The sequence below is a fragment of the Jaculus jaculus genome, chromosome 19 (genome assembly GCF_020740685.1).
Source record: "Jaculus jaculus isolate mJacJac1 chromosome 19, mJacJac1.mat.Y.cur, whole genome shotgun sequence".
Lineage (NCBI taxonomy): Eukaryota > Metazoa > Chordata > Mammalia > Rodentia > Dipodidae > Jaculus > Jaculus jaculus.
Window position 1 is genome coordinate 40,394,829 of NC_059120.1, and position 144,179 is coordinate 40,539,007.

The 144,179-nt window shown below is 44.9% G+C and overlaps 1 protein-coding gene and 1 pseudogene across 2 annotated transcripts; both read right to left on the minus strand.

Annotated features, from left to right (window-relative positions):
• Positions 1–6,311: 6,311 nt before the first annotated feature.
• On the minus strand, positions 6,312–78,068 carry Cttnbp2nl (CTTNBP2 N-terminal like). 2 transcript variants are annotated; one of them, XM_045138244.1, is made up of 6 exons: positions 77,995–78,068; positions 64,169–64,292; positions 56,035–56,142; positions 19,456–19,686; positions 16,611–16,718; positions 6,312–10,527 (listed from the first exon to the last, which is right to left on the minus strand). In XM_045138244.1, exons 3-6 carry the CDS (start codon positions 56,134–56,136, stop codon positions 9,046–9,048), a joined length of 1,923 nt encoding a protein of 640 aa, XP_044994179.1. In that variant the 5' UTR covers positions 56,137–56,142; positions 64,169–64,292; positions 77,995–78,068; the 3' UTR covers positions 6,312–9,045. The 2 variants fall into 2 exon arrangements, with proteins under 2 accessions (XP_044994179.1, XP_012804384.2); XM_012948930.2 differs by lacking the exon at positions 64,169–64,292 and having other exon boundaries at positions 77,995–78,040.
• Positions 23,151–24,181, minus strand: LOC123456012 (annotated as a pseudogene).
• Positions 78,069–144,179: the final 66,111 nt, after the last annotated feature.

Sequence of the window (144,179 nt, forward strand, 5' to 3'; positions counted from 1 at the left end):
GATGCATGTGCACCCTCTGTGCATGTGTGACATTACATACTTGTGTCAGTATGTGTCTGGCTATGTGGGACCTGGAGATTCAAACATGTGTTCTTAGGCTTCACAGGCAAGTGCCTTAACTGCTGAGCCATCTGTCCAGCCCCCCCGCCCCTTTTTTTTTTGAGGCAGGATCTCACTCTAGCCCAGGCTGACCTGGAATTGACTAGGTAGTCTCAGGGTCACTCATTTGTTTTCTGAGTCAGGGTCTCAACATGTAACCCAGGCTGGCCTTGAGCTTGTATGGCACTCCTGTGCCACCACACTCTCCTGTCTGTACCCCAGGAGATTCTCTTTTGAGAAACAGGGGTTGAAAGAGTAAAGCACTTTGTTAAATAAAAATGACGAGAGGGGCTGAAGGGATGGCTTAGCGGTTAAGGCGTTTTCCTGCAAAGCCAAAGGACCCAGGTTCTATTACCCAGGACCCACATTAGCCAGATGCACAAGGGGGAACATGTGTCTGGAGTTCGTTTACACTGGCTGGAAGCCCTGGTGTGCCCAATCTCTCTCTCTCTATGTCAAATAAATAAATAAATAAAAATAAAATAAGGGCTGGAGAGATAGATGGCCTAGTAGTTAAGTGCTTGCCTGTGAAGCCTAAGGACCCTGGTTTGAGGCTCAATTCCCCAGGACCCATGTTAGCCAGATGCACAAGGGGGCACACATGTCTGGAGTTTGTTTGCAATAGCTGGAGGCCCTGGCACACCCATTCTCTCTCTCTGCTTATTTCTCTCTGTCTGTTGCTCTCAAATAAATAAATAAAAATTTTAAAATAAAATAAAACATAAAAATGACAAGAGAGTAGGGAGCAGATAAAAGATGGTACCAACACATGACAAATCCATACAAAATATATTCTTTCTTTCTTTCTTTATTTGATAGAGTCAGACAGAGAAAGAGGCAGAGAGAGAAAGAGGCAAAGAGAGAGAAAGAGGCAGAGAGAGATAGAAGGAGGCACGGACAGAGACAGACAGAGAGGGAGGGAGAGGGAGAGGAGAGGGAGAGAATGTATGCACCAGGGCCTCCAGCCACTGCAAATGAACTCCAGACGCGTGCACCCCCTTGTGCATCTGGCTAACGTGGGACCTGGGGAACCGAGCCTCGAACCGGGGTCCTTAGGCTTCACAGGCAAGCACTTAACCACTAAGCCATCTCTCTAGCCCCCAAATATATTCTTAATAATAAAATAATAAAAAAATTTTAAAAATGACAAGAGGCTGTTTTGGACTCAGTTATTAAACCAGGTTGCAAAAGACCAATCTACAAACCAACATGGACTCACTCATAGGCAATCTCCACAGGGTCAAACTAACCTTGCCTGACCATGAGAAAAAGGAGTGATAACAACCCAACATCCCATTCAAGCCAGTTTCTTGCTCTTGTCCCAAAAAAGTAGCTTAAAATTAACCAATCATTTGGAGTTAAATGTTGTTTTATCTCAATCCTGAAGGAAGCAACTCTGACCAAATGTTGCAGTCAGGTTCACATTGCTGGCAGAAATCACCCAACCAAGAGCAGTCTGTGGAAAAAAAAAAAAAAAAAGAGGTTTATTTTGGCTTATAGACTTGAGGGGAAGCTCCATGATGGCAGGGGGAAACGATGGCATGAGCAGAGGGTGGACATCACCACCTGGCCAACATAAGGTGGACCATAGCAACAGGAGACTGTGTCACACTGGCAAGGAGAAGCTGGCTACAACACAATACCCATGAGCCCCCAACAACACACCGCCTCCAGGAGGAGTTAATTCCCAAATCTCCATCAGCGGGGAACCTAGCATTCGGAACACCTAAGTTTATGGGGGACACCTGAATCAAGCCTCCATACCATACTACTTTGGTCTGTGTGTTTTCTTCAGTGCACCAAACAGGCTACTCCAAAGAAAGCATGAAGATTTTACAACTAAATCTTTTGTATCTGCAATAGTTTTTTTTTTTTTTAATAATTTCATTAGTCTGGGCATGGTGGCACACGCCTTTAATCCCAGCACTCAGGTGGCAAAGGTAGGAAGATCACTGTGAGTTCAAGGGCACCCTGAGACTACATAGTGAATTCCAGGTCAGCCTAGGCTAGAGTGAGACCCTACCTCAAAAAATAAAATTATTTATGATAGAGAAAAAGAAGGTAGGAGAGAAAGAATGGGCATGCCAGGGACTCCAGCAACTACAAACGAACTCCAGATGCATGTGCTACCATGGGCATGTGGCTTACATGGGTTCTGGGGAATTGAACCTGTGTCCTTAGGCTTCATAGCAAATGCCTTAACCATGAGCCGTCTCTCCAGTCCCACAGTAGTTTTCTTTGGGGGGGATGGGGGATGCTGGGGTCTGAACCTAGAACCTTATCCATGCTAGCCTGCTGTCATTAAGCTGCAGCCCCAGGCCTTGTGACAGTGTAAACCTAAACTTCTGTCAGACAGCAGCCTCTACAACAAATGTATTGAGCTATTCCAAATGCTGGCCCAGGCAAATAAAGGAACTGGGTTCTGCAGGAAATTCCCGACTATGTCCACAGGACTTGGGAGTAGCTGAAAATGGCCATGGGACCCAAAGCTGAGGTTTTGTTTCGGAGGGAAGGGGTAGGGTCATGCTGTAGCTGAAGCTGACCTAGAATTCACTGTGCAGGCCTTAAACTCCTGGCGATCCTTTCTTGGCCACCTGTTGGGACTAAAGGCATGCACCATCACACCCAGTGAGAGGATTTTTATAACAAAGTATTTACATGGAATTTATACCAACTATAGGTAAGTGGGTAAGGATTATGTGAAGCAGGGAAAAGTATGGGACAGGAAGTACAATGAGCAATTGTCACTTCTGGATTGATTGGGATTAATAGTTCCTAAAGTTTTTTTTTTTTTTTGTTTTGTTGTTTGTTTGTTTTTCAAGGTAAGGTCTCGCTCTAACTTAGGCTGACTCTCAGGGTGGCCTTGAACTCACAGCAATCCTACCACTGCCTCCCAAGTGCTGGGATTAAAGGCATGTGCCACCACACCTGGCAAGTTCCTAAAGTTTGTATGGACACAAGGCATGTTTATCCTGATGGTCAGCTGGGATGGGACTTGGGGTTTGAACATACATTCAAGAATGTGAACTGGTTTTATATCTAACCTACTGATTTGTTTGCTTGTTTGTTTTTTGAGGTAGGGTTTCACTCTAGCCCAGGCTGACCTGGAATTCACTCTGTAGTCTCAGGGTGGCCTCAAACTCATGGTCATCCTCCTACCTCTGCCTCCCAAGTGCTGGGGCCACCATGCCCAGCTGATTTTTTTCTTTTTTAAAGTATCTTTTAAGGCAGGTCTCAGCCCAGGCTGACCCAGAACTCTTTGTAGCTGGCCTAGAACTCAGAGCGATCCTACCTCGACCTCCTGAGTGCTGGGGTTATTAAATATGGGAGCACCCAGCTCAGCCAGGTTTTCCCTCATACACCCTCCCCCAGCTCCTTGCCATTTTCCTGTAACTGGTAATTAAATTGAGGGCATCTCAGTTTTTCTTTTAGTAAGAAGTTTGAAAGCCTGGCTGCCACTTAACTAAGCCCTGTACAAACCTCTTGCCAATCATCTCATCAGTGCACCAGCGATAATAGATAAGTCATTAGCACGGAGGCTGGCACCGCAAGCTGAAGCTCCCAGAAGGCAGCTGCGTAAACTCTGAACAGGACTGATGACTTGGGGACACAAGGAATGTTGCAGGATCAGAGCCACATTATCTTGGGCTCTCTAGTCCCTTACTGCCCACCTCTGTGTCTGACCTAACTTCCTTGTGGCTCCCGTGTGATCTGGTGACGCCTCTTTGGAATATACTAACAGACCACCAGTTTCCACCAATTCCAGGGGCTCAGAATGTCGTCACGTGAGGTCTACAGCAGAGATTTCTCTGCTTTGCTGGAACCCGCCTACCCACCTCACAGTTTCCACCAATGGATTTGAAAAGTGCCTTAACCTTCTTTTGTTCTGTTAACTAACAACACTTGAGGGCTGGAGAAATGACTCAGCGGTTAAGGTGCTTGCCTGCAAAGCCCAAACAACCTGGGTTCAAGTCTTGAGTAATCACATAAAGCCAGATGCACAAAGTGGCACATGCAACTGGAGTTTGTTTGCAACGGCCGGATGCTCTGGTGCGCTCATTCTCTCTCTGCTTGTAAATAAATAAAATATTTTTAAAAACTTCATGAAATTGTTAACATAGGATCTGGGGTAATGTGAATGTGTTCCTAGGCCATGGTCACTCCTATTTAGCTTCAGAATAAATTCTCCAATTCCCTGAGGCGAGTGCTGTGTGTTGTGACGTCAGTACCCAAGTGGGCCCTCTTGACTGAATGGGACTGACATTCTTTTTTTTTTTTTTTTAAATATATTTTTTAAATTATTTATTTATTTATTTGAGAGTGACAGACACAGAGAGAAAGACAGATAGAGGGAGAGAGAGAATGGGGGCGCCAGGGCTTCCAGCCTCTGCAAACGAACTCCAGACGCATGCACCCCCTTGTGCATCTGGCTAACGTGGGACCTGGGGAACCGAGCCTTGAACCGGGGTCCTTAGGCGTCACAGGCAAGCGCTTAACCGCTAAGCCATCTCTCCAGCCCGGGACTGACATTCTTGCAAAAGCTTCAGAAGCCAGGCAGTAAGCAATGAAGGCACAAGGAGAGGTTATGAGCATTATTGAGCAAACCGATCCAGAGACCACCTCATCAGCTGGCCTCTAAGCCTAATCCCCAGTTTTAGCAGCCTTTCCAGGCCTTCCTTCTCCCTTTAGTAATGATCTGTCCACCGATAAGGTGAATAGATGGGAGGTTAGGGGAGTCAAATTCTCTTTAACTAGTTTAAATTAAAAAAAAATTAGAAAGCCAGGTGTGGTGGTGCACACCTTTATTTTATTTTGAAAGAGAGGAAGAGACAGAGAAAGAGAGAATGGGTGCACCAGGGCCTCCAGCCACTGCAAATGAACTCCAGACGCATGCGCTCCCTTGTGTATCTTATCTGGCTTAGGTGGGTCCTGGGGAATCAAACCTGGATACTTAAGGCTTTGCAGGCAAATGCCTTAAATGCTAAGCCATTGCCCCAGCCCTTTATAATGTTTATTTTATTTATTTGAGAGAAAGAAAGAGGAAGAGACAGAGAGAAGGTGCACGCTTTTAATCCCAGCAGTTGGAAGGCAGAGGTAGGATGATTGTGGTGAGTTCAAGGCTACTCTGAGACTACATAGTGAATTCCAGGTCAACATGGGTTAGAGACCCCTACTTCAAAAAAAAAAAAAAAAATTAGAAAATGACAGCTATGGAATACCGCTCATTACCGCTTGACTTACCATCATAAAAGTGTGCTCCTCACTGACCCCGTTCAGAGCTGGGGATGGAGCCTGGTGCCTAATACATTCTAAGCAAGGTTTCAACCACCCCCAGCCCTGATAACCTATTTTGAATCCAGAATTTCAAGACAATGGAAGTGCTGTTTCAAGGATTACCCACCAGAAACTCTTTGTGTGTGTGTGTATTTTTCCTGAGGTAGGGTTTCACTCTAGCCCAGGCTAACCTGAAATTCATTATGTAGTCTCATACCGGCCTCGAACTCATAGAGATCCTCCTATCTCAGCCTCACAGTGGCTGGGATCAAAGGCGTGTACCACCATGCCCAGGCAGAAGCACTCTTTATAAATCCATCTTCTCTCTCAAATTGACAAGGCACAATTTGCCAGAGGCTATCATGAGAAACCGGATACAGCTGGTGTTTGTTGAACTGATCATGAATGAGCTTACTTAAGTTATGTAAACAGCCACACTGTCTGAACATTGTTGGTACATCAAGGGATTTTCAAGTGCTTTTGTCAGGCTACAACTTACACTGCCAACAGCGCAGCAGCAATGGTCCTAGACAAGGAAGCTGTAGGGAGCATGAGTCACTGGTGAGATGAGAGGCCACGACCAGATCAGGCACTGTGACAGCGGACTGCATGAGTCACGGATGACTTCAGGTCTCAGCACTGGAAAGCCATAAAAAAGGCTTTGCATAGAGGCATATCTACTTTTCTGTGACTACAGTCTTTAGTTTTTCTAACAGTTTCAAGAGGTCGGGAGCCCTATGAAAGGGATTTTTTCAAGACTAGATTATTGGAAGACTTTTCCCAACTCCACTTAAAGAAAGCCAGTGTCCAGTTCCTTATGAGTTCTAAACTAGGTGGGTCAATTGAGTCCTTAGGTTTTTCTAAGTGATGACCAGGGCTCTTACTTTAGCGGCCCCTCCTCTTCCCTAATAAAGCATGCTCAAATTGGGCACAGACTGTATGATTTAATTTCTTTTAATGAAATCTGCTATAAAAATGAAAACTCCTGCATGGTACATTTGGCTTTACAAATGTTAATGACTAGTTAATGCTTGTGTTACACATTGCACATCATTATAATCTGTTGACCAGTAACATAGCTTTTTTGCCATGAGATAATACCGAAATTGTGAATCATGGAATTTTTTTCTTAGCACACACACAATCTACTGCAAACTTAAATACTACTCTATAATATCTAACTGAATTATTGGATCCATTTCAGGATTGTGCTTATTTATCTCAGAAGATAGGCAACTAGCAAAAATACACGTTTCTCTTGCATATCCCCACCCCCATATTACATGATAAAAGAAATACATTATTCAGTGCACTTCCTAAGAAATAAACTTCCTTATAGCATTTCTCTATATATCTATTTCCGAACAAAGGAAGAGCGCAATGCAACTTTTAAGATTACCACTGAAAGCAAGAGGTATCACATGTGGGGCTGGAGCTCCCCTCTGCCTTGGAGGTGCAGTGACTGCATCATTACTGCTCCGCCATGGGCAACAACGGCCGCTTTGGACAGTTTCTGATACCCCCACATCATCAAGCAGACAGCTTGGGGGTATCAGTAGTATTTTTCTATTTCAAACGATAAGCTATAGTGCCATTAATATCAAATAAAGTATCAAATCAACTATCAAGTAGCAAGTTAATATCTGCTGTGACTCGTCCATCACCTGCCTCTCCCCCACTGACTCATTCTGGATTTGAAGGAAACAAATTACAGGCGGCCAGGGGCTGCTGGATAATGTTGCTTAGAGGAGAATGTGTGTGAAGACACCTGGCCTCTACCTTTGGGGACAAAATTGTAAACCACTGGGCCTGGGCTGGGTTGTGGAGACTTCTGTTTGGAAGAGGACAGTTCAAGTCTGTGGACTAGACCAGGTAGTCAAGTCCGGAGGCTTCTGTCTATACAAACTCACCGTGATGGAAATGGCAGAGGTTCTAGAATGAAGGAGGGGCAGCTTGGAAGCTTGCAAGCTAAATTGTGCTGCAGACATATTTGTTTAACTAGCAGGTGTTTAAAAACATGATTTAAAAGATGAGGGTTGGTTTTTTGTTTTTTTTTTTTTTTTTGCTTTTAGAGGTAGGGTCTCACTCTAGCTCCAACGGACCTGGAATTCACTATGTACACAGGCTGGCCTCAAACTCACAGTGATCCTCCTACCTCAGCCTTTGGAGTGCTGGGATCAAAGGCGTGCAGCACCACTCGCAGCTAAAAGTGAGACTATTTTTAATGAAAAATTTCTCATACAAATTTGAAATCGACTAAAAACTTGAAGTAGTCCTGGCCCCGGCCTGGCACGGCTGCAGCGCCGAGTTGGATGGAGTGGTAGCCCTGTGAGATGGGGCTGGGCCCTTGGGTTTGCCACAGTCCGCACTACTCCAAACTACTGGCAGCGAGCTCTGTGAGGCCAGTGTTGGTTTCGCTGTGCCAGCTTATGACGCTGAAGGGTTGAGCTTTATCTGGAATGGCCCCACTCCCTTGTGCAAAGGATTCCTGTCTTGACTGATGGCTCCCAGCGACATCTAGATGCTTTGGTAGGTAATCTTAACATGCAATTCTACTTGTCCTTTATGCTATATGCAAACTCCAAAGATACAATCACACTAATTTTTATGTGCTTAAGTGTGTGTATGCTGAACATGTAAAAGGGTATGCGTCTATACAGACATATGTATACTTTCATTTGGGCAAAAGTTAATTTGGTTCCACAGATACAAGTGCTGGCAGCTTGGAGAATAAATGTAACAACTTGGTAAAACCTGTATAATTCTGATTTATAATATTACAAAGAGTGAATTTTAAGTTATTGCTTTTTGATCACAGAGTAAAGATTTCATTCTGTTGCAGAATACTTTGAGACAGAATGAGTAACCATTTCCTATTCAAGTAAAAGCAATCAGAGGTTTCTTTCACAACAGTAGATGCTTGAAGACATTTCTGAACGGGCGTGTGATTTCATTCTGTTCAAGAACTGATGCTGGAAGCTGAGAGTGACTCAACTTTTCGACAGCGTAAGAAAATCAGCACCGCAATGGCCTGGTGCTCTGGAGGGTTTCTCTGGGTCTCGAAACTCAGCTGGTGGAGCGTTCACGCCTACCTTCAGGAGGATTTTCATTCTAGTCATGCAACCTTGTTTCAGAACACAAAGCTGGTATTAAAAACAGTAAAAGGATTAAAAAGCAGTGTTGGTTTTTAACATTCAGAATTCACAGAGGATCTCGTTTTCTGCAATTAAATGCTCCTGTTGGTTTCTGCTGCGGCATCACATTCACTTGGCAGTCTTATTTCAGGCACTTTGAAAGCATGTTCATCTGGAATAAAAATCTGCACGAACCACTTCTGCATAATTTGAAATGAGTGTTGAGTATTCTAGTTCCAGAATTGACGGCGGATCACCATGTGATACTCCACTTTGTCCATCACAGCACACAGGGGACCGCCAAGCTGGAGAGATCTGACGGGGACTGCTACCTCAGTACAAAGAGGTGAGCCCCGAAAGTCCACACTACTGCTTCTACCTAAAAAAAAATACAAAAAGGTAAAATACACTAAAATGTATTATACAGATGGTTGTAGCTACTGTCGAAATAAATAACATGATCTGACTCAGTGGTCTAGTTCTGAGCTCTTGGACGAAATCGGGTGGAATGTCAAATGTGAAGGCTCAATTCCAGGGACTAGCTGCTGGTTGGCAAAAGTATCTCAACGTCCTTGCCGTTGGCCACCACAGCACTGGAAGAGCAGCTGCTGGCCAGGTCTTCTGTGGTGGTCAAAGAGGAGGTCTGGGAGTGAGTTTTGGTCGGAGGAGTGACAGCAGATGGAGAAGGGGTGAGGCCAGGTTTTTTGGGTGGAATAGGTGGAGGGTTTCCTCTCTCAGCTCTGGGGATGGTTGGAGACTTGATTCCTGGAGAGAGGGGGCTCAGAGGGCTGGACACCTTCCCTGGAGTGGGGGAGTGGCTGCTGTCGCCTCTCGGGCTGGCAGTATTGGCCAGATTCCGGTAGTCTGTGCCAAAGGGCGAGCTGTTGGGAGAGACGGGCTTGACGGGCCCTTGTTGGCTGGTGAATCTGGACAGCACCTGAGTGACTGTGCTCCGGGCCAGCTGCTTGGCAGCGGAGTTGTCTAGGAGGGTGGGGGACAGATCCCTGGACGGAGGGCTCTGTACCCCACTGCCTTGTTGGTCTTGATCTGCTTGGGACTGAAATTTGTGCCGGGCTGCATGGAATCGCTGGTTGATCCCTACTTGGTAAGAAGACTGGTAGCCGGGGCTACTGGCGGATGGCCCCAGTAAGCGCTTGGTGAGGACTGGTGAGGAGCAAGGAGACGATGTCAGAGAGGACGACGCAGTGCTGCTGGGAGACAGTGAGCTGCCGCTGGAAGGGAGGTGACTTGGCACTGGGACCGCAGAATCAGTTCCCATAGGAAACCCACCATTCTCCACTGGTTTCTCTTGGGCCAGTGCTACGGATCTCTCTCGTGGAGGCACTTGGTTTTCTGCACTGCTGCCGGTGATCAACTCCCTGGTCGTTTGAATTTCGGGGTCAACATGGCCATTGATTTTTGCATATGAGTAGGTGGGAGTGGTGGGGCCAGGAAGACCAGTGTTTGTCACCTTGGTTACGATGTTCCCGTGGGTTCTTTCTCCCTGAGGACCTTCGGTTTGGCAAAACACAGACACGAGCGTGGGAGGCTCGGTCCCGGTGCCTTTGGACGCAGTCGCTGGCTTCTTGGAGTGCTCGGCGGGGCTGCTGTGCTGGCGGGAAGCCTCCAGCGCCTTCACGGCCTTCTTCAAACTTTCCATCTCTTCCTTCAGCGTTTTGGTCCGGTTCTCTTCGCGGTTCAGTTTCGCTCTCAGTTGTTCCCTTTCGATGTCGAACTCAGACAGCTGCTTCTCCACCTGGGCTTCCGTCTGCAGGCCTCGCTTCCTCTCGGCTGCCAGCTCTTCCTCCAGCTTACTGGCCCGGCTCTTCTCCTTCTCCAGCTTCAGGCTCAGCTCCCCCGCCTTCTGGCCCTCCTCGGCGGCCTTGCTGCTGGCCTTCTTGCACTCCAGTACCAGCATGGACGACAGCTGCTTGTGGCGGGAACGCTCCTCTTCCAGCTGACTGGAGAGCTTCTTCTGCTCTTTCTCAAACTTTTTGACTTGGGACTTCTCAAATTCCAACTAGGAAAAAAAAAAAAAAAAGCCACACACATCTTGATTAATGTAAGAGAACAAAGAGTGAGCCTAAAGATCACGACAGCGCAGCGTGTCCTCACCGGCCGTCCTCTGGTACGGCGGTCACTACGTCCACTGAGATCCAGCACTCGGAGGCACAGGGAGAAGGTGCCGAGACTCATGAGTATTTTTTATTTTTATTTTTTTCTTTCTTCATTTTTTTTTGTTTTGGCTTTCTGAAGTAGGGTCTCACTCTAGCCCAGGCTGACCTGGCATTTACTCTGTAGTCTCAGGGTGGCCTCGAACTCACGGCTATCCTCCTACCTCTGCCTCCTGAGAGCTGGGATTAAAGGCATGCGCCACCACGCCCAGCTGTCCAAAGCTTTTTTTTTTTTTTTTTTTGTTAAATACTTTTTTCACTTATTTTTATTTATTTATCTGAGAGCGACAGACAGAGGCAGAGAGAGAGAGAGAGAGAGAGAGGGAGAGAGAGAGGGAGAGAGAGAGGGAGAACGGGCACGCCATGTCCTCCAGCCACTGCAAATGAACTCCATATGCATGCGCCCCCTTGTGCATCTGGCTAACGTGGGTCCTGGCAAATCAAGCCTCGAACTGGGGTCCTTAGGCTTCACAGGCAAGTGCTTAACCACTAAGCTATCTCTCCAGCTCTTATTTTTATTTTTCAAGATAGGGTCTCATTCTAGCTCAGGCTGACTTGGAAATCACTATGTAGCCTCAGGGTGGCCTCAAACTCACAGCAATCCTCCTACCTCTGCCTCCCTGGCCCCGCCCCCAGCCCCAGTGCTGGGATTAAAAGCGTGCCCCACCACGCCTGGTGTTCATGAGTATTTCTGAAGTACCAGAATACTTAACGTAACAGCCACACACACTGTGATTTACTTTCCTTGATGAGTCAGGAGGCACTTTTAGTTTCTGACTGCCTTAGGTTACGATGGGGGAATGTGATGCATTGCTGTGTTTTAGGTATGTGGAGAGTACACAGAACCAGCCAAAATAAATACCAGAACTGTGCAAGCCAGATTTGCTGCTGAACACAAAATAATTAAAATCACAGCAATAATTTTCTCTGGTTTCAAAAAATATATAAACATAAATAACTGCATTTGAATCATACTGTTTTCTTCCCCCCCCACTTTTTTTGTTTTTTCTTTTTAAAAATATTTTATTTATTTATTTTTAAAATTTTATTTGTTTGAGAGAGAAAGAGACAGATAGAAAGAGAGAGAATGGGCACACCAGGGCCTCTAACCACTGCAAATGAATTCCAGACACATGCACCACCTTGTGTATCTATCTGGCTTATGTGGGTACTGGGGAATCGAACCTGGGTCCTCAGGCTTCACAGGCAAGCACTTCAGCTGCTAAGTCCTCACTCCAGCCCCTTATTTATATATTTGACAGAGAGAAAGAAAGGGGGGCAGGGAGAGAGAATGGGTGTGCCAGGGTCTCCAGCCACTGCAAACAAACTCCAGACACATGCACACCTTGTGCATCTGGCTTATGTGAGTCCTGGGGAATTGGACTCTGGCTTTGCAGGCAAGCACCTTAGCACCATCCCTTCAGCCCCTGTTTTGGTTTTTCAATGTAGGGTTTCACTCTAGCCCAGGCTGACATGGAATTCACTATGAAGTGAAAGGATAGCTCAAGCTCATGGTGATCCTCCTACTTCAGCCTCCTGGATACTGTCTTTTTTTGGTTTGTTTTCAATATTTTATTTATCTATTTGCAAGCAGACAGCGAGACAGTGAGGAGAGAGACAGAGAGAATGGGCTCTCAGGGCCCCCAGCCACTGTAAACAAACTCCAGGACCACGCACCACTTTGTGCATCTGGCTTTATGTGGGTTACTGGGGAATTGAATCCAGGTTGTTAGGTTTTGTAGGTAAATGCCTTAACCGCTAAGCCATCTCTCCAGTCCCGTGTTTTTGTTTCTTTTTAAAAATTAATTAATTAATTACAATGAGAGAAAGAGGCAGAGAGAAAGAATGGGCATGTGGGGCTTCTAGCCATTGCAAACAAACTCCAGACACGTGACACCATGTGAATCTGGCTTACGTGGGCATTGGGGAGTTAAACCTGGGTCCTTAGGCTTTGCAAGCAAGTGCCTTAACCATTAAGCCATCTCTCCAGCGCCGCCCCTTTGCTGTGTGTGTAATATGGTATGGTATGGTGTGGTGCTTCCATGTGCTCGTGTGTGGTGGTGGCAGCTCTTGCCTACAGTGGCCACTGCAAACATCAGGAGTTCCACTCCATTTCTCCTCCCACCCAGTCTTTGTTTTGAGCCAGTCTCTTTACTGATTCCAGAGCTTATGGGGTACTGATGGTTCTTGGGACTGGGGTTACAGGTGTGCGTGGCCACACCCAGCTGCTTATATGGGATCTGGAGATTGGAACTCCAGCAGTCTCAGGGCCCCTCGGGCTCTACGGTATCTCTCCAGCCCTGTTTTCCCCCACCCCTCACTTTCATTTTTGCATTCCTTCCTCTCTTGTTACTGTTTTATTTTTTGAGACAGGATCTTTATACAAGACTGACTTTGAACTTAGAATCCTCCTACCTCAGCCTCCCAAGTACTGGCATTACAGGCACGTACCGCCATCCTTGGCTCTGAATCATATTCTACACAAGTATAGCCTGCTTTACTGCACAACATTTTGAAATCAGTCTTTCTGCTTTTGGTTCTTTTTTTTTAATTTGTGGTTTCTTTTTAATTTTATATATAAGAGGTTATATTCTTTTTTTTGTTTGTTTTGTTTTTGTTTTTCGAGGTAGGGTCTCATTTTAGCCCAGGCTGACCTGGAATTCACTATGGAGTCTCAGGGTGGCCTTGAACTCATGGCAATTCTTCTACTTCTGCCTTCTGAGTGCCGGGATTAAAGGAGTGCGCCACCATTCCAGGCTTTTAAGAAGTTATATTCTTGTATCTCTTCGCCCAGCTCATTACCCTGGGAGTCCTCGGCAGTAGGGACAATTATGGTACTCACTGTTGGGTCAAGAAGGCTTTAGTCAGTCCCAGAGGGGTACGGGGTGGGGGTGGAGGGGTCATGCCTCAGAGTGGGTATTTTTACCCACTCTGTGGCTGTGGCAATCTTTCTGTCCCCTCTTCCAGAATGTTCCCCGAGCCATGGCAGGCCTGCTGGCTGTCTGATTTAGTGTTGGATTCTTTGTAGCCTCTGGATTTCTGCTTTTTTTTTTGGCTTTTCAAGGTAGGGTCTCATTGTAGGCCAGGGTGACCTGGAACTCTGGAATTCACTATGTAGTCTCAGGGTGCCCTTGAACTCACTGCGATCCTCCTACCTCTGCCTCCTGAGTGCTGGGATTAAAGGTGTGGACCACCACGCCCGGCCTTTGATAGGTCCGGATCGATCACCTTATCTGTCATCATCACCATGGAACTGATTGTCAGGTTACTCTTTTGAGACAGGGTCTCATTCAGCAACAGCCCACGCTATCATGAACTCACTATGTAGACCAGGTGAGCTGTGAACTCATAGATCTGCCTGCCTCAGCTTCCTAAGTGCTAGACTACAGGCATGAGCCACGCCTGGCTCTTCAGTGTTTTCCACAATGACACCCATAGATGGGGACACATGACCGGAGTTTTAAAAAAAGTGAAAAAGAAGAAAAACCATCAGCACACACAATAGGGAAAAGGAAAACGTATCATTGTCTAGGATTTGTGTTTTAGGCATGTTGGATTGTGGGAGGCCAAGAATTTTTTACTACAGATCCTACACCAGAAAAAGTTTGGGGGCTGGAGGGATGGCTTAGCAGTTACGGCAAGAGGCCTCTCTCTTTCTCTCAAATAAATAAAACATTTTTAAGAATTTTAACAAAAAAAAGTTGGGGGCTGGGAAGATGACTCAGCACTTAAAGGTGCTTGGTTGCAAAGCCCAGGTTCAGTTTCTTTTCCTTTTCCCCTTCCTTCCTTCTTTCTTTCTTTCTTTCTTTCTTTCTTTCTTTCTTTCTTTCTTTCTTTCTTTCTTTCTTTCTTTCTTTCTTTCTTTTCTTCCCTTCTTTCTTCCCCTCCTTCCCTCCCTCCCTCCCTCCCTCCCTCCCTCCCTCCCTCCCTCCTTCCCTTCTTTCTTTCTTTGATGTAGGGTAGCACTCTAGATCAGGCTGACCTGGAATTCACTATGTAGTATCAAGGTGGCCTTGGACGCACTCACAGTGCCTCCCGAGTGCTGGAATTAAAGGTGTGCGCTACCATACCCGGTCAATTTGTAAGCCACCCACATAAGCAGGACACAAAGTGACACAGGCATCTGGTATTTGCAACAGCAAGAGGCCCTGGTGTGCACACTAAGTGTACAAATAGATAAATAAGATTTAAAAAGTTTGGAAGCCACAGCCATAAATTAGGAGCTCCCAAAGTATCTTCCATTGGACAAGACAGTGAGTAATGTTCAGTGGTTAAGGAATTTGCCTGCAAAGCCTAATAACTCCGGCTCCATTCCCCAGCACCCCCATAAGCCAGCTGCACAAAGTGGCACGTGCATCTGGAGCGCATTTGCAGTAGCTGAACGCCTTGGCACACCCATTTCCTCTCTTTCTGTCTCTTTTGTACTCTTTGCTTGCAAATAAACAAAAATTTTTTATTTATTTATTTTCCCGAGGTAGGGTTTCTCTGTAGCTCAGGCTGACCTGGAATTCACTATGTAGTCTCAGCATGGCCTCAAACTCACCGGAGATGCCTGGCTTAAAAATAAAAAATTATGGAAACCGATTTGCTAAGTATGGAATATTCTTTTTTTTTGGTTTTTCGAGGTAGGGTCTCACTCTAATCCAGGCTGACCTGGAATTCACTATGTAGTCTCAAGGCAGCCTTGAACTCTCAACAATCCTCCTACCTCTGCCTCCCAAGTGCTGGGATTAAAGGCGTGCGACACCATGCCTGACTTTTTTCTTTTTTGTTTTTGAGGTAGGGTTCCACTCTAGCCCAGGCTGACGTGGAACTCACTCTACAGTGCCAGGCTGGGCTTAAACTCACAGAGATACTCCTATATACCTTTGCCTCCCAGGTGATGGGATTAAAGGTGTGCAGTACCACATGTGGCCTATCTTGTTTTTGAAGATGAAGGGACCAAACTGACGCCATGACAGGCTTCAGTAAGGTGCCCCCCTAACTAGGCCTAAGTTCCAGTTTCCCAGAGAGGCAGACAAGACTTCTGACAAGGGCGGGCTGTTAATCAACAGTGATCCTGACATGTGGCCAAAAAAGATAACCGCCCAGGGGCTGAGTCAGTTCCTGGAGACATGTCCCTTCTGTACCTTTTTGCAACCCTCCTGCCCCAACCAATCAGAAATGCACAACTGTAATTACTGCTTGCCTAGCCAATCATTTTTAAAAATGACCTAAGCCCACCAAAATTCCCCTGCTGTGTTTAAAGGAGCCTGTGTGCTCCTCCCAGGTGGCCATTTGGCATGAATGGTTGACGCCGCATGCTGGCTGACTTTGCAGAATCAACGCTCTTTGCTTTTACATACTATTTGAGTCTGGGGTCTTTCTTCAGTGATTCTTGGACCTTTACAGAAGACTCACAATATAATTTTGCATTCTTAGAAATATGAGGGCTGGAGAACTTGCCTGTGCAGCCTAAGGACCCAGGTTCAATTCCCTAGTACCTACATAAGCCAGATGCACAAGGTGGTGCATGCATCTGGAGTTTGTTTGCAGTGACTACAGGTCCTGATGTGCCCATTCTCTCTCTCAAATAAACAAATAAATAAAATATAAAATAAAAAAAGAAATCTGTTTGACTTTGTTTAATCCAGTGACTCCTGGACTTACCTGACCACAAAACCCTGCTCCCCACTTTGAGCAGTACTGTTTTTGTTTTTTTATTTTCAAGGTAGGGTCTCGATCTAGCCCAGGTTGAACTGGAATTCACTATGTAGTCTCAGGGTGGCCTCAAACTCCCAATGATCCTTCTACCTCTGCTTCTCATGTGCTGGGATTGAAGGGTGCGCCACCACCCTTGGTGAGCAGTACTATTCAATCTCTTGTAGGCAAATCCTCAGAAATGCAACTCTAGGCAAATGCTGCTATGATCCGCCTAGCTGTCGATTACCTGCTGAGTCAGCCTCTCCCGTTCCTTCTCGAGCATGTAGGTGACATCGTCTCCTTCAGCCGCGTCCTGAGCATGTCTCTGCCTTTCTTCTTCAAGGTCGAGGATCACCTTCAAAAAAGTGTTCAAAATTCACATCCAAATATCAAGCAATCGCATTTATTTTATTAAGGACCTAACTGAACACATATGAAGAGAATTCCAGGTTTAATAAATAAATCAAATCTAGCCAGGGTCATCAAGGCGCACCCTGTTCAGCAGGGTGAAAGACATGTAAGCTATGTGCCATGAACACTACATTTACTCTTCTTGAAGTATGTGCAGAATCAAAACATCTGGGAAACTGAGGGCAGTCTGGAGTGACGAGGGGCCAGGTGGGAAAGGGAGATGGCACCATGGAAAGCTGAGACAATCTTTTCAATGCCAAATTATTGCAGTCACCAAAAAGGGAGCCTGAAATGAAACATTTCAAAGAGGGAGCATCCTATGCCTGCCTTTACTAAGAGTTGTACCTTTTTCTAACAGTATGCATTGTAATATTCTTAAATAAAAGATGAAAGACTCTTGACTTCATCCTTTATGCAAAAAGGCTCAATTCCTGAGATCCTAAGTGGAGACACAAGGCTTCTTAATTGGCTTGCTCGCCTCTACTACACTTGCCCTGCTTAAAGATTACAGCCAGTTCGTTTTCTATAAGATTCATTTATTGGGGAGAGAGAGAGAGAGAGAGAGAGAGAGAGAGAGAGAGAGAGAGAGAGAGAGAGAGAGAGAGAGAGAGAGAGAGAGAGAGAGAGAGAAAGAGAGAGAGAGAGAGAGAGAGAGAGAGAGGATGTGTATGTATGAGGCAAGCCACAGCCTCTTGCCACTGCAAACAAATACCAGATACATGGATCATTTTGTGCACTGGGGGAATCAAACCCAGGTCATCAGGCATTGCAAGCAAGCACTTTTAACTGCTGAGCCATCTCTCCAGCCTTCAGAGCCAGTTCTAAGAGAACAAATGCAAGGGCACTGCCCACATACTCTGCTTGCGATATTCCGAATGGGAGTGGGCTCCTAGTGGCTTCTGCTCATGCTTCATAGATAGATGACTTGGCCCAGACCTCCAGGGTTGGGCACTGCCATTCTAATGGGCTATTTCTTATAATTTTGCCTTTTAACTTTAAACATTTTTATTTATTTATATTTGAGACAGAGAAAGGAAGAGAGAGAGAGAGAGAGAGAGAGAGAGGAAATAGATATACCAGGGCCTCCAGCCACCGCAAACGAACTCCAGACACATGTGCCACCTTGTGTATCTGGTTGGCTTATGTGGGACTTGGAGAATTGAACCTAGGTCCTTGGGCTTTGCAGGCAAGCGCCTTTATCATTAAGCCATGTCTCCAGCCCTGCCTCATAAAATTTTTTATGAATGAAGAGAGAACATTTTCTGGGACACAAAACCTCACTTTAGGGCTGTAAAGCCAAAGAGCCAGGTTCAATTCCCCAGGACCCATGTAAGCCAGATGCACAAGGTGGCACATGCGTCTGGAGTCTGAAGTCTGCAGTGGCTAGAGGTCCTGACGGACCCATTCTCTCTATCTGCCTCTCCCCAATAAACAAATATATATATATTTTTAAAAACTCACTTTAAAGTTAAAAATGAAGCTGGGTATGATGGTGCATGCCTTTAATCCCAGCACTTGGAAGGCAGAAGTAGGAGGACCTCCGTATAGGCATGTGCACCCACATGCACACACCCACATGCACATACATGAATACAAAAGAAAAGAGCTGGAGAGATGGCTTAGCGATTAAGGTGTTTGCTTTCAAAGCCAAAGGACCCAGGTTCAATTCCCCAGGACCCACACAAAGCCAGACGCACAAGGTAGTGCATGCATCTGGAATTCATCTGCAGTGGCTAGAGGCCCTGGTGCATCCATTCTCTCTCTCTCTTCTCTGTATCTCTTTGCTTGCAAATAAATGAATAAATAAGTTAAAAAAAAAAGAAATACAGTATTAAGGTATTTTAACTTATTTTAAATTATTTCCTTTCCCCAGTGCCTTACACCTACAAATATCCTAACACCACACCTTCCATGACACTTAAGGAACGGCACTTAGCTAAGCCCAAGCCAAGATGGCCTCAAGAGTTTCTTAGATTATGTAAAACCCCCTTACCCCCAAATTTTGCCAACTTATTTCCACCCACGGACATTAAATGTTTTCAGATTACTTCACATTAGACTACAAGTTCAATGCTTTTAGGTCTTAGGCAATTTTAAAAGTACTAAACTTTGTAGCTGCTTATCTCATTTTTTCTGATTAAAATGTTTCCTACAAAATGCTGATGATAACCCCCTTGTTGGTATAAATCTAACCTAATAGTTTTTTTTAAATTCAGATTTTAGCCAAACATCAACATAAATGACAAACTGGGGGAAAAATTCACAAGCAAATTGGAAGCTATCAGATACAGAACCCACCCGCCTCTTAGAATTCCCCAAATACCTGGTAAACTTTTTATTTATCACTTAAGTAAAGCACACCGAGAATGTTCTGTTCGGCTAACAAGCTTGGTTAAGCACAGGTTTGTTTGGCAAAGCTTGGAAGATCAAGATCTGAGCAAACACACTTAATGTTCCGAGTACCATACTGTGAAGGAATGTGTCTGGCACATGCCCTAAATTTAAGTTTGGAATAACCCGTATTTTCTTTTGGATCTCCTGACTCCGGTATCAGAGAAGGGCCTTTTTTTTTGAAACCCACGAGGCCCACCCCAGCTGAGCTACTGTGAGAACTGGCACCGGACAGGAAGCCCTCGGGCATGGTTCAGTCAGGATGAGGTGCAGACAGGGTGGGTGCCCACCTTTCGGTGCCTGCTCTCGGCGGCGGCCAGCTGGGACAGCATGCGCTCCTGCATGTTCTTGCATTGCCTCATCACCACCTTGAGGACAGACAGGGGGTTCGTGCAGACTGGCTGCTTCTCAGCATCATTTTTCTCCTTCAGTATTTCAAAATCTCTCTGCAGGGCCATTAAAGGGTCACTGATGTTGTATTTTCCATAACGTTCTTCAATAAAAGTGTCTCTATGTTGGGCCTGAGGATAGGAAAACAATAAAATAAACTAGGCATTAGACATTCTCCCAAGCATTAATAATCACATTAACTTAGGTAATTTAAAAATACATTTTATATATTTTTTGAGAAACAGAAGGTGGGGGGGGGAGACGGAGAAAATGGACACGCCAGGGCCCCCAGCTACTGCAAATGAAATCCAGACACATGCGCTACCTTGTGCATCTGGCTTATGTGGGTACTGGGGAATCGAACCAGGATCCTTTGGCTTTGCAGGCAAGTGCCTTAACTGCTAAGCAACTCTACAGCCCTTAACTTGGGTAATTTTTACAACCCTGTAAAGTAGTGCTAATCATCTGTGGTTTGCAGATGAGACCTCTGCAGCTCGGCTGATGACTCGGCTAGCAAGCCGTCAAAACTGAGACAAACCTAGGCAGCTGGCTCCAACGTCCGCGTCCTCAATCTCCCATGCTTATGGTCTGCTTGCAGTGTCTTTGTTGTTGTTGTTTGTTGAGGCAGGGTCTTGCTCTAGCTCAGGCTGACCTGTAATTCACTATGTAGTCTCAGGCTGGCCTTGAACTCACAGTGATCCTCTTACCTCTGCCTCCCAAGTGCTGAGATTAAAGGCCTGAGCCACTATGCCCAGCTAGCTTGTGTTTTCTTTCTGTCCATTTGCATTTCTAAAAGTTAGACATGATGATTTTTGTGAGCTTATCTACTTACAGACCCACCAGGGTGACAGTATGTATGATCATTATAACCCAGGAACAATTGTGATTTGCATATGAGAGACTTGACTCCCTTGTTGATGGGCCAAGAGGTGGGAGGCACTCACAACTACAGGTAAAGACAAAACTCCCCTTCCCTGTTCAGTCTCTATCTCTGCTCCCTAGGGCCGAAGGCCTGGGTGCCAGGTCAGCAGTGTAAGGATGAGGACGAGGCTGCAAAGACGCTTGGGTTTCTGTATTTTCCCACCTCTGCTAGGAGGAGCTTTAGGCATAACTCCATGTGAGCAACACAGACCATGCGCAGGCGAGCAAAATGATCCTAATGGTTATCACAAGTATATTAAAATTTCTTGATGTGGGCATGGTGGCACACACCTTTAATCCTAGCACTCGGAGGTAGAGGTAGGAATATCACTATGATTTCAAGGCCACCCTGAGACTATATAGTGAATTCCAAGTCAGCCCTGGGCCATAGGGAGACACTACATCTAAAAACAAAACAAAACAAAACAAATTTCTCAAGATATTTTACAACAGAAAAATGAAGTATCTATTAATATAGATAGCAGGGCTGGAGCCATGGCTTAGTGGTAAAGGCACTTACCTACAAGGCCAAAGGACCCAGGTTTGATTCCCCAGGACCCACGTAAGCCAGATGCACAAGGTGGCACATGCGTCTGGAGTTTGTTTGCAGTAGCTAGAAGCTCAGGCATGCCCATTCTCTCTCCTCCCCCCATCTCTTCCCCTCTCTCTTGCAAATAAGCAAATATTTTTTAAAAGAGCTCTTGCATTCAAAGCCTGCAGGCCTGGGGTTTGATTCCTCAGTACCCACATAAAGTGCAAGCATCTGGAGTTTGTTTGCAGAGGCAGAAAGCCCTGGTACAACCATTTTCTCAATCCCTTTCTCTCCCTGTCAAATAAATACTTATTTAAAAAAAAAAAAATCACACCAAAGCTGCCAGGCATGGTGATGCCAATGCCAACACTGTGGAAGCTCAGGCAGGAGGATCCCAAGTCTGTGGCCATCCTGGGCTAATAGTGAGAAGGTGTTTGGAAGAAAAAAAAAAAAGCAGGCATGAAAATCACAGCAAAGTACTATATAGTTCAAGTTAAGTCTATTTATGAAACTGTTTTTTTTTTTTTTTAAGGTTTCTCATGTAGAACAGGCTGGCCTCAAACTTACTATATAGCCAAAAATAACCTCTCTGCCTCTTTCTCTCTCTCACAAATAAAATGAAATAATAGGAAATCCTCAGCAAAATTTCACTATCTCATTTAGGATGCAGAAAGAAAACAATCTCTCAGCCATCCACTTCTATTATTAGTTTACAATGAAAATAAAACTAAAAAGTTACATCTTGACAAACAATAGTATCAAGCAAGATGAGTCATCAATGCTTTCCTTTTGCCAAAATTACCTGCTTTTTTATGTATTTTATTGAGCTGGAGAGATGGCTTAGTGGCTAAGGCACTTGCCTGCAAAGCCAAAGGACCCAGGTTCAATTCCCCAGGACCCATGTAAGCGAGATGCACATGACACATGCATCTGGAATTCGTTTGCAGTGGCTGGAGGCCCTGGCATGCCCATTCTCTCTCTCTCCTCTCTATCTCAAATAAATAACCAATTAAATAAAATATTTTAAAAATGTATTTTACAAAATGGCCTGGATATCCATGACCTCACAGTGCCTGACACAAGACCATCATAATAGGAGGAAAAGATCATGACATCAAAATAAAAGAGGGACTGATTGGGGGAGGGGGAATATGATGGAGAGTGGAGTTTCAAAGGGGAAAGTGGGGGGAGGGTATTACCACGGGATTTTTTTTTATAATCATGAAAGTTGTTAATAAGAAAAAACTTGAAAAAAAACACAACCAAAATGTGTTTTATTTGTGTGTGTGTGTGTGTGTGTGTGTGTGTGCGTGCATGCATGAGAGAGAGAGAGAGGGAAAGGGAGAGGGAGAGGAAGAGGGAGAGGGAGAGAATGGGAGCACCAGGGCCTCCAGCCATTGCAAATGAACTCCAGATGCATGCACCCCCTTGTGCATCTGGCTTACATGGGTCCTGGAGAATCAAACCAGGATCCTTTGGTTTTGCAAGCAAACACCTTAACTGCTAAGCCATCTCTCCAATCCCTCGTCTGCTTTAAAAAAAAAAAAAATTCTGGTATAGAAGCAGGCAATTGATAATCTAGGATTCAATGAAAGTATGTATTTGTAGCTATCAATATCCCTATTTTTTTTTTAAAGTGCTTTCACAAAGGAAGCAAGTGAAGCCTCAGTAACTGGAGAACACCACTTTTTTATTATTTGTTTTTTAGAGAGAGAGATAAAGGCAGAGAGGGAGAATGGGTGTGCCAGGGCCTTCAGCTGCTGTGAATGAACTCCAGAAGTGTGCGCCCCCTTGTGCACATGTGCCACATTGCATGCTTGCATCACTTCATCTGGCTACGTGGGACCAGGAGATTTGAACATGAGTTCCCAGGCTTTGCAGGCAAGTGCCTTAACTATGAAGCCACCTCTCCAGGCCAGGATGTACTTTTTTATGAGGGGGGCAAGTTTTGAGGTAGGGCCTCACTCTAGCTCAGGCTGATTTGGAATTCACTATGTTGTCTCAGGGTGGCCTCGAACTCTCGGTGATCCTTCTACCTCTGCCTCCCGAGTGCTGGGATTAAAGGCGTGTGCCACCACACCTGGCTTGTATTTCTTTTTATTTTTTTTCAATTAATAATTTCTTTATTCTGGAAAGCAAATCAAATTCATATTCATATAAACACTGACATTACAAAGTACAGGGAAAAGAGAAGGAAGGAGGAAACAAACCCTCTACAAATCCTGCTAATACTGTCTCACCCAACACGAGCATAACGCTTTGTCCTACATTCAATCACTTATATAATAAACCACAAATACAGTCTTCTCGGGAAGATGCACTGTTCCTCTTTGAGATGGCGGGGAAACGGGACCAGAGGTAAGGGTAGGAGGCTTTATTCTTTTGGCAGATCTTCTCAGTCATTATAGATATTGCTGCATTGTTAATAAAAAATATATGCTTCTCTGTAAAGCATTTAAAAAAAAATTCCAAGGATGAGATGGCTGAGGTCTCAGCTCAAGTATCTCCAAATGCATTATTGCCCATTCCCTGATCTTTCCCTGTGTTATTTCTTCGTTGTTTTCCGGATCAATGCCATTCTGTTTATGAGCTTCTGTCGTGCAAGCTTTTTTATAGGGTCGGATTTCTTCAGAGCCAAATCCTGGGATCCACATGTTCCACTGGCGCTCTAGATGTAACTGGACATCTTTCACCTCTAAGGTGCTGGACTTGCGATGTCGTGCAAGTTGGCAGGCAGCTGTCACCACACTCTCAGTAAAGTCATCAGCAATCTGTAGCAGCATCTCCTCTACATCTTCATCCACCTACTCATTAGGATCCACTTCTCTTACTAAGTCCTGTAATTTTTTCTTGGTTAATACCTGATTGTTTTCAGGGCTAAGACGACCTCCTGTCCCAGGAGTGCCTGGAATCTTTGCCACAGTAGTGCTATTGGCCATGGAGCCTTGTGGAGGGGTACTGGCTGGTTCCGGTTTTATGGATGAGAAATTGGAGAGGTTGATTAGAGCTGAGGGGCCAAACTGGTTCATAATCTGCCGAGCTTTGGACTTCAACTCATAGAGCTTATCTTTCTTTTTGGAGCTGTGAGGACCAAGGCCAATTAGAGGCAGCAGCGTCTATCTCCCCATGATATGCGGAGACTGCCCCAGTGAAGCTTTCCTCTCAGCAGCCGGTCCGACTTGTACTTCTTTTTAAATGGTCCTTTCCTTTTCAGAACACCACAGAGAAAGTGGGACAGGTGAACAGAGGCTGAGACTGCAATTCATGAACATGACATCAGTTCTACTGAGAAGCTGTCTCTCAGGTTTGAGTATATAGTTAACTAATCCTAAAAATATGATGTTTTTAACCATACACTATGATTATCCTATGTAATTAATAAGCATCACAGTCATGAGTAATAGACCAAGAGCTTCTTTGGTGAGGTCTCAACCTGAGAACAGTTCTTAGGCTGTCTGACTTTACTTGAAGTACTTCATTTGGTAATTCCACCATCACCTGCAAAGTGGTTACAAATCATATAAAATAGACAGCCTCATATGTAAATGAAAAGGGACTGTGAAATAACTTTAAAAGACTCCTTGTCACACAGCAAGTCTAATATGGGGCCAACTATACCAAGGTCAATTCAGAGACTGTATTATTCTATCAACCAATTTAATGACTATAACAGGTAAATTGCACAGGTCACATGTTCAACTGCAGATAACAATAACCTAAGCCAAATGTTAAAAATCTAAAGAATAAAAATAATGAAGTGTACTGGTATCTATTATTGGGCAACAAATCACCCCTAAACTTAGAAGCTTAAATAATGGACATTTTTATCACTGGTAAAATAATCTGGATCAGGGTCTCCGGAGGCTGCAATCACCTGAAGTCATGATGAGGTCTGGTGAATGCACTTCTGAACTTATCTACACGGCTGTTGGCACAAACCATGGTTTAAAAGTGCCAGCTTTCCAAAGAGCCCAGCATGTACACAATCCAGATGAATAACACAGGGAGTTTTATGACCTAATCTTGGACGTAACAGACCATTAATTCTGGTACACTGTGAGTGATACAGGCCAGCTTGGCACATCCTAGAGGGGACCACACACGGGTGTGACCATCAGGCGGCAGTGATTGCTGGGGACTAGCTTGGAGGCTGGCCACAGGTAAATGATTGAATTTGCTACTACTGTCATTTACTTTTTAGGGTAAAATTTGAAGACCTAGAGGCAAAACTGTGAAGGCTGAGACGTAATACTTTAATATTTCAGCTATTAAAAAATGTACACAATAAAGGGAAGAGAAAGGAAGGGAGGAGGGTACTTAATAGGTTGATATTGTATATATGTAAGTACAATGATTGTGATGGGGAGGTAATATGATGGAGAATGGAATTTCAAAGGGGAAAGTATGGGGGGTGGGGAGGGAGGGAATTACCATGGGATTTTTTTTTATAATCATGGAAAATGCTAATAAAAATTTAAAAAATTAAAAAAAAATGTACACAAGCTGGGCATGGTAGTACAGGCCTGAAATCTCAGCACTTGAGAAGCAGAGACAAGAACAAACTGAGTTTAAGGCCTTTAACAGCAAATTCAAGAATAGCGTGAACTACATGAGATCCTGTCTCAATTATTTTTTCTCCCTGAGGTAGAGTCTCACTGTAGCCCAAGCTGACCCAGAATTCACTATCTCATCTTAGGCTGGCCTCGAACTCACAGCAATCCCCCTACCTCTGCCTCCTGTGTGCTGAAATTAAAGGTGTGTGCCACCATGCCTGGCTCCTCCTGTCTCAATTTAAAAAATTTTATTTTACATCACCTTAAACTTCAGGGTTTTTTGGAGAAATTTAGTAATAAAGCTAAAATCAGTTTTCTACAATTTCAATTTCAATTTTTTTTTTTTGAAGGATTGCTCTCTAGCTCAGTCTGACCTCGAACTCAAGTGCTGGGAATAAAGGTTTGAGCTACCACACCTGGCTTAATTTCAACATTTTTTTTTTACTTCAATGATAATGTTTACTTTAACTGAACAGAAATTGCTACATTGTCAGAAAATAGGATGCTATCTTTTCTTTGTTTTTTTTTGAGGTAGGGTCTCACTCTAGCCCAGGCTGACCAGGCTATAGTCTCGGGGTGGCTTCGAACTCACAGTGATCCTTTTACCTCTGCCTCCCAAGTGCTGGGATTAAAGCCATGCGCCACCATACCTGACTCCAGGATGCTCTTTAATTTCAGAGAAAAGGAAAATAATTAGCTTGATAAACAGATTGGATGACAGAGCATTATCACAGACAAAACACACTAGTGAGTCATTACTCATTTATTTTTACTGTCATGGACTGAATGAAACATTTCTACTAAAAGCTTAAAATAAAATCACATAATATCCTTGGAACCTGTCCTACTTAGTCTCCAATATTACTAACCTAAAAGAAAATACAGGACTGGAGAGATGGTTTAGCAGTTAAAGGTTCGTCCTTTTTTTTTTTAAGGTTTTTTTTTGAATATTTTTATTTACTTATTTGAGAGTGACAGACAGAGAGAAAGAGGCAGGCAGAGAAAGAAAGAGAGAGAGAGAGAGAATGGGCACGCCAGGGCCTCTAGCCACTGCAAACGAACTCCAGATACACATGCCACCTTGTGCATCTGGCTTACGAGGGTCCTGGGGAATCAAGCCTTGAACCGGGGGCCTTAGGCTTCCCAGTCAAGTGCTTAACTGCTAAGCCATCTCTTCAGCCCAAAGATATTTTCTTGCAAAGCCCGATAGCCTAGGTTTGGTTCCACATTACCTATGTAAAGTTAGGTGCACAACGTGGCACATGCACCCGCAGGCCATCTGCAGCGGTAGGAGCCCTGGGGCACCAACGTTCTCTTGCTCACTGTCTCTCTCTTTCTAAATATGTGTATGTGAAAAAGCACCAGAGCCAGGCGTGGTGGTGCCTTTAATCCCAGTATTGGGGAGGCTGAGGTAGGGGGATGGCTATGAATTCTGAATTAGCCTGGGCTACAGAGTGAGTGCTAGATCAGCCTGAGCTAGATTAAGATCCTGTTTCAAAAAAAAAAAAAAAATCAAAAGAAGTTGGACAAGGTGGCGCATGCCTTTAATCCCAACACTCGGGAGGGAGGCAGGGGTAGGAGGATCGCCATGAGTTCAAGGCCACCCGGAGAATACAGAGTGAATTCCAGATTAGCCTGGGCTAGAGTGAGACCCAACCTTGAAAAACCAAGAAAATAAATAAACAAATAAAAAAGTCAAAAGAAATACAACCTAACACTTGGGATACTAAGGCAGGAAAATTGAGAGTTCCAGACCAGCCTGAGCTTTGCAGAAAGACCCTGTTTTAAGCACCTCAACAAAGGAATATAAGGCCGTTGCCTCCTCTTCCTGCCCAGTAGTGTGTGCACGGCACATGCCTGTGGACAAGCCAGACCACAGTTAGAAAATCAATCTACAGTCTTTGGACTGTCAAATCACCCACAGGAAAAGTGGTTCCAAATATAAAGGTAAAGAATCAGGGCTGGGAAGATGGCTCAGCAGTTAGAGGTATTTCCTTGCTGGCCTGGGTTTGATTTCGCAGCAGCCATTGAAAGGCAGATGTAAAAAATGGTGCCTGTGTCTGGCATCTGTGTGTAGCCAAGTGTTGCAGTCAGGTTCGCACTCGTAGAAATCAGCCAACCAAGAGCAGCTTCTGGGAAAAAGAGGTTTATTTTGGTTTTCAGGCTCCAGGTGAAACTCCACGATGGCAGGGGAAAATGATGGCTTGAGCAGAGGGTGGACATCACCCCCTGGCCCTCATAAGGTGGACAACAGGAACAGGAGAGTGTGTCAGCAGTAGCATGGGGAAACTGGCTATAATACCCATAAACCTACCCCAAACAATACAGTGCCTCTAGGAGGCTTTAATTTCCAATTGCCATCAGCTTGGGAACCTAACATCCAGCCCACCTAAGTTTATGAGGGACACCTGAATCAAACCACCACACGTGTTATAGCCAGCATCCTTATGCCAGTGTTTGGCACACTATCTTGTTGCTGTTGTCCACCTGATGTTGGCCAGGGGGTGATGTCCACCCTCTGCTCATGCCATCATTTTCTCTGCCATCATGGAGCCTCCCCATTGAGCCTATAAGACAAAATAAACCTCTTCCCCATCCCCCCCCCCCAAACTGCTCTTGGTTGGGTGATTTCTACCAGCAATGCGAACCTGACTGCAACACCTACCTATTGTGGACTTTTCCTACCTGAATACCATCCTCTGTCTCACTTTTGGCAGCCAATTTTCCACCACCAGTTTAGTCTGAGCAGAGGATGGACATCACCCCCAGCCAACATAAGGTGGGCCTTAGCAACAGGCGAGGGTGCCCAACATTGGCATGGGGAAAACTGGCTCTAACACCCATAAGCCTGTCCCCAACGATACACTGCCTCCAGGAAGTGTTAATTCCCAAGTCTCCCTCAGCTGGGAACCTAGCATTCTGAACAGCTAAGTTTATGTGGGACACCTGAATCAAATCACCACAGCAAGAGACCCTGGCACATGCCTGTGCATGCACACACAAGTAAATAAATAAAAATACTTTTTTAAAGCAATCAGGGTGGGATGTAGCTCAGGTGGTAGAGTACTTGCTTAGCATGACTCAGGACCTAGGTTCAATCCCCACATAGCTTATGCAGTGTGGGATGGTACACATCTGTAATCTTAGCACTTGGGAGGCAAAGTCAGGAAGCTCAGAACGTCAAGGTTATCATTGGCTAAAAATTGAGTTTAAGGGCAGCTTGGGCTACATGAGACCCTTTCTCAAAAAAAAAAAAAAAAAAAAAAGGAAAAGAAAAGAAAAGAAAAGAAAAGAAATTAAGACTCACTCGATTGGGGTTTAATTTTTCTTATTTGTTTTTTTAGAGGTAGGGTCTTGCTCTAGCCAGGCTGACCTAGATAGAATTCATTCTGTAGTCTCAGAGTGGCCTCAAACTCATAGAGATCCTCTTACCTCTGCCTCCTGAAGACTAGGATTAAAGGTGTGTGCCACCATGCCCAGTTAATTTAATTTTTTGTTTGTTTGTTTGTTTTTGAGGTAGGGTCTCACTCTAGTCCAGGCTGATCTGGAATTCAGTATGTGGTCTCAGGGTGGCCTACAACCCACAGCAATCCTCCTACCTCTGCCTTCCCAGTGCTGGGATTGAAGGCGTGCACCACCATGCCCAGCTAATTTTTTTTTAATTTTTATTTTCTGGTTATTCGAGGTAGGGTCTCACTCTAGCCCAGGCTGACCTGGAATTCACTATGGAGTCTCAGGGTGGCCTCGAACTCACGGCAATCCTCCTATCTCTGCCTCCCGAGTGCTGGGATTAAAGGCGTGCATCACCACGCCTGGCCCAGCTAATTTTTTAAAAAAGATTTTTATTAGCCAGGCATGGTGGTACACGCCTTTAATCTCAGTACCTAGGGGGCAGAGGTAGGAGGACTGCCATGGGTTTGAGGCCACCCTGGGACTACAGTATGGGCTAGAGTGAGACCCTACCTTGAAAATCCTATACATACATACATACATACATACATACATTTTTTTTTTCAAGGAGGGGGATATGAATGGGCATGCCAAGGCCTCTTGCCTCTACGAACTCCATATGTACACAACACTTTGTACATCTGGTTTTATGTGGGTACTGGGAAATTGAACTTGGGTGGTCAGGCTTTGCAAGCAAGTACTGTTTTTCTTTTTAAACTCCTGAGCCCTCTTCTCTCCAGCCTTTGGGGTTTTATACTCAATTACCAAGTTTTATTTTCAAGACTTGGGCTTGGTCACAACTAGATTATGATACATCTTTGATATTTATGAGATAATTCTGAAGTGTTATTTTTGAAAGTAATCAGCAACATTAACATGTGGATCTTAACAAATATTTGGGTACTTCTAAACAAAAGATTAGGAAGACAAACAGAATCCCAAGGTGATTATTTAGTGAAGTACAAGGTGGTTTTTATTAATGCTACTAAAAGCGTGTATGAAAGGGATCCTTTTCACACATAAATTCAACCTTAACTGCCAAGTAAGTCACACTCTGGAGACTGATGGGACCACAAACGGTGGTCCACACTTGTAATCCCAGTACTATGGAGGCTGAGGCAGAAGCATTGCAAAATTGAGGCCATGCCTTATTTCAAGAAAAACAAAACAAAACAAAAAATGAAAATAAGGCAAAAGCTGTCTCAACAACTAGAACTGAAGTAAGTGTTAGTGACTGCCTTTGTTCTCAAGTTTCTGTCCCTTGCTGAGAAAGGTCTGGCTTTTAAAGTCTCACGATGAGAGGACTAAACCGCACTTGAATTAATCTTTCATTTCTGCATTTTTGCTTTGGTGGTGCTGGGGATGGAACCTAGGGCCTCATGCATGCTCGCAAGTGCTTGCTTCCCCACTGAACTGCATCTCAGAACATAGGTAACAGCATGAAATTTAACATGAGAGTAAAGAGAGAAAATGTTCACAATTTGACCTTGAAGTGCTACTTAAAGCACAGGAGCTTATAGAAACGATCACTTACACAGGGACGGATGGTTATTATTTGGCTAAAGTGTTCCGGTTTCTCTTCAAGACTAAAAGTGTCTTTAAGTAGCTCCAAGTGCGGCACTTCTAGCTGGCAGGCCGCTTGTTAGCAGCAGGGCATGGGTAACCACGAGGTGGCAGACGAAGCTGCTTTAAACCAAGTCCTAAGAGTCTTGTGAAGTGTTTTTTGTTTGTTTGTTTTTTAGGTAGGGTTTCACCCTAGCCCAGGCTGACCTGGAATTCACTATGGTGGCCTCAAACTCATGGCAATCCACCTATCTCTGCCTCCCAAGTGCTGGGATTAAAGATGTGCACCACCACACCTGGCTCTTGTGAAAACTTTTTTTAAAAATGTGTTTTTAAAAATTCATTTATTTGAGAGAGAAAGCAGAGAGAGAGAGAGAGAGAGAGAGAGAGAGAGAGAGAGAGAGAAAATGGGCACACCAGGGCCTCTAGCCACTGCCAACGAACTCCAGATGCATGTGCTACCTTGTACATCTGGCTTCCATGGGTCCTGGAGAATTGAACCAGGGTCCTTTGGCTTTGCAGGCAAATGCCTTAACCGCTAAGCCATCTCTCCAGCGCTTGTGGAAACTTTTGATGAAACTGTAATAAAGTATGTCAAGAACTTCTGGGTCTTGTTTATTTATTCATCCTAGGACTGTGGTTGAAATGGGCTATGTGCATTTTCTGGACTGGATCTGCTACTTGAGTCCCTTTGTGAGGTGGGGAAGAAAGATGGAACTAAGCAGCACTGAAAAACAAGTGAACCGATGAAGGTGAACTCTCCGAGCATGAGTGATGTATTTTAAAGTGTACTATTTTTTTGCATGTGTGGTGTGTGTGTGTGTGTGTGTGTGTGTTCGCTCACGTGTGCTGCTGTGAGTGTACGTGTGTGCATGCACATGGTCAGAGGTTGATGTCTGGTGTCTTCCTTGGTCCCTCTCCACCTTATTCACTGAGGCAGGGTCTTACTTGAACCTAGAGCTTGCCAAATCAACTAGTCCAGCTAGCCAGTTTGCCGTGGGGTCCTCTGCTTCCACCTCCTGAGCCCTGGGGTTACAGGTGGGCCACAACCAGCATTTACAGGACTGCTGGGATCTGAACTTAGGTCCTCATGAGTGAGTGGCAAGTACTTTATCCACTGAGCTCTCTCCTCAACTCCTAAATACTCTATTTTTATTTGAGGTAGGGTCTCATTCTAGCCTGGGCTGACCTCAAATTCACAGCGATCCTCCTACCTCTGCCTCCTGAGTGCTGGCATTAAGGGCATACACCACCACACCTGACCTGATACTTTACTTTCGAAATACTTTATATTTATTTATTTATTTATTAAAGGTGGGGGGGGTGAAGAGAGAGAGAACGGTCATGCCAGGGTCTCCAGTCATTGCATATGAACTCTAGATACATGCGTTACTACGTGCATCTGGCTTATGTGGGCTCTAGGGAGTCAAACCTAGGTCCTTAGACTTAACCACTAAGCCATCTCCCGGCCCTACTTTACTTTTTTTTTTTTTTTTTTTTTGAGGTAGAGTCTCACTCTAGCTCAGGCTGACCTGGCATTCACTATGTAGTCTCAGGGTAGCCTCAAACTCAGGGCAATCCTCCTACTTCTGCTTCCCAAGTGCTGGGATTAAAGGTGTGCCTCAGCACACCCGGTTCCTACTTTACTTTTTAAAGCAGTTGTAGGTTCACCAGAAAACTGAACAAAAGTTAGTGATTCCCCATTCACTCCCTACTGTTTCGCATGTATAGCCTGCCTCCTTCTCAACATCTCTCACTAGACTATCATATATTTAAAAAAAGAAGTATAATTCCTAATCCCAATCTCAATCCATCCCTCTTTCAGTAATGCCAGTGAAGCCAGGATGTTACTCATGCTGGTGAGTACTGTGTGCTACAACCCTTTCTTCCAGATGACTATGTAGCTCTTAAAATACAATGAAGGCCAATAGCTACCTTATACCTCACATAGAAAACAGACATGGGAGCTGGAGAGATGGCTTAGCTGCTTGCCTGCAAAGCCTGAAGACCTATGTTCGACTCTCCAGATCTTACGTAAGCCAGATGCACAAGGTGACGCATGTACAAGGTCACGCATACGCACAAGGCGGCACACACATCTGGTGTGTGTTTGTAGTGGCTGAAGGCCCTGGCACACCAATTCTCTTTCTCTCTCTCTCATAAAAACAAAGACAGACATGGGGCTGGAGAGATGGTTCAGTGGTTAAGTGCGCTTGCTAGTCTTGCAAGCTCTAGGGCCTGAGACTGCCTGGCTTTCAATCTTCAATTCCCACATAAGAGCTGGGTGTGGCCATGTATGCCTGTAACCCAAGTCCCACACAGAAGAACACAGACCAAACTTGGGAATTAATTAGTAAAAGGAGACTTTGGCTCAAAACAAACTAACAAACAAAACAAAAGGCCAGGTGAAAGAACCATGGAGCAAATTCACCTGAGGTTCCATGCTGGCTGCAGGTGGATGGGGTGCTGCAAGGGCACAAGTTATGGGCATACACCACACATCACATACCACAGACACACATAAATAAATGCAGACACGGACTATAGACCCAAAGATAAAATCCAAATGGCCAAAAAGGGGCTGAGGAGATAGCTCAGCGGTTAAAAGCACTTGCTTGCAAAGCCTGCCAGCCCAGGTTCAATTCCCCAGTACCTACATAAAGCCAAAATGTTCAAGAAGGACAAGAAAAAGTGCTCATTCAGACAGCAAGTCAAAACGGAAAGACGCCACCACCACGAGAACTGCTGAATTACAGGCTGCTGACGTCAAATGCTGGACGGGTAAGAGAGCAGCAGAACTACTGTGAAAGTGAGCTGGAAGGAGTCAAGAAGTCAGACAGGGGCTGGAGAGATGGCTTAGCGGTTAAGCGCTTGCCTGTGAAGCCTAAGGACCCCGGTTCGAGGCTCGGTTCCCCAGGTCCCACGTTAGCCAGATGCACAAGGGGGCGCACGCGTCTGGAGTTCGTTTGCAGAGGCTGGAAGCCCTGGCGCGCCCATTCTCTCTCTCTCCCTTTATCTGTCTTTCTCTCTGTCTGTCGCTCTCAAATAAATAATAAATAAATATGAAAAAAAAAGAAGTCAGACAGGAAGACAGTCCTGCTCAGTTGTCTGCAGCAGATTGACTGAAAACAGACCCAAACCAGGAATAATCAAGCATCAATCAACAAGAGAATAACGAAAACATGGCACGTTCACACAAAGGATTACAACATAGCAACAAAAAGAACAAACTCCTGTCGCGACACTGAAGCACCTCCCAAGGCTGTGATGACAACAGAAAACACCACGTAGAAAGACCGTCTCCCGTGGGACTGTTTCTATGAAAACTGTGGGCAGACAACACCAAACCATGGCACAGTGGTGTCTCTGGGGAGAACTACTGACTGGAAGAGGCCCAAAGTACCTTTTTTAAAAAAGTATTTTATTTATTTATTTGAGAGAGAGAGAGAATGGGCATGCCAGGACCTCCAGCTCTGCAAAATGAACTCCAGATGCATGTGCCACCTTGTGTATCTGGCTTATTTGGGTACTGGGGAATCGAACCTTGGTCCTCAGGCTTCATAGGCAGGTGCCTTAACTGCTAAGTCACCTCTCCAGCCCCCAAGGTAACTTTTTTTGTGATAAGAATGCTTTAGCCAATAGTGGTGGCTTATTCCTTTAATTCCAGCACTGAGGAGGCACAGGTAGGAGGATCACTCTGAGTCTGAGGCCAGCCTGGGCTACAGAGTGCGTGCCAGGTTAGCCTGGGCTAGAATGAGACCCTGACTCAAAAAAACAGAATGAGGAAGTGTTTTGTGTCTTGACTGGGATGAAGCCTACATAAATGTGTATGTTTGTTAAACTCATGGAACTGATCAAAATGCATCAAATTTAACACTTAAGATCTGTGCTTTTCATGAGACCTAAATTATCCCTAGTTATAAGCATTGTAAAAATATAATACCTGGGACTGCAGAGATGGCTTAGTGGTTAATCAATTGCCTGTGAAGCCTAAGGATCCCAGTTCAAGGCTCAATTCCCTAGTACCCGCATAAGCCAGATGCGCAAGGTAGCACATGCGTCTGGAGTTCATTTGTAGTGGCTGGAGGCCCTGATGTGCCCATTCTCTCACTCTCTCTCTCTGTTGCTCTAAAATAAATAAATTAAAAAAAATTTAAAGTACACCCAGGAGGCAGAGAAAGTAAGATCACTGTGAGTTCGAGGCTACCCTGAGACTACCATACAGGACCCGGTTACTCATGAGATACTAAGTGTGCCACACAGGACATCCATGTGCACCTTGCTCTTGCCTCAGTTCTCTCAGCTTCATTCAGGCTGAAGCTGACCAAAGGCAATGGGTTATTTTCCTGCAGACCAGAACAGCCATCAGTGCTCTCAGTTATCCCTGGTGTACATTTGCATAGGCTATGCAAGCTGAGGCATTTTACAGATACCACCTGCTGGCCTCAAAAGCTTCCTGTTGTTAGAATTTATGAATACAAGGTGAGCTTACATAAAAAATTTTTATTTATGAGAGAAAAAGAGAGAGATGATAGATAAACAGACAGATAGATGATAGAATGGGCATGCCATGACTTCTGGCTGTTGCAAATAAACTCCAGACACATGTGCCCTTTTGTAATTCTGGCTTTATGTGGGTACTGGGGAATAGAACACAGGCTTGCAGGCTTTGCAAGCAAGCATATTTAACTGCTGAGCCATTGCCCCAACCCCTCCATTTGATTTTTTTTTTTTTTTTTTGAGGAAAGATGTGACTCTAGCCCAGGGCAATCTGGAACTCACTCTGTAGCTGTGCTGGTTTGATTCAGGTGTCCCCCATAAACTTAGGTGTTCTGAATGCTACGTTCCCAGCTGATGGATATTTGGGAATTAATGCCTCCTGGAGGGAGTGTATTGTTGGGGGCGGGCTTATGGGTGTTATAGCCAGTTTCCCTGTGCCAGTGTTTGGAGCACACTACTGTTTCTTTTGTCCACCTTATGTTGGCCAGGAGCTGATGTCCACCCTCTGCTCATGCCATTGTTTTCCCCTGCCATCGTGGAGCTTCCGCTTGAGCCTGTAAGCCAAAATAAACCTCTTTTTCCCAGAAGCTGCTCTTGGTTGGGTGATTTCTACCAGCAATGCGACCCGGACTGCAACAGTAGCCTAGGCTTGTCTAGAACTCATGACAATCCTTCTAATTTAGCCTCCCCAGTGCTGAGATTAAAGGCATGAGCCACCACACCCAGTTTCTTATTTCCATTTTTATAGAAGGGACTAAATAGGATCATGCCACTTTCCCAAAGTCGTGAGCTAATCCAGGCAGGAAGAATAAAATAAATGGCATTAAGTACTGAAGAATGTAAGCACAATGACTAACACTAAGTAGACACTTCCTTCGAACCTGGCAGGAGTGAATTTATTCATTTATCCATTTATTCAGTCTTATTCAGTGTAGTAAGAGGGCCTGGGGGCAGAGCTCAGGGGCTGAATGCGGGCCTGGCATGCATGTGAGAGGCCGTGGGTTCAGTCTTTATACTCCCTCCCCTCCAAAAAAAAAAAAAAAAAAAAAAAAAAAACCAACAGAAGACAGTATAGAAACTACATGTTAAGTATCATTTCAAGGAAATTTTCTTCTGTGTGTATTCATGTATCCTTTTTTTTTTTTTTTTGGTTTTTCGAGGTACGGTCTCACTCTGGCTCAGGCTGACCTGGGATTCACTATGTAGTCTCAGGGTGGCCTTGAACTCTCAGAGATCCTCCTACCTCTGCCTCCTGAGTGCTGGGATTAAAGGCGTGCACCACCATGCCCGGCTCATGTATCCTTTTTAGTATGTGTTATTGTCAATAGAGTGTGAAAAACACTAGAAGAGAATGAAAAAACTCCAAAACTCACTGATTTTATTTTTTACTAACACACGAAGAATTAGGTTGGAATCCATGATTTTAAACAATTTAAAAATAAATAACTATGTAAAATCTAACGGAAACGAATGAGCAACTCTGCTATTTTATTTAAGAAGCTCACTCGGGTTCTGAAGTCCGCAGGGCAGGAGAAGTTGGATCTAACGTCAAGTGCACGAGACGTAAAAGAGCAAACAAACCATGAGGCCAAAGCCTTCTGCCAAGGCTGCGGCACCCAGGGAGGGCTTCCTGCCATGCCAGGGGAAACATGTTTTCAATGTCTTTAGTAAATATTTGTTTGCTGGGCAGTATGCATGCTAAGTGACACGGGTGATGACAGATCCAGGAATTACAGACTGTGGCACACACAGTCCCTTGTCCTCAAGGGATTAAATTTGCTAGAGTTTAAGGACAGACTCAACAGCAGCAACGAACGAGCAACTTCTGCTCGTTGAAGTGTTTTCTAAACAATTCTTGTAATGTTTAGAGGAACACCAAGTACAATTTATTTGATCAGAACTTTCTAAGATGCAGACTTTTAACTCATAAGGAACAGGAAGGAAAAGGCCAACCCTGGAAGTAGGTGGCATCTGGCAGATAAATGGGGCAGCAGCGATTTAATGAATCACAGGAAACCCCACGAGGTGCTGGGGTAGGCACGTAACCCACGCCTGCTTCCGAGCACTGCGCATGAGAGGCAGACAGCCCACGGACTGCGTGTGACATTGTAGTTAACCCTACGATTGTGGAAACCTTATAATCAGAAACGTACCGAGGACTTTCACTCGCTAGGTATTAACAGGTGGTATGGGAGCCAAGCAAGGTGGCACACACCTTTAGACCCAGCAGCCAGGAGGCTGGTCTGGTGTAGGAGGATCACTGTGAGTTCAAGCCAACCTGGGGTTACACAGTGAGACCCAGGTCAGACCTGGCTAGAGCGAGACCCCGCTTTAACCCCCTCCAAAAAAGATAGTGTAGAAACAAACTTTAGGGTTAGAATATTATATTTAAAAAGAGCTCACTATCACTCAATGGTTGAGTATATTTAGCATGCACCAGACCCTGAGTGCACTAAAGATGTGAGAAGGGGGCTGGAGAGATGGCTTAGCGGTTAAGCGCTTGCCTGTGAAGCCTAAGGACCCTGGTTCGAGGCTCGGTTCCCCAGGTCCCACGTTAGCCAGATGCACAAGGGGGCGAACGCGTCTGGAGTTCGTTTGCAGAGGCTGGAAGCCCTGGCGCGCCCATTCTCTCTCTCTCCCTCTATCTGTCTTTCTCCCTGTGTCTGTTGCTCTCAAATAAATAAATAAAAAATGAACAACAACAACAAAAAAGATGTGAGAAGGTATGGAGGGAGGATTGAAGCTGTATGATTGAAATAGGTGGTAACTTTGGTTCTTAAGTTACAGACTGATAATTCAAGGAAACATGGCAAGAAATAGGCTACTTAAAAGTAAGTTCTTGTATTCGTTTTTTGGCTTAGAAGAGGTGAAGGTGCAACTTTTTTCAGTTGCCCCTAATCCAGGTTCATCCAACACCAGCTGCCTCCCCCATGCCGACCAAGTTCAACCCCAATGAGATGAAATGGTGCACCTGAGGTGCACTGGGGGCAAGGTTGGCACCACGTCTGCCCTGGCCCCCAAAATGGTTTGTGATGATATCGCCAAGGCGACCAGTGATTGGAAGGGTCTGAGAATTCCAGTGAAGCTGACCATTCAGAACAGACAGGCTCAGACTGAAGTGGCGCCTTCTGCTTCGGCCCTAATCATCAAAGCCCTCAAGGAGCCACCAAGAGACAGAAAGAAGCAGAAAAACATTAAACACAGTGGCAATATTTCTTTTGACGAGATTGTCAACACTGCCTGACAGATGTGCCACTGGTCTGGCCAGAGAACTTTCTGGAACTATCAATTTTTTTCTTTTCTTTTTAAAAAAATTTTTATTTAAAAAAATTACTTATTTGAGAGAATGGGCACACCATGGCCTTTAGCCACTGCAAACAAATTGCAGACGCATGTGCCACCATGTGCATCTGACTTACGTGGGATCTGGGGAATTGAACCTGGCCTTAGGTTTTGCAGGCAAGCACCTTAACCACTAAGACATCTCTCTGGCCCAAGTTCTTTTTTTTTTTTTTTTTTAAACATGTTTATGCATGTGTGGAAGCTGGAGGTTGACACTGAGTGTCTCTCTCCACTGCTCTCTACCTTTATTTTTATTTTTATTTATTTATTTTTTAAAATTTTTATTTATTTGTTTGAGAGCAACAGACAGAGGGAGAAAGAAGGAGAGAGAGAAAGAAAGAATGGGCGCGTCAGGGCTTCCAGCCACTGCAAACGAACTCCAGATGCGTGCGCCCCCTTGTGCATCTGGCTAATGTGGGTCCTGGGGAATCGAACCTCGAACTGGGGTCCTTAGGCTTTGCAGGCAAGCACTTAACCGCTAAGCCATCTCTCCAGCCCTCTACCTTATTTATTAAGCCAGGTCTCTCACCTGACCCCAGAGCTTGCTGACTCAGCCAGTGTAACCAGCCAGCAAGCTCTGAGGCTCTTCTTTCTCTGACTCCTGAGCACTGGGATTATAGGCGGGCAGCCATGCTCACCCAACAATACATGGGTGCTGGGCATCTGAACTCAGATCCTCATGCTTATGTGGCAAGTGCTTTGCTCACTGAGCTATCTATCTGCCCAACCCAAATGTAAGGTTAGGCCAGGGAAATGGCTCAGCAGTTAAAGGTACTATCTCCCAAATATAAGGTCTTGCAGCAAAGGCCCTTAGCATGCCTGTAGAGAAGAAAGCATAGATATGTAGAATAGTAATGAGTTTTTCTTGGGGGGTGTGGGGAATAGGAAGTTTGTAGAGACAGGTTAAAATAAAAAGAAATGGGCTGGATGGCTTAGTGGTTAAGGTACTTGCCTGAAAAGCCAAAGGACCCAGGTTCAGTTCCCCAGCACCCACGGAAGTCAGATGCACAAAATGGCGAATGCATCTGGAGTTCATTTGCAGAGTCAGAGGCCATGGCGCACCCACTCTCTCTGCCATCTCTTTCAAATAAATAAATGAAGTATTTTTTTTTTAAATGGAAAAGAGCCTAATAATAGTCTGAGGGTCATACCATGGTGGCTGAAGGAACTAGGACAGGCGAACAGAACCAGACTGTGGAATGACACGTGTTAATTGACAGAACACTTACAAAGACTCTTAAGAGAAAGATCAGTCCCCACATCACAAGTCAGAGGACAGAAATACTGCCTATGGGGAGGGAGGGAGCTAAATATACAGTTTTAGCTGGCAATCACTCAGAAAGATGGGACACAGAATTAGAGAAGGATCATTCTTTAGAGAACAAAATGCGGTAGAACTGGGCAATGAGGTGGCTCAGCAGTTAGAGGTACTTGTTTACCAAGCCTTATGGCCTGGGCTTGAGTCCCCAGTATGCATGTAAGGCCAAATGCACAAAATGGTACATGTGTCTGGATTTTGTCTGCAGTGAAAAGAGTCCTTGACATGCCCATTCTCTCTCTCTCTGTTTGTAAATGAATAAATAAAAATCTTTAAAAAATAAAAGAAGGTGAAAGTTAAGACTGAAAATTAAAAGGGGGCTAGAAGTACACTGTGGAGTATCGATAATAATTTAAAATGTGAACCGGCGATGGTCCTCATCATGGCAAGGCCCTAACTACACAGCAACATCAGGAAGCTAGAGCAGATTGATCCCTACTATTTTTCTTTTTCTTTTTTCCAAGCAGGGTTTCACTCTAGCCCAGGCTGACCTGGAACTCACTATGTAGTCTCAGAGTGCCTTGAACTCAAGATCTTCCTACCTCTGCCTCCTAAGTGCTGGGATTAAAGGTGCACGCCACCATACCCTTCCTATTTTTTCTTTTCTAAAAATAATCTTAAAAAGCTGGGCGTGGCAGCGCACGCCTTTAATTCCAGCACTCAGGAGGCAGAGGTAAGGATCGCCGTGAGTTTGAGGCCACCCTGAGACTCCATAGTGAATTCCAGGTCAGCCTGGGCTAGAGTGAGACCCTACCTTGAAAAATCAAACAACAAGAACAAAACTTAGCCAGGTAGAGTAGCTTGCTCTTTTAATCCCAGCACTCTGGAGGATTGCTGAAAACTTGATGCCACCCTGGGCTACAAAGTGAGTTCCATGTCATCCTAGGCTAGAATGAGACCTTGCCTCAAATGAAAACGAATCTGATGAGACTGTGTGGTAGCACACATGTAACCAGGACTTGGGCAGAGTTGGTGGGAGGATCAGAAGCTCAAAATCATCCTTAGCTACACAGCAAGTTAGAAGTCAACATGGACTATATGAAACCCTGATTCATAAAACAAAAAGCAGGACTCAAGGGATGGCTTAGTGTTTAAGGCGCTTGCCTGTGAAGTCTAAGGACCCAGGTTTTGATTCCCCAGGACCCATGTAAGCCAGATGCACAAGGTAGCACATGTGTCTGGAGTTCTTTTGCAATGGCTAGAGGCCCTGGAACGCCCATTCATATTCTCTGTCTCTCATAAATAAAGTATTTTAAAATGAAAATACAAAAACAGGGGCTGGAAAGATGGCTCAGTTAAAGACACTTCCTTGCAAAGCCTGAGAGTCCAGGTTCAATTCCCCAGCACCCACATAAAACCAGATTCACAAAGTGGCGCATGTATCTGGAGTTCATTTGCTGTAGCCAGAGGTCCTAGTGTGCCTCAAAAATAAATCAATAAAAATAAAGACCTAATTGGATTTATTTTGACTCTACAATTAGGGGATACTTCATTTTTTAAAAGTGCCTTGCTGGACATGGTGGTGCACGCCTTTAATCTCCACTTGGGAAGCAGAGGTAGGAGGATCACTGTGAGTTCAAGGCCAACCCAGGATTATAGCCTGGGCTAGAGTGAGACCCTACCTCAAACCAAACAAACAGAGAAACAACAACAAAAAACAGTGCCTTATCTTTATAATGCACATATACTAAAGGGGACCAGAACCTCCAGGGATAAGGACAGGAGCATAGGAGTTGTCTTGAGTGACAGAAACTCATCCTTCCTTCTGTGATGTTTGGCAACACCACAGAAAAATCTAGTGCCGCAGACAGAATGTGTCATCTGACCCCACTCCCCTTTGGGTCCCAGAGGGCCAGGCGCTGGCTCTGCTCTGGGTGCACCTGACAATTTCTGCATTTCTTCCTGTCACAATTTCTAAGTGTAGTGTGGACAAGGCGATCATTTGTCCCTATACACTGAAGATCATACCAGAAAAGGAAGGACAAGGCCTAAAGCAGACATTTCAAAGAATTAATGGGGAAAGCAAGCAGAAAAACAGTGAGAAGCAGGTCATAAAAGCCCCCAAATCCAAATCAAAACCACAAATCCCAAAAAACAAATTCCCAGATAAAAATAAAACACACTAGAGAAACGGGATGAGTAGATACATTCTGAAAGAGCAACTCAGACAGATGGTCATAAAGATCCTCAGCTGAAAAGCCCGAGAAACAGCATCATTTGTCTGTATCTACACAGATGGAGAAAGACAGGCAATTCTGTACTAGTTTAAAAAATACTGTGGGCTTGCCTAGCATTTGAGGTCCCAGGTTCAACTGCCAGAACCAGAAGGGGGAAAATCTGCATTTCCCCTCTAATACAAAGCTTTCATGACTACAAGCCAGGGAACAAAGACTGTCACTCCCCAGCCTGATGAGGAAAGACACCAGGATAAAATGACATCTAAGCGTCAGGAGAGGACTGCTTTCTTCTTATGAACACAACAACACAGTGGACAAGGTCCATGCCCCAGTCACTTGGTATCTTTCCTACAAATATGGAACAAGCACTGAGCAGAGCAGTGACTTCCTGTTTGAAGAACAATTTGTTCTTTAGTAAGAGTGAGATGTAAATAACATCACTGAATGGGAATTATCAACCACAGGAAAAGTCATGAATTTATCTTATCATATAGTTAAGCCTCTTCTAAAAATATTAACAAAGAACAGTCCATTTTGAGGCTTGAAAATATTCAAGTAAGACTTGAACTCATTCCCTCATATGACAAATACTTCTGAAGTAGTTATGAAGATCTAGATTGTTGGGGTACAGAGCTGAATGATTAAGTACTAGCCCCTTGTGGAATTTATACTTAGGGAGGAGAGTAACTGTCTTAAGAGAAAACCCCTATAATCTTGATACTTACGAGAATAAATATGTTGTTCTAATATTAATCCAGTGCAGTGAAAGGAAATCCCATTAAGTACACATGCTTGTTTAAAAAAATACATGGGATATACTTATGCGAGTGGTTTAGGTACATAAAAGAGAAGGAAAGAAAATTGTTACTCCCAACAAAGGGACCAGTTGAATAAAGGCCATGAAAGAATGAGTGCGTGAGTGAGTGTAGAGAGTATGGAGAGATGGCTTAGCAGTTAAGGTGCTTGCTTGCAAAGCCTATGGACCCAGATTCGACTCCCCAGTACTCCTGTAAGCCCGATGCACATAGTGACACATGTGTCTGGACTTCGTTTTCAGTGACTGGAGGCCCTGGCGCGCCCATTCTCTCTCTCTCTCATAAACAAACAAACAAATGAGTAAATAAAACGAGTGTAGAGGTTGACCACAGCTGAAAGACTGGCAGGAAAAGAGACTAGATTCAGACGAGTCGATAAATTCTGTGATTCTAATTCTAATGACTTATTTATGTGCTGTTTATTTGTCTGCTTGTCTTTTGAGAGAAGGTCTCACGGTAGCGCAGACTGGTCTCGAACTTGTGTTGCCCTGGCGGGGTTGCCTGGAAAAGCAAATCCTTCTGACTCAGGCTTAGGAGTACTGGGATTCCAGGCACGTGCCACCGTGCCCAGCTGTAATGATTTTATTTTTACATTTTATACTTTATGTATTTGCAAGGAGGGGGGATATGACTGCATACAGATGTGCCAGGGACTCCAGCCACTGCAAACGAGCTCCAGACACATGCACCACCCTGTGCATCTGGCTTTACATGGACACGGGGAGTGGAAACTGGGTTGTTAGGCATAAATGCAAGCGCCTTAACCACTGAGCCATCTCTCCAGCCCAGATTTAATTTTATGTAGCAACACTTCACAATAAAATTACAATTTCAAACTGACAATACTGATAGGCTATAAAATCTACAACATAAGACTTAGTTCACAGGAGCAATTAAGACCTAAAGGGAGATAGGAGAGGGTGACTGTATTTAGGGGTACTCTACAGGCAGCATGTTTGGTACCTTAGACATGGTTACCAAAGAAGATGGACACTCTGGAGCACTAGTTTGAGTGAGCAAATAATTAGTAATGCCATTAGCAAAACGGAGACTAAAGCTGGGCGTGGTGCCACATGCCTTTAATCTCAGCACTCCAGAGGTAGAGGCAATGGATTGCTGTGAGTTCAAGGCCACCCTGAGACTCCATAGTGAATTCCAGGTCAGCCTGGGCCAGAGTGAAACCCTACTTCGAAAAACACAAAAACAAAACAAAACAAACAAACAAAAAAATGGAGACTAGCAGAACACATGCACTTTGGGAGAAAGATGATGAGATTACGGGACATTTAAGTATTTATACATCTTGGTTCAGAAGAAAAATCACACGCGTGGGTTAACCGCCTGTTAAAATCAAATGGAAGTAAAATTATTCAGAGACAATGTAAACAGGTTAACATGAGACAGGGTGAAGAACAAAGCCCTAGGGGCAATCTGTTTATGACTCAGCTAACTTACTCAGTTAAAATAAATGTAAACCATGGAATATGACCCAGTGATCGTAGCAGCAGACTGTGTGTACACAAGACAGCCTGACGAACCTCCTCACGGGCTCAGTAAATGCAAACCCACCACAGATCGAGCTACATGCAGACTACTGCACAGCAGGCCACACATACTTCATGAAACACAGAAACCGAAGGGCCTATGGGAACAGGGACTGAGGCTAGGACAGAAGGAATCATTATTATTTTGCAGTGCTGGGGTCAAAGCAGAGCTTTGCGCTCCCCAGGCAAGCCCTCTATGGCCCAGCTCCAGCCTTGGCAGAGGATGTAGAGGGAATTCTTCTTTGTTTGCTTTTTAGAGACAAGGTCTTGACACACAGCATAGGCTAACCTTTTTAAATGCTCAAAATGGATGGAAGTCCTCATGTCTCAGCTTCCCAAGTGCTGAGATTACTAGAAGTAAGGTGTGTGCCACCATGCCTGGCTCTCCTACCTCTGCCTCCCGAGGGCTGGTATTAAAGGTGTGCGTCACCACGCCCGGCCCCACGTTTTAGAATCTTAGAAGTCTAAAGGGCAGCTAGACTTGGTGGCCCGTGCCTATACATGTAATGCCAGCACTAAGAAGGCTGGCACAGGTAAACTGCCTGGGCTGTATGGGCAGACCCCATCTCAAAAACAAAAGATAAAGTCTAAGGAGCAAGAAACGACACTATTACAATAGTTAAGAAACTGTTAAAATATATATATATTTTTTCTTTTTGAGATGGGGTCTCATGTACTCCCAGGCTGGCTTTAAACTTACCATGCAGCTCAGCTCCACCTTTGTGCTCCTGGCCTGGCTTACGTGGTGCTGCTGGGGACGGGACCAAGGGCTTCGTGCACGCTAGGCAAGCACTCTTCCAAGCAAGCTGTATCCCCCGCTTGAACACTCTACTATGGGAATCCAGGAAATGACATCTTAGTCACAGGAGGCATAGAAGAGGGATGTGGACAGAAATAAGAGAGTCAGGACTGAGAAGGGTCAAGATGAGACTATCACTGACACCAAGAGAAAAGAAGTTTAAAAAGTATGATGACCGGGCGTGGTGGCGCACGCCTTTAATCCCAGCGCTCGGGAGGCAGAGGTAGGAGGATCATCATGAGCTCGAGGCCACCCTGAGACTCCATAGTGAATTCTGAGACAGCCTGGACTAGAGTGAGACCCTATCTCAAAAAAAAAAAAAAAAAAAAAAAAAGTAAGATGGCCCAGCACTCAGGTGGCTGAGGTTGGAGAATTGCTGTGAATTTGAGGCTAGCTAACGAAGTCCCAGGCTAGCAAAGGCTGCCCAGAAGACCTTGTCTCAAAATCTCAGGAAAGGAGCTGGGAAGATGGCTCAGTGGTTAAAGGTGCTTGCTTGCAAAGCCTACCTGCGAACCATGGTTCAATTGCCCAGCCACTCCCATCGGACAGATGAACATTTGTTTGCAGCTGCACGACAGCCAGGTGACCTGGAAATCACTTTGTAGTCTAGGATGACCTCATCACCTTTAGTGCTGGAGTTAAAGATGTGAGCCACCATGTTCACATCATTAAAGAAGAGAATGGTCCAAATGATCTTTGAGCTCAGGACAAGAAGCCATGTACTTGACAGTGGAGCAGGAAGAGAAGGTGGGGGTTAACTAAGGAGTAAGGCCATGAAGAAACAGGGTAAAGATAGGCAGCATTATCAACTCAAGTTGGAATAGGTGATCCATGAAAAGAAGCAAGCCTTATTGACTACAGAAGTTTCCAATCAGTAAGAACAGAGACCTGAATTTAACATCAATTATATATTCATTTCTACCATTCAGTTTTTTGTTGAACAAACAGTATATCAAGCTTTTTTGTTTGTTTGTTTGTTTTGGTTTTTCGAGTTAGGGTCTCACTCTGGTCCAGGCTGACCTGGAATTCACTATGTAGTCTCAGGGTGGCCTTGAATTCATGGTGATCCTCCTACCTCTGCTGGGATTAAAGGCATGCACCACCACACCCAACAAAGCTTTTTTGAAGTAATGTATATCTTAGAACTCACTGGATAGGCTGGGCTTTGGAGGCAGAAAATACTTTTCGGTGTTGTTCAGTGATGGGATATTCTGAACTATGCATGTGAAAATGGAGGTAGGAAAACCCTTTGAAAGGGCTGGAGCTTGCCGTTGCAGCTGGACTGGCTGGCTAGGGAGCCCCAGGGATCTTCCTCTGCCTCCCTAGCACTGGGATTACAAGGCCATGCTGCTGCTGGGATCAAACTCAGCTCCTCATGCTTAAGAGGCAAAACACTTTACAGACTGAGCTATCTCCCCAGTCCCAGATGATCTATCTATCTATCTATCTTCCTTCCTTCCTCCCTTCCTTCTTTCTCTCTCCCCTCCCTCCCCCCTTCCTCCCTTCCTCCCACTCTCTCTTTCTTTCTTTTGGGTTTTTCGATGTAGGGTTTCATTCTAGCCCATGCTGACCTGAAATTCACTACGTAGTCTCCGGTTGGGTTCGAACTCACGGTGATCCTCCTACCTCTGCCCCCAAGTGATAGGATTAAAGGCGTGTGCCACTATGCCCAGCCCAAATGGCATTTCTTACAAATGTAATTTTAAAACTTTGTCATACAAATTTTAACTCTATAAAATTGAAGTCCTTCCTCTCCAAACACGTGTGCATGAGTTACCCTCCCAGGTTATTTCAAACATACGCATGCTTTTAGGTGTGTGTGTATAAAATCCACTTACAGAGCTATTGCTCTGTAAGACCCTCTGCAACTTCTTTTCAGTCACTATCTTAATAAGAGTAAGTCAGTATATATCATTTTTTCCCCTTAAGAAAATAAAATTACAAGCAGAGTATGGTTGCTGATACACGCCTGTAACGTCAGCATTACATAGGTTGAGGCAGGAGGACTGCCACAAGCTTGAGGCTCTGCCTCAAAATGCATGAAGATTGAATATATAAAAGCCCAGAAAACACCCAAACAGAACAAAACCCAGAATATTGCATAGCAAGGTGCAGTGAGTGCGCAGTCATGCTTTACCAACAGACACTTAGGTCGTTTATAGTTCTGCGATACTGCATGAACAATGATGCGAGGGATATCCTTGTGTACATACGAGGGAGTGGTCTCGTGGGAGACGTATTTCTATGTTTTTCTTGTTTTAAAAATATTTTATTTAAGCCGGGCATGGTGGTGCATGTCTTTATAATCCCAGCACTCAGGAGGCAGAGGAAGGAGGATCACCGTGAGTTCGAAGCCACCCTGAGACTACAGATGAATTCCAGGTCAGCCTGAGCTAGAGTGAGACCCTACCTCAAAAAGCCAAAAAAAAAAAAGTTTATTTGATAGAGACCTACATGGGGGGGGGGGGCGGAGAGAGAGAAAATGGGTGCATTAGGCCCTCCAGTATTGCAAATGAACTCCAGATGCATGTGCCATGTTGTGCATCTGGCTTACATGGGTCCTGCACAATTGAACCCAGGTCCTTAGGCTTTGCAGGCAAGTGCCTTAACCACTGAGCCATCTCTCCAGCCCTTTATATGCTTTTCTAAAGAAATAATTTCCCACTGGGTGTGGTGATACGCACCCTCAGTCCCAAGCACTCAGGAGGATGAAGTAGGATGATTGGCATGAATTTGAGGCAAACTTGGGGCTACATATTGAGTTCCTTATTCTAAATTGAGACCCTACCTCAAAAAAGTTGTTTCCATATAATAAAATTCCCAATTAATTCTACAATGCCTCAGTTCATAAAAATTTTCAGTAAGCAGACAAGATAGTTTCCTCCTATCTCCAAATTATTCCTACAACTAGATGAACTGACATACTAAAAAGGACAGGCACAGGTTTGTTAGAGCTCTTCTTTTTACAGAGGCAACTAGAAATAACTTCTGATCCATCACAAGTCACAAGGCCAGCACATGTAAGGAAGACACAATAAGAGGAAGTCAAGCTAACAAGAACAAGCTGCTTCCCTGTTTTGTTTTTATCATTTCAGACTGAGTAACTAATAAAATTCTTCAGTGCGGTAATCTTTTCTGAACCTCCCCTTGAACTGTGGGAGAACTGTGTTCTCTAAATAAGTACCACTTCATAAGTGGAATCCCCTCTTTCTTTCCCCAAAGGCATAAAAACAAAACTACAAAATCATCCAACATGCACGAAAACCAAAGTCCATGGCAAGATGTCGGCTAGATGAGCAATTTGCTTGTTCTCCTGGCATTTTTACTCTTCAACTCCTAAATGTCTCAATTTATAGAAGGAATGATGCCTGACAGAAATGTGTGTAGAAAGGGCTACAGAGATGGCTTAGCAATTAAGGTGCTTGCCTATGAAGCTTAAGGACCCAGGTTTGATTCCCCAGAACTCACAGAAATATGATATACAAGTTGGTACATGTATCTGGAATTCGTGTGCAGTGGCTGGAGGTCCAGGCATGCCCATTCTCTCTCTCTCTCTCAAGCAAACAAACTCTAAAACAGAAATATGTGGACCTGGGCTTGGTGGTGCATGCTATTAAATTTTTTTTTTTTGGTTTTTATTTTTATTTACTTATTTGAGAGCGATAGATAGAAAAAGAGGGGGAGAGAGAGAGAGAATGGGCACGCCAGGGCCTCCAGCCACTGCAGACGAATTCCAGATGTGTGCGCCCCCTTGTGCATCTGGCTAACGTGGGACCTGGGGAACCGAGCCTCGAACCGGGGTCCTTAGGCTTCACAGGCAAGTGCTTAACCGCTAAGCCATCTCTCCAGCCCAGCGCATGCTATTAATCACAGCACTCAGGAGGCAGAAGTAGGAGGATCACCATGAGTTTGAAGCCACTTGGAGACTACAGAGTGAATTTCAAGTCAGCCTGAACTACAGTGAGATCCTACCTTGAAAAACCAAAGAATAAAATATAGATTACGTCATATATTTATTTATTATTTTCTCCCCTTTGCTATCCCCTCCCTTTGTTTTTTTTTTTTTTTTTTAATTTTTATTTATTTGAGAGCGACAGACACAGAGAGAAAGACAGACAGAGGGAGAGAGAGAGAATGGGCGCGCCAGGGCTTCCAGCCTCTGCAAACGAACTCCAGACGCGTGCGCCCCCTTGTGCATCTGGCTAACGTGGGACCTGGGGGACCGAGCCTCGAACCGGGGCCCTTAGGCTTCACAGGCAAGTGCTTAACCGCTAAGCCATCTCTCCAGCCCCCTTTGTTATTTTTGAGACAGGGTCTCACTCTGGCCCAGGCTGACCTGGAACTCACTAGTTTCAAGCTGGCCTCAAACTCATGGTGATCCTCCTACCTCTGCCTCCCAAGAGTTAGGGAGATGGTCAGCTGTCAAAGACACTTGCTTGCAAAGCCTGATGGCCCCGGTTAGATTTCCCAGTACCCATGTACAGCCAGATGCACAAAGTGATGCATGCATCTGGACTTTGCTTGCAGAGGCTGGGGGCCTCTGCCTCTCAAACAAATAAATAAAAATATTTTTAAAGATACAGATGACAAACAACAATGAAATGGAAATGAGTTATGACATACGATTAAAGGCTGGCCATACCAAAGGTTGGGGAGGACGTGGAGCCCCTCTTTCTTTGCTTGTGCGTGCACGTGCATGGCATATGCCTGTGCCTGTGCCCTTGTGCATGGCATATGCCTGTGCCTGTGCCCTTGTGCATGGCATATGCCTGTGCCTGTGCCCTTGTGCATGGCATATGCCTGTGCCTGTGCCCTTGCGGCACCACATGCTCCTCTGTGGCAGTGGCCCGAGTGGAACTTGGGGTGCCCAGCCCTGCTGCTCTTCTGCTTGCTCTCATTTTGAGCCAGAGTCTCTTTCTACTGTTTCTGAAGCTTGTGGGCCTGATGATTCTCGGGGCTCTGCTCCCCAGCGGGACTGGTGTGTGGCCATTCCCAGCGGCTTCACGTGGGATGTAGACATCTGAACTTGGACAGTCTCCGACCCCCTCGGGCTCTCATGCTGGTGCAGGAAATACACCTCAGTGCTGAGCCATTTCTCCAGCCTTGTCTCCCTATCTCCCCCCACTTTCTTTTTTAGTATTTGGAAATGTAGAGGTTTTTATTTATTTATTTTTGATTTAGCGCATGTGTATGTTTGAGTACAGGCATGTGCACGCCACAGCACATCTGTGGATATCAGTGGACAACTTTCCAGTCAGTCCTTATCTCCCACCTCATTTTGAGGCAGGGTCTCTAGTTGACCACTCCCTTCACAAGCTTCCAGGAAATTCTCCTGTCTCCACCTCCCTTCTCACTTAGACGTGCTGGGATTATAGAAGCCTGCCACAGCTTCTAGCTTTTATGTGAGGTTTGGGGATCTGAATTCAGGTACTCAGGGCTGTGGGGCAAACACTTTATCTAAAACCCACTGAGCCATCTCTCCAACCCCGAGCCACTAGAACTCTTAATGCATGGTATGAAATTTAACGTGGCAAACAGCTGAACACAGAGCCAGGCCTGGTGGCTAATGCCTGTAATACGGTATTCATGGGGCTAAGGCAGGAGCACTACCCACGAGTTCCTGGACAGCCCGGGCCACGTACCAGACTCCGTCTCACAACACAGGGCGGAGAGATGCTGGGGCGATGGCTCAGTGGGTAAGCATGATGAGCCGAGTTTGGGGTCTCCAGCACTCATGGCAATGCCACGCATTGTGGTGCACACCTGTAATGTCAGCCCTCAGGAGACAGAGACATGCTCTATGTCTCTCTAGGGCAAGCTGACCAGACCAGAATCTGGGAGCTCTGGGTTAAGCAAGAGACCCTGTCTGAATAAAAACGTGGGCCATGAAGGAGGAAGACACCCTCTTGTACACTGCCCACACGTATGAGCACGCATACATACCACAAACACACACACATATGCGAAAAGTTAAACATACACCTATCATATGACATAGTTATTTCATTCCTAGGTATTTTTACAAAAGAAATAAACACATCAGTCCACCCAGAGCCATGGTTATAAATGTTCACAGTGTTTATTTGTAATAGCCTAGAGCTAGAAATAACACAAACTGTGACATACACAAATAATGGAACACCATTCAGTAATAAAAACAAATCACGTGTTAACACATACTAGGGTAGTCTTAAAGCAGCACACCATAATGGCACAGTCACTTTATTTGTCCAACAAATACTTGGTGCTAGAGCTATAACTTAGTGGCAAAGCATATACTTCGCATGTCCAAGGCTCTGAGCTCAATCTCCATTGACAAAAATAATTATAACAAGGGCTGGAGAGATGGCTCAGTGGTTAAGGCACTTGTTTGCAAAGCCTAAGGACCCAAGTTTGATTCTCCAGACCCATGTAAACCCAGATGCACAAAGTGACACATGCATCTGGAGTTCATTTGCAGTGGCAGGAAGCCCTGGCACATCCATTCTCCCCTTCCTCTGCCTCTCTCTCCACTTTCAAATAAGTAAAAATACTTTAAAACAGTACTTTATCTATTTTATTTATTTGAGAGAGATAAAGAGGCAGATAGAGAAATGCACTAAAGAAATCTGTTATTCTGTATGCTAATTAAAAAGTAACTAATTGGGCTGGAGAGATGGCTTAGTGGTTAAGGCCTTTGCCTACAAAGCCAAAGGATCCTGGTTCAATTCTCCAGGACCCACATAAGCCAGATGCACAAGGGGTGCATGTGTCTGGAGTTCGTGTGCAGTGGCTGGAGGCCCTGGCACACCCATTCTCTCTCTCTCTCTCTCTCTCCCTCCCTCAAATAAATAATATATATTTTTTAAAGTAGTTAATACATCATTCAGAATGACAAAAGGGAAGGTTGTAAATGGCAGAAATGAGTTACCAACTGGAGTGACCATTCATGTAGTATTCATGTTGACAGGGGAGTCACTGAAAAAGTAGCCGTGCCGGGTGTGGCGGCGCACGCCTTTAATCCCGGCATAGATGTAGGAGGACTGCTGTGAGTTTGAGGCTACCCTGAAACTACAGAGTGAGTTCCAGGTCAGCCTGGGCTAGAACGAGACCCTATCTTGAAACAAAAAAAGTAGGCCCTGTTTGGGACAGACTAGACACTAAAGACATTTATCCCAATGACTGACAACCACTGCTGGCTCACTGGATAGGAGGCACAAACTATGCACAGGATATAAGTAATTAGGAATTTAAAAGTGAATGCTATACTGTTAGAATATTTATAATGTTATGTAAACTGATACAGACACTAATTATTAAAAACTTCTTATTATAGACAAGGAGGCTTAACTTTAAACACACTGAATAATTTGACCAAAAGTCACATGCTAAATGGCATGACAGGTAAAACCTCAGACAATGCATTTTATTTAGTTAGTTTTTTTAAATTTTTGGTTGAAACATGGTCTCACTATGTAGCTCATACTGGCTTTGAATACACTATGTACCCAGCCTGGCCTCGAACTCATGATCTTCCTGCCTCAATTTCCAGCAGGCTGGGATAACTGATGTGTACCACCTTGCTCGCTCATACTACTAGGCATATATAAAAGCCATAGATGGGCTTGGAGAGATGGCTTAGTAGTTAAGGCATTTGCCTGCAAAGCCAAAGGACCCAGGTTCGACTCCCCAAGATCCACGTTTGTCAGGTGCACAAGGGGGCACATGCATCTGGAGTTTGTTTGCAGCAGCTGGAGGCCCTGGCACACCAATTCTCTCTCTCTTTCTCTCTGTATCTCCTGCTTTCTCTATCAAATAAATAAATAAATAAAAATAAAATATTAAAAGCCATAGACATGGCTGTCCAGAAAAAACAGAAGAGATTTTTACCCCGTCATATCAGAGGAAAATCACCTATGTATTCTGGAGAAATGAAACCACTGGAGATTACTTATTACATATAACAGAGTTAAAAGGGAAACTAAAAAACTGTTTTGGTGTTTAAACACCTTGAGGTATATCTAACTAGAAATGTTAAGACTTTTTAGTCAGCGCTGAAAGGCATTCAAGTAATGTCGTTCCAAATGTCACAGTTACAGAAGAAACGGGTGAGACAGTGGCCTGCTGTGTACCCGACTGACCTGGACCTTGTGGGATTTGTGTGTCCCACCAGGCTTGGCACAGATTTTACTTCATTTTCTTACCCACAATCACAACCTTAGGGTAATGCAAGAAAGGACTACCCAGTTAAGACTGAAGGAAGCTGAGTAACGCTATAATGGCCCACAATCCCTGTAGTTGGAAGGCAAGGCAGAGGCAAGAGAAGCTTGAACGCAAGGCTAGCTTGGGCTACATACTAAGTTTAAGGACAGGTGGACTACCTAGCAAGAACATGTCTCAAAAAAGCAACTGGGGCTGGAGAGATGGCTTAGTGGTTAAGCGCTTGCCTGTGAAGCCTAAGGACCCCGGTTCGAGGCTCGGTTCCCCAGGTCCCACGTTAGCCAGATGCACAAGGGGGCGCATGCGTCTGGAGTTCGTTTGCAGAGGCTGGAAGCCCTGGCGCGCCCATTCTCTCTCTCTCCCTCTATCTGTCTTTCTCTCTGTGTCTGTCGCTCTCAAATAAATAAATAAATTAAAAAAAAAAAAAGCAACTGAAGGGACACACATAAATTAGTGTGGAACGTTTAAGAAGGGAGAGAAAACTAAACAGATAAAGAGTTTTTCTGGTATGAACTCCATTGACTTATAACTACTGGTTGCTCAGAAAAGACCTGATTCTCCAAGCTTCCCAGCATGCCAATGGGAAGAATGGCTGTTGTTACTATTGACAAACCAACAAGGGGCTGGGAGATGGCGGAGTGGATAAAGCACTTGACACACAGTGTGATTGCCTGAGTCCAGGTTCCCAGACCCCACATGAAGCCAGATGCTATGGCCCTAGCACATGCCAGGACTGTGGGGACGGGAGGATGTGCCAGGCTGCCTGGCAGACAGGGGTGACAGAGAGAGATCCTGTCTCAAGTGAGGTGGACGGTGAGGACTAATACCTGAAAGCTGTCCTCAGCCTCCACATGTGTGCTGCGGCATGTGGCATGAACATGCACACAGCCATCATACACACATGTACCGACCAACAAATACACAAGCATTTCCACCGGGCCTAGAGGTAGATGCTCAGCACTGAGAAGGCCGAGCAAGCAGGAAGACCGTTCAAGGCCAGCCTGAGCTACATGGCAAGTTCAAGGCTAGCTTGGATTTTACAGTAGTAAGCTAGAGGTCACCTTGTGCTACATAGCAACATGCTGAAAAGACCAAACCAAACCAAAACAGGAACACTGGGCTGGGGATAATGCTCAGTGCCAAGCGCAGGCCTAGGGTGTACAATGCCCATGTCTGATCCTTAGCACCAAACACACAAACCCAAAAAAAACAAAAAACCAAAATCACCTCAAAAGAAAAAAACATCAACAAAGTTACTTCATATGAACACAACTGAAACGTTAACACAGTGTCTCTTTTATTCAGTAAAGAGCTAAGAATTTAAAGTTTAGGACAGTGCTTCAGATACTTTTTATTAAATGAACTTTAAGATCTAGGCCAATGTGGCCTCTTAAAAGAAAAATCCTAGTCATTTGCTTGTTGCACTTTGCAGGACTAATCTTTCTTCAGCATGCTCAAATTTCACCTTGTTTAGCTATTTCCTTTTGCCTTTTGGGAGTATCATCTTCCTACTATTCCAACAGATATTCTTTTTTTAAAAAAAATATTTTTTTTATTTATTTATGAGAAAGAGAGAAAAAATGGGCATGCCCACTGGAAACAAACTCCAGCTGCATGATGCATGGGCCACTTCATGCATCTGGCTTTACGTGAGTACTGAGGAATTGAACCTGGGCCATAAGGTTTTATAAGCAAGTGCCTTTAACCACTGAGCCATCTCTCCAGCCCTCAACCAGATATTCTTAAAGTCTTTTTTTCCATTATCCACATATGCTGTCAAGACAGAATGGTAAAAATCCATTTGAAGCCAGGCGTGGTGGCGCACGCCTTTAATCCCAGCACTCGGGAGGCAGAGGTAGGAGGATCGCTGTGAGTTCAAGGCCACCCTGAGACTACAGAGTTAATTCCAGGTTAGCCTGGACCAGAGTGAGACCCTACCTCACAAAACCAAAAAAAAAAAAAATCCATTTGACTGTGTAAAGAATTCATGACATCTGAAAGCAGTTATGCCCACTTGTATTTTTTGTGAAGACTTTACAAAGGAGTTTCCATATACTTTTCTGTCCTCACTAAAATACAGCTTCCCCTATTCTTTGCATTGAAAAGATTTCAAATAAGTAAAAAAAAAAAAAATAAATAAATAAGAAGAAAATTCTGAAACCAGGTGTGGTGAAACATGCCTTTATGAGTTTGAGGCCACTCTGAGACTACATAGTGGGTTCTAGGTCAGTGTAGGCTAGAGTGAGATCCTACCTCGAAAAACAAAACAAAACAAAAAAACCAAAAAACAAACAAGGAGAGATGGCTTAGCTGTTAAGGTGCTTGCCTGCAAAGCCTAACGATCTGGGTTTGATTCCCTAGAGCGACCTGGGTTTGATTACCCCAGTACCCACATAAAGCCAAATGCACAAAGTGGCACATGCATCTGGAATTGCTTGTATGAGCTGGAGACCCTGCTATGCCCATTTGCACATATATTCTTTGTTCATGAAGTCGGTCGCAGCAAGTTCTCAAAGGGGTCAGCGTTAAAATCAGCCAAGGCACTTATGTGAATAAAGTCCTAGAAAACTGGTAGAGAGACTAAGGGAACTATTTTGAGAACAGAAGAGCTTCACCAATATCCCTAAAATTACACCACAGGTGGCTGCCATGGCAAGTAATGTGTACCCCTGCAACTTCCATGAGGACTATAGTTTAAATACTTAAATTACTACTAGTGAAATGGCTTTCAAAGCACATGATAATTTTCCTCTCCTTTGAACATACCTTTAAAGCTTCTATAACCAGGTCCCGTGCCTCAAGCTCTCCTTCAAGAATACTGAAGAGCGTCAGGAGTTCAGGCTTGCTGAGTTTTTCCAGATTCATCATGAAAGCCTGAAACAAAGACAACAATCAAATAATCTCCAAAAGAAGAGTGAATTCAATAGTAATAAGAAAGAGAAACTAAATGCAACAATTACGAGGATTTAAGCTTTATAAGAAGGTAGGGCATAGTGGCACATATCTCTAATCCGAGCACTCTGGAGGCAGAGGAAGGAGGATCACCATGAATTCGAGGCCTGCCTGGGACTACAGAGTGAGTTCTAGGTCAGCGTGGGCTAGAGTGAGAGCCTACCTTCAAAAAATAAAACAACTGAAAGAATGTAAAATGCTTTAAGAAAGGAAACAGTCATAACTAGAAACAAAAGCTTTCTGATATTAATTAGACTAAGCAGTAAGAAAAATAAAAATTACCATAAATTATTCATTTCATCATAAAGATCTTTTTTCATCATCTTTCTTCCAGACATATTTACAAACTGTGTCATTAACTTATTTATTTTTATTTTTATTTTTTTTTGAACTTCAGGTTTTGTTTTGAATGAGACAGGATGGTTCTGTGCAAGTGACATGAACTTTATTTATTTATTTGAGAGCGACAGACATAGAGAGAAAGACAGATAGAGGGAGAGAGAGAGAATGGGCGTGCCAGGGCTTCCAGCCTCTGCAAACGAACTCCAGACACGTGCGCCCCCTTGTGCATCTGGCTAACGTGGGACCTGGGGAACCGAGCCTCGAACTGGGGTCCTTAGGCTTCACAGGCAAGCGCTTAACTGCTAAGCCATCTCTCCAGCCCTCAGTAACTTATTTTGTTCACTAAAACTTCATGTAGGATTGTTTTGCAATGACTATTATTGTACTAAAAAAGTTATTAGATTATGACAAGACCTTCAAGTTATAGTTTACCAAATTCCCAACATGTATAAAAACATTCTAGTATCTCTTTCTTTTCCTTTTTTTTTGGTTTTTCTTTATTTTTTATTTATTTGAGAGCGACAGACACAGAGAGAAAGACAGATAGAGGGAGAGAGAGAGAGAATGGGCACGCCAGGGCTTCCAGCCTCTGCAAACGAACTCCAGACGCGTGCGCCCCCTTGTGCATCTGGCTAACGTGGGACCTGGGGAACCGAGCCTCGAACCGAGGTCCTTAGGCTTCACAGGCAAGCGCTTAACTGCTAAGCTATCTCTCCAGCCCTGTTTTTGGTTTTTCAAGGTAGGGTCTCACTCTAGTCCAGGCTGACCTGGAACTCACTATGTAGTCTCAGGGTGGCTTCAGCTCACGGCGATCTACCTACCTGTCTCCCGAGTGCTGGGATTAAAGGCATGTGCCACCATGCCTGGCTTAGTATCTCTTTTCACTTGATTGAAATGAAATTTAAGCAAAGATAATGTTTGGTGGGAGTATAGGAGTCATTTTTAAATTTGTTGCACTTTGCAGAGAACAATTATAAGACAAATTTCTATTTCTTTTAGTATACCAGGTAAATGCAACCATATGCAAATATGTATGTATTTATTTATTTGCTTTGAGGCAAGGTTTCACTCTAGCCCAGGTTGGCCTTGAACTCATAGACATCCTCCAAATGCTGGGATTAAAGGCATTTGCCACCATATTTGGCTTTAAATAATTTCTTGAAATAGAGCTGGAGCAATGGCTCAGCAGTTAAGGCACTTGCCTGCAAAGCCAAAGGACTCAGGTTTGATTCCCCAGGACCCATGTAAGCCAGATGCACAAGGTGGTGCATGTGTCTGGTTTGTTTCCAGTGGCAGCATGCCCTGGTGCCCATTCTCTCTCCCTCTCTCTTCTCTGTCCTTTCAAATAAAGAAATAAGTAAAAATAAAAAATTTAATTTCTTAAAATATATTGTTCAGGAGTCTGGAGAGATAACTAAGTGGATAAAGTGCTTACTGGGAAAGCACGAGGACCAGAGTTTGAATCTCAGCACCCAGGTAAATGCCAGTTGCATGCAGTGGCCTGTCTGCAATGTCAGCACTCGGGAAGTGGAGAAAGGAGATCCCCAGGACAAGCTAGCTAGCAAGCTGGCCCAATCAGTATGTTCTGAGTTTAACTGAGAGAACTCCACAAATAAAGTGGACAGTGACTAAGGAAGACACGTAGGTCAATCTCTGGCTCCCAAGCATATGCACACACACACATACAGATAAGCACTCACACCACACACATATACGCATATCACACGCAACCCCCCAAAAAACACTGATGTTTAAAACATCTATTTTTCTTTTGTTTTTCTGAGATAGGGTCTCACTCTATCTCAGCCTGACCTGAAATTCACTATGGAGTCTCAGGGTGGCCTTGAACTCATGGCAATCCTCCTACCTCTGCCTCTCAAGTGCTGGGATTAAAGGCGTGCACCACCATGCCTGGCTCCTTTTTTTTTTTTTTTTTTTTAAATTTGAAAATAATAAAGTTTGAGAGTAAGGGGGAAAAAGCAAGCTCCTCACAGAAAAGGGACTTCCAAAAATGGAAGAGCCCTGTTTCAACATCTTAACTGGCCAGGTCACTACAAGTTTATTTGGCTGGTTTATTTATTTTCAACTTATTTATTTATTTATTATTATTATTATTATTTTGGTTTTTGGAGGTAGGGTCTCACTCTAGCCCCGGCTGACCTGGAATTCACTATGGAGTCTCAGGGTGGCCTTGAACTCATGGCAATCCTCCTACCTCTGCCTCCCAAGTGCTGGGATTAAAGGCGTGTACCACCATGCCTGGCTTATTATTGAATTTGACATATGGTATCACTGTAGAGCTCAGACTGGCCTGGAACTCACTATGTATGACCAGTTTGGCCTTGAACTTTAATGGTCCTCTTGCCTTTGCCACCTGAGTGCTGGGATTATAGGTGTGTGACACCACAATAGGTCTTATTCTTTGTTTTCCTAATGCTAGTCACTCTGAAGGATGAGAATTTCTTTTCTTTTTATTTATTTGCAAGGGGGGAAAGAGAGAGAGAGAGGGAGGGAGGGAAGGAATAGTCATGCCAAGGTGTCTTGCCTCTGTAAACAAATTCCAGACATGTGCACCACTTTGGGCATGTGCCTTCACGTGGGTAACGGGGAATCTTTGTTTCCTTTCCTGTGCAGAAGCTCTTTAACTTCACACAGTCCTACATGTCAATTCTTGATCTTATTTCTTAAGTTGCTGAAGTCCTTTTCAGAAATCCCTGTATCTTCAAGTAGTTTCTCTTAACAATTTTAAGTCTTACATTAAGGTCTTTGGGCCATTTTGAACTGATTTCTTCTGTACAGGGTGAAATATAGGGGTCTAGTTTCTTTCTTCTACATGTGGATATTCAGTTTTCCCCAGCACCATTTGTTGAAAAGGATTTCCTCCAACATTTCTGGTATCTATGTGGCATGGTTTTATTTCTGGGTCCTCTAGTTCTCTATCTCTAGTTTATACTCTATGTCACTGTTTTTTTTAAGGTTTTCAAGGTAGGGTCTCACTCTAGCCCAGGCTGACCTGGAATTCACTGTGTAGTCTCAGGGTGGCCTCGAACTCACAGCGATCCTTCTCCCTCAGCCTCCTGAGTGCTGAAATTAAAGACGTGCACCACCATGCCCGTCACTGTTTTTATTTGGTACTGTATTCTAACCTGAGTTCAGGTACTCTTCCACATTCTTTTTTTTTTTTTTTTTTTTGAGGTAGGGTGTCACCCTAGCTCAGGCTGACCTGGAATTCACTCCCATATTCATTTTGCTCATGATTGCTTTGCTTATATGGGGGTCTTTGTGCTTTTTGTATGATTAATTTTTTTTTTTTTTTTTTTTTTGGCCAGGTGTGGTAGTGCATGCCTTTAATCCCAGCAATCAGAAGGCAGAGGTAGGAGGATCTCTGTGAGCTTGAGGTTACTCTGAGAGTACATAGTGAATTCCAGGTCAGCCTGGGCTACAGTGAAACCCTACCCCCAAAACAAACACAAACACACACAAACATTTTTGTTATTGCTATGAAGAATCATTAGAATTTAGATACGAGTTGCACTGAATCTGTAGGTTGCTTGTGGCAACAGAGTCATTTTCAAGATATTAATTCTGCCCATCCATGATCATGGGAGGTCATTCCACCTTCTAGTGTTTTCTAGTTTTACACTTTTATAACCTGGTTATTTGTTCTTAAGTTTTTTTTTTTTTTTTTTTTTTTTTTTAAGCTACAGTGAGTAGGATTGTTTCTTGATTTCTTCTTCACCATGGCTGTGAGGAGTGTACAGGACAGCTACTGAGTTGTTTTTGTTTTTCTGGCTATACTAGTATTTATTGTACATCGACAAAACCATAGTTGGAGGTTTTTATATAAATTCTAATGTTTATTGTATTATAAGTTATAAAACTGAGCATAGTCTTGGTCACTTTCTACCGTGTCTAAAAATGCTATTTTGTCATTTGATTTAGTTAAAAATGGTATGGCCATAATACTCTGTGTGAAAAAGATAATGTGAATTTTTATATAAATAAGGGCCTATTTTATTTCCATATATGATAGCATAATCTTTAGCATTAAAAACCTTTTTTTATTTTCTCATAATATGTGTAGGTGTTTATACTGGTAAGAATTTAAATTTAAACTCAATTGACTCCTTTAACTTTCCTTTTAATTTTTTAAATTTATTTGTGTGCATGTATGTATAAGTGGGGTGCATACCAGAGTCTCTTGCTGCTGCAAACAATGTCTATCCAGTTTTACTTGAGTGCTAGGGACTTGTGCCCAGGCCAGCAGGCTTTGTAAGCAAGTGCCTTTAAGGACTAAGCTAACTCTCTATCAAATTCTTTAACTTTCTGGAATCTTAAAAGCCTTTAGGACTTAAAAAATTAAATATATGCAAAGCAGTAGTCTTAGGTGTGTCCCACAGCTATTATAAGCCTTCTGTTACAGTAGACACCACATTTGTGACTCAGACCCCAACAATATAATTAAAGCAATTCTTGGAATAGATGGAAAATATAAAGTGAATCTGACTTCAAGCTTTATATTTTATATCATCATTTTGGGGAAACATCTACAAATACTAAGCTGTTGAAATGTTGAGTAGACAAATGTATTGAGACATAAATTTAAATATATTTATTTCTGCCTTGATTGCTTTCTGCAAGTCTTATTACTCCTACTTGCCTTTCTCCTAGTAACCCCATCTCTCCTAAGCAAACTGTCTCCTGGCCACTCCTCTGAAAGGGAATTTTCAGCTACTGAGTTTTCTGTTGCTTTTGTCCTGCTACTTTGCTGAAAGTGTTGACTAGTTCCATGAGTTTTGAATTTATTTGCCTTAACAAATCCACATTTCTAAAAGGACTTGAAGTTTTTGAAATATGCTAAATGGAGGGCTGGAAAGATGTCCTAGTAGTTAAAGCACTTGCTTGTGAACCCTAAGGACCCAGGTTTGATTCCCCAGTACCCACATAAGCCAGATGTACAAGAGGAAATATGCTAAGTGGAAAAGAGTATGGAACAAACTTAATCCTTTCTCCAAAATTAGCTGGTGACAAAACACGCAGACAAAAAGAAGCCAATGTGCTATGCAGTCAGGGAAGGAAGGGTGTTGCAACTGATGAGCATGAAGAGATGTATTTTATAACTTCCAAGGGAGATCCAATAACTGTTTCTCATTTCCCATTTTTATTCCCTGTGTCACTCTGACAGTTTTCTTGGAAGTGAATGCAGCGCACGTAGCTTACAAAGCCTCCAGTACTTCCTCTCGTGCACTAAGTCTGAGTCCAAGGCCGTACAAGAGTCGCAGGCTCCAGGGCTACTGCATTTCAGTGACGGAGAGCGAGCACGGGATGCGAACCTCAGTGTCGCCAGACTGCGCTCCAGGACGTGCTGGACAAAGCTCTTCTCATAGTACAATGTCCTCCATGTAACCTCTTCACTAACTGCTAACTTTCCAGCTAGTGAATTTCAGCAACTAGTAAGTCTTACTTTAACTTTAGTATCTGAGATATGTCTCATGAATTACGGTGAAAATAAAAACTCAAAGACCAAAAAAAAAAAAAAAAAAAAATCTGAACAAAAAACCTCCACAAGCCTAATAAAGCTGTCACTCCTGCCTCAAAATCATACTTAATCGAAGAGGCTATGTATAAGAGAATATGAAGCCGGGTGTGGTGCCTTACACCTTTGATCCCAGCACTGGGGAGGCAGAGGTAGGAGGATCCCAACGCAGAGGTACAAGGATTGCTGTGGGTTGGGGGCCACCTTGAGATTACGTAGTAAATTCCAGGTCAGCCTGGGCTAAGTAAGAGCCTACCTCAAGATAAGATGAGCCAGTCTACATCTTTCTAGTTGAGTGACTGGCCAGCTTCCCTTTTGCAGCTTTAATTCAGAAGGGTATTAGAAGTCTTTCCTACTTGAAGATATCTAGTGTCATTTCAAGAATTAACTTTATCCTCCCCCCACCTGACTTTTTGGCTGCTATTGTTACTGTTTTTTTTTTTTTTTTTTTTAAGGATTTTTTGTTTCTTTTTTGGGGGTTGGGGGGTTGAGGTAAGGTCTCACTCTAGCTTAGGCTGACCTGGATTTTACTATGTAGTCTTGGGGTGGCCTTGAACTCATGATGATCCTCCTACCTCTGCCTCCCCAGTGCTGGGATTAAAGGCATGTGCCACCACGCCTGGCATTTTTTTAGTATTTTTAAAATTTATTTATTTATTTGCGGGGAGGGGCAGATAGAGAAAGACTGGGCATGCCAGGGCCTCCAGCCAATGCAAATGAACTCCAGATGCGTGCGCCATCTTGTGCATCTGGCTTAAGTGGGTCCTAGAGAATTGAATCCAGGTCCTTTGGCTTTGCAGATAAGCGCCTTATCACTAAGCCATCTCTCCAGCCCTCCTGTTACTGTTTTTTGAGATAGGGTCTTGCTTTATAGTTCTGACAGGCCTTGAACTCATCGTGATCCTTGTGCCAAGCCTCCATTGTGCCAAGATCGCAGGTTATGAAGCCACCACAGCTGTCAGGGGCTGACTTCTGGCGTTCACACTCTATGGGCACCGGATGATAATTTAATGCATAAGGCTGCTGCTAAGTCTGAGTGAATAAATGTAAAACATCTTCCTAAGCTCCTGATAATATCCAAATAATTATTTAAGTAACAGCTAATATTCTCTCATTTCCCAAAAGAACTCAAAGAAAGGGATTGCCAAGTCAATGGTTCCTGAATGACCTTTAGCTGCCTTTTTTTTTGTTTTTGTTTTTTTGAGGTAGGGTTTCACTCCAGCCCAGGCTGACCTGGGGAATTCACTATGTAGTCTCAGGGTTGCCTCGAACTCATGGTAATCCTCCTACTTCTGCCTCCCAAGTGCTGGGATTAAAGGCGTGCACCACCACGCCCGGCTTTTTTTTTTTTTTTTTTTTTTTTTTGGTTTCTCAAGGTAGGGTGTAGATCTAACCCAGGCTGACTAGAATTCACTATGTAGTCTTAGGGTGGCCTTGAACTCATGGCCATCCTCCCACCTCTGCCTCCTGAGTGCTGGGATTAAAGGCGTGCCTATGTAGTCTTAGGGTGGCCTTGAACTCATGGCCATCCTCCCACCTCTGCCTCCTGAGTGCTGGGATTAAAGGCGTGCACCAGCATACCTGGCTGCTGCTTTTCTGAAGGTGAGGACCATACATGAAGGAAACAGTGTTCTGGGCTCAGGAATTTAGCCTACCGGTTGAATCACACTGGTTTCTTACAGTGAGTGCTCCCCTAGCATCGAATACCCCCATGCTCTTCCTCTCCTCTCCCATGTTAAATACACTAGTGGGCAAATGGGAAAGGTACTTGATAAAGATGAAGAGCACCCAGTAAATCAAGCGTCCATATAAGTACCAAGATAGGAAATAGAAAGAAAGCTAAAAATGGCAGTGTTCACATGTTTTCTTCCTTATATTTGTATTTAAACACTCTATTTAGAGATCCAAAACTGTGGCTTAAAGAAGCGACGTGAGGGGCTAGTTCAGCAGTTACAGGTGTTTGCTTGCAAAGCCCGCCCATATAAAACCGGATGCGCGTTCACTGGCAGCAGCTACGGACTCTGGTGTGACAAGGATCATTCTGTGCATCCAGGTGGAGTTAACACTGACCTGATAACTGGCCGTCACACTTCAGTCCTCAAGTACAAATTCTTAAAGGTTTCTTCACTTATAACTTGGTAAAATTAGTAGGAATGTTTAAAACGCTGTCAGCATGCTGAAAAAGTGTCCAATTCTGTAAAATAAGAAGAAATGTATTGTCTAAGACCATCCCATAAACAACATGGGAATCCCATTAATGTCAACTATGACTATAACTGATGAGGTCTAACAGCTACAGGTGACAATGACAAGCTCTTAAAGCAGAAAAGCTGTATATGACTCCTTTGCAAGAGACATGGTCTTGCAATGGAGCCCAGGCTGGCCTCCAGTGGTGATCCTCTTGCCTCAGCTTCCTAACTACTGAAATCTTTCAAGACGTCCGGTGCCATTTCAAGGATTATCGTCTGAATGTCACTGGAGACTGACTTTCTCTCCCAAATGGACAAAAGCCTTTCTGCTTGAATCACTGAGACTTATGCTACAATGTCCTCAAAAAAAAAAAAAAAAAATTGGGCTGGAGAGATGGCTTAGCAGTTAAGTGCTTGCCTGTGAAGCCTAAGGACCCTGGTTCGAGGCTCAATTCCCCAGGACCCACCTTAGCCAGATGCACAAGGGGACGCACACATGTCTGGAGTTCGTTTGCAACTGTCTCTCGCTCTCTATCTGCCTCTTTCTCTCTCTGTCACTCTCAAATAAATAAATAAATAAAAATCTTTAAAAAAAAAAAAATAAAAAAAAAAAAATCATACTTTAACAATGGAAACGTCCAACCCGTAAGGAAAATTCTCGTCTCCTTACATCCTGATAAACAAGCCAGCCTGTGACCATCTCTTCTTTCCTACTAGGTTGACCAATCACCAGCTTCCATACTTTCCCCACTATATCCAAATATTAAATGTTCAATTATACTCAAATGTTTTTATTAATGTTTTTCTAATAATATTAAACTAAGCTAATTTTTTTCTTTTTTTTCCTCAAGCTAATTTTTAAAAAGAAAAAAAAAAAGATTCTGAGGAAATAGCTCAGTGGTAGAGGAGGCTAGACTGTGGGTTCAATCCCTAAAGCTACAGGGAGGTTCGGGGGCTGGAGCGGGGCAGCACAGCCCCGTACCCCAGCACTTTCAACATTGGCGAGGCAGAGACAAAGGTCGATAAATACAAAGCTACACAGTGAGATTCTCTCAAAAAAAAGGCAAAAATCAAAAAGAAGAAATAGGGCTTTACATTTACTTAGTTTTGTTACCAAGAGTCCATCATTAAACTCTGAATCTCTCAATTTGTGAGAGGAAGTGTGGTTTGTTGTGCCGTCAAGAATACAGGACCAACAACGTAAAAGCAAACCACTCAATAAGCGATTTTAGGAATTCGTGCCCAATATATGGGCAGAACTATACAGTACCGGATTTTTAGGAAAAGGCTGTTTCTAACCCACCTCATTCTCAGAAGTATGCCTGCCAGGTTCATGGCATGCCACACTGCAGTCTACAGACGCATTCACTGCGGGTTTTCTAAACGAACTGTTACTTGTCATTGTCACAATCCATCAAGTAATTGTAAAAGACAAGATCATTTCAACCAGATGTTAGCTTATTTCTTCCACTAGAATCTCTCCAAGACACAGCCTTCCTTAGGGTTTACACACAGAAATTTCTGTCTAAGGAATGCTACAGTCTATAAATCTGAAATAAAAACCACTTGTGGACAAGTTGTCTGGATTCATTATCATACTTTGTGGCACTGCCAGCTGAGGCTAAAATAAGCTCCGGCTCTGAATTAAAAAAAAAAAAAAAATATATATATATATATATATATATATATATATATATATATATATATATATATATATATATATACATACACTTATAGCCATCATATATATTTTAAATATATTTTATATTTATTTATGAGAGAGAGGGAAAGACAGAGAGGGAGAGAATGGGCATGCCAGGGCCTCCAGTCAGTGCCACCATGTGTATCTGGTTTATGTGGGTTCAAGGTAGTCGAGCCCAGGTCCTTAGGCCTTGCAGGTGAACAACCTAACCACTAAGCCATCTCTACAGGCCCCCATCATATATATCTTAATGCCTTGGGGAAAATATGCTCATTTAAAGGCCAAGTATGTAATTTGTAGCTCTGGTGCCCCCATCATAAGCATTCTGACTTGATTAAATAAAAATTAAAGAAACTAAGTATGATATATTTTTATATTACCAATATGTGAATTTTTTTTGTTTATATTTTATTTACTTGAGAGAGAAAGAGGTAGAGGGAAGGATAGGGCACCAGGGCCTTTAGCTGCTGCAAATGAACTCCAGACACATGTGCCACTTTGTATGTCTGGCTTACATGGGTCCTGGGGAATCGAACCTGTATCCTTTGGCTTTGCAGGCATAACCACTAAGCCATCTCTCTAGCCCCAATATGTGATTTTTTTTGATGAGCTTGCCCAGCATACCAGTTGGTCTATTCACAGGCCTCTTCCCAACAAATCAGTACAAAGAGCCAGGAAAGCAAGACTCTTCTAAATGATCTCTCTCTCTTATTTTTTTATTATTATTTTTTTGAGTCAGGCTGGTCTTGAACTTACAATCCTCTGCCTCAGCCTCCAGAGTCTTGAGATCACAGGTACATGTGACCAACACTTGGCCTAAATGAACTCTCATGTGCCCACACTTCGAGGAGCTCCGGGTGTCAGGGAGGACGTGCCCAAGGACACTGAACTTCCTTAGCTGCAGTGCTGCCCCCGAGGCATCTGCTGCTGTGGCCTGAGCTCTCTCCGTTCTCTTCCCTTCTCTGAACATCCGGGCTTCTCTCCCTCTGTTGACTGGGCTTCTTTCTGAAGCAGCCTCGGCTTCTGCTCTGGGCTGAGTGGATTCTATAGGATACCCAGCACGGCTGACTTTCTGCCATGTGGACCGGATGGCAGAAACACCGAAAGAGGGCAGGGCAGGGTGGAGATCTAGTATCTGGGTGTGAGCGTGTCCTTACAAGGGACTGAGGCTTTCTTTCCAACAGGGAGGTGACACAGAGAAATCAACATCTTTAGATGACCCATAGGTAGTTCCTGACCCAATAACCTAAAACAAACAATTTTTAAAAACCTACACAGATATATATTTTATTTATTTTTGGTTTTCCGACGTAGGATCTCACTCAGGTCCAGGCTGACACGGAATTCACTATGTAGTCTCAGGCTGGCCTCAAACTCACAATGATCCTCCTACCTCTGCCTCCCGAGTGCTGGGATTAAAAGCGTGCACCACCACGCCCAGCTTAAAAAATATTATTATTTTTTATTTATTTATTTATTTGTAAGCAGAGAGATAGAAAAGAGATAGAGAGAATGAGAATTGGCACGCCAGGTCCTCTAGCCACTGGAAACGAACTCCAGACATATGTGCACCTAGTGCATCTGGCTTACATGGATACTGGGGAATTGAACCTGGGTCCTTAGGCTTTGCAGGCAAGCACCTTAACCACTAAGCCATCTCTCCAGCCCGTAAAGAAAGTTTCAAAAACTCAACTCATCTAACTTTTCTTTAACTGAAGGAGGAGCTTATTTTGGCTTATGGTTTCAGGAGATACCGTCCACTGTGGTCTGGCAGACATGGTAGTTGGAACATAATGAGGTGGCTGGCTGAACTGCATCCACAGTGAGGAGGCAGAGAGAGAGGTTATCGCTGGTGTTCCTCAGCTAATATTTTTAAAATCAATTTATATTACTGGGTTACACAAGCAAAACAAGATACAAAAATCAGTTTTTGGGTTTTTTTTTGGTTTTTTGAGGTAGGGTCTCACTAGCTCAGGCTGACCTGGAATTCACTGTGTAATCTCAGGGTGGCCTCGAACTCACAGTGATCCTCCTACCTCTGCCTCCAGAGTGCTGGGATTAAAGGAGTGCACCACCACGCCTGGCTCAAAAATCAATTATTATATATTCAAATAGGTGTAGGACTAAAGTCTACCCCACACATATTATTAATGCACACACAAAACAACAAAAACCAACCAAACAGGGCTGGAGATATGGCTTAGCGGTTAAGCGCTTGCCTGTGAAGCCTAAGGACCCTAGTTCGAGGCTCAGTTCCCCAGGTCCCACGTTAGCCAGATGCACAAGGGGGTGCACGCGTCTGGAGTTCGTTTGCAGAGGCTGGAAGCCCTGGCGCTCCCATTCTCTCTCTCTCCCTCTATCTGTCTTTCTCTGTGTCTGTCGCTCTCAAATAAATAAATAAAAAATATTTAAAAAAAACCCAACCAAACAAAAAACCCAATATGCATGAAATAGCAACCAAAAGAAATCATGAAGGGGCTGGGGAGATGGCGGAGCAGGTACAGTGGTTGTCAGTGAGCATGAGGATGTGAGTCAGATCCCTGGGACCCATACAAACGCCTAGTGGGAGTGGTGGCCCACCTGCATCCCAGCTCTGGGGAGGTGAAGACGGGATCCTCAGGGCAAGCTGGTGAGCTGGACTAGCCGAACCAGCAAGTTCTGGGTTCCCATGAGAGACCTTGTCTCAGTAAATAAGGAGGGCAACAGAAGATGATGCCTGACATCAACCTCTAGCTCTACACATGGGCATGTGCAGACAGACAGACAGACAGACAGACACACACACACACACACACACATCCTAAAGAGAAACAAGAAACACCATCGTGTTTCTAAATACTGAATCTAACTATGGGCAAAAAAATGCACTGCTATTTTTAAAAGCGTACCCAAAGTAATTTCTTACCAGGAGGAGGAAGGTTTTGACGTATTACCTTGACCACCTCAAAAGTTTTAAGGTTCCCCAACCTCTGGCACTTCTAGTTTTCAGAAGGGCTATTTGTGCATTTGGAGTAAAAGAGTGACCTGTACTCTTTTGACCTTTTAGGGTCAGGTTAGGGAAGGTGACTGTATCAACATGCTATAAGAAAATAATCGGACCTGGCTCAAGACAAACTGTTTTGACAAGTGTAGTGGCGCACAGCTACCGTGCCAGCACCTGGAAAGCTGCGACAGAGGATCGCAAGTCAAGGCCAGCCTGGACTACACAGTAAGACTCAAAAAACACAAAACAAGGAGCTTAGGAGAGGCTCAGTGGGTGCTTGCTTTGCTTTGCAAGTATGAGGACCTGAGTTCGGATCCCCAGCACCCACGTAAAAATATTGGGCATGGTGGCATGTACCTGTAGCCCCAGGGCAAGGGAGGCACACAGATGGATCTCTAGGGCTTGCTGGTTAGCTACTCTGGCCAGATTGGGTTCAGTGAGAGGTACATAGTAAAGATACTCCTATAAGCCCAGGAGCAGAGGCTCAGAACAAAGCCCTCTCATCTTGGACTTTTAACCAATAACATTGTAAGGAAACACTTTCTTAAGTCACTCAGTCTGTAACAGTTTTTCTTTTCTTTGCCACAGGCAAAATAATACAGCATGCTTTGCTATTTTCTTTCTTTCTTTTTTTTTTTTTTAAATTAAACTCCTTTTTTTTTTTAAATTTTATTTGAGAGCGACAGACACAGAGAGAAAGACAGATACAGGGAGAGAGAGAGAATGGGCGCGCCAGGGCTTCCAGCCTCTGCAAACGAACTCCAGACGCGTGCGCCCCCTTGTGCATCTGGCTAATGTGGGACCTGGGGAGCCGAGCCTCGAACTGGGGTCCTTAGGCTTCACAGGCAAGCGCTTAACCGCTAAGCCATCTCTCCAGCCCGATGCTTTGCTACTTTCAAAGGCCACTGAAACAACTGGATCTAAACCTCATCATGGCAGAGCAGTGACACGGGCTTTCTCAGAATGCCTTTCCTTAGCCATCTGCTTTCTGCTGGCCACACTACAGACAGCATTACAGTAGGGCAGAATGGTTTGGGGAAATTTTTAGAGATTGTCAATTTCAGGATGCTCTGAGTCATCTTAAAATACAGAGCCAGGCTTGGTGGTACGTGCCTTTAATCCAAGCACTCGTGAGGCAGAGGTAAGGGGATCGCCATGAGTTCGAGGCCACCCTGAGACTACATAGGGAATTCCAGGTCAGCCTGGACTAGAGTGAGATTCTACCTCAAAAAAACAACAGCAACAAAAAGTATGAATGGTACCGAAACAAACAAACTACAGTGTGAAGTGCAATGGTGGTAGGGGCTAAAGGTGCTTACTTTTCTAAGACCAGAGTTAGAACCTACTTCAGGAGAAAAAAAAAAAAAAAGAGAGAGAGAGAGAGAGAGAGAAAAAAAAAACTGAGATGCTCGTAATCCTAGAATTTGGGAGGCTGAGTAAAGTATAAGCATCAAAAGTTAAAAGCCAGCCTGGGCTACATAGTACATTCAAAGCAAGCCTGGGTGACACAGGGAATCTGCTACCAAAAATAATAAATAAAAATAAAAAAGAGGGAGAGCTGGGCATGACAGTGCATGCCTTTAATCCCAGAGCTATGTGTTCAAGGCCAGGCTGAGACTCTTGAGAATACGTAATGAATTCCAGGTCAGCCTGGGCTAGAGCGAGACCCTACCTCCAAAAACGAAAACCAGCATGAGAGAAGGAGAAAGAGAAAACCAAGAGCGGGAGGGATAACAGAGTACTGACATAGTGATACATGACTGTCATTTGACAGCATTTGGGAGGCTACCTGGGCTGCCGCAAGTTCCAGAAGAGCCTGAGCCATCCACAAGCAGTGAGACAAGGGCCAGGAGGAGAGAGAGGAAGGGCAGGGAGCTGACTGACAGCAACTGGCAACTGATTCCATTTAGAGAGGCGAGAGGGGAAACGATGCCAAACAGACTGAGGTTTTGAGACTGGGTAGCTAGAATGGTGATGTGTCCACAGAAACAGGGATGTTAGAAAAGGAACTGGTCCTAGGGGGAAATGACTGCAATGCGAGCCATGCTGAGTGACAAGGACGCAGACCCCCAAGAGGAACATGTCGAGTCAGCAGTGTGGTGAAGATCAAGCACCCAGAGGTTGAGGAGAGTTTGGAGACGGAACCTTTTCAAGAACTTTTTTTTTTTTTTAAAGAGATTAGTCTTTTATTATTTATTTATTTGACAGAGGAAGAGGGAGAGAATGGACATGCCAGGGCCTCTAGCCACTGCAAAGGAACTCCTAACGCAGGTGCCCCCTTGTGCAACTGGCGAACATGGGTCCTGGGGAATCGAACCTGGGTCTTTTGGCTTTGCAGGCAAATGCCTTAACTGCTAAGCCATCCCTACAGCCCTAAAGAACTGTTTGTTTGTTTTTTTTTCACTGCCATAAACTTAAAGACAAGAGGATCAAGTTGGAATATAGGACCAGACCAATTCACCTCTGTATCCTGAAGTGTTAAGCCAGCTAAAAACTTAAGACTGTAGCTGGGCCTGACGGTACAGGTCTGTAATACTAACTGCTTGGGAGGCTGAGACAGGACTACAAGTTCAAAGCCTGCTTGAGCTACAGAGTAAGTTCAAGGCTAGCATGGGCAGCTTGGTAAAGACCCTTTCTCAGGAAAAAGAGAAAAAGAAAGAAAAAAGAGGAAGATGGCAGGGAATATAGCTTAATAGTAAAGTCCTGTTTTCTGCCCACAAAGTACAAAGTACCATTTTCCACCCTGGCTCTCAATATTTCCTTCTCATCCCGTCTTGGTTGTTCCTACAATCACTCCTTAGTTTTAGGTGAACAGGGAAAGTAGTCTTCTAAAGTATAGGCAAAATAAATAAATAAATTAATTAATTAAAAAAAATCCCCTTAAATCAAAATTACCATAGCCCAGTGTGTGGCATGCACCTTTAATCCCAGCACTGGGGAGGCAGAGGTAGGAGGATCTCTGTGAGTTCTAGGTCAACCTGGGACTATAGAGTGAGTTTTAGGTCAGCCTGGGCTAGATCTCAAAAAAAAAACCCCAAAACAAATCTAACTTATCAAACATCACAGAAGACACAACTTTATACAGTAATCAAAATCCATAAAATCATTTCCATGCCATTCAGGATGGTGGCATTTGAGAGCAGAGCTTCAAGTACAACTGACAATTCAGAGAGAAGACATCAGCTTACTGAATGTCTTGCCTTTCTTTTCTCTCAGATCAAAAAAATCCAGAAGGCTGGAGAGATGGTTTAGAGGTTAAGGTGCTTGATGGCCCAGGGTTAGATCCCCAGTACCCACATAAAGCCAGATGTACAAAGTGGCTCATGCATCTGGAGTTTGTATGCAGTGGCAGGAGGGCCTAGCATGCTCATTCTCTCTCTCACCCTTCCTCCCTCCTTGATAATAATAACTTTTTTAAAATCCAGAGAGATAATCTGCAAGACAAAATTATTAAACACACACTCCAAGACAGACAGGTTCCCCTAAAAATTCTTGCCGCAGGCATCTGACATCATCACCTATGTCAGCTTTGCATCTCTCAATTTAGGAAGTTTAGCTATTTACTGATTATTTATTTTATGTTCGAGATAGGTTCTCACTCTGGCCCAGGCTGACCTGAAATTCACTATGCAGTCTCAGGGTGGCCTTGAGATCAAGGCAATTCTCCTACCTCTGCTTCCCAAGTGCTGGGATTAAAGGCGTGCGTCACCACGCCTGGCTATTTATTCATTTTGTAAACAATGTATCTATAAGCAGGTGATCTTTGTTATTATATTCTAAGGCAGAATATTGAATGTCTTTTTTTTGGAGACAGGATCTAAACATGTAGCCCAGACTAGTCTCAAACTTGCCTCACCTTCTGGAGAGATGGAATTCTAGGGTGTACATATTAATTTCTTTAACTTACATGGGAAGTGATAGTAGCTATCAATTACTGAGTGCTTCCTATATGTGGATACTTTGCTTTGTGATACACGTGCACATCATACATGTACACATTAGTTCACATAGTCCTTTAAAAGAGTTATTTCTATTTCATAGCAGAGGAAACTGAGGTATAGTGAAAACAGAAAAGTGCTCTTGCCTTGGGTTGCACAGTAGACTTGAGATCTCAATCCAGGTTTGCCTTTAAAGCCCATGACACAGATGACCACATTTTCTAACCTCACAGTAAATAATCCATTTTCTCACAGAAATGCTTTGAACTGAAACTTAGAACTTGACTTTCAGTTATTAACCAAAAACATTCAGGAACTGAACATAGCCTTTATAAACAGGCTTGACGACTCCTGGCGGGTCAACTCCATAGACCATTACAAATTTTATCTTTAAAAAAAAGCGGGGGGGGGGGGGGCTGGAGAGATGGCTTAGTGGTTAAAGTGTATGCCTGCAAAGTCAAACAGTATCGGTTTGACTTCTCCAGGACCCACGTACGCCAGATGCACAAGGGGGTGCAAGCATCTGGAGTTCGTTTCCAGTGGCTGGAGGCTCTGGCACTCTCATTCATTTTCTCTCTCTCAAATAAATACATAAATAAACAAACCCAAAACCTCTCCTATCTCATGCCATTAAACACCAGCTCAAAGGTAACCTCTGAAAAACACTTTTCCATTTCACTCAGAAAAGCTAAGAATTCAGTTCTTGTTTATTAAATCAGCTTCTAGCGCTGCAAATGTGATTCTGACAAGGCACAAATCTGTAAGAGACTAACCAGAACCAGTCTGTATGATTACTGTTAGGAACCCAATACTGTTCAGTGCTCCTAGCAATATATTTAGTGTTAACTTAGAAGCACAAAATTGGGGTCAGCAGTATAGCTTTTGTGTGCCCACCAGGTACAAGACGTTCCATCCCTGACAAAGGTTTAAAAGAACATCAGTATTTCTCTCTGCCTCTCTCTCACCTCTCAAATAAATAGATAAGTAAAATATATATATTTTTTTTAAAAAGTAAAAGGATTGGAGGGATAGCTTAGCGGTTAAGGTGCTTGCCTGCAAAGCCAAAGGACCCAGGTTCAATTCCCCAGGACCCATGTAAAGCCAGATGCACAAGACAGTACATGTGTCTGGAGGAGTTCGTTCGCAGTGACTAGGAAGCCCCAGTGAGTTCATTCTCTCCCTCTTTTCCTCTCCTGTCCTCCTCTCTATCTGCCTCTACCTCTCTCAAATAAATAAAATATTTTTTAAAAATCAAAGCAGAGGGCTGGAGAGATATGGCTTAGCAGTTAAGGTGTTTGCCTGCAAAGCCAAAGGATCCCATTTCAATTCTCCAGGACCCATGTAAGCCAGATGTACAAGGTGGCACATGCATCTGGAGTTCCTTTGTAGTGGCTGGAGGCCCTGGTGTGCCCATTCTCTCTCTCTCTTTCTCGCTGCCTCTTTCCCTCAAATAAATAAATAAATAAATAATATTTTTAAAAAATAAAAGCAGAAAACCAACAAAAACACTATCTAAAAAAATTCTTTATAAAGCCCAATGTCAGAGCCAAAATCTATGAAGAAAAATTTTAAAGATCAATGTTAGAGCCAAACACTCAGAAATGAAAGTAAAATTTACTAAAAGTTCCTACTGTGTACTCCTGAATTTACTTAACTCCCATTATATTATTACAGTGACTATTACTGATTATATTCGTAAGACTAGTTCAAATTTCATGACAGAAAAATTATATACATATCTAACTAGGAGAGTCAATATTTTAGCGTCACTTAAGATAATGTAGTTTCATATGACATCAGATAGGGTAAAGACAAATTAAATCAAGACAAAAAGATGTAGACTGTTTATACTAACAAGATAGGCCTTATTTTATCAGTTTACTATCTTTCTAGTTGACCCTAAGGTGAGAGCTTCAAACTAAATCCAGTGTTCATTATATCCTTATTCTAGGCACTGTGAAAGACACAGAGATCATGAGAAAAGATGCTCTTACAGAACAAATAATTCAACATGAAATATTAAACATATATAAAAGTCCTCTGTGGGCTGGGGAAATGGATTAGTGGTGAAGGCATTTGTCTGCGAAGCCTAAGGACCCTGGTTTGATTCCCCAGGACTCACGTAAGGCAGATGCACATGGGGGTGCATGCGTCTGGAGTTTGTTTGCAGTGGCTGGAGGCCCTGGCGTTCCCATTCTCTCTTTCTATCTGCCTCTTCCTCTCTCAAATAAATAAACAAATAAAACATATATTTTTTTAAATAAGTCCTCCAGGGCTGAAGAGATGGCTTAGCAGTTAAGGCATTTGTCTGCAAAGCCAAAGATCCCAGTTTGATTCTCCAGGACCCATGTAAGTCAAATGCACAAGGGGGCGCCAGCATCTGGAGTTCGTTTTCAGCGGCTGGAGGCCCTGGAGCACCCATTCTCTCTCTCTCACTCTCTCTCTCTTTCTCTCAAATAAATAAATAGTAATAAATATATATTTTGAAAAGTCCTCTGTGTTCAAGGCTTTTTTCATGTAACATGACTGAAATGATGTTGAAAAGTTAGAAAAAATAATTTCCACAGCTGGGCAAGGTAGTGCATGCTTGCAACCTCAAAACTCAAGAGGTGGAGACAGGAGGACCTCAAGTTTGAAGCCAGCCTGGGCTATACAGGGAATTCCAAGCCAGCCTCAGAAACAGCAAAACCTTGAGTCAAAAAATAATAATAAATAAATAAATAAACAAACAAACAAACAAATAAATGGCTGGAGAGATGACTCAACAGTTAAGGTACTTGCCTTCTGAACCTAACAACCCAGGTTCAGTTCTGCAGTTCTCTCATTTAGGATGCACAGTGGCGCATGTACCTGGAGTTCGTTTGCAGTGGCAAGAGGCCCTGGAGTGCCCATTGTCTCTCTGTCTGTCTGTCTGTCTTCTATCTCTGCTTTCAAATAAATAAACAAAAATATTTTTTTAAAATTCCAGCCCCAAAGGCATATTAAACAGCTCTTTCTTACTGTGCCAAATAACCAAACAGTATTTGCTTTTTTCTCTCTGTTCACTAAGGCATTCATCATTACTTTGGTTTCCTTAAGTCTTTACCTGAGTTTATTTTCTGTTCTCTGCTCATGTAATTAGATAGATCTTTTGGAGATTTCCTGATCAGCTTGAATTTTTTTTTTTTTTTTTTGGTCCCCTGCTGCCATTGCTATGACCATGTCTTTCCCTCCTGTGGCAATAAACTGTGTTTGCTGGAGAGACCCTGCAGTTTCTTCATTGTGCTTCCTGACAGGAGATCTGGAAACAATCACTGGGCAGATCTGTAAGCACTGAGAGTGGCTTGGAACCCAACTATTCAAAAATAATTACCTTCAGGAAGTCTAAGCAGGAAGGTAAAAGACAACAGCCATTACAACCGCCCTCTGTGATTTCAGCCCTCTGCATCAGTGCCATCCTCTTCCACCGTGGGTAACCACTAGTAGATGCACTTGAGATTAAAATAAAAAGAAACACTGCCACAGATACAGCAAAACTGTAATACAGGGTAGTACTTGCCACAGAAGACTACTGACGGATTCAATGACATTAACATTAGGCCAAAAACTCCTCCATGCCCCGCAGCTGCCGAAATGAAGACCAACGTGACCAAACCTTTATGGACACACATACAGACATTCTTTGGTAGTTAAGCATGAGACTAGTTTACCAGGCCTTTATTTATTATCTTTGGAGATTAAAAAAAAAATTGTTAGATGATACTGGTATTATAAAAGCAATCATAACACACACACACACACACACACACACACATACACACACACACACACACACACACACACGCGCGCACGCATTAGATTCCCGTAAAACTCCACTATAAAAGAGGGGCTGGAGGATAATCGAAGGCCACAAGACCCAGATTAATCATAAACCTAACCAACTGAACCTGAATTTTGCTCAAACACTTCCTGTCTTTTGTTTCAACCTGCTCGAACACCTTCAAGGTTAAACTGCAGTCTCCCTGAGCAACAGACCAGCCCACCCCAAACTGGGAGATGCGGATTCCTAGTGGAATGCATTTTATTTACTCATCCATACTGCTGGGTGGTTATTTATTTTATTTTATTTTTTTTTGGTAAATATGCTGTTATTCATTGACTGTCAAACAATCCACCGCATTCCGACCCACATACAAGGCCAACTCTGCAGATAGCAAACACACCCACCTCACTGAAATATGAGGATCGTTTCCATCAAGTTCTCGGGGCACAGACAGGAGAGAATGGAAAGCAAAACTGAACGGTGCCTCAAACCTGCCCCCCCGCCCCAGCAGCTGGGCTCTCCCACGAGGAATAGGAAGCAGAAGGAAGACACAAAGGGGGCTGGGAAAGAGGCAGTTTACTCTCTTCTTCTGTCAGAACCTAAACACGTCCCGAAACAGGGCAGCTCTCAAGTCCCTGCAAAAGACACAGGATCCGGGGGGCTGCGGGAGCAAGGCTGAGCACCAGAGAAGGGGCGATGGGAAGAGAGAAGCGGGGGGCGGGTCGGGGGAGGCCGCTTGGGCGGTGGAGGTGTCCTGTCTAGGTCCGGGCTTTGATTTTTGTTTCGCCCATCCCTCTCTGGGGAAAATGTTGGTTTTTATAACCTCAAGGAGATAACTAGTTCTGGTCCCACCCTAGCGATCAGGGACAGATGTAGGAGGGATGTCGGGATTCCCGGCGGGGGGGGGGGGGTGTTCAGAGTAGGGGTGCGGGCGGCAGCCTGGAGAACGGGAACCTGTGAGTCCTCCGCCCAGGCTGAGGTTCTGGTCGACGGTGGGGGGGGGGGTGGCTTTAAATGAGAGGTGTCAGCAGGAAGCTCCTTTTGGGGTGCAGGGACCCGGCGGTGGGGGGCGGCCGCGAGTGGCGGCGAGGACCCTGGGAGGATGAGGAGCCGCCTCCTCTGGGAATACCGGGAGCTGGAGGCGGCGGCCCCGCCCCCTCGGAGGTCCTGCCCGGAGGCGGCGGGGACGCTGGCGGGAAGCTGCCGGCGCCCTCCCGCCGGCTTTCCTCTCGAGAACCCGGCCCCCGGGCCACCGCCAAGGCCCGGCGCCTGCGATGCCTACCTTGCCGCGGCGCTCCCGGGGATCCGCTCCCAGCCGCCTCCGCCGCCGTTCCCCATCCACAGCCTCGCGACGGCCCGCCCCCTCATCCGCCGGCCCGGAGCGCCGACGGGCGCCACAGCCAATCGCAGCCTCGCCCCTGCAGCCCCGCCACCAATCCGCGCCCGCCGGAGGCGGGGCTGCTCCAATGTCATTCGGGCTCCTCCCGGGGCCCCAAGATCCCTTTTGTTTGGAGAGAGCCAGGCTGGGATGGAGCTCGCGTCACTTCCTGGAGGAAGCGCTCTGCTCCGCCGGGCGTCCAGGCTGGGCTCGCTCGCTGCCCGGCCCCGGGGCTGCAACTCTCCACCTCCAGTGACGGTCACTTCGTGTTCGGGAAGCTTAGCACTGGTGACTTGGGACTTGATTGGGAATTTTATCCAAAGTGGTACCAAACGAAGTGAGCTGGGGTGTCAGCTTTTGAATTAGTTGTTGCATTTGGGAGGCAGAGGTAGGAGGATCGTCGTGAGTTCGAGGCCACCCTGAGACTACATAGTGAATTCCAGGTCAGCCTGAGCTAGATCGAGACCTTACCTCAAAAAAATTTTTTTTTTTAAAAAAAGGGAGGACTGGAGAGAATGGTGCTCGTCTGCGAAGCCTAAGGGCCCCGGTTCGATTCTCCAGGTCCCACGTAAACCAGAGGCACATGGGGTGGCGCATGGAGTTCGTTTGCAGTGGCTAGAGGTCCCGGCGCGCCCATTCTCTCTCTTAAAAAAAAAAAATCCTTTTTTATAGCTTTACAGCCGGGCGTTGTAGTACACACTTTTAATCCCAGCACTTGGGACGCAGAGGTAGGAGGATCGCCGTGAGTTCGAGGCCACCTTAGGACGACATAGTGAATTCCAGGTCAGCCTGAGCTAGAGTGAGACCCGACCTCGGAAAACCAAAAAACAAATTAAATAAAAATAGCTATTGCCAACCTGGTAACGTGGCTTCCTTGCACCCACCTCAGTAGGTGTGGTGCTGGCAGCCTGGTGAAGAGGCACCCAGAAGCCACCTGTCTCCTGTCACATTAGCTGCAGAAGATAGGTTCTTACTGTGAGTGAGTCCCTGAGGAGGAGGGCACAAACAGTTTACCTACCTGCCTCTGCGTTGGCCACAAGCGGAAACAAAGGCCAGTTGGATGTAAGGAATGGCTGCATAGCTTTGTGAACTCAGGAAAGCACATTTGGTGACAGTGAACCCTAGGGCCGGACCAAATGACCTAGGGAAAAGAGGATGCATCCTTAGATGTCAGAGTTTCTGGTTTCCTTTTCCATAGACTCAAGATGGGTTCAGCTGGTTAATAACCACATGGTACATGAAATATAGTAAATGCAGATAAGGAATAGGATATAATGCTCAAGTAATGTATTATTACGATTACATTATTCCCTATCACAATCATTCTTAGCAAGGCAGCATTAGAGGTCTGCTACTCACCTAAGGCAAATAGGACGTGCAGCTTATTGTTTGGGGGAGAGTTGTCAACACGGGCAATTAGGATTTAAAGGAAGCAAAACAGTATTCATGTTACCACTGTACCATGTTCCTTCATGTAATATTTAATCTTCAGCGGTGTGTGAGAAATCTTTCCCAATCTGTGAAGATAGGCATCACTATAACCCATTTATGGATGAGAAGGTAGACATTCTGAGAAACCAGCTGTGGTGGTTTGATTCAGGTGTTGCTGTTGTCCACCTTATGTTGGCCAGGGGGTGATGTCCACCCTCTGCTCATGCCATCATTTCCCCCCTGCCATGGTTGAGTTTCCCCTCGAGCCTGTAAGCCAAAATAAATCTCTTTTTCCCACAAGCTGCTCTTGGTTGGGTGGTTTCTACCAGCAATATGAACCGGACTGCAACACCGAATAAGGTTATAGAGTCAGTATATGGTAAAGAAAATGTTGGGGGCTGGAGGGATGGCTCAGCAGCTAAGGCACTTGCCTGCAAAGCCTAAGGACCTGGGTTTCCTACCCCAGTACCCACATAAAGCCAGATGCACAAGGTGGCACATGCATCTAGCATTTATTTGCAGGAGCTAAAGGTCCAGCATGCCCATTCATTCTCTCTCTCTGCCCTTTCTCAAGTAAATATATGTATTTTTTTTTTAAGAAAAGGACATGTAACTCCAGACCTGTGCTCTTTGTACTCTGGCTTCACCAGGTGCCACGATCCAGAGGGATGTGGATGGGCATTAGCCAGCATTCCAGCCAGGAAAACAGCTCCATGCCTCCCCATATGGGCTGTGGGTGGGCTTGGGAGGGTCAGGGAGAAGAGCAGATGCGCCCCAGCAGCCCCGGTGCTTTCAGAATAACGATGTAGGTAGAACACATGAACTTCCGAAGGGCATCATGCCCTGCGTTCAAGAAATCAAGTGGCTGTGTTCAGTGGTGTGTGCCTGTAATCCCAGCTCTTAGGTGGAGCCAGAAATCAGGAGGCCAAAGTGTTCAAGACCAGCCTGGGCTACATGAGCTCCTGTGTCAAAAAAAACAAAGAAAGAAAAGTAATGAAAGTCTGGTTTCGTAATAGGTGCTCATTATATACTGACTTGACTTAAAATACATCAAATGGTTAAAACCACAGTATTAGAATCAGGAAATGGGTCCACAGTCTTTTTAAAAAAAAATCCCATTTCCTGCTCTTCCATTTTGTTTGGCCTATGGGTGTGTGATGAGGAAGTGCCTCACCAGCTGACAATGAGGCAGCTGTGGGACAACAGGCTATTTTTCTGAGTCACTCTAAGGTTTGTTCTAGTGGATCAGCTCCTCCCTCCCTCATCTCTCTCCCTTTGTAGCTGTTAATCCACCACCACCCATTCTCTTCCCAAGCTGGTCCAGTGGGAGGAGTGCCATGTGACCCACTTCCTTGATGGCAATGGGCGGCTCCTCTGACTCCCCGGCTTCCCTTCAGCTTACTCCTAAGCAACCATGAAAGGATTCAGTAAGAATGAAATCATCCCTACGTACAGGATGCAGAGCCCTCAGAGTGTCTGCAGTGCTTCCAGTTGGTCACCCCAGGGTGGGGGAGTGAGCAGGCAGGGCTTGTGAGCTGCCAGTGACCTTCACCTTGCAGCAGTGGGAGTGCGTGCAGTCTCAGGATTCTTCAATATGTAAAACTTGTAAGTAAGTTTAGAGTCTTGGTATGTAAAGATGGAAAGTGGAGGCTGGAGCGATGGCTTAGCGGTTAAGGTGCTTGCCTGGACCCATGTTCAACTCTGCAGATCCCATGGAAGCCAGCCGCACAAGGTGACACGTGCAGTGTTGTGCATGCGCACAAGCGGGCCCATGCATCTGGAGTTTGATTGCAGCGGCTGGAGGCCCTGGCATGCCAATTCTGTATCTCATGTAAAAAAGATGGAATGGGGTGTGGTGGTGCATGCCTTTAATTCCAGCACTTGAAAGGCAGAGGTAGGAGGATCACCATGAGTTGGAGGCCACCCTGAGACTACATAGTGAATTCCAGGTCAGCCTGGGCCAGAATGAGACCCTACCTTGAAAAACATCAACAACAATAACAACAACAAAAGATGGAAAATGGGTTTATAATATCTGAAATTTGTATGATACAGCATAACATGTTTACAACTGTTAGAAACACATTGTCAACTTGCCAATAAATATTTACTCAATGCTTACTGTGTGCCAGGTAACAACTTTATGAAGAAGTACTAAAAGATTATAAGTTGAGTCAATTTTTCTCCAGATAGACAAACTTTCTAGGTAGGTGTTCGGTAAGAGTTTGTGGCTGGCTTGAAGGAAACAATGATGGAATAAAAGAGGTTCTACTGGAAGTGAAGAAACAACTCCGAGTCTGTCTGGGTCCTGCTCCGTCAGAAGCTGCATTCGTTTCCTAGGGCTGTTGTAACAAATTACCACAAAGTGGGTGGCTTAGAACAACAGAAATGTGTTCTCTTTCTATCCCGAGGCTAAAGGTCCAGATGCAGGCGCTGACCGCCTGGCTTCTGGGGGCCTAGAGATGCTCGGCGCTGTGATGGCCTCCTGTCCTGTGGCTCCAGGCAGTTCTTGTTACTCCTTACCTGTAGTCTCTTCACGTCAGCCTCGGCTTCCATCATCACCTGGCTGTCTTCCCTCTTGCCTCATTGTTTCTACATGTGCTTTCTTCTTTTAGAAGGACACTAGACACTGGATTTGAAGACCCCTCTAATCCACTGTGGGAAAAGACATATAATTTGAGACAGGGTCTCCCTCACACTTGTGAGTTGCATTTTTATGTTATTTACTTTATTATTCATTTATTTAAATATTGGGTTTTCAAGGCAGGGTCTCACTCTAGCCCAGGCTGGCGTGCAGCTCACTGTGTAGTCTCAGGGTGGCCTCGGTCTCACAGGGATCCTCCTACTTCTGCCAGCAACAGCCCTGAGAGAGGGCTTTCCAGCAGTATGCTACCTTATCTTATTAAGGGATAACTATTCCTCCCACCTCTGGAGTGATTGACAGCCTCCCAGCACCAGAGGACTTTGTCCCTCTGGTTGGGAGGAAATATGTCTCCCCTTTTAGTGTTTCCAGGTAAATAGGAGCAGGGGCTCTTCCTTCACTGACGTCTACACCTAAGGTCTGCCTACCAACAATAAATACAGATGTCATAAATCTGATTCAAGAGCTCAGCCTCGCACTCACCATGTTCTAACACTCTCCGTCATGGGTTAGGAAAATGGAGAAAACAGCAAATATCGTGAAATTTGATTTATGGGATATTCCGAGCCGAGTAGAAATTGCCCTGGAGTTATGCTGTGTAGTGTGAGCTGATGTTTACACAAGGGAGGGGCAGGCATAGAACACCTGCCTGCCATGTGCGAGGTCCTGGGTTAATTCTCAGCCCCAGGTTAAAACAAGGGAAGCAAGAGAGAAAGAAAATAGATGGAGTTGGGCGTGGTGGTGCACGCCTTTAATCCCAGCACTCGGTAGGCAGAGGTAGGAGGATCGCCGTGAGTTCGAGGCCACCCTGAGACTACATAGTGAATTCCAGGTCAGCCTGGGCTAGAGCGAGACCCTACCTCGAAAAACCAAAGAAAAAGAAAAGAAAATGGATGAAGGCTTAGTAGCCACAGGAATTTAAAAATGACATTATCGTCTTTGCTCAGAATAGCAGAATATCCAAGAGGGATGACTTACTGAAAGTGCTTCGTCAACCCCACAAGGGATTCCTGAAAGCTCCCTCCTGAGAGACCAAACTTAGGTTCTTTGTCCTCAGGGAATCGTTGCCCTTCGGCTAAACATCTGGGGCTCTGTAATAGGTTTCCTCCGGGAGCTGTGACCCGGGGCACTTACTTACGATGCGGGCTGAGCTAAATGAAGGAGCCAGAGGGCATGGGGACACTGTGTCTCGACCACCCTATGTCCCAATTCCTCAGAGACTCCAGAAGCCAGAGAGAGCTCTCTAGGCCGGTGTCAGACTGAAACCAAGAGGAGCCTGTGCTCATCCTTGCTTCCCAAGGTTTCCTCCCTTCACGTGCCCCCTCGAAGGCCTACCTGGACAGTCCCTAGCTTGAATCTGGGCAGCAGGCGCAGGGGGCGGGTTAGTGTTTGGGTGTGACCCTCACCGCTTTCCCAAGCTTAGTGCGCCCCCTAGTGCCGAGCAATGACTCCTGCAGCCGTCTGCTTCTTTCTTGACCAACTACCTCTATGGTGTCGCTGCTAATAGCTTTTCTTTTTACCGGTGTGGGCTGACCGCCCGTCAGGTAGATTCTAAAGGCAGGAAGCAATTTAAAAAGGCAACTTCAAGAACTTTTTTTAAAAAAAATTTTATTTATTTATTTGAGAGCGACAGACACAGAGAGAAAGACAGATAGAGGGAGAGAGAGAGAGAATGGGCGCGCCAGGGCTTCCAGCCTCTGCAAACGAACTCCAGACGCGTGCGCCCCCTTGTGCATCTGGCTAACGTGGGACCTGGGGAACCGAGCCTCGAACCGGGGTCCTTAGGCTTCACAGGCAAGCGCTTAACCGCTAAGCCATCTCTCCAGCCCAAGAACTTTTTTTTTAAAGCTGAATGTGGGGTCAGGTTGGCTCGGATGGAGCTGCAGAAACCTGTGTCCTGGCTTGTAGTGGAGGTAGGTCTCGGGAAGAGAGAAAGAACTCGAACGTCAAGTTTCCGCTGTGCATGGAGACCCTGTGCCAGGTGCTTTGTATGTATTATGACTGCAATCCTTGTAATCTCTACACAGGCAATTCTTGTAGCCAGCCTCAGAGGAAATTATACTGTGAGCTTTTCAGGAGAGAAGGCAAGTTCAGAGAGGCGGTCTTGCCCAAAGTCCCATGACAGCAATGACAATGATAATAGCATCAAGCAGTTATGTAGTGCTTGCTTTATCCCGGGGACTTTGTTTCCTCGCATCACCGCAGCAGCGCGTTAAGGTCCACTCTGCTGGTGAGAATCAAGATAGTTGAAGAAAGGCGTAACTAAAAAGATTTCCTGGGATCACAGAGTTTGGTCCCCCCTGACTCTAATCTTGAACTGTGCCCTCTCCACCATTGCCTCACGGAGCTCCCATAGTTAATAGAGGTGGGTCCTTAACTCTGGCCGGTGTGAAGCAGGGGTTTCTGTATTGTTAGGGCTGCTGGGGGGCCTCCTTCCTAAGGACCAGGATACTGGGGCCACATGGACCTTCAGGTCTCCCGCACTGAAACAGGATGAAAATGAAAAAGCCAAGACAGAGCCAGGTGTGGTGGTGCACACCTTTAATCCTAGCTCTTAGGAGGCAGAGGTAGGAGGACGGCTGTGAGTTCGAGGCCAGCCTAGGACTACAAAATGAGTTCCAGGTCAGCCTGGACTAGAGTGAGACTCTGTTTCAAAACAAAACAAAACAAGCCAAGGGAGAAGTCCATGGGACCCTGAGGACAATTTGCCAGAGGGACATCCTGCCTGAGAATTCACAATACTGTTGTCAAGGGCCTCTAGGAGAACACCCAGAGGAGAGGGCTTTGACCTCTGTCTCCTTTGAATCATTGTGTGTGAAACTCACACGTTCCCCAAGAGGTTGGTGGGGAATTCAAAGCTCACATTTCAGAAGAAATGGTAGATGGGGAACTCCTGGAAATAGATGAGATTAGTCATGAAGTCACAAATAATCTAACAAAATTGCCAAAGATTTGGGAACTCCAAATGCAGTCAGTCGTTAAGTCCCTGGAATAGTCCCTCATCTTGTTGGGTGAGTCACACAGTTTTCACTGTAATCTTTGGAATTTTGAAACAATTATTATTACTACATATGCTGGGCAATGAACTGTTGAACTGTTACTTCTTTTTCTTTCTTTCTTTCTTGTGTGTTTGGAGGTAAGTTCTCACTAGCCCAGGCTGATCTGGAATTCACTATGTAGTCTCACAGCGATCCTCCTACCTCTGCCTCCCAAGTGCTGGGTGGGATTAAAGGCATGTGCGACCACACCCAGTGGTAAAGTGTTATTTCTAAATGTATTTTTTTTATAGGCAGACAGATGGGAAAAGGTATTAGTTGCATGCAATTCTTTTAAAACTTGTAAGTTATCACATCTCATTGAAGATGAATGCTGTCTCTTTTGGCTCCTCCCCTTTCTGTATTTCCTTTTCTTCCTCCTTTCATTTGTATCTTCTTTCCATGTAGGTCTAGATCCCTTTCTGTCCCTGATGGGCATAGATAGCCCTGCCAAAGGGCTGAAGCTATCCCAAAGGCCCGTGTGCTCTTTCCTTTCTGCCCCTTTCCCCTGTTTCCCCACAGATGGCCTGACATTAAGCAGAAAATAATTTCCAAGCTAGGGCCAAAGGCAGAGCTTTGGCTGGACTAGGCTGCCCTACAGTCTCAATTTGATGAAAGCCAATTACACACTTCCTCTGGTGTGTTATTTCAGCTGAGGTCCCACACTTGGCTGAATGGATCCTTGTTGTTCACAAAAGGAAGAAATACTTGTAGGGGAAGTAACAAGCCAGTTATGGCTGTACTGTCATTTCTAGGCAATTTCCTGATAGGTGCCCTTTGGAGCAGGCTGGTACTGGAAGCCTGTATGTCCTTCTTTCCTACTTCATGGTCCCTGCTGGGTTCCGTGGGTCCCATTTGTTATGAACAAAGTGACCAAATGACGCAGGGTTTCTGTTTCTTTGGAAGGAGTATGGACATTTCCCATTCTTGTTCCTTTCAGCCCTCCTCATTCTCTCTCTTTTCATTTCCCCTTCCTTCCTCCCTTCCTTCCTTCCTTCCTTCCTTCCTTCCTTCCTTCCTTCCTTCCTTCCTTCCTTCCTTCCTCCCTCCCTCCCTCCCTCCCTCCCTCCCTCCCTCCCTCCCTCCCTTCCTTCCTTCCTTCTTTCCTCTCTTCTTCCCTCCCTCCCTCCCTTCCTTTCTTTTCAAGGTAGTGGTTCTCTCTAGCCCAAGCTGACCAGGAACTCACTCTGTAGTTCTAGGCTAGCCTTGAACTCATGGAGATCCTACTACCTCTGACTCCAAAGTGCAGGGATTAAAGGTGTGCACCACCATGTCCAACTCTTCTTTCTTTCTCTCTTCCTCCCTCTCTTCTTCTCTGTCTTTCTTTTATATTATTTATTATTATTATTATTTTCTTATTTTTCAAGGTAGGGTCTCACTCTAGCTAGGGCTCACCTGGAATTCTTTCTGTATTCTCAGGGTGGCCTCGAACTCACGGTGATCCTCTTACCTCAGCCTCTGGAGTGCTGGGATTAAAGGCATGTGCCACCAGGCCCGGTTTTCTTTCTTTATTTTATTCATTTGGGAAAAGTGAGACACACACACACACACACACACACAGAGAGAGAGAGAGAGAGAGAGAGAGAGAGAGAAAGAAAATAGAGAATGGGTGTGCCAGGGCCTCCAGCAGCCACAAATGAACTCCAGATGCATGTGCCACCTTGTGTCTCTGGCTTTACATGGGTACTGGGGAATCAAACTCTGGCCTTAAGACTTTGCAGGCAAGCACCTTAACTGCTGAGCTATCTCTCCAGCCCCTCTCTTTCTTTCTGTTTTTTTCTCTTGTCCTTTTCTTATTCTGAAGCAATTTTTTGAATGCTTATGACTATTATGGTCATAGACACATTTGCACATGGAGTTTTAGACCTCAGGGTATCATAGCCTTGAGATAGTCTTATGTAACTTGCTGGCCCAAGAACCCCTGCTCTCTTGCCGCCGCACATTCCAAATAAAATAACTGAAACCACTATCGTATGCCATGATCAGAACTCATGCTTCTCAAGTAAAATAGCTGAAATGACTATCTCACACTACAATCAGGACTCCTCCAGATGTCAGGGACAGAAAGCTCCAGCCAGACTGGCCGAAAGCAAAAGGCGTTTTTATTGGCTCATGTGATGGAAAAAGCCTGCGAGGAGTCTGACTTCAGATTAGGCTCGATCCAGCTTCTCCAAACTGCCACCAGCGTCAGCTTTCTCTCTGTTTATTTTGCAGTTTTATTTCCTCTGTGTAGGTTCTGTTGTCAGATACTTTCTTCCCAATAGGTGAGGAGCACAGCAGGCCCAGTTTCATAACCAGTCACAGTCAACAAGCTCACTTGCCTGTTTCCCAGGAGACTGAGGAAAACCCCACTGTGCCTTTGTTTAGTTCATGGATTCATTTTTGTTTGTTTGCTTATTAAGACTGGGTATCATTATGTAGCCCAGGCTGGCCTAGAACTTATTAGGTAGTTCAGACTGGTCTTGAACTTATGATTCTCCTGTCTCTACCTCCTAAGTACTGAGATTACAGATATGTGACACCATGCCTGATATACATGTAATAATTCTTTTTTTTAAATAAAACATTTAATTTATTAATTTATTTGAGAGAGAAAGACAGAGAGAATGAGCATGCCAGGCCCTTCAGCTGTTGTAAATGAACTCCAGATGCATGTGCTACCTTGTACATCTGGCTTACATGGGTCCTGGGGAATTGAACTGAGATCCTTTGGCTTTGCAGGCAAACGCCTTAACCACTAAGCCATCTTTCCAGCCCCCATGTAATCATTCTTGAGTGTTGATTGGGGTCATGGGATGTTTTGCTTTGATTGGCTAGGTGTAGGTCATGGGCTCTGCCAGGAGACATGGAGAAACAGTGGCGAAAAGCTATTACCACAAAAGAGAATAAGTCTATTGTGGCTGGGAAGATGGCTTAGCCAATAAAGCATTTGGGGGCTTGAAATGGCTTAGTGGTTAAGGCATTTGCCTGCAAAGCCAAAGGACTCTGGTTCGATTCTCCAGGGCCCACGTAAGCCAGATGCACAAGGGGGCGCATGCATCTGGAGTTTGTAGTGGCTGGAGGCCCTGGCGTGCTCATTCTCTCCCTGCCCTTTCTCTCTCAAATAAATAATTAAACAAATCATTTGGGAGATTGGAGTTCAATGCTCAGCACCCATGTACTTGTCTTGTGGGTGTGGTGTCCCACCTGTAACCCTGACGCTCAGGTGTTGGCAATAGAGGATCCCTGAGGCGAGCTATTCAGCTAAACTTGCTGAATCGGTGAGCCCTAGGTTCAAGTAAGAGAACTTGCCTCAGTAAAACTTAAGATGGAGGGGGCTGGAGAGATGGCTCAGTGGTTAAGGTGCTTGCCTGAAAAGCCTAACGACGTGGGTTTAATTCCCCAGTACCCATGGAAATCCAGAAGCACAAAGTGGCGTACGCCTTGAATTCATTTACAGTGGCGAGAGGCCTTGGCATGCCCATTCTCTCTCTCTGCTTGACAACACATAAATAAATTTTAAAAATGAAGTGGAGAGGGCTGGAGAGATGGCTTAGCGGTTAAGCACTTGCCTGTGAAACCTAAGGGCCCTGGTTCGAGGCTCGGTTCCCCAGGTCCCACGTTAGCCAGATGCACAAGGGGGTGCACGCGTCTGGAGTTCAGTTGCAGAGGCTGGAAGCCCTGGCGCGCCCATTCTCTCTCTCTCCCTCTATCTGTCTGTCACTCTCAAATAAATAAATAAAAAAAAATGAAGTGGGGAGTAATTGAGGAAGACACCTGGCATCAGCCTCTGGCTTGCACATGCATTTGCACCTACACACATGTGAACACGCATGCATACCACATGCATGCACACATGCAAAAGATACATCTTTCTATTGCCATCTACCCTTTGTCTGTCTAATCCATGCACCTATCAACTATCAGCTATCTATCTTCTCTATTTACTTATTACTAGAAACACTGGAGATGGATGTTTGCTCAGCAAGTTATACGTGTGTGCAACACATGTCAGCATTTATTTCATATTTGCTCTCAGTACTTGCCTCCTACCCGTGTCTTGACTCTGTGTTGGCCTGGGTTTCCCTTGCTGCTGGTGCATTGTTGCCAGAATCTTTAGGCCGCCTGGTCCTTTGTGCAACAACAGAGGGCTATTGCGGACAGACCCAGGTGTGGAATGGAAAGCAAAGGTGTTTAAAACACTCGAGGATCTCGGAGTTGGTGTGTATTAGTGCTTTTCTCATTGCTACGCCAAAAGCGGTTCAAGGAAGGATTTCCTCTTGGCTCATGGTTGGAGGGTACAGCCCGTATTGATGGGAGAGGCGCCCGGCAGCAGAAGCACGAGGTGGCTGGTCACATCGAGCCCCACAGCCAGAAAGAGAGAGGGATGAACGCTGGTGCTCAGCTCTTTCTCTCCATTTTCATTTTTTTAAAAAAAATTATTTATTGGGTTGGAGAGATGGCTTAGAGGTTAAATGCTTGCCTGTGAAGCCTAAGGACCCCGTTCAAGGCTCAATTCCCCAGGACCCACGTTAGCCAGATGCACAAGGGGGCACACGCATCCGGAGATCGTTTGCAGTGGCTGGAAGCCCTGGCGCGCCCGTTCTCTCTCTCTCTGTCACTCTCAAATAAATAAAAATGAACAAAAAATTTAAAAATTATTTATTTATTATTTTATTTATTTATTTGAAAGAGAGAGAGAGAGAAATAGGCAGGTAGAGAGAGAAAGTGAGAGAGAGAGAAAATGGGCATGCCAGGGCTTCCAGCCACTGTAAACCAACTCCAGACACATTGTGCAGCTGGCTTACATGGGTCCTGGGGAATTAAACCTGGATTATTTGGCTTTGCAGGCAAGTGCCTTAACTACTAAGCCATCCCTCCAGCCCTCTATTTTCCTTTTTAGATAATATTACTTATTTATTTTTGTTTTTTTGAGGTAGGGTCTCGCTCTAGCCCAGGCTGACCTGGAATTCACTATGTAGTCTCAGGGTGGCCTTGAACTCACAGAGATCCTCCTACCTCTGCCTCCTGAATGCTGACATTAAAGGTATGTGCCACTATGCCGGACCATTTTCCCTTTTTATTCAGTTCAGGACCCGAGCCCATGAGCAGTGCCACCCACATGAAGGGTGGGTCTTCCCTTGTCAACCCTCGAAGACACACTCAGAAGTATGTCTCACCTCCTAGGAGATTCCACATTCAGTCATGTTGACAATAAAGATTAACCATGACAAGTCTACCCCTTGTCAAGCTCCACACCACAGATTACTTTAGGTGATAATATTCTACCCTAGTTCTTGATGGTTCAGGGCCATCTCATACTGCAAATGCATTTCTTCCATCCATCAAAGACTCCCCTGAGTCTCTCTCTCTCTGTGTCTGTGTATGTTTATGCATGTGTGAGTACGTGTGTGCAGGTGCACATTCGCTGGGACGCACATGCATGGAGGCCAGAGGTCCATGCTGGATGCTTTTCTTGAGTGCTCTCCACTCCACTCCACCTTATCTATCTTATTTACAGGGTATCTCGTGTGAACCTGGGGCATGCTGATTTGGCTAGTAGAGCTAGATAGCTTGCCCTTGGGATGCCCTGTGTCTGCCTCCCAAGTGCTGCCGTGTTAGGCAGGCTGGAAAGCCTGCCTGGCATTTACGTGGGTGCTTAACATCTGACCTTTGGTCCTTATGCCTGCATGACAAAGGGCTTAATCTTGTGAGCCATGTCCTCCAGCTCCATTCTCCCTGAATCTTTTTAAGTTAATTATTTGACTTATAGGCAGAGGGGGGAAGAGAATAAATGAGAGAAAGAGAGAAGAAGAGAGAGAGGGAGAGAGAGAATGGACACACCAGGGCCTCTTACAACTGCAAACAAATTCCAGATCCATGTGCCACTTTGTATATCTGGCTTTACATGAGTACTGAGGAATCGAACTCAGGCTGTGAGGCTTTGCAAGCAAGCACCCACTAAACCACCTCCCTAGCCCCTCCTAGAATCTTAATAGCTCCGACATCATTCAGAAGTGCTTTCTCAGCCGGACATGGTGGCGCACACCTTTAATCCCAGCATTTGGGAGGCAGAGGTAGGAGGATCACCATGAGTTCCAGGTCACCCTGAGTCTATAGAGTGAATCCCAGATCAGCCTGGGCTAGAGTGAGACCCTACCTCAGGAAAAAAAAAAAAAGTGCTTCTCGGGCTAGAGAGATGATTTAGTGGATTTAGTGCCTGCAAAGCCAAAGGACCCAACTCCCCAGTACCCAAATAAAAGCCAAATGCACAAGGTGGTGCAGGCATCTGGAGTTCGTCTGCAGTGGCTAGAGGCTCTGGTGCTCCCATTCTTTCTTGTGCTGTTTCTCTACTTGCCTCTCTGTCTCTCCAATAAATTCTTAATAATCCGTTCTCATTGCTGGAACAAAATACCTGACAAAAATCAACTTAAAGGAAGGAGGGTTTTTCATGGCTCACTTGAGGCACAGTGCATTGTGACCGGAAGGGCACCATGCCCAGAGCTCAAAGCAGCCGTCACATTGTGGCTGCAGCCTGAACGTCTCCTGATGAAGGCGAGTGCTCAACTAGCTTGCTCCTTTTTTTGTTTTTTAATTGTTGTTGTTGTTTTCAAGGTAGGGTCTTGTTGTAGCCCAGGCTGACCTAGAATTCCCTATGTAAGCTCAGGGTGGCCTTGAACTCACAGAGATCCTCCTGAGTGCCGGGATTAAAGATATGCACCACCACATCTGGCTTCTCCTTTTGAGAATCCAGCCTAGAACCCCAGTCCTTGGACTGTCGCCATCCATGGTTAAGGTGGGTCTTCCCACCTCAACCTAGTCAAGATAACCCCTCCCAGGCATTCACAGAGGCTTATTTTCTGGGCGATTCTAGATCTTGTCAAGTTGACAACCACTGGAAGCCATCACAGTGTGGGAGCCTGGTGACAGGATTGTGAAGGTGGAAGCCTGAGGCAGCTGGTCCTATCAGGAAGCAGAGAGCGATGAATGCTGATGCCTGTGGTGGTTCGATTAAGGTGTGCCCCATAAACTTGGGCATTCTGAATGCCATGTCCCAGCTGATGGAAATTTGGGAATTAAAGCCTCTTGGAGGCAGTGCATTGTTGGGGGTGGGCTTATGAGTTTTAAATGTTTAATTTAATTTATTTATTTGACATAGAAAGAGGGAGAAAGGGAGAATGGGTGCACCAGGGCCTCCAGCCACTGCAAATGAACTCCATACGCGTGTGCCCCCTTGTGCACCTGGCTAATGTGGGTCCTGGGGAATCAAACCTGGATCCTTTGGCCTTGTAGGCAAACGCCTTAACCACTAAGCCATCCATCCAGCCCGCTTATGAGTTTTATAACCAGCTTTCTCTTGCCAGTGTTCAGCACACTCTCCTGTTGCTGTTGTCCACCTGATATTGGCGAGGAGGTGATGTCCACCCTCTGCTCCTGCCATCGTTTTCTCCTGCCATTACGGAGGTTCCCCTCGAGCCTGTAGCCAAAATAAACCCTTTTTCCCCACAAGCTTCTCTTGGTGAGGTGTTTTCTGCAAGCAATGCGAACCTCACTGCAACAGCGTCCATTTGTTTTCCATTTGAATTCAGTCCAGGACCCCAGCCCACATTTAGGGTGTGTCTTCCCTCCTCAGTCCAGCTTCCCTAGAAACACCTCACTGACATGCCCATAGGTATGTTTTCTAGGAGATTCTAAACCCATTCAAGTCAGCAATGGAGATAGTGTCACACCTTCTGAAGTGATGAAGAGCAAGAAGCCAGATGATCTCAGCTCAGATCCTGGTGCAGGCACACTGATTTGGGTAGCCTTGGGCCGGATACCTAACTTGTCAAGGCCTTGGCTTTGCTACCTGAAAAATAGTTCCTATCTCATGGGAGTGCTTTGAGGATTATGTAGGTTGATGCTTATAGGCATGGAATAAAGTACATGCCATATAGACAGAATGACAAATTCTATTTTATGATGCATATGAGTACTTTAAAACATATTTTATTTAGCTGGGCAGTGTGGTGCATGCCTTTAATCCCAGCACTTGGGAGGCAGAGGTAGGAGGATTGCCATGAGTTTGAGGCCACCCCACTCTGAGATTACATAATAAATTCTAGGTTAGCAGTGAGACCTTATCTCGAAGAATCAAAAAAAAAAAAAAAAAGGAATTATTTGAGATGGGGGAGGGTGGGAGGGAAGAGAGAGAGAGAATGGGCACATCAGGAAGTCTAGCCACTGCAAATGAACTCCAGATGCATGTGCCACCTTGTGCATCTGGCTTTATGTGTGTACTGGGGAAATGGACCTGGGTCCTTTAGCTTTGCTGGCAAGCACCTTAACTGTTAAGCCATCTCTCCAGCCCACATATGAGTACTTTTAAGAATGGTAAGGAAGCCAGGCATGGTGGCGTACGCCTTTTAATCCCAGCACCTGGGAGGCAGAGGTAGGAGGATCGCTGTGAGTTCGAGACCACTCTGAGACTACATAGTGAATTCCAGGTCAGTCTGAGCTAGAGTGAGGAAAAAAAAAAGAATGGAAAGGATGCTATAAATATTCCAGCAGAACAGGTGTAAAGGATTGTCCTGGGCAAAGAGGGACATTTGATTTTTCTGTGTTTAAAGGCTCATTCGGTCAATAAGTGTCTTCATCTTTGTTGGTCTTGCTATTTTCTGTTTTCCTCCAGTAATTAAAGTAAACTCCTCCAACCCGAAAAAACCCATGTGTTTATCTTTAGGGACAGCAGAGAAAGAAAGAATTGGGAAGACAGTGTCCAAAGGGACAGCCCGAAGAAAGAAATGAAGATGACTGCTTAGGCTCTGGGTAGAGGGGAAATGGGGAGGAAAAAGGAGCCTTCTCACGTGCCAGCGAGTAGAGCAGCCTGTGTACTTGACAGTGGAAGCCACATGGCATCCTGTTGGGTGTTTGGATTTCTAGCGAAGCAGGCCTCCCAAAACCTTGTCTGCAAAGAATCCCTGAGTGGGGCCGCCGGCGCCCATCCTGTCTGACATGCATTTGCTGTCTGCTCACTGAGCTTGCCGCTTTCTCTCAAGCTGTTCAGAACCGTGTGGTTCTACTGGCTTTCCCAACAGGGAGCATTTTCCCATTACCTTAAAATAGTTGTTTTTATGAACTGGGATAAACACCTGGTGGGCAGGAGTTTTATCACATGGTCATTCCAATTTGAATTCCATTATTTCTCCTGTTTACCTGGAGAGGGGAGAAATGTACCTTCTACACGCAGTTTTCCTTTCGCTGGTTTCCTAGAGAGATGTCCCATCAGATAACAGTTCCTTTGTGGTTGGCTGTATCTGCCTAGAATACCAACTGTTGGCAGTTCTGGTGGTAGCCATGATGCCACAGGTATGGGCCACTCTTCTTCTGTTGTATGCTGATACCTGTGAATCTGGGATTGTGCCAACTCCACTCTCACCCCTTCTCTTTCTGAGAAAGGAGAAAGTAGATTTTATATTGTTAAGAATTGAACCCAGAGCTTTGGACATGCTAGACAAGTGCTGTACCACTGAGCTATAACCCACGCCCGGTGGTACTTCCTACGTGCCAGACAGAAGATCAGCCTCCCAGTTAATGTGTGCGTATTTATCTACGTGTGTGTGTGTGTGTGTGTGTGTGTGAGAGAGAGAGAGAGAGAGAGAGAGAGAGACAAAGGAGATTTACTGAGAAAGAGGTAGAAAAGGTGGGGCCCAGGTAAGGGAGTTACACCCTTTTCCTGACCTAGTGTGTATGATAAGCCCTTGGGCTGTTTTCTTTTTTTTTTTTTTTTCTTCTCCAGTTTAAGTTTTTTTAGTTGACATATATGATTTAGGTATCATACATTCTGGAATATTTAAGTGCAATTTTTTTTTTTCCAGGTAGGGTCTCACTCTAGCCCAGGCTGGCCTGGAATTCGCTATGGAGTCTCAGGGTGGCCTCGAACTCATGGTGATCCTCTTACCTCTGCTTCCCGAGTGCTGGCATTAAAGGCGTGCACCACCACACCTGGCCTAAGTGAACTTTTTAAAGTCTGATTTTTAAACTTTATTTATTTATGAGTGAAGGCGGGGGGAGAGAGAGAGAGAATGGACGCACCAGGGCTTCTAGCCACTGCAAATGAATTTCAGAGGTATGTACCACCATGTGTATGTGGCTTATGTTCTAGTGAATTGAACCTGGGTCCTTTGCAGGCAAGCACTTTGTTGCAGTCAGGTTCACATTGCTGGTAGAAATCACCTGACCAAGAGCAGCTTGTGGGAAAAAAAAAGCGGTTTATTTTGGCTTACAGACCTTGGGTGGGGGTGGGAGGAAGCTACATGATGGCAGGGAAAACGACGGAAGAGCAGAGGGTGGGCATCACCCCGTGGCCCACATAAGGTGGACGATTGCAACAAGAGAGCGTGCCAAACACTGGCAAGGGGACACTGGCTATAACACCCATAAGTCCGCCCTCAGCAATACACTGCCTCCAGGAGGTATTAATTCCCAAAGCTCCATCCACTGGGAGCCCAGCATTCAGAACACCTAAGTTTATGGGGGGACGCCTGAATCAAACCACCACACACCTGAACTGCTAAGCCATGTCTCCAGCCCTATAATTTGTTGTTGTTGATTCTTGTCCCATCCTCAACCCCATCTCCCCCGTAATATCCTCCCCAGTTCTGAGTACAGGGCGCATGCGTGCTTTCACCCTTTCCTCACCCCGCTCCCAGCACATCTCTTTACATTCGCTTTTGGTTCTGATTCTGCCTTTATAGCTTTTGCTCACGCTTCATTTCCATGTACCTACAGATGCTCCAAGCTAAGAGCTGTGTATCAGAGAACATGTGGTTTTGGGGCTTTCTGAGTTTGGATCACTTCACTTAACAGGATTCTTTCCAGGTCCCTCTTTTCCCTGCAAATTTGATGATTTCATTTTCCTGTACTTCTGAGTAGAATGTATGTGTACACATTTTCACTATCCATTCATCTGTCGATGGCCATCTAAGCTGATTCTAATTCTTAGCTATTGTAAATAAATCAGCAATGAACATAGATGTGCACGTATCTCTATAGTGGAGTGCAGGGTTTAAGAGCCACGAGCGGTGTAGCTGGGTCATACGGGAATTTCTTTCTCTCTTTTTCCCTTCCTTCCTTCCTTTCTTTTTTTCTTTCTTTCTTCCCTTCCCTTCCTTTTCCCTCCCCTCCCCTCCCCTTCCTTTCCCTTCCTAGGGTCTTGTTTTAGCCCAGGCTGACCTGGAACTCACTCTGTAGTCCCAGGCTGGTTTGAGGGAAACCAGTTGCTTTCTGGTTGAATTTGAGGCCCACTCCGTGGGAGGGAATTCATGCCTGCTATTGAAAACCTAGTCAAAAGCCTATGGCTGAGGAGGGCATAGGCCCTAAGAGGGAAACTGCTACTGATGTCTGGCTAGATTGTATTATGGCCACCAAGCTGCCCTCTAAACACTTATGTTTATACCCATATATTAATACTCTCTCTCTCAGTTAAAGAAGGTTATTGTTTCAGACTCAAAAAGTGGCCAAAGTGCTAGGAAGTGACAGTGGAGTGTCAGCACTGAAACATCTCTATCACACCCTCCAAGACTTAGGGACTATTGTGAAAGAGGTTGTGGATAAGAATGTAAGAGCCAAAGGAAGGATAGGACTGTTTACAATGTTGGCTTCCAGACATAAAATGGCCTTGATATTCATGACCTCACAATGCCTGACACTACCTACACAAGGCTTGCATAAGAAGAGAAAAAAGGAAATGATGACATCAAAGCCTGGAGAGATGCTTAGGAGCTTGCTTGCCAAGCCAAAGTACCCAGGTTTGATTCCCCAATACCCATGTGAAGCCAGATGCACAAGGTGGTGTATGTATCTGGAGTTTGTTTGCAGAGGCTAGAGGCCTTAGTGCCTCCATTCTCTCTCTCTCTCTCTTTCTATCTGCCTCTCTTTCTCTCTCTCTCTCAAATAAATAAATAAAATATGTTTTAGGAAGTTCTGCAAAAGGCACACTCTCCTGTTGCTGTTGTCCACCTGATGTTGGCCAGGAGGTGATGTCCACCCTGTGCTTATGCCACTAGTTTTTCCCTGCCCATCATGGAGCTTCCCCTCAAGTCTGTAAGCCAAGATAAATCCTTTACTCCCACAAAAAAGACCTGCATAATAAGTGGAAAAAAGAAATTATGACATCTGGGGCTAGGGAGATTGCTCAGTGATTAAGGCACTTGTCTGCAAAGCCTAACAACCCAGGCCAATTCCCCAGTACCCATGTAAAGCCAGATGCACAAAGTGGCACATGTATCTGGAGTTCGTTTGTAGTGGCTGGAGGCCATGGTATGTCCAATCTCTCTCTGTCTTTCTCTTTCTCTCAGCTTGCAATAAATAAAAAATATTTAAAACGAGGCAGTGATGACCTCAAAATAGAAGAAAGACTAAATGGAAAGAAGGGATCCAGTGGAAGGGAGTCTTGTGAGGGGGGAAAAGGGGAGTCTTGAGTGAGGATTTTGATCATGATATATTGCCTGTCTTTATGAAAGTTGTCCATGAAAAGGAAAAATGGCTTGTAATATGGAGTCCCTCAGGGTAAGGCAAAGTCTGAAAAGTCAGTTTAAAACAAACATGGAGTATCTCAGAGCAGGGCACAAAGCTTGATTTCAACAATGAAATTAGATGCTTTTCTATATTTCATTTATTGAAATTTATTTATTTGAGAGGGACAGAAAGAGAGGGAGAGAGAGAGAGAGAGAGAGAGGGAGGGAGAGAGAGAATGGGCATGCCAGGGCCCGTAGTCACTGCAAATGAACTCCAGACACATGCACTACCTTTTGCATTTGGCTTACGTGGGTCCTGGGGAATCAAACGTGGGTCCTTTGGCTTTGCAGGCAAGTGCCTTAACCACTAAGCCATCTCTTCAGGCGACTATTTCATTTTAAAGATAACGTTATTATGCTAGGTGCAGTGGTGTGCTCCTGTACTCCACGCTACTGGGGAGATGAAGGCAGGAAGGAGACTTAGCCTCGGAGTCCAAGGCTATTCTGGGCAGCAAAATGAGACCCATATCTGGAGGAAATGTATATGTATGCATATTCCAGGGACAGAATATACTTCCCCATTTGTTAGGTATTATTATTTCTTTCTTTAAAGTTTAAAAAATATTTTATTTATTTATTTATTTGAGAGAGAGAGAGAGAGAGAGAGAGAGAGAGAGAGAGAGAGAGAGAGAGGAAGAGGAAGAGAATGGGCATGCCAAGGCCTTCAGCCACTACAAATGAACTCCAGACACATGTGCCACCTTGTGTATTTGGCTTATGTGAGTACTGGGGAATTGAACCTCAGTCATTAGGCTTTGCAGATAAGCACCTTAACCACTAAGCAATCTCTCAGCCCCCTATTTTTTTTTTCAAGGTAGGGTTTCACTCTAGCCCAAGATGACCTGGAATTTACTATGTATTCTCAGGGTGACCTTGAAATCATAGTGAACCTCCTACCTCTACCTTCCAAATGATGGGATTAAAGATGTACGCCACCATGCCCAGAAGCCCCCTACTTTAAAATTTTTTTAAATTAAATTTAATTTAATCTATTTATTTTCTTAGAGAATGAGAGAGAGAAAGAGAGACAATGGGTGTGCCAGCGCCTCCAGTCACTGAAAATGAACTCTAGAAACATGCACCACCTTGTGCTTCTGGCTTACGTGGGTACTGGAGAGTTGAACCTGTGTCCTTAGACTTTGCAGGCAAGCGCCTTAACCTCTAAGACATCTCCCCAGTCCTTTAGACATATTTTATTTATTTGCAAGGAGAGAGAGAGAGAGAGAGAGAGAGAGAGAGAAAGTGAGAGAGGGAATGGGTGTGCTAGGGCCTCTAACCACTGCAACCTCCAGATGCATATGCCATCATGTGCATCTTGTTTCTGTGGGTTCTGGGGAATTGAACCTGGGTCCTTAGGCTTCACAGGCAAGTGCTTAACTGCTAAGCCATCTCTCCAGCCCTAAATTAAATATTTTTAAAGGGGCTGGAGAGATGGCTTATCTATTAAGGCACTTGCCTGTGAAGTCTAAGGACCCCGGTTCGAGGCTCGATTCCTCAGGTCCCACGTTAGCCAGATGCACAAGGGGGCGCACGCGTCTGGAGTTCGTTTGCAGAGGCTGGAAGCCCTGGCGTGCCCATTCTCTCTCTCTCCCTCTACCTGTCTTTCTCTCTGTGTCTGTCACTCTCAAATAAATAAATAAAAAAATTTAAAAAATATTTAATTTATTTATTTGCAAAGAGAGAGAGATGTTCTTTTTTAAAAAAATGTTATTTATTTATTTGTGAGGGAAGAGAAAGAAAATAGAGAAAGAGAAAGAAAAAGACAGAAAGAATGGGTGCACTAGGGCCTCTTAATGATGCAAACTCTAGTTGCCTATACCACTTTGTACATCTGGCCGTCAGGCTTTGCAGGCAAGCATCTTTAATTGCTGAGCTATCTCCCCAGCCCCTTGTTTCATTTCTTTTCTTTCAGCAATGTTTTCTCATTTTCTATGTGTGAATTTTGTGTATTTTCAAGTTTATTGTTAAACATTTTATGTTTCTAATGTCACCTTATGACCTGGCTGGGTTTTACATGTCATTTAGCCTTCAGGTTAAATAAGTTTTATGGAATTGTGGGCTTATGATTTTTACAAAATTTGGAGAATTTCAGCCATTTATTTCTTCAAATACTTTTTCTAACTATCCTGTTGGGATCCAATTGCCTCAATCACTTGAAGTTATCTCAAAGGTCACTAAAGCTTTGACATTTTCTCCTTTTTGTTTTCTTTTGGTTTTTCGAGGTAGGGTTTCACTCTAGTCCAGGCTGACCTGGAATTCACTATGTCATCTCAGGGTGTCCTCAAACTCACAGTGATCCTCCTACCTCTGCCTCCTGAGTGCTGGGATTAAAGACATGCACCACCAAGCCCACCATCTATCTGCCTTCCTTCCTTCCTTCCTTCCTTCCTTCCTTCCTTCCTTCCTTCCTTCCTTCCTTCCTTCCTTCCTTCCTCCCTCCCTCCCTCCCTCCCTCCCTCTTTCTTTCCTTCCTTCCTTCCTTCCTTCCTTCCTTCCTTCCTTCCTTCCTTCCTTCCTTCCTTCCTTCCTCCCTCCCTCCCTCCTTCTTTCCTTCATTCCTTCCTTCCTTCCTTTCTCTCCCTCCCTCCCTCCCTCCCTCCCTCCCTCTTTCCTTCCTTCCTTCCTTCCTTCCTTCCTTCCTTCCTTCCTTCCTTCCTTCCTTCCTTTCTTTCTTTCTTTCTTTCTTTCTTTCTTTCTTTCTTTCTTTCTTTCTTTCTTTCTTTCTTTCTTTCTTTCTGTTTTTGAAGCAGGCTGTCATTCTAGACCAGACCTAAAACTCATTCTGAGGCCCAGGCTGGCCTCAAACTCATGACAATCCTCCTTACCTCAGCCTCCTGAGAGCTGGTATTAAAAATGGGTTCCACTATGCCTGGCCCAATATTTTTCATTTTTATGGATTTTGTTTTCCTGCTTATTTGTGTGCATCATCATTTTTCACTGAATTCCTAGTGTTGTGAACTCACCTTGTCGGGTGCTGGATATGTTGTGTTCCTACAACTGTTATTGAGCTGTGATCTATGATATAATTAAGTTTCTTGGGAACTATTTGGTCTTTTTGAGATGGCTTTTTAGAGGTATGGCCACAACTGTTTTTGTTTTATGGCTCATGTTGCCAACCATTAAGGTAATACCTAACTAAAGAAAATGGATGATAGGATTGGAGAGATGGCTCAGCAGTTAAGGCATTTGCCTGTAAAGTCTCAGGACCCAGGGTTGATTTCCCAGTACTCATGTAAGCCAGATGCACAAAGTGGCACATGTGAATGGAGTTTGTTTGCATTGGCTAGAGGCCCTGGCACACCCATGCACATTCTCTCTCTCTCTCCAATAAATAAAAGAAAAAGAAAAGAAAATGGCTGATGTTTGAATTACAAGGTTTTCCATTCCGGCTAGTAGGTAGAGCCTGAGATTTTCCTCCTAGGTTCCTTTCAGGTTAATTTTTCTTCAGATCTAGGTAGTTGAGACAAATGGTGGTGGTGGTGGGGGCGGGGGCCACTTCCGTGGAGTATTTGGCCAGGAATTAAGCAGTTAGGCACTGTTGAAAGTTACATGACTGTTACACTCCTGAACTCACAGTAGCTGTGGTTACCTGCACAAGTCTTTTGCAAGATTGGACCCTTCAGTACTCCATCATGAGTTGGGGAGGGGCTCATGAAAGCCCACCCTTCCCTGAGGAACTCTTTTTTTAAAAAATTTTTTATTTATTTATTTGAGAGCGACAGACACAGAAAGAAAGACAGATAGAGGGAGAGAGAGAGAATGGGCGCGCCAGGGCTTCCAGCCTCTGCAAATGAACTCCAGACGCGTGCGCCCCCTTGTGCATCTGGCTAACGTGGGACCTGGGGAACCGAGCCTCGAACTGGGGTCCTTAGGCTTCACAGGCAAGCACTTAACCGCTAAGCCATCTCTCCAGCCCCCCTGAGGAACTCTTGGCAAATGGTGGTGGCTTGGGGAGGAGTCATTTTCTTCAGTGGTATTGCCATTGGTAAGTTGCCCATCACTAGGCAATACCTTCCAATCCTATTTAACTCAGTACGCATATTCAAAGCCATGAAAGTAGGAAGGAAGGAAGAAGAAAGGGTTCAGTGGAAGTGGAAGGGAGATAAGAAGGGCAATGGGTGTAAATATGATCAGAATACATTACTTACATGTATGAAGGTGTCAAAAATACAAGTACACTTAAAAACATTTTATTTGGGGCTGAAGAGATGGCTTAGCAGTTTAAGGTACTTGTTTGTGAAATGAAAGGACCCATGTTCAATTCCCCAGCATGCATGTAAAGCCAGATGCACATAGTGGTGCAAGAATCTGGAGTTTGTTTGCATAGCTAGAGGCCCAGGAGAGCCCATTGTCTCTATCTGCGCCCTCTCTTTCTCAAATAAATAAATTATATATATATATATTTTATTATATATATTATATATTTAAAATCAAATCTAGGCCAGCAAACTTTGTGAGCAAATGCCTCTAACTGCTGAGCCATCTCCATAGTACATAAACAATTTTTTTTTTTTTTTTTTGGTTTTTCGAGGTAGGGTCTCACTCTAGCTCAGGCTGACCTGGAATTCACTATGGAGTCTCAGGGTGGCCTCAAACTCATGGCGATCCTCCTACCTCTGCCTCCTGAGTGCTGGGATTAAAGGCATGTGCCACCATGCCCATCCAATATTTTTTTAAAAGAATGTTAAGGGTGGAGAGATGGACCAGTGGTTAAAGGCACTAGCTTGTAAAGCCAAGCAACTTTGGGTTCAATTCCCCAGTACCCACATAAACCAGATGCATGTGTCTGGAGTTAGTTTGCAATGGCAGGAGTCCCTGATGGCTCATGCTTTCTCTCTCTCAAATAATAATAATAATAAAAGTTAGGTAGAGGCCAGGTGTGGTGGTGCACGCCTTTAATCCCAGCACTCGGGAGGCAGAGGTAGGAGGATCACCGAGAGTTTGAGGCCACCCTGAGACGACATAGTGAATTCCAGGTCAGCCTGGGCCATGGTGAAACCCTACCTTGGAAAACCAAAAAAAAAAAAAGTTAGATAGGTCTTTGTGGTGGCTTGATTTAGGTTTCCTCTATAAACTTAGGTGTTCTGAATGCTGGGTTCCCAGCTGAGGGAGATGTGGGAATTAATGCCTCCTGGAGACAGTGTATTATTGGGGGTGGGATTATATGTATTATAGCCAGTGTCCCCTTGCTAGGGTTTGGCACACACTCCTGTTGCTATTGTCCACCTTATGTTGGTCAGGGGGTTATGTCCACCCCTCTGCTCATGCCTTCGACTTTCCCTACCATCATGGAGCTTTCTCTGAAGTCTGTAAGCCAAAATAAACCCTTTCCCCCCCAAAAGCTGCTCTTGGCTGGATGATTGCCAGCAATGCGAACCTGATTCCAACAGTAATGTTGGTACCCAGAGTGGGGTTGCTGATAGACACCTGACTATGTAGCTTTGGCTTTTTGGAGCTAATTTTCAAGAGGAATGTGGAAGGATTTGAAACCTTGGCCTAAGAGATGTCTTGCAGTGCTTTAAGTATCACTTGATGGACTATTCTGGTCAGAGTTGAAAGACCTGAATGCAGTAACAACTATGGACTATGATGTTTGGCTTGTGAGGGTGAGAAAGAGCTTTGCCTAGACTGGGCTAGAAGCAGTTTGTGTGAGAAGCTTGCTGTTATGACCATGTCCTGAGAACTTGTGCAGGGGTTGCAGTGCATAGAGACAGACCGGTGTATGCAGAGGTATATGACATAGAAAGAAATCTTTGGGCAGAAATTGCTGCCCATTCAGTTGGAATTATATGAGAGATTACAACCATTAAGATTGGGCCAGATTGGGCCTGCACTGGGGCAACAGGAAGAATGAAGGCTCTTTTGAAGGTGCCTGAATGCTCAGAGTGTCCTGTTCTTCAAAGTCTGCTTTGTTCCCCTCAGATTAACAAATTGGCACCCTACCTGGTATTGTGGAGAATAAGAAATGTAGGAAAGAGAGGGTCATTGAGTTTGCAATGTGGTCTTGTGTTTTGGAAAGGGCCATGGGTGGTGTGAAGCAGGTTTGCTGGATGCCTGCATGGAGACCCAATAGAGCTGTGAGGATGGACTGTGGGTTGCAGTGGAGACCCAGTGGAGATGCCAGGACCAGAAGATAGCTGCTAAGGAGAGCGGCCAGCCCTGGATGAAGTTTTCCAGGACTGTGAGTAGCCTACCTAGAGGGGCAGATTGGAACTCCAGAGGCTTGTTACTGGTTAAAATTATCAGACTTGGAGACTTGTCATTGACTTGAGTTGTTGGACTTAGAGTTACACATGTTTGCCCTGTTTAAATCTTGTATTTGTTGAATATTTCTTTGCTATGCCCAATGCCATCCTTTGTAGTGTGAGTGTTTATTCTGTGCCATTATGGTTTTTTTTTGTGGGGGGATTTTTTTGATATTATGGTGCAGTTAAAAGACCTTGGATTATGGGGATGTTTGAACATCATTAGGATTGATAAAAAAATGGGGACTTTTAAAGTTGGATTGAATGCATTGCATTTTACATCATATATGGTTATAGGGGCCAGGGGCAGAATGTGGTGGTTTGATTCAGTTATCTCCCATAAACTTAAGTGTTCTGAATGCTAGGTTCCCTGCTGATGGAGATTTGGAAATTACTGTCTCTTGGAGGCAGTGTATTGTTGGGGTGGACTTGTGAATAGTATAGCCAGTGTCCCCTTGCCAGTGTTTGGCACACTCTACTGTTGCTATGGTCCACCTTATGTTGGCCAGGGGGTGATGTCCACCCTTTGCTCATGCCATCGTTTTCCCCTGCCATCATGGAGCTTCCCCTGAGTCTGTAAGCCAAAATAAACCTTTCATTTTCCCCCAAAAGATGCTCTTGGTTGGGTGATTTCTGCAGCATTGTGGACCTGACTGCAACAATCTTTATTTTAAGCAGAGTTTTTTTTTTTTTTTTTCTGAGGTAGGGTCTCACTCTAGCCCAGCCTGGCCTGGAATTCACTGGAATTCTCAGGGTGGCCTTGAACTCACAGTGATCCTCCTACATCTGCCTCCTAAGTGCTGGGATTAAAGGCATGTACCACCCCACTTGGCTTAAGCAGTTTTTAGTGTTTATTTTTCCATCAAATGAGCCAGGTGTGATTCAAGGCTTCTGATTCCCTTGCTCAAGACCAGAGGGGAGCACTTCCCTAGTGATTCAGAAAAACGCTGTGATTGGAACTATGCAAAGCTTCTGCTTGGTTTATAGGGCTTGTGGTTGGTGGAGTTAGAGGCTGAGCATGTGTGGGGCTGTGAATGGTGAAATTACAATTTGTGCCCAAGCATCCTGTTCTTGCTTCAGATTAGTCTGGGAAGATTCTCCTCTCTCTGCCCCCAACCCCGCCTCCAGCACTAATCCATTGGTGTTATAACAAATCATGATGGCCCAGTAAAGGCTTCTCTCAAATGGTTTTCTTAAAATTTTTTTTTAACAATTTATTTGTGGGACTGGAGAGATGGCTTAGCAGTTAAGGCACTTGCCTGCAAAGCAAAAGGACCCAGGTTTGATTCCGCGGTACCCATGTAAAGCCAGATGCACAAGGTAGCACAAGCATCTAGAGTTTGTCTACAGTGGCTAGAGGCCCTGGCACACCCATTCTCTCCCCCCACCACCGCTGTTTCTCTCTCTCTCCCAAATAACAAACAAATAAATAAAATATACAAAAAAGGTGTGTGTGTGAGAGAGAGGGAGAAAGAGAGAGAGAGGGCAAGAGAGCAAGTATGGGCATGCCAGGGTCTCTTGCTGCTGCAAATGAACTCCAGACACATGCTCCACTTTGTGTATCTGGCTCTCCACGGGCACTGGGGGATCAATCCTGGGCCAACAAGCTTTGCAAACAAGCACCTTTAATTGCTGAGCTACCTCCCTAGCCCTCAAATGCTCTTTCCACTACTTGTGATTTTTATCATGGGAAGAGCAGGCTGGTTGTGGAGAACAGACAAAACCCTGGTGTTTCCAGCGCTGGCAGCTGCAGCAGCAAGGAAGGAGGCAGCTTAAGACTTCCAAAGTCACCAGAGGGGCTGGAGAGATGGCTTAGTGGTTAAGTGCTTGCCTGTGAAGCCTGAGGACCCCGGTTCAAAGCTCGACTCCCCAGGTCCCACGTTAGTCAGATGCACAAGGGGGCGCACGCGTCTGGAGTTCGTTTGCAGTGGCTGGAAGCCCTGGCGCACCCATTCTCTCTCTCTATCTGCCTCTTTCTTTCTCTCTCTCTTTGTCACTTTCAAATAAATAAATAAAAATAAAAATAAAATAATTTAAAGTCACCAGAGGCTACGGACCTTGATACTAAAAGCTCACAACTGTGACACAGAGGCACCTGAGAGTCCCAGAGAGCTGCTGAGAGCTAAAGGCCCAGACACTTGAAGCTCTGAGCTTTAACACTAAGAGGTTGTATCTGCAAGAAGATAGGACTATGAAGGGCTGCAGAAGGATTGAGGTGGGAGACGGTGGAGAAGCTGAGACTATGGAAAATGGGAGGTCATAGAGAGCCAAAGGCAGGAGCCTAGGCTATGAGGACTGTCAGCGGTGATTGCCAGAAGAGCTCTGGACAGTTGCCAAGGGTAAAGAGCTGAGGGTTTCTGACACTGAAAACTCAGGATCTCTCTCTCTGACTCTTGAGTGTTGGCACTTTAAGCCCACAGCAATAAGCCTTCGCCTCGAGCACCCAGAGAAGGAAGTGTCCAGCTTGACATCTTGGCTCTGTGAACTTCTAGTCTTCTTGGCTTCCGCTTTAAACCTCTGGATTTGAAAGCCCAGCTGTGAACCCCTGGAACGCAGGCTCATCAGTATTAAGGGAGCTGCCCTGGCTCACTTGTGGTTTCTTCTGCCAGCCTCTGTGCTGGCTTCCTCCTGTGAACATGCAGGATGGTCAGCTGAAGGCCTAAAGCCTTCCCGCTGCCCTGAGAAGCTGCATGGCCTTGGCCTCCTCTGATTCCCAGCATGCAGAAGAAGATTTGCCATCTTTGTGGGTTGCTTTTTCTCAAGATGAGCCTGGAAACTCTTTCCTAGAACAGACTGAGAAGATGGCAGTGCCCGCTCCCGTTCCCCCTCTCTTAGGATCCATGCCAGTTCTTCCTGATGTTAGGGTCTGCAAACTTCTTTTAAAAGAAACTTTTTAAAAAATTATTTTATTTATTTGAGAGAGAGAGAAAGAGAGAGGGAGAGAACGAGAGAGAGAGAGAGAGAGAGAGAGAGGGAGGGAGAGAGGGAGAGAGGGCAAGCACCCGGTTACATAGCCACTGCAAGTAAATTCCAGATGCATGTACCACTTTGTGCATCTGGCTTTATATGGGTTCTGGGGAATCAAACTTGGGTCCTTAGGCTTCTTAGGCAAGAGCCGTAAGTGCTATGCCATCTCTCTAGGCCCATGAGAACTTCTTTTGTTAAATTTTCTTCAGGTGGGACAGTAAATGTTGTAGTCAAGTTTGCATTGCTTGCAGAAATCACCTGACCAAGAGTGTCTTTTTGGGGAAAAAGGGCTTATTTTGGCTTACAGACTCAAGGAGAAGCTCCATGATGGCAGGGAAAACGATGGCATGAGCAGAGGGTGGACATCACCCCCTGGCCAACATAAGATGGACCACAGCAACAGGAGAGTGTGCCAAACACTGCCAAGGGGAAACTGGCTATAACACCCATAAGCCCGCCCCCAACAATACACTGCCTCCAGGAAGCATTAATTCCCAAATCTCCATCAGCTGAGAACCTAGCATTCAGAACATCTAAATTTATGGGGGACACCTGAATCAAACCATGACAGTAAAATTGTTCCCATTATTCCATATTGGTCAGAATTAGAAGTCCTGATGCTATTTTAAATGGTCTTAAAAGTTTAACAGTTTTGCTAGGTGGTGTAGCGCATGCCTTTAATCCCAGCACTCAGGAGGCATAGGTAGGAGGATTGCTGTGAGTTTTAGGCCAGCCTGAGACTACATAGTGAATTCTAGGTCAGCCAGGGGCAGATCGAGACCCTACCTTGAAAAACCAAAAACTACAAAAAAAAAAAGTTAAAATGTTTCCATTATTAACTCACAGTACATAGTACATAGTAAATTATTTGTTTCACATTTTTGTGGAAGATTCCTTAGCTATTTCAACATGCACAATCATGTCATCTGTGAGTACAGAAAGTTTTACTTCTGGGCTGGAGAGATTGCTCAGCAGTTAGGGTGATTATCTGCAAAGCCTAACAACCCAGGTTCAAATCTCCAGCACCCATGTAAAGCTAGAGCCCAAAGTGGCACATGTGTCTGGAGTTTGTTTGCAGCAGTTAGAGGTCCTGGTACACCCATTCTCTCTCTCTGCTTGCAAAGAAATAAAAATATTTTTTAAAAAAGAAAGTTTCGCTGGGTGTGATGGTGCACGCCTTTAATCCCAGCACTCGGGAGGCAGAGGTAGGAGGATCACCGTGAGTTTGGGGCCACCCTGAGACAAGGTAGTGAATTCCAGGTCATCAGCCTGGGCTAGAGTGAAACCCTACCTTGAAAAACCAAAAAAAAAAAAAAAAAAAAAAAGTTTCACTTCTTCCTTCGTAACTTTATTCTCTTTGGGCCTTTTAATCCCTTTCATTATTGTATTAAGGATGTTATGCAATATTGAATAGAAGTGTACAAAGGAAAGATTCCCCCCTCCATTATGTTATTGCTCTTAGGAGCAATTACACATGATGTGACTGTTATTTCTTCCTCTCTCCTCCAACTCTCCCTTTCTTCCTTCTCTTTCCTTCCTTCCTTCCTTATTTCTTCCCTCCTTCATTCATTCCTTCCTTTCCTCCTTCCTCCCTTCCTCTCTCTCTCTTTCTCTCTCTCTTTTCATGTAGCCAAGACTGGACTGCGTAGCTGAAGATGACCTTGAACTTCAGAGTGCTAGGATTATAAGCATGGGCCACCACACCTGATTTAAAAAAAAACTATTTATTTGCAAGGAGAGAGAGAGAGCGCGCAAGAGAGGGAGAATGGGCACACCAGGGCCTCTAGCTGCTACAAACAAACTCTAGATGCATGGGCCACTTTGTGCATCTAGCTCTATGTGGGTACTGGGGAATAGAACCCAGGTCATTAGGCTTTGCTGGCAAGTGCCTTGACAGCTGAGCCATCCCTCCAGCCTCCACACCCAGTTTTATTAGGTGTTGAGGATTGAACCTGGGACCTCATGACTGTTAGACAGGCACTCTAATAATGACTGAGGTACATCAGCTGACCACTGGACTTTTTGTACATGTCTTTGTTGGGTCAAGAAATTCTTTTCATTCCTTGTTGAGAGCCTTGCCATGAATGAGTGTCAAATTTTATTAAATGTGTTTTCTGTATTTATTGAAATGATCATATGATTTTTCTCCTTTATTCTTTTAATGTAGCAAATTACAGTGATTGATTATCACTGAATCAGTGTTGTGCTTCTGAAAACCTCGACTTGATCATGATGTATAAGTCTTTCAAAATCTTTCTTGGGGCCGGGAAGATGATTCTGTCAGCGCATGCTACACAAGTGAGAGGATTTGAGTTTGACTCTCCAGCAACCCTGCAGGTGCAGAGTGGGGGTGTGTCCTATCACCCCAGTGCTCGGGAGGCAGAGGGAGGCTTAGCCCCGGGCAGCGGGCCGGCCCAGCCGGGAGCTGCGCGCTCAGTGAAAGACAGTGCCTCACTGAGTAAGTGGAGAGTCATAGAGGGAGACAGCCAACGTTAACCTCTGCCTGGCACACATACGCACACACGCGCCCCCTACACATATAAACATATGTACACGCATGTACATTCATCATACACATGCAATTAAAATATTTTCTTTATTTATTTGAGAGAGGGACAGAGAGGGAGAGAGATAGAGAATGAACTTCAGATGCATGCACCACCTTGTGCATCTGAGTCATCTATTATATATATATACTTAGATATTACTGTATATTATATTATATTTTATATATACTTAAAATTTATATATACTTATATATATTGAATATATTGCTTATTCTACTTACAAATATTGTATGAGGGATATTGCATCAGTATTCATGAAAGATATTGGTCCAGTTTTATTTTCTCATTATGTGTTGGTCAGATTCTGCTAGCAGGGTAAGACTAGTTAAAGCTATTTATCTCTTCCTCTGCTTTCTGAAAGTGGCAGGTAGAATTTATCAGTGAAGCTTTTGAGCCTAGAGTTTTTCTTGTGGAAAGTCATTATTTGGGCGGCTGGGGATTAAACCCAGTTCCTCTTGTTTGCTAAGTGGATGCTCTACCACTGAGCTATACCCGTTTCTTGTGACTATATTAGCATATGTAAATTATACATAATAAGTGATTTTACAATGACATTTTCATACATGTGCATAATGTATTTTGAGCATATTCACCCCACATTTCTTTTGAGAATATTACTTATTTATTCATTTGAGAGAGAGAGAGGGAGAGAGAAAGAATGGGTGCACCAGGACCTCCAGCCCCTGCAAAGGAACTCCAGATGCATGAGCTACCTTGTGCATCTGGCTTACATGGGTCCTGGGGAATTGAACCTGGATCCTTAGGCTTTGAAGGCAAGTGCCTTAACCATGAAGACATCTCTCCAGCCCTCAACTCACATTTTGCCCCTTCCATATATATATACATACATACATATTTTAAGGCAGGGTCTCATTGTAGCCCAGGTTGGCCTCTAACTGGGATTAATGGTATGTGCCACCATGACCAGCCTTAAAATAAAAACAAACAAACAAACACTTTATTTATTTATTTGCAAGGACAGAGAGAGAGAGAGAGAGGGAGAGAAGTGGGGGGGTTGGGGGTTGGGGGTTGGGAATAGGCATGCCAGGGCCTCCTGCCACTGCAAACAAATTCCAGATGCATGAGCCATTTTGTGCATCTGGCTTTGCATGGGTGCTAGGGATTTGAACCTGTGCCATCAAGCTTTGTGCGTAAGCATCTTTAACTACTGAGCCATCTCTTCAGCCCCTTAAAAGTGTTTTACAAATATTTTATTATTTTTATTTATTTATTTGAGAGAGAAAGAGGCAGAGAGAGTGAGGGAGGGATGGAGAAAGAGAGAGAGAGGGAAAGAATGAGTGTGCCATGCCAGGGCATCCAGCCATTGCAAACGAACTCTAGACATATGTGCCACCTTGTGCATCTGGCTTATGTGGGTCCTGGGGAATTAAACCTGGGTCCTTTATAGGTAAGAACCTTAACTACTAAGCCATCTCTCCAGCCCCCTTAAAATATTTACAAGTGAAACATTCATTATATTTATTAGACAAGGGGCTACTCATATTTTCTATTTCTTCATCAGCTTTGGTAGTTTGTCTGCCAAGGAATTTGTATTCTTCACATCCTTTTAGTATCTACAGAATTGCACTGACTCTCCCTTATTCCATATTTGTTCCCCCCTTTTTTGTTGTTTTTGCTTTTTTGAGGTAGGGTCTCACTCTAGCTCAGGCTGACCTGAAACTCACCATGTGGTCTCAAACTCACGGCGATCCTCCTACTTCTGCCTCCGAGTGCTGTGTATAAGCGTGTGCCACCACCCCTAGCTCCCTTCTTTGTTTTGTAAAAAAAAAAAAAAATTATTACATTTATTACAGAAAGAGACAGAGAGAGAATGGGTGCACCAGGGGCCGCCTGCCATTGCAAATGAACTCCAGATGCATGTACCACCTGTGCATCTGGCTTATGTGGGTACTGGGGAATCGAACTTCAGTCCTTAGGCTTTGCAGGCAAGTGCCTTGCGTGCTGAACCATCTCTCCAGCCCTCTTCTTCATTTTTTTTTTTTTTTTTTTTGAGGCAGGGTCTCACTCTAGCCCAGGCTAATCTGGAATTCACTATGTAGTCTCAAGGTAGCCTTGAACTCACAGCAATCCTCCTACCTCTGCCTCCTGAGTGCTGGGATTAAAGGCATGTGCCACCACGCCCGGCCCCCACTTCTTCATTTTTAAATCAGTTTATGTACCTACGGGTTTGTTAGCTTTTGTGGCCTTGCTGCATCCTACAGTCTTAATGACTCATGCTGCTCACGCTGGCTTCATGACTGCGGATCTGCTGGGGTAGCTTTAGCTGTGGCTTTGCTCAGGGCTGATCCGCATGGCTTCTGGGCTCAGGCTGGTGGAGAAACAGCTACCTTGGGCACTTGCTTCATGCCGCTGCAGTCTGAGGTGCAGGGAGCTAAATAGAACCTTCAGATTCTCTTAGGGCCTCTTTTTAGAACTGATCATGTTGTTATTTCGATTCACATGTTACTTACTAACTGATGTAAGTTCTTCAGTTAAGCCCAGTCAGTCAGGAAGAGAAGTATACCCCAACCATGATGAACCATGGCATAGTCAACCAAGGGGAATTTAATTTTTAAAACTTTTTATTTTATCTTTTTTTTTTTTTAAATGCAAGAGAGTGAGACCAAGAGAGAGAGAAAGGATTGGCGCACCAGGACCTCTAGCCACTGCAATTGAACTCCAGATGTGTGGGCCATCTTGTGTGCATGTGCGACCTTGCATGCTTGCGTCCCCTTGTGTGTCTGGCTTACGTGGGACCTGGAGAGTAGAACATGGGTCCTTAGGCTTTGCAGGTAAGTGTCTTAACTGCTAAGCCATTTTTCTAGCCCCAAGGTGAATTTTGATCAACTAATACAACTTACCCTAAGGAATGTCACAAAATCCCAGTGAAAACAGTAGTGGTTTTTAGTGAAGATGTTTCTAAGGTATTAAGTAAAAGTCATCTGCTGCATTTCAGTGAAGAGTTTGATTATAGAAATTTTTGTAGATAGTTGGAGCCATGCTAAAGCAGAAAAAGGCTGAAAGGAAAATGGAAGAGGGAAGACAATGATGGGAGACATTTTCTAGATGCTTAAATGACAAGAAGAAGGAGACTGCCAGGCTGGATAGATGGCTCAGTGAGTATGACAAGCCGGGCGTGGTGGCGCACGCCTTTAATCCCAGCACTCGGGAGGCAGAGGTGGGAGGATTGCTGTGAGTTCGAGGCCACCCTGAGACTCCAGAGTGAATTCCAGGTCAGCCTGGGCTAGAGTGAGACCCTACCTCAAAAAAAAAAGGCACTTTCCTACAAAACATGATGGCTTGGGTTTAATTCCCAGTACTGATATAAAGCCAGATGCACAAAGTGGCACATGCATTGGGGGTTCATTTGCAGTGGCAAGAGGCTCTCTCTCATTCTCTCTCTACTTGCAAATAAATACAATGTTTTTAAAGCTATAAAAAAGATGTTGTCAATGTTAGTGGGTAGTGTGGAGCCTGGAAATGCGTATGTGGTTAGGAATACGTATGTAGTTAGGAATACGTGCACATCTTCGTAGGCTGAATGGAGGAAGATAGTGAAGGAAGATTCTAGTCGTGCCAGTTACCAGTTTACTGCCTCTGGTTTTCAAATACAATATTCATTGCCTTCTCTGCAGTAAAGCAGCTGGAGCCTGGGCATACTTCTCTCTCTGGTTGCTCAAGTAAGTGCTAAGCTTTGTCAGTAGAGGGCACTGAAGAGATATGGGAGGGAAAGACTCTTCCAGCTCTTGGGAGACTGCAGCCACACACCAAGAGTGATAAGCAGTGCCTGGCCACTCCCTGCAGCTTCTCCCCACATACAAGAGCAGGGTTTCCCAAAGAACCATCCCTATAAACTTTTGTGTGTGTGTGTGTGTGTGTGTGTGTGTGTGTGTGTGTGTGTTAAGCTTGGTAGGGTGGTTCCTTTCCAAAGACTGAGGCTGAAGCAGGAGGATCCAAGACCTGCTTGAGCCACTTAACTAGGACTGATCTTTTTCTTTTTCTTTCTTTCTTTCTTTCTTTCTTTCTTTCTTTCTTTCTTTCTTTCTTTCTTTCTTCCTTCCTTCCTTCCTTCCTTCCTTCCTTCCTTCCTTCCTTCCTTTCTTTCTTTCTTTCTTTTTTTTTTTTTTTTGAGGTAGGGTTTCACTCTAGTCCAGGCTGACCTGGAATTCACTAGGTAGTCTCAGGGTGGCCTCGAACTCATCGCAATCCTCCTACCTCTGCTTCCCAAGTGCTGGGGCTAAAGGTGTGCACCACCACACCCCACTTAGGACCTATCTTTTGATTTTTTTGGCAGTGCTGGGATTGAACCCAAGGCCTTGTACATGCTAGGCAAGCACCCTATCACTGAGCTACATCCATAATTGAGGGTCCTGGATCAAAACAACTCAACAATCAAAGTAAAAGAAAGAAAGAAGAGAGGAAAAGAAAGGGAAAGAAGAAAAGGGAGGACAAGAAAGGAAAAAAAGTTTCGGAGATGTGGATGGAGGGCAAGGAAGGTGAGAATTTGGGCCCAGGTGGAAAGGCTGACCCTGAACAGGAGGAGAATCATCTTTTGAGCTTGGCAACCAGGTGGAAGGACAAGAGTTGGGTAATTCAAGAAGATTTAGGAACAAAGGGGTTGGAAAGTTGATGGGCTCTGATTTTTCTCAATGAAGTAGGCGGCTTCAGAGAGATTGGGGGAGGATCAGGCAGACTCACCATTGTTTTTCAAGAAACTTGCAAGAGACCACTTTTACAATTCTTTCAGTGCAAATCAAAAGTCCAGGCGAATGGACAGGCCAGGCAGTTGTAGAACGGACTCAGGGTCAGGTGAGAAGTCATTCACGATATTGGCAGGAGGAGGTTAAACTGGAAGACAGCAGATGTGGTGGATGTCAGTGAGGTCGGCGGTGGGAAAGTGTCAGGAAGAGAGGGAGAACCGTTGTCCAAGTCAATGTTGAGGTTTAATACTTGAGAGGAGGAGCCATGCCAGTAACGGTCCAGTTGTGGCCTTTAAAGGACAGCAGGTGATTTGAAGTGATCAGGGTAGTTAGTGGGAGGTTACATGTCACACGGATCAGCTTTGGCAATTTGTGTCAGGATGATGGTGGCATTTAAGGTCCAGAGGTAAACTGGGAAGTGGTCAGCTGGCATGGGCCAGGGCCAGTAGTGGCAGCCAGAAGATACAGAGGGCATCAACACTTAGTTGAGCCCACTGAGGCATTTAAGTGAGGCAGAAGAGATAAGGAGTGTGGGTCTGCTGGAGGAGGCTGGGGGCATGCTGGCCCCTAGCCCTCCTCATGTGGGAGGAAGAACAGCCTTCTGAAGAGGCTGCAGAGAAGTCAGTGTCCTTGCGGGGCGGTTGGGGACCGGGTGGGGGGAGGCTATAGAGGGTGCTGTCATTGTGTTTTTAAGAGTGAAGTTACCCAGGCTGGAGAAGATGGCTTAGTGGTTAAGGCATTTGCCTGCAAAGCCAAAGGACCTCGGTTTGATTTCCCAGGACCCACGTAAGCCAGATACACAAGGGGGTGTGTGCATCTGGAGTTCTTTTGCAGTGGCTGGAGGCCCTGACATGCCCATTCTCCCTCTCCTTCTCTCTGATTCTTTCTCTCAAATTAGTAAATAAAAGTAAAAAGTTCAGAAAAAAAAAAAAAACGTGGACAGAAGAAAAGTGATTGTGTGGCACAGCCAAAGTCTTAAAGGACTTCCTGAATGCTTAATCAGATCAACCGCATAGTGGGTTCTCCTTTGATGTATCTGAGCAGTTGAGTACATAAAGTACCTTCTCTGTAGCTTCTCACAACATAGTGGGTGCTTCTTTAATGTATCAGAGTCGCCAAACACATAGTAGGTGCTCCTTTAATGTATCTGGGTGGTTGAATGCATACAGTCTCTTCCCTGTAGCTTCTTACATAGTAGGCTCTTCTTTAATGCACCTGAGCCATTGAACACATAGTAGGTGCTCCTTTGGTGTATCTGGGTGGTTGAATGCATACAGTCTCCTCCTTGTAGCTTCTCACTTTGACTTTCAGGGCTGCCTTTTCTCCATGTGTTCACTGGGAATGCTGCTGCTTTTATCCCCTTAGTTAGGAAGTCTGCAGCAGTGGCCCCTCCACAGTCTCAATTCTTTCCATCTGGCAGAGTGGGCGGCTTGTTATTCTGTGCCATTTCACCCAGGCAGGGCCGGGAAAGCGAGGCCTCAGTCTCCCTCTGCTACAATCTGGGAGAAGCGAAAGTTGAGAGAGCAGAGTTCACTCAACAGCATAGGTTGAAACTTGTAGTAAGACCAAGAAAGTAATGCGGGGGGTGGGGGGCTCCCTCCAATTCCAGTTGAGGTCACCAGCCTGTGCTGGGCTCCCAAAGCAGTCCTGGCCGACTCTTAGGAGAGCTGCAGTCTGCAGGCTGGGAACGTCTCAGCTGTACCCGAGACAGCTTCCAGCAGGTGGGGGTGTGGAGTTGCGGAAGGCCAGGAACCCTGAACGGAACCAGATGCATGGGACACTGCTTCTGTCACCTTCTGATTCCAACGGCATTGTCCTCGCAAAAATAAAGGCCAAACTTAGAAGATGAACTTTGGCCATCCCTCACTGCTCCTGGTCTCCCCAGAGCCCTGGCACCTCGGGCTGGAGAGGAAGCCTCTTGAGGTCTCAGCGATGGTGAACATTGCCTAATGGAGTATGCTCACAATCTGTGGGATCTGAACCCAGGTGCACCCATGTTCTAGCTGGGCACCGACAGGCCGCTTGACAGCCCTCTGTGGATGAGGGACAGCGGCGCTTGCTCTACAGCCTTCTCTCACTTGAGTCCTGAAATGCATGTATGTGAGAGCCGCAGCAGTGGACCGAAGGTTCCAAATATACAGACTTTGTTGAGTGATCAGTGAGTGGTTAAAAGAAAAATATATATTTCTTTTTAATTTTTTTTTCCAATTTTTGAGAGAGAGGTAGAGAGAGAAAGAGAAAGAAAGAGAGAGAAATGGGGTGGGGGGGAGAGAGAGAGAATGGGCACGCCAGGGCATTTCATGCACTGTGAATGAACTCTAGACGCATGGGCCCCCTTGTGCGCATGTGTGACATTGCATGCTTGTGTCACACTTTTTATGTCTGACTATGTGGGACCTGGAGATTGGAATAGGCATTCTTAGGCTTTGCAGGCAAGTGCCTTAACTGCTAAGCCATTTCTCCATCCCTATATTTCTTTTTTTTTTTTTAATTTTTATTTATTTCTTTGAAAGCGACAGAGAGAAGGAGGGAGAGAGAGAGAATGGGCGCACCAGGACTTCCAGCACTGCAAACGAACTCCAGACGCGTGCGCCCCCTTGTGCATGGGGCTAACGTGGGTCCTGGGGAATCGAGCCTCGAACCGGGTTCCTTAGGCTTCACAGGCAAGTGCTTAACCACTAAGCCATCTCTCCAGCCCTATATTCTTTTTTAAATTTTTATTTATTCATTTGAGAGTGACAGACAGAAAGAGGCAGATAGATAGAGAGAGAATGGGCATGCCAGGGCCTCTAGCCATCTCAAACAAACTCCAGATGCGTGCACCACCTTGTGCACCTGGCTTACGTAGGTCCTGGGGAATTGAGCCTTAAACTGGGGTCCTTGGATTTCACAGGCAAGCATCTAACCACTAAACCATCTCTCCAGGCCCTTTTTAAAAAATTATTTATTTGAGAAAGAAAGAACACATACAGACACACACACACACACACACACACACACACACACACACACACACAGAGAGAGAGAGAGAGAGAGAGAGAGAGAGAGAGAGAATGGACACACCAGGGCCTCTAATCATTGCAAACGAACTCTAGACACATGTGTCACCTTGTGTGCTTTGTTTATCTGGCTTTAGTGGGTGCTGGGGAATTGAACCTGGATTCTTAGGCTTTGCAGGTAAGTGCCTTAGCTGCTAAACCATCTCTCCAGCCCCCAAAATATATTTTTTTGGTAAAGGAGAGAAGAGGAAGTATGGGGATGGGATGGACTGAGGATTTTCCTATTTGCAGAATAGGTCCTTTGGTCTATATATTTTTACCTCCATGAGATCGTGTGTGAGTGTGTGTGTGTGTGTGTGTGTGTGTGAGAGAGAGAGAGAGAGAGAGAGAGAGAGAGAGAGAGAGAGAGAGAGAGAGGGAGAGAGAGAGAGAAAGAGAGAGAGAGAGGGAGGGAGGGAGGGGGAGAGATATGGAACATTCTAGGGATGCTGTAAACACTCAGAAAATAGATGCCATACCAATAGTAGCAAACTGCCATTATTAAGTACCTACTATTTTCCAGGTATGTTTCATATTGGTTTAATTGTCACAGTAGCTTAATAGGATAGGCATGAATTCAGACTTTCTCTAGAAATGGACCCTCACGATCTCAGACATCATGGCAGAAGGCTTCAGAGATGAGCTTGAAACCCCGCCCTCCCTGGCTGTAGTACCAAGGTAATGGTCTTAAGTCATGTAAAAGCTGAGTGTTGTGGAACACTTGCAAGGTGAAAATCAGCCTGGGATACGTAGTGAGACCCTGTCTCAAGACAAAGGACAACAACAAAACTAAACTACACAAGAGTTGCCTGAGGGGCTGGAGAGATGGCTTAGAGGTTAAGGTGCTTGCCTACAAAGCCAAAGGACCCAGGTTCGACTCCCCAGGATCCACATAAGCCAGATGCACAAGGTGGCACATGCATCTGGAGTTGGTTTGCAGCAGCTGGAGGCCCTAGTGTGCCCATTCTCTCTCTCTAACTATCTATCTCTATCTGCCTCTGTCAAATAAATAAATAAAAATAAAATACAAAAAAAATTAAAAAAAGAAAACAAGAGGAACTTGTTTAAAATGCACATTGCAGGGGAAACTCATCTGTGCTTTAAGTTATTCCTTTTTCTCCCTGTGTTTTCATTCCATGGCCCCTTCCATTGCGTTAATTGTTTAATGAAGTCACAGTGATAGGTGCTCATGCTTCTTGAATAGCACATACATTATCATCTTTCCTTGAAAAGACTGACAAATACACATTCATTTAAAAAAGTTGTTAATATTTTATTTTTATTTGTTTATTTGAAAGAGAGAGAGTGAGAGAGTGAGAAAGACACACACACAGTGTGTGTGTGTATGTGTGTGTGTGTGTGAGAGAGAGAGAGAGAGAGAGAGAAAGAGAGAGAGAGAGAGAGAGAGAGAGAGAATGGGCACCAGGGTCTCTAGCTACTGAAAATGAGCTCCAGACACATGCACCACCTTGTGCATCTGGCTTTATGTAGTTTCTGGGTCCTTAGGTTTTGCAAGCAAGTGCCTTAACTGCTAAGCCTTGTCTCTAGCCCTACAAATTCATTTTATAAAGTCAAGGACCCCCACATTTCTCCAACAGAAAACTGTATAGTCATCAGCTCTTCTTTGTTCCTGTTATACGTTGTTATGTCCCTTGGTCTGCTGGAGGCTTTTTGGACATGTTCACTCCTGGGAGAGGTCTTGACCCTGGGAGAGAGACAAGGAGAAATCAGGTGAACATCTGGGGTTTTATTCACTTAGTATTCACTTAGTCAATACGTACTTATTGAATACTGCATGTCAAGCACTGGGTTAGCTGCTGGTGATGCATAAGATAGATGAAGTCATTGCTCATGAGGAGTTTGAGGTAAGTGGCAGCAAAGCCTCATTGGTGAGGTGGCGTCTGAGCAGAGGGACCTGATGCATTTCTAGGGAAGCCTTCCCAGGCAGAGGGAAATGTAAGTGCAGACTGCAAGCGGGCCTCTTAGGAGTGTGTGAGGCACAGCAAGGCCGCTTCTGAGCCGGGCGCACACCTTTAACCCCAGCACTTGGGAGGCAGAGGTAGGAGGGTAGCCATGAGTTCGAGGCCAGCCTGAGACTATATAATGAATTCCAGGTAAGCCTGGGCTAGAGTGAGAGCCAACACTGAAAAAAGAAAAAAAAAAAAAAGGACAAAATGAAGGCAACTTCTGATCAAGAAAGAGATATGTGTCGGGAGGAGCATGCTAGCAGATGAGTCAGAGAGATTGCATCATGACCTGCTGGGCCATTGTGAGAATTTTGGGGCTTGTTCCAAGTAAGAGGAGAAGCTGGAGGCACATTTTGATCAGGGGACCAACACGGTCCAAGTTAAGTTTTAACAGCTCACTCTGAGTGTTAGGTTGAGGATAGGCTCCAGGGGGCATGGATGTTACCAGAATTCATAAGGAAGCTGCCTGTATGCAACTCCTTTGAACTGACCAGAAGTCAAGATGCAACTCTTCCTACCAATCCTTTCCCTCCCACCTGCTCATTGCATCACCGTTGCACTGCGGTCCTTGTGGTGATTTGCATGCGGAATGTCCCTCATAGCCTTGTGTGTTTGTAATTAAGCTTCACACTGAATCCCCAGCTGGCGTTGCCTCTGGGGGGTGGAGCCTTGCTGGAGGAGGTGTGTCAGTGGGGAGGACCTTGAGACTTAACAGTCCCACCCTACTGGGCGTTCAAGTAGCAAGCTTCTGCTCTCTCTCTGCTCAGATGTGATGATGTGCTCCCTGCTTATGCTCTGCTTTTCCCACCATGGCGAGACCTGAAACCTGACATGTGAAACCGTAAGCAGAAATCACCTCTTTTCTTCCGTAAGCTGCCTCTGGCCAGGTGCTTTGTCTCAGGAACAAGAAGCTGACTGCCACGGTCCTAAGAGCTGCAAATTGATTGCAGTGGTAAATACAACGGTGGTGGGTAGTGGTGCCTGGATACCAGCCCTGCTGAGACAAAATGCCCCCTTACACCAGCAACAAAGCGATTCAGACTTCAGGAAGAAAATGGCAAGGCCATAACTCATTTACAGACTCATTCATCCATCCAACTCAAGTTGAGCACATACCACGTGCCGAATGCTATGTGACCCACTGGAGAACTAGATCCTTTCAAAATGGTCTCTAAGACTTCAACTCTGCCCTAGAGGGACTCTTGAGCTAATTACTAGCATTTATCAATCAGATTTGATGGGCCAGACATTGATTTAAGTGCTTTTAATGTATTGCCATATTTAATCCTTAAAATTAACTCAGTCAGTCAGGTACCATTTGAAAGATGAGGAAATTGCAGCACACAGAGGTAAAATAACATGTTCAAGTTCACCTCATTATTAAGCAAACTGAGACTTGATTCCAGATGGTCTAGTGCTAGAGTTCAAATGACTCTGCTTCTTAGAATAGAGGTGAGACAGCTCAACACACAATTGCAATGCTCTATAGTCAGGATCCACCAGAGCTCCTTGGAGCTTTTGACATTATTGAGGGGCAAGGCCCAAAACCTTTTCAAATTTTCAATCCTGTTAATGCCACTGTAGTATATAACTTCTCCCCATAAAATGCTATAAAGTACAACTCAGATCTTTAAGGGATGCTTTTTAGATTCTTAATAAAAGATTAAAGTAATTTATAAAGCTCCTTTCTGGCTGAGGACCATCCCTTTCTTGGACCGCTGCACTCACTCATCATTACCATCACCTGATGGTACCTCTTTCATGGGCAGTCTGTTCTTCATCAAGGAAACAAGCAAGTGTTTATATGGGGTAGAGACCCACCAAGCTGCGCTGCGCCGTGAAGATCTGGGAATGCTGGGGGGGGGGGTCTCCTTGCTCTCTGTTTCAGCACCTCCTCCATAGTGACCTCATGGCTGGTTAGAGTCAAATTTGTGCCTGAAAAACTGACTCTAAGTCTTTCGGGAATGGTCGAGAGCACATATACGTCCTAGGATGCCGGGGAGTTACATTAATGGATTCCCAGGTGCCCAGAGAGCAAGGGCAGAGCTTGGAGAAGACAAGGAAAGCTTCAAGGAGGGGTCGGCTTGAAGACTGTGCTATGGTCATCAGGCAGTCAGGTGAGAGAGGGGTCATTGGAAAAGAGAGGTGTATGGAAAGGGCCAGAGGAAGGGTCAGACTGTTGTCTTCTGGGATCGCTCCATATTAATACCTAAAAGTCCTGGCGATGGGTGTTGGGGTGTTATCACGTCTGTGCTTCATGCCCTCTTTCCCTTGCTTTGATGGACATCACTATACATAATAAGTTATAACTTCACTCATGGGTTCTCTCCATGGGGGATCTTTCTCTGTTAGTCTTCTCTGTTGCTCTAACTTTATTGAGGCATCATTGATATACAGTAAACTCCACATATATGAATTTTACATGCCAGCTGTGGTGGCACACACTACAGGTAAGCAAATAGTGAGGAAGACGAGGCTAGTCTGGGCTACACCTTGCAGGGTGTGGCGGTGCACACCTGCAATCCAGCACTTGGGAAGGAGAAATGGGAGGATTGTTGTGAGTTCAAGGCCAGCCTGGTCTACATGGTGAGTTCAAGATCAACCAGGGTTATATAGTGAGACACTGTCTCAAAAAAAAAAAAAATTAAATTAAATTAAGCAAGGGAAGAAAAAAAAAAGAAGCTTTACAACTTCATAAGTTTTAAACACATCTACAGAACTATTTCTGAAATCAAGATAGTGAATATATTCATCACTCTTCAAGTCTTGTGCCTTAAAAATTTTTAATATATATTATAAGATTATACTTTATTTTTCATTTTTATTTTTTATAGAGAGAGAGAGAAAGGGAGGGAGAGAGAGAATTGCTGTGTCAGGGCCTGCAGCCACTGCAGTTGAACTCTGCGTGTGTGCGCCACCTTGTGTGCATGTGCAGCCTTGCACGCTTGTGCCACCTTGTGCATCTGGCTTATGTGGGACCTGGAGAGTCAAACATGAGTCCTTAGGCTTTGCAGGTGAGTGCCTTAACCGCTAAGCCATCTCTCCAGCCCCAGATTATACTTAAAATACTATTTATTTATTTATGAGAGAGAGAAGGAGAGAGAGAGAGAGAGAGTGGGGGGGGGGAGAGGGAGAGAATAGGCACACAAGGACCTCCAGCTGCTGCAAATAAACTCCAGACTCCAGTTGCATACTCCACCTTGTACATCTGGCTTATGTGGGAAATTGAACCTGGGTCCTTTGGCTTTGCAGGCAAGTGCCTTAACCACCAACCCATCCCTCCAGCTCAGATTGTGCTTTTTTACCCCTTGCCCTGACCCCCGTTGCCCTGGGGGCCCTCCTGGTGGGGTTGTGGTATTCACTGTGGGGTTACTCAGTCCCAGTGTAGTAGTGGGGGACTGTGCCTCAGGGTATTCCTACCCATTCTGTGACTCTTCCAACCTTTCCGCCCCTCTTCCACGATGTTCCCTGATCCATCATAGCGGGCCTCTTGGCAGTCTGATTTAGTGTTTTCTTGTGTCTTTTTGCAGTCCCTCTTTCCCATGCTCTTTTGCACTCCACAGGTTTCTAGCAATCACTGAAGTGCCTTCTGCAACTGTAGATCAGATTACATTTTTTCCTTAAAAACATTTTGTTTGTGTTCTTTTTTTTTTTTTTGAGGGCTTAAATTCTTTTTTTTTTAAAATTTTTTTTGTTCATTTTTTATTTATTTATTTGAGAGCGACAGACATAGAGAGAAAGACAGAGGGAGAGAGAGAGAATGGGCGCGCCAGGGCCTCCAGCCACTGCAAACGAACTCAACTCCAGATGCGTGCGCCCCCTTGTGCATCTGGCTAATGTGGGACCTGGGGAACCAAGCCTCGAACCGGGGTCCTTAGGCTTCACAGGCAAGTGCTTAACCGCTGAGCCATCTCTCCAGCCCTTGTTTGTGTGCTTAATGTATGTGTATGTGTGTGATGTACGTGTGTGGATACACACTTGCCGTGGGACGTAAATGGAGACAAGAGGAACACTGTGGGGTGCTGGCCCTCTCCTCTCAGCTTGTCCTTGAGACAGATGTCCTCTTGTTTTCTGGCACTGGGAAGTCCAGGCTAGCTAGCCCAGGAGCTTCGGGATTCTCTTGACTTTGCCTCTCATTGGCTGTAGGTGTATTGGGATTATAGATACATGCACCGCTTTACATCATCTGGCCTTACATGGGTGCTGGAGATCCGAACTTTTGTTGGCAGGCTTGTGAAGCAAGTACCTTTAACCACTGTGTTGTCGCCCCAACCCTTAGTTTGCATTTTTGTTTTTGTTTTTTGAGGTAGGGTCTCACTCTAGCTCAGGATGACCTGGAATTCACTAGGTAGTCTCAGGGTGGCCTCGAACTCATGGTGATCCTCCTACCTCTGCCTCCCAAGTGCTGGGATTAAAGGTGTGCACCACCACACCCAGCAAATTTTGTTTTATTTTTAAAAATAGTTTATTTATTTATTAGGGAGAGAGAGACATAATTGGTGCTCTAGGGCGTCCAGCTACTGCAAGTGAATTACAGATGCATATACCACCTTGTGCATCTAGCTTATGCGGGTCCTGGGGAATCATACCTGGGTCCTTTGGCTTCATAGGCAAGCACCTTAACCGCTAGGCCATTTCTCCATGTCCTCTTGTTTTCTGGCACTGGGAAGTCCAGGCTAGCTAGCCCAGGAGCTTCGGGATTCTCTTGACTTTGCCTATCATTGGCTGTAGATGTATTGGGATTATAGATACATGCACCGCTTTACATCATCTGGCCTTACATGGGTGCTGGAGATCCGAACTTTTGTTGGCAGGCTTGTGAAGCAAGTACCTTTAACCACTGTGTTGTCGTACCAACCCTTAGTTTGCATTTTTGTTTTTGTTTTTTGAGGTAGGGTCTCACTCTAGCCCAGGCTGACCTGGATTTCACTGTGGAGTCTCAGCGTGGCCTTGAACTCACGGCAATCCTCCTACCTCTGCCTCCCGAGTGCTGGGATTAAAGGCGTGCACCACCATGCCTGGCTAGTTTGCATTTTTGAACATTTTGAATTTTGAATAAATGGACCCATACAATATACACTCTTTTTGTTAAATTTCTTTCACTTTGGCATGATAAGTTTGAGATCATAATGCTATATGGATCAAAATGGCATTTTCCTTTTGTTTGCTGAATAATGATCATATAGTACATATGCTTTTTTTTCTTTAATTTTACTAATAATGGGCATATGGGTTGTTTAAGTTTATGGCCATTACAAATAGAGTTGCTATGAATATTCTTTTTGTGGTTGTTTTAAGTTAGGAGCTCACTATGTAGCCCAGGCTGGTCTTGAACTCACTTTTTAGCCCAGGCTGCCCTTGGACCTGCAGTGATCCTTTTACCCCAGCTTCCTGAGTGCGGGGACCGCAGGTTTGTGCCACCACACTTGGCACTATGGATATTCCTATGTGAGTCTTTCTGGACTTACATGATCTTTTCTTTTAGGTAAATATCTTGAAATATGGTCAGTATATACTTAACTTCTAAAGAAGCTGCCAACATATTTTCTAGAATGGAAATTCTATGAAAGTTTCACTTTGAAGCAACACATGTGTGGTATTTAAAAATTTAAGTGTTCTTTTTGGTACGAAGTGGCCCCTCATTACGGATTTTACCTGTATTTCCCTAATGCCTTTATGTTGAGCATCTTTTCATGAGCTCATGTTCCATTTATCTATTTTTTTTTTTTTTGTAAAAGGGGTCTGTTCAAATCTCTACTCCATTTAAAAAATTGTGTTCTTGCTCTCTTACTGTTGAGGTTTTAGAGTTTTCTATGCATTCTGGACATAGGTTTTATCAGATGCATGTTTTGTTGAGATTCTTCTAGCATATGGCTTAGTGTCTCATTATCATGCAATTTTAAATTTTTTATTTTATTTTTCTCCCTGTAGACCAGCTGACTGAAATCTGGGGGGAAAAAACTACTGCATGCAGCCCTAAGGGAGACAGAAGTCATCAGCAGTGAAAACAGTGGACCCTGGAAGCCTCAAGTTTGGCCAGCCAGGCCAAATGACTGAATGGGTGCAATAGTGGCATGTCTGCTCTGGAGGAAACCAAGTGCTCTCTAATTGGATGGGAGGCCTGCTCTATGGGAGGGAATACATGCCTGGTACTGAAAGCCTAATCAAAAGCCTATGGCAGGGGAGGTCATGAGCCTTAGGGGCATAAAGCCTGCTCTGGTCTGGCTAAATACATGTCTCATTCTCACCAAACTGCCCTGAATGCACTACAGTTAATGTTCATATTCATATATTAATGCTACTCTCACTTCTGGTTAGAAAAGCTTCTCTTTTCAGATGGTGGTGACCACTGGGATGACCCAAAAGGCACCATGGTGCTAAGAAGAAGTGATGGAGGAGTGTTCAACACTGAAACATCTCTATCACACCCTCCAAGGCTCAGGGTCCATTGCAGAAGAGGCAGCAGAAAGAATGAAAGAGCCGAAGGAAGGGTAGGACTCCTTACAATACAACTGTCCAGATAGAAATTGGCCTTGATATCTATGACCTCACAGTGTCTAGCAATACCTTCATAAGACCCTCATAATAGGAGGAAAAAGACGATGACATAAAAATAAAAGAGAGACTAATGAGAGGGGGTGGGGATATGATGGAGAGTGGAGTTGTGAAGAGGAAAATGGGGAGGGAGGGAAGGGAATTGTCATGGTTTATTATTTGTAAGTATAGAAGTTGTCAATAAAAATTATACATTATAAAAATTTGTCATTTATTTATTTTGAGGTAGGGTCTCACTCTAGCTCAGGATGACCTGGAATTCACTAGGTAGTCTCAGGGTGGCCTCGAACTCATGGTGATCCTCCTACCTCTGCCTCCCAAGTGCTGGGATTAAAGGTGTGCACCACCACACCCAGCAAATTTTGTTTTATTTTTAAAAATAGTTTATTTATTTATTAGGGAGAGAGAGAGATAATTGGTGCTCCAGGGCTTCCAGCCACTGCAAGTGAATTACAGATGCATATACCACCTTGTGCATCTAGCTTATGCGGGTCCTGGGGAATCATACCTGGGTCCTTTGGCTTCATAGGCAAGCACCTTAACCGCTAGGCCATTCCTCCAGCCCCTGAGCCAGAGTCTCTTAGTGGTCCCAGAGCTTTCTGTTTTTTTTTTTTTTTTCTTCCAAACTCCTGTGGTTCTTGGGTTTCTTCTCCACTGGAGATCTGGGGTCACAAGCAGGTGGCTGCACCCAGCTGTTTATGTGGGTGGTCTCTTGGGCTTCCTCAGGCCCTCCTGCTTGCACAGGAGGTGGTCTGAACCCTTGAACCATCTCTCCAGCCTGTTTTGTTTCTTTGTTTTTTTTTTTTTAATTTTTTTCATTTATTTGAGAGAGAGAGAAAGAATATGGATGCACTAGGTCCTCCAGCCACTGCAAACCAACTCCAGATGCATGCATACCTTGTGCATCTCTGGCTTATGTGGGTCTTGGGAAATCAAACATGGGTCCTTTGGCTTTGCAGGCAAATACATTAACCAGTAAGCCATCCCTCCAGCCCTGTTTCTTTGTTTTTTAACAGAACACACATGTCACCTTACAAACCTAAGGCTTATATTAGTTATTTACTGTGAAGATTTGCTCAGATTTGTGGTTGAGTTAATTCACAACTTGGACACGATTTAGGATCAGGATGGAATTTTCCCAGAAGGTCAGTGGATTTCTGTCCCCATGATTTTCCTTTCCTTCCCCCCCTCCCTCCCTTCCTTCCTCCCTCCCTCCCTCCCTCCCTCCCTCCCTCCCTCCCTCCCTCCCTCCCTCCCTCCCTCCCTCCCTCCCTCCCTCCCTCCCTCCCTCCCTCCCTCCCTCCCTCTCTCTCTCTCTCTCTTTCTTTCTTTCTTTCTTTCTTTCTTTCTTTTTTTTCAAGGTAGGGTCTTGCTCTAGCCCAGGCTGACCTGGAATTCACTATGTAGTGTCATGATAGCTTTGAAATCACAGCAATCCTCCTCCCTCTGTCTCCTGAGTGCTGGGACTAAAGGCTGAACCAGTACACCTGATTTTCTTTAAAACCATTAGAGTACGCTACCTTCTTCAGACCTGAGGACAGACTAGAACTTCCATTTTCTGGTTGATTGGTCTGCTCTCCCAGTTCTTAATGCCACACCTGGCTTTTTCCTGGGTCTCATTACTTTCCTTCTCTTTCCTAAATTAAAAGCCTTAATGACTTTAGTCAACCTAGTCCCTGTCTTGAGGTTTGAGTCTGTTTGAGATATGAGCCTCTTAGCCCATGGATGGGTCTTTAATCAAAGACTGAAGGCATGAGGGAAGGACACCAGTCAAAGGTTACATCATAAGCCACCTTATACAAAGTGATCTGGTCTCCTTTGAGACATATAAAATATTCAACTTATTGGCTTAAGATTTTTTATTGATATATAAGTCACATATCATAAAATTTACCCTTTAAAAGTGCACATTTTAGTGGTTTTTAGTATATGCAGAAAGCTGCAAACCAATCACCATTATGTAATTTCAGAACATTTCTATCTTCCTGTACCCATTTAAGCAGTCGCTATCTATTTCTCCCTCCACCCAGTGCCTGACAACCAGAAATTCACTTTCTGCATCTATGGATTTGTCATTCTGGACATTTAATATAACTGGAATCACACCGTGTGCGGCCTTTACATCAGGTTTCTTAAGTTAGCAAAATGGTTCAAGGTTCATCATGTTATAGAATGTATACATTCTTTATTACTTCTTATAGCTTAATCACATTCAACTGGTGACAATATACTATATTTGGTTTATTCATTCACCAGTTGATGGGCATTTTGGGTTCTTTCTACCTTTTGGTTCTTATGCATGATGTTTTCTTGAACATATTTGTGTGAGTTTTTTGTTTTTTAAATAGGCATGCCAGGGCCTCCAGGCACTGCAAATGAACTCCAGATGCAAAACCTTGTGCATCTGGCTTTACGTTGGTACTGGGGCATTAAACCTGGGTCCTTTGGTTCTGCAGGCAAGCACCTTAGCTGTTAAGCCATTTCTCCAGCCCTTTTTTTGGTTTTTTAAAGTAATGTTTCTCTCTAGCCCAGCTTGACCTGGAATTCATTGTGCAGTCTCAGGGTGGCCATCAAATCATGGTGATCCTCCTACCTCTGCCTCCTGATAGCTGGGATTAAAGGTGTGTGCTAGGGTGGAGAGATGGCTTAGCAGTTAAGGCGCTTGCCTGAGAAGCCTAAGAACTCATGTTTGAATCTCCAGGTCCCCTGTAGCTAGACACACAGTGATGCAAGCATGCAATATCACATACATGCAAAAGGGGGTGCACATATCTGGTGTTCATTCGCAGGAGCTAAAAGGCCCTAGCATGCCCATCTTCTCTCCCTCTCCCCTTTTCTCTGACTTGCTCTCAAAATAATAATAATGAAGGCATTTGCCACCATGCCTGGCTTTGTGTGAGTTTTAATTTGGATGTATGTTTTCAGTTTTCTTAGGTATATGTCCAGTAATGGAACTGTTGGGATATGTGTGTGTGTGTGTGTGTGTGTGTATAATGTTTTATAGCTGTTATAGTTTGAGTCAGAAATGCATCCCATAGGCTCATATTTTAAATACTTGGTGCTATTTTGAGAAGCTGCTCCCAATATTGTGATCTGAGCCTTCCATGCCCTGATGGACTGAGCCCTCTGAACTCATCAGCCCAAATTAATCTTTTCTTCCTTAAAGTGCATTTGTCAGGTATTTTGGACACAGCAACATAAAGTAATTATTTACAGTTATTCTAGTTTTAGCTTTCTGGTGGACTGTCAAACTGTTTCTTTTCTTTCTTTCTTTCTTTTTTCTTTGTTTTTTGAGGTAGGGTCTCACTCTAGCTCAGGCTGACAGGCTGACTTGGAATTCATTATGGTGTCTCAGGGTGGCCTTGAATTCACAAGGATCCTCCTACCTCTGCCTCCCAAGTGCTGGGATTAAAGGCGTGTGCCACCACGCCCGGCTCAGTTTCTTTAAAGTGGCTGTACTGCCTTATAATCTTCTAGCAATGCATAAGGGTTCCAATTTCTCCCTATAATCTGTAATACCTTAACACCTTTATTGTCTTAAAAATTACACACACACACACACACACACACACACACACACACACACACGTTCCTTTTTTGCAGTGCTGGGGAGGAAACTGAGGGCTTTATACATATGCTAGGTATGTGATTTACCACTGAGCTATTTCTTGGCCACTCAATGTGCTTTTGATTTTGCATTTCATGATGACTAATGATATTGAACATATTTTTTTTTTGGAAAAATGTCTGTTCAAATTCTTTACCTGTTTTTAATTGGGTTTCTTATCCTTTTATTGTTGTGTAGTGAGAGCTAATTATATATTATAGATACTAATGCCATCAAAATATAATTTGCAAATGCTTCTACCACTGGCTGGATGTCTTTTCCCTTTCTTGATAGCGTCCTTTAAAGTGCATTTTTAAAAAATTTTCATGCAGTTCAAATTACTTATTTTTTCTTTTGTTGCTTATGGCTATCTTCTTACAGTTAAGCAAGCTAAGGCTAAAAAGTACCCATCTCAGTACCATGTAGCAATTTGAGGAATGAAACAAATATGTTATGTGGAAAAGGGAGGGAGTGGTGGACACTCTGTATTTGGAACTCGGACTTTAAATTTCTAAGCACGGTTGTCTGTTATCCATTGCCCACTCTCCTTTATTTGTTTATTTATTGTTTATTTTTATTTATTTATTTGAGAGCAACAGACAGAGAGAGAAAGAGGCAGAGAGAAAGGGTGGGGGGGAGAGAAAGGGAATGGGCGTGCCAGGGCCTCCAGCCGCTGCAAACGAACTCCAGATGCATTCGCCCCCTTGTGCATCTGGCTTACGTCAGTACTGGGGAATTGAGCCTTGAACCGAGGTCCTTAGGCTTCACAGGCAAGCGCTTAACCGCTAAGCCATCTCTCTAGTCCCACCCTCCTTCTTTTTTAAAGGAAGGCTATATTTTAGTTCATAGTTTTAGGGGATACAGTCCATAGGACAGGGGAAGCATGGCAACTATCTGTTCTTCTCCGTAGCAGTGGTAGGGTGGGCCGGGACTGCACACTCCTTATATCCCGGAGAACAGGAAGCAGACACCAGACAGGCAGCCAGGCCCACCCTCAGTAGTGAGCTCTTTTCTAAAGGCTCCACAACCTGCCAAAACAGTGCCACCGGGTGGAGACCAACACATGAGCCTGTGGGGAAGCATTTCGCATTCAAAGCATAGCATTCTCTTGGCCCCTGGCCCCACAGGCCCACTACCCAGTGCCATTGAGCACTGGCTCCCAGCCTCTCTTTGGGAGCTGCCCCATTTCTCAGATGTGTAGAAAGGGAAGCCACAGTGACCATCTCAGGCCCTGGGGTGCAGCAGTATCACCGAAGGACGAGTGAGAATGAAGTGTCAGGAGGGACAACTTTAGAGTCAGACTGTTGGAGATCCCAGCTGGGACCTCTGAACCGGATACCGAGACAGCTCGGTATGCACAGAGGAGCGATGGTCACGGAAGGAAAGGGACCAGCTGTAGCTCTCAGGTATTAATGCAGTCCTGAGGAGGTATCTGTGGGCCGAAAACTGTCTCAGAGTGTCCTACTTGGAAGGAAAGGACCAAGCTCTCCTATTACTACCTTGCTCAGCCATTGCCAGAAGGCCACCCCTAACCCAAGTGTATGTGTGCCTCGGAAGCTGAGGTGCTCTCTCAAAGCGCTTAAACCCAACACTCAGGAGCAGGCTACTAATGAGGGCTTCGTTGAAGGGCCATATAAGTACAGATCATTACGTCTGCCTGTGTGCTCCACAGACAGACCTGCGGTTCAAATTCCAGCTATGGGGCTGGAGAGATGGCTTAGTGGTCGAGGCTCTTGCCTGAAAAGCCCAAGGACCCAGGTTCAATTCCCCAGGACCCACATTAGCCAGATGCACAAGGTGGTGTATGTGCCTGGAGTTGATTTGCAGCGGCTGCAGTCCCTGGTGTGCCCATTCTCTCTCTGCCTCTTTCTCTCAAATAACTAAATAAAAAATTAAACCTTTTTAAAAAATACCTTTAAAAATAAAAATATTCCAGCTATAAATACCCTGATGCCTCAGCTTCCCCGTCTGTAAGATGGATGAAATGTGCTTTTTTTTTTTTTTTAACAGCGTGGCAGGAGGCTCATGAGTTTGAAGGTAGCCTTAAATATATAGCGAGATCCTGTCTCAAAAGTCACAACACAGCAAATGGTAGACAAGGATGAAAATGTTCTCTGATACAGTACAGGCATTTAACAAGTGTTCTTCTTGTCCATTCAGATGGGAATAAGCCAAAGGAACGTTGTGTTCTGCCAACCAGTTTCCACCCTGTGTATTTTAAACTTCATTTCCTCTCTAGATACGCTGCTTCTATGTGCCAGGGCCTGTGGTGTCTGCTGACTTGTTTCTCTCCATATTTTTTTCAGCGTGAAGACTCAGACCCTCCTTGTTTTTTTGTTTTTTTTTTTTTTTTTGGTTTTTCGAGGTAGGGTCTCACTCTAGCCCAGGCTGACCTGGAATTCACTATGGAGTCTCAGGGTGGCCTTGAACTCTCTGTGATCCTCCTACCTCTGCCTCCCGAGTGCTGGGATTAAAGGCGTGCGCCACCATGCCCGGCTTACCTCCTTGTTTTTTGACCTGCCCAAATGGGGCCCCCTGGCTTCTGTTCCCATGGGGTGAGGTCAATATTTCCTACACTGAAGGGTTAGCAAATTCCATTATTTCTTTCAACTGTCTGTGAATGCATACTACTCAGGATTTTATTAATAACTTTCATAACTATGGACATGATATCATGATCATAATCCCTTCCCACCATCCTTTCTTTTTCCCTTACCAAATCTCCCCTGAATCCCATCTTCCTTCCAACTAGTCTCTTCTATTTTCATTTTTTCCATCCTACCATTCAAGTCTTGTGTAGGTAGCGGCAGCCGCTGTGAAGCCATGACTACGTAGGGCCACTTTGTGTCTGGAGGACACTATTGTAAGTGCTTCCTTTGGCGCTTGCATTTGTTTTTCTGCCGCCTCTTCCACCGTGGTCCCTGAGCCTTGGAGGGTGAGATAGAGATGTCTCACTTAGTGCTGACCACTCCACTGTCACTTCTGAGCACTTTGGTAAGTTTTGCATCACCCCATCACCACTACCTGAAGAGAATCATCTCTAACCAAAAGTGAGAGTAATGCTGATATATGGACATAAGCAAAAGTCATTAGGGGGTAGTTTGCTGGGCATAATATATCCATTTAGCCCGACATCAGTAGTAGTTTCCCCTCAAGGACTTATAACCTCTCCAGCCCTAGGCTTTTGATTAGGTTTCCAGTAACAGTCAAGAATTCTGTCCTGTGGAATGGGCCACAGATCCAATCAGAGAGAAGTTGGTCTCCCCCATCACAGACATGCCACCTTTGCCCTGGGCGTTACATTTGGCCAGTCAGAAAGCTTGCAGGGTCCCCTGCTGGTTAAGACCACTGATGACTTTTCTCCCCCAACACACCTCATAGCTCTTTGAAGGATCATGACAGTTAGTCAAAAGGCAGCTTGGCTCTAGCTTGTGACCTGCAGTCCCGCAGTCCCAACATAGAGTCTTCAGCAGTAGGGTCTTCCCATCAAGTTCTCACGGGCAACTAAACTACTCAGGATTCTTGGAGGGAGAAACCTCTGCGCTCCTCCTTTCAAGCGCTACCTTAAAAACTGGCGACAGTTCCCCTGCTTACTTACCCAGGAGCCAGGACAGAGCCTGAGTGGCAAAGAGAACATGTCGTCTGTGCTCTGACCATTGGGAACACTGGCCTCCAAGGCCCTGTTACTCATGTGCATATAACCCGGCTCCATTTCCTGGGGAATCTCAACTGGTTGGGGTTTAAACATGAAGTAATTTTATTTCTTCCAGCAATTACCCCTCCTGTAAACTACATGGTGCCAGACCTCTTTTCCTCCTGGGGAGCCCCTCTCCTAATGATGGTATGATCTGATTCCATCACTTCCCAGCCACTTACGCTTCCTACAACAGTCTCATTCTGGTAATTGAGGTGCAATCTTTCACTTAAAAATTTTTCATGGCAAACTTGATTTGAAGCGCTCCTTTCTTTGAACACACGTTAGTGTTTGGAGCAGTGGGGGGGGGGGGGAAGTGGGGTCTGCTTTGAAGGCAGCACCAGTTTCTGTCCTCTTTAAGGCCTCAGTGTCTGCTGGGCAGAGGTGAGAGATGGGGAATGAGAGGCCTCTTCACCTGATGTAGAGGGAGAAAAAAAGTGTCTTTTACTCCTTCCTGGTCCTGGCTGGTTCTTCTGGAGATTTCACCGGAGCTACTCCATCACTAGGATCATCTTTCCACCTCCTGCGTCACCCTCCAGCGCTGTCCTTCTGCGACCTCACCAGAGGCAAAGGCTCCCAATGACCCCATCTCTGCCTTGGTTATCCAACTCAGTTTAGCAGCTGCCTGGGCAGACTCAGGCCGGTCCTTCTGCTGACTTGTGTGCACTCCCGCGTGGGGTTACAGGGTCTGCTGGATCCCCCACAGGACACTGCAAGGGCCACCTGGATTGGATGGGAGAGTCGCCCTGACATCTCAGTCATGTCGCATGAGGCTCCAGGCCTTGGTGGGTGCCGATCCTTATCTTTAAGTGCAACCTCAGGCCCCAGGCCAAAGGCATCAAGGCCACTGCTCTTCTTCCCACAGTGGGTGGCATCCCAGGCCCCTAGGGCTCTGACAATACTCTGGGCCTTGTGGCAAATCTGGGTTCTTTACTTTGAGTGAGAAAGCACCCTGCCCTCTTTTCCACGGGGGAGGGGAGTGCTTCGTCTTGTCTCCGCTGGAGCGGGGCTGGGGCTGGGGCTGCTCCCTTAGGCCTGTGGGGAGGTGACTGGCTCCATCTGCTGGTGACTCATTGGTAACTCTGTAATTCCAGCACAGTGGGAAAACGGCCTATTAATCAGCATGCAGGGATATCCTGTTTCTCTCTCTCTCTCTCCTCATGAAACAGCCTTATACTGTATCTCAGGCTGCCTAGGAGTCATTATGCACTCCAGGATAGTCTCAAACTCACGACATCCTTCTTGCCTCAGCCTCCTGAGTGCTGGGATTAAAGATGGGAATCTACCAGCCCAGTGGGTAGTTTTTAATGCATTATAAAGATAGCTAGTTTTTTTTTTTTTAGGATTTTTAAAAAAATTTTTAATTTATTTATTTATTTTATTTTGAGAGCGACAGACACAGAGAGAAAGACAGATAGAGGGAGAGAGAGAGAATGGGCGCGCCAGGGCTTCCAGCCTCTGCAAACGAACTCCAGACGCGTGCGCCCCCTTGTGCATCTGGCTAACGTGGGACCTGGGGAACCGAGCCTCGAACCGGGGTCCTTAGGCTTCACAGGCAAGCGCTTAACCGCTAAGCCATCTCTCCAGCCCAAAGATAGCTAGTTTTGAGTGAGCTCTTAGTATGTTCCATCTCCGGTCCTGAGCATATCCCATATCTCATCTCAACTCAGTTCTCACACCTTAACCCAATGAGCTAAGGACCATTTTACAGATGAGAACACTACACTGACGTAGAAATGTTAAACATCATGTCTAAGTGATACAAAGAAAGCGTCTGGCTCACGAGCTCACCCTTTGGATAGCTTGTCTTGTCTCTTGGTTTTACACCCTCGCCTAGAGTTCACTCACTCCTAGAGTTTGTGGAGGTCAGAGTGAAATACTCTTTTTGTCTGAATCAATAGAATCTGCCCCACTAGGTCCTTTGCCAGAACTGAGTGAGGCCTGGTGAGGCTGGGGTCACCTTGTGAATGTGTCAGACTATGTGATTAGGTTGAAGTCACCAGGACAGACCCTGCAGACAGAAGGCCAACTCTCATCACATCCCTTACGTAAAGAACGAGACTGGCTTTTCCCAGGGAGGCCTAGAATCCTGACCACATACTCTACAAGAGTCTACAGAGAGCTTCTCTTCATCTGGAAAAAAAAAAAAAAATCCGTCTGTTATTTACATATCTGCATGTTTGTACTTCTGTCGACTCCTGAATCTATTTACCAGCATCGTGGGCAGACAGACGTGATTATCATTCCCATCTTGGGGGTGGGGAAATTGAGGGGGTGGTGGTGAGCAACTTGCCTGAGGTCACAAAGCTTGTGCATGCTGGAACCGAGAGTGGGGAGTCACACCAGGCGGGGCCCACCCTTCTGCTCCAGCACCCCCCCCCCCCCCCCCCCCGGGCTGTGACTCACCTGCGCCATCTACTTACACGCTCATGCCTTCCGTCCTGTCGCTTTCTCTGCAGCCACGACCTCTCCATCTCTCACCCTTCAGGGTCCGAGAACCATGCGGGCAAACCTGCTGGGGGGGGGGGGGGAGGACTGCTCACTGCCTGCATCAGCCTTAGTCATGGGATGTTATTTATTGTCAGATAAATGTATTTCCAAATAAAACCGAAAACAAACAAATAAATGCAGTGACAGTGCTGTTAAAAAAAAAAAAAAAAAAAAAAAGAAAAGAAAAGACCTGCCAAGTCGCTCACTTGAAGAAAAGCCTGCACAACTAATTAACCCGGGCAGGCGTCCGTGGTGTTTGGAAACAAGCTTGGAATTAATATTGTTCTTCTCGGTTGCCGAAGCCTGCCTGTAAATCTTTATTGGGAAGCGGCAAGAGAAAGAGACATGGATAGTTAGACAATGAGAGGCCAAGATGGAAGAAGCTAGAGAGACAGGGAAGGTAAACACAGTTCTCCATCTGTCTCCATATCCACACATGCCATCTTAGCTAGTCTGGATTCCAGACAGATAGACAGACTTTCTAAGAGTGAGAGGTAAGAGGAGGAAACAGAGCCTTTGTGTAGCCCAAAGGCTGTTTTATTTCTGTTGCACTGAGGTCAGGATCAGAGACTCCAGCACTGAAAGGGTCCCACGAGAGGTCATCTAATTCAATGGTTTGTAAATTATTTTTAGCAGCAAACCTTATTTGTGAGATGACTTCACACACAGGAGCATCATGTATAAAGCAGATAAAAGCTGAACTGGGCTACTTGCAGCTTGGGGCACCCCCAAGTCCCCTCCTCATCTCTCCATAGGGCCCTCAGGGCTGGGGAGGGCACAGCTGGGAAACCAAAGCTACTTGGCCTCTGTGGGCAAAGGATTGGGAGGGGTGTCTCTGCTTTGCCAGTCCATCCAGCCTTAGTTTACCGGCAGTCGAAGGGGATGTGGAGGAGAGAATATGTTGAGAGGCCTTGGAGGTATGGGCTCCCTGAGGGAACATGCGCTCTCTTGCTCCTGAACCTGCTGGGTTCTTACATTCTGTCAGGCTCTTTCCCTGGGGAGCTTTGTTGTCAGGATCCCAGGGACTGACTTTCAGACTTTCAGGTGAGGATGTTTCAGTAGATGAACTTCACCACCCAGACTTTGCCTCAAGAGGATGAAGCTCAGGAGAGGGACCAAGAGTAAGGGAAGGACATCTTTCCTTTCTGTAAGCATGTGGACCCTGGCTGGACAGGCACTTCCAGAGACCAGGCAGGTAGGCAGAGGAAGGAAAGAGTGTCCTGAGGCTGGAAACTATTCACTGAATGGTACCACAGAGACTGTCTGCTCTTCTATGGGGAGATGGACCCTTGCTTCTGGAGTTCCTGTCCTTGGCATTAAGAGCAGAGCCCTGAGGTTGGTGGAAGGGCTTTGCTGGAGTCCATGGTGGACAGGTGAGGATGGAGGGAACAATCCTCGACCCTGAGTCTGGAGCGTTCCCATTTCTGATTAACCCCGAGTGTCCTTGGCTCGGGCCTAGACAACAAGGGGGCGCAGCCAGCAGGAGAAAACACAAATCAAGAAGTAATGCTTTCTTGAAGGAGAAATTATAAATTGCAATTTAATCACATAATCACTCTGACACTCTCAAGCAAGCTAATTTCTTCCCTTGCCTCATTTCATCCACTCGCTGAGATGAATCTTAATGAATAATGTCCTATGAATATTTAATTTTTGATCAATTTGAATTTTCTCTGGCATACCTGCTGGAGATATAAATCAGTTTCTCTTGTATTCAGCAGAGAGAATTTGGACAGCAGCCTGGGTGGATCCTTGCCCAGGGCCACAGAAATGACCAGCCTGAAGGTTCCGAGGTTCTGGTTTGACACCGTCTCACACTGTGACTTGGACAGCCCTGGATACACTCTGTAAGCGGCATGTTCTGATTTCTTCTACTAGCAGACGCCTAAAGCCAGTGGTTGTTAACTTAGAGAAGATGCGTCTGAAAATACCTTTCCACGGGGGCCCCTTCTTGCGCCATCCTTTCTCACTAGTGACTTAAAGATGACTCCTTCTGACACTAATGTATCCTTCCCAGCCCCTGGGACAAATGTTGTCACTCAAACGGCAAGTACACAGAAAGGCAATACAAGGCAAGTGCTGTTCTCAGCTTCTGTCGTGAGGTAATACTTGATGTTTGTATAGTCGGTAATAATTTGCAATAATTTGACTTGTCGTACGTAGTTTTCTTTGCATGCCTTAAAGTATGCTTGTGTTTGATTCCTCTTTCCTTAGAAAATGCAGCCGAGGGCCGGGCGTGGTGGTGCATGCCTTTAATCCCAACACTCAGGAGGCAGAGGTAGGAGGATCCTCCATGAGTTCGAAGCCACCCTGAGACTACACAGTGAATTCCAGGTCAGCCTGGGCTACTGTGAAACCCTACCTTGAAAAGAAAGAAAGAAAGGAAGGAAAGACAAAGAAAATGCAACTGAAGAGAACCTTTTTTTTTTTTTTTTTTTTTTTTTACTGTGGGCTGAAAGGGTAACTTCTGGTATCCATACTCCGAGAGTGTTATTATTTCAAGACCAGAAACATGGGTGCAAAGTAAGCTGCTTACAAAAAGGGAAAACTGAGCATTTGGGACTGGGTTCTAAAGAAGAGGGAGGCATCCTTAAGAGGAAAGCTGGTGATGTTCTCGTTAAAGAATAGATGACAGGGCTGAAGAGGTGGCTTAGCAGTTAAGGCGCTTGCCTGCGAAGCCTAAGGATCCATGTTTGATCTCTCTTCAGATCCCATGTAAGCCAGATGCTCAAAGGTGAAAAACAGAAGAGAAAGTGATGACAATGATGGAAGTTTTTGAAAAAATATCTTTTTAAATTTATATTTTTATTTATTTATAGTTTTTATTTATTTAGGGGAGAGAGAAGAATGAGAATGGGCATGCCAGGACTTCCTGCCACTGCAAATGAACTCCAGACACATGCACCACTTTGTGCATCTGGCCCTACATCAGTACTGGGAAATACGCCCAGGGCCTTCAGGCTTTGCAAGCAAGTGCCTTTAACTGCTGAGCCATCTCCTCAGCCCCATTTTTTACTTCCAAATCTCAAAGCAAACTTTGTTGTAGAGTCCATTAGGACAAAAGTCTTGGAAGTATGGTTTATGTAGAAGAGATTTTAGAAGTTATTCATTCATCTCCCAATAATTAGAGAATAGAATTTGCCTATAAAGCAGAGGGCAGAGATTATTCAGAATGGAGGTAATCAGAGCATGTGGGAAACTTTCTTTTCTCACTGGAAGGGTGGAGAAGGGAGAGATGGAAGGACGATAGAGAAGAGGGCATGCTCTCTCTTCCCACGCCCTGTGGAAGTGGCCAATGTTTAAATCTCAGGACTCTGTAGAAACATCTAGGTAGGAGTGAAGGAACTCAAGAACGTGGGGATTAGTGTCTATAGCCCTGTGTTCTCCTTAACCTGGCACAGGAGTTGGTGGGAAATATATGAGACCCAGACAGGTTTGATGTCTGTGGCCTGGGAAGGTTGTGTGGTCGCACTTGGAAGTCTTACATGCTTTGGCTGAAGTACTGAGAAAAGAATTTGAATTTGTAGTCGGTGTCATAGGGACCTGGGACTGGAACAAAAACTACTGGTGAGTCATGCTGACGAGTTAGCCTCAGCGGTGAAAAAGTCGAGGAACCCGACTTGATTAGATGAATAAACCAGACAGAGGCCAGAGCTCAGTTCCCCTCTCCTGTTCCTTCAAGGTCAGGGTAGTTCCACCATCCACGATGGAGGGTCTAGGAAGGGGCTTTGGAATCTAAACAGATGCACCGAAGAGATGGAGCCATTCAAAGTTGTTTATGTTACTACTAGCAAGTCACAGGATCAATTTCTTGTAAGCCAGGTGTAGTGATTCATGCTATAATCCCAGCACTCAAGAGGCTGACACAGGAGAATTGCTTCAAGTTCAAGGCCAGAATGGGCTACATGGTGAGTTCCAGGACAGCCTGGGCTATAGGAGACCCTGTCTCGATGCCCTCCCTCCAAATTCTTGCCTTGATACAAATTTTTCAACACCAAACTTGAGATAAAGTTGATATGCTAAAGGGTTACTATGGTACAGAGGTACAGTTAGAGGGCAGTAAGAATGAGGGAGCAAAGAAAAATGAGACACAGAAGGAGGGGGGCCTCCTATCTTGCTTCCCGAGTGCTGGGATTAAAGGTGTGCACCACCACGCCTGGCTTAAGAATACTTCTTAAGAGGACTTGGGCAATTTTCCCCCATACACTTCAGCAAAGGCACAGCCACCCAGCCTGGCCTCGCCTCCCAGATGAGACTCTGTCAATGGACGCTCAGAGGAAAAAGCAACCTGCAGACAGTATATCGAGAAAGGGACCTTGCAATATACGCATGTATTAAAATTTTAAAAATTTAAAAGGAACCAAAAAAGAACTTATTAAGTATATACCAAGAGCTGGGCAGAGTGGCACGCACCCAGCACTCAGGAGGCAGAGGTAGGAGGATCACTGTGAATTGGAGGCCAGCCTGAGACTATATACTGAATTCAGGTCAGCCTGAGCTAGAGTGAGACCCTACCTTGAAAAACAACAACAACAACAAAAAAAAAAAAAAAAAAAAAAAAAAGAGGAGGAAAATATTCCCCAAAGAAGGTTTGAGGTACAAAAATATATCATGAAGAAAGCAAATGGCAAATGTTCATATGTAAAAATAAATATTGCTTGTACAAGAGGTCAATAAATGCTCTATTATTAAAATTATTAATTTTAAATTCTTTCATCTAACTTTTGAGATATATAGTATATAAAAGTCACCCTACAGCACAGCAAATTTTCTTTCTCTATCTAACTGTATCCATTGATGTTATAGTCAGGTTCACATTGCTGGCAAAAATCACCCAACCAAGAGCAGCTTGTGGGAAAAAAGGTCTATTTTGGCTTACAGACTCAAGGGGAAGCTCCATGATGGCAGGGTAAAATGATAGCATGGACCTCCTGGCCAACATCAGATGGGCAATAGCAACAGGAGAGTGGGCCAGACACTGGCAAGGGGAAGCTAGCTATAACACCCACAAGCTCGCCCCAACAATACACTGTCTCCAGGAGGTGTTAATTCCCAAATTGCTATCAGCTGGAAACCTAGCATTAGGAACATCTGTTTATGGTGGACACCTGAATCAAACCACCACAACCGATTAATAACTATCCATTTATTGTCAAAAAACTCTCAACTTAGCCGGGCGTGGTGGCTCATGCCTTTAACCCCAGCACTCGGGAAGCAGAGGTAGGAGGATCGCTGTGAGTTCAAGGCCACCCTGAGATGACATAGTGAACTCCAGGTCAGCCTGGGCTAGAGTGAGACCCTACCTCGAAAAGACCAAAAAGAAAAAAAAAAAAAAACCCACAAAAACCTCTCAAGTTAGAACAAAAATTATAAAAATCATAAATACATTCACTTTATTTGTATAGAGATAAAAAATAAGAGAAAGGCAATGTTTTTTTTTTTTCTATCTTAAGATATAGGGAGGTGTAACAAAACTATAATGGAAGGAATGGTTAGCAAAAAATTTGAACTACTGGGTTACTGGAGTCGGCTCTCTTTTCTCTAGAGATCAAAACTAGGACTATGTGTCTAGCTCTACTACTGAGCTATATCCCTAGCCCTCTTTTTATTTTTAATTTTTTTTTTGTGTGTGTGTTTAGTTTGTGTGGCGTGGTGTAGTGTGTGTGTGTATGCGTGTGTGTATGGCACCCTGTATACACGTGCAGAGGCCGGAAAGCACCTCGGGTGTCCTTCCTCTGTGGCTCATTTGCACACTTCCTCGAGACCTGCTCTCTCTGCATGTGGAGCAGCGGTTTGCGCCAGTCCCAGAGATTCCCAAGTGTCCACTCCTCTCAGGACGCAGGGTTACAAGCATATGTGGCCTCACTCAACTGTTTACATGGGTGCTGGGGCGTCAAACCCAGAGAGAACCAGGCCTCTCAGGCCCTCACACTTAAACCCAGAGAGAACCAGGCCTCTCAGGCCCTCATGGCTGAACAGCAAGTGCACTTACACACTCAGCCATCTCCCCAGCCCCTTATTTTCTGAGACAGCGCTTTCCTAAGTTGCCCAGGCCACCCTTGAACTAGCTTTGTAGCCCAGGAAGGCCTTGAACTTGCAACACTCCTGCCTTCGCCTCCTGAATAGCTGATTACAGGCCTTTGCCACCAAGCCTGGTTTGTAAATATTCTGTTTCTTAAGTTGAGGGCTGGGTACGTGGCTACTAATCTTTTGATCATGGCATTCTTTTATTCTGTTGTTGTTGTTCTGAGGTAGGATCTTGCTCTAGCCCAGGTTAAGCTAGAATTAGTCTTAGGATGGCCTTGAACTCACAGTGATCCTCCTACCTCTGCCTCCCGAGTGCTGGAATTAAAGGCGTGTGCTACCGTGCCTGGCTATCATGGCATCCTTCAAGGCTTAAGTATCATTATACTTAATATTTATAATATTAATACTTAATATTAATACTTTTTGTATGTATGATATAATAAAAACACAAAATTAATATGGATCTGTGATGACCTTTGATGTATTGTGTGTTTCATGCACAAAGTACATTGCTAGGAAAACTTTGAGGACAATGTGAGGGCAAGTTTATTTTGAAGCTTATGTCAACCTCCTCAAAAGGGTATACCAACTTACAAGTGTACAAATAGTGCAGAAAAGGGCGCATCTCCTTGCACTTTTCATGTACTTTAAAAATCTATATTTATTTGCAAGGAGAGCAAGAGAGAGAGCGAGAGAGAGGATGAACGGGTGTGCCAGGGCCTCTAGCCACTTCAAACAAACTCCATATGCGTGCATACTTTGTGTATATGGCTTCATGGGTACTGGAGAATTGAACCCGGTCATTAGGCATTGCAGGCAAGCGCCTTAACAACTGAGCAATCTCTCCAGCCCCCTTTCACATAGTTTTAGGAGCAGGCACTCCTATTGTGCACGCCAGCATACTGAGCTAGGACTCATTGAAGCAAATGGAGTGGAATGAACAATTTTGTAATTTGTATTTATTTATTTGCAAGCAGAGAGAAAGAAAGAGACGGAGTCAGAAAGGATGAATATGCGTGCGCCAGGACCTCTTGCCACTGCAAACAAGCTCCAGATGCATATGCCACTATGTATGTCTGGCTTTATGTGGGTACTGGGAATTGAATCCGGGTCATCAGACTTTGCAAGCAAGCACCTTTCACCACCGAGCAATCTATCTCAAGGTCACTGAGTAACATGAGACCATGTAGTCAAAATAAAACTAAACAGGGCTGAAGAGATGGCTCAGCAGTTAAGTAGGCTTTCTACACCATCATGAGGGCCTGAGGGGGCTTGAGACTGCCTGAGTTCAAATCTCCAGATCTCATATTTACAGCTGGGCATGTGCATGCCTGTTACCCAGCCCCACAGGGGAGCAGACCCCGAGAGTCAGCGGAACCCTGCAAGCTCCAAAAATAGCAGAAAGAGGGGCTCTGGCTCAAAAGAAGACCCTGCAGAAGAGCAACGGAGCAGGACAGCTGATGGTCCACCCTGGCCGCCTCAGGCAAGTGATCCCCACTGCAGGTGAACATATAGGGTGGGGCAGGGGCACATACACGTGCACACACCACACGCACACACAAGCACATTACATACGCACACACAAGCAAAATGTAAAATTAACTAGCTGAGCAACTAAATGTATTTTCCTTTCTCCTTCCTTCCTTCCTTCCTTCCTTCCTTCCTTCCTTCCTTCCTTCCTTCCTTCCTTCCTTCCTTCCTCCTTCCCTCCCTCCCTCCCCCCACCTCTCTCTCTTTCTTTCTTTCTTTTTGATTTTTTAAGGTAGGGTCTCTGACCTGGACTTCACTCTACAGTCCCAGGCTGGCCTCAAACTGACAGCAATCCTCCAACCTCAGCCACCCAATTGGGATTAAAGGCATGTGCCACCATGCCTACTTTATCTTTTTTTAAAAATATATTTTATTTATTTGAGAGAAAGAGAGAGAGAGAGAGGGGGGGGGAATGAATGGGCTCACCAGGGCCTCTAGCCACTGCAAACAAACTCCAGACACATGAGCCACCTTGTGCGTCTGGCTTATGGGGACCCTGGGGAATCAAACCTGGGTCCTTAGGCTTCACAAGCAAGTGCCTGAACAGCCAAGCCATCTCTCCAGCCCTTTTTTTTTGGGGGGGGGGAAATCTTTGAAGTAGGATCTTGCTGTAGCCCTGGCTGATCTGGAATTCACTATGTAGTCTTAGATTGACCTCAAACTCATAGCAATTCTCCTGCCTCTGCCTCCCAAGTGCTGGGATTAAAGGAGCACCCCACTATGGCTGGTGTATTTTCTTAATGTAAAAGATCCATGGGGCTGGAGAGATGGTTTAGCGGTTAAGGCATTTGCCTGTGCAGCCAAAGGTTCGATTCCCCAGGACCCACATAAGCCAGATGTACAAGGGTCACATGTGTCTGGAGTTTGTTTGCAGTGGCTAGAGACCCTGGTATGCACATTGTCTCTCTCTGTCTCTTTCTCCTCTCTCTGCTTGCAAATAAATAAATAAAATTTAAAAAAGAAAGAAAAATATCCAGTCTCTTAATTCTGCCACCATGTTACTATATGCCGCTGCTGGCCAAACCCCACTGACCCTTCATGTTAGATAGAACAGGCTGC

Bases quoted from the DNA above. Each gene is read 5' to 3' on its own strand.
- Cttnbp2nl (XM_045138244.1), bottom strand. From the start codon at position 56,136: ATGATGAATCTGGAAAAACTCAGCAAGCCTGAACTCCTGACGCTCTTC. The intron at 16,719-19,455 runs GTGGGCACCCAC...ACTTTTTTGAAG, and splicing joins CCGAGAGCAGGCACCGAAAG to GTGATCCTCGACCTTGAAGA. The intron at 10,528-16,610 runs GTAATCGACAGC...TTTTTTTCCTAG, and splicing joins GGGAGAGGCTGACTCAGCAG to TTGGAATTTGAGAAGTCCCA.